The 122,114-nt window shown below is 45.0% G+C and overlaps 2 protein-coding genes across 2 annotated transcripts in view; both read right to left on the bottom strand.

Moving 5' to 3' along the window:
* Positions 1 to 1,373: 1,373 nt before the first annotated feature.
* LOC137525565 (uncharacterized) lies at positions 1,374 to 77,969 on the bottom strand. Its single transcript, XM_068246702.1, has 21 exons — positions 77,875 to 77,969; positions 68,627 to 68,753; positions 68,033 to 68,188; positions 66,726 to 66,849; positions 66,553 to 66,646; positions 62,450 to 62,600; positions 58,808 to 58,976; positions 52,012 to 52,137; positions 50,044 to 50,106; positions 43,766 to 43,888; positions 39,560 to 39,715; positions 38,927 to 38,980; positions 31,284 to 31,501; positions 26,804 to 26,880; positions 25,365 to 25,475; positions 25,206 to 25,286; positions 18,525 to 18,632; positions 11,246 to 11,367; positions 10,990 to 11,112; positions 6,806 to 6,848; positions 1,374 to 1,554 (listed from the first exon to the last, which is right to left on the bottom strand). The coding sequence occupies exons 2-21, from the start codon at positions 68,631 to 68,633 to the stop codon at positions 1,456 to 1,458; spliced, it is 2,205 nt and encodes a 734-aa protein (XP_068102803.1). The 5' UTR covers positions 68,634 to 68,753; positions 77,875 to 77,969; the 3' UTR covers positions 1,374 to 1,455.
* A 7,734-nt stretch (positions 77,970 to 85,703) lies between these two features.
* LMF1 (lipase maturation factor 1) overlaps positions 85,704 to 122,114 on the bottom strand; it is a 716,474-nt gene continuing 680,063 nt past the window's right edge. The window contains exon 14 of the mRNA XM_068244158.1: positions 85,704 to 85,792. The gene's annotated coding sequence lies outside the window, so the exon portion shown is untranslated. The remainder of the gene's footprint in view (positions 85,793 to 122,114) is intronic.

Genomic DNA, 122,114 nt, shown 5'->3' with positions numbered 1-122,114 from the left:
AGAGCGACCTGGAGGTACTGCGCCTGCGCGACCATGAAGGAGAACTCTGCTTCATGTGTGTGAAGCAGGAGATGCTCAATCCTAAGGACGTATGCATGCTGATTCTAGTAGAATTGTGTGGTGGATAGAATCAGTGTTAATTGATGTTGTGCTTCAAGAAGGTCCGTCCCTCTTGATTGGTCCAGCCCCCTGAGGTTTTAAATAAAAGGACTATCTGAACTATACCATGTAACCCTCCATTGCTTTGATAAAGCCCCGTGGGCGGGTGAAATGCATCAGCGGGAGGAGCCTGGACTGCAGTGAGCGCTCACGTGACCCGGACGCTGGAAGACGAATCCCACGACATGACTGGGAGCCGCACACGGAAGTGAGAGTACACGCTAATGCCAGGCCAGCGCAAACAGAGGCTCGCTCTTAGGAGCCGAAGCTCTGCAAACTAGGCAGCGGCCAAGTGACGTGGAGATCCTCTCCGGAAGCACAACACTGAGGGAGCCGTGAGTTACACCACAAAGCCCTGCAGGGAATTGCATGTCATACACTGTGACCGTGGACTCTTGCCTTATTCCTGGATTCACACCATTATCTCTCAACAAGATCAGAAACAGATTATGTAAGGGACATTGTGCCAATTGAGTCAGGAGTAAGCAATTGTTTGAGATTGTTATTGCCACGCAGATTGGTCTGCAAAACCAGAGGGCAGTCGCCCACGGACTTTTGAAGTGCATTGATATCAGTGTAGCTGCAGCTCCATAAAGGACTCAGGGTGTGCGTCGGTGGTGGGTCCACCTATACACTCACTATATCGGTGGCAGACACGGTTGGCATAGGCTTTGGCTGAGCGACCAGTTGTCTGCAATAAACTGATAGTGAGAGGTGGAAATATAATGGGAAGGAGTGCTCCCTCCAGTTCTGAACTTGATTTTAAGTTTTTTTTTAATAGGGGAACCCAGCTGCTGTGTGGTCTGTTCAATTTTTGTATAAATAAAGTTTTTCTAAGCACATGAAGGGCCGTCCAGGGTTTATATATGCATCGGATTGTTAATTCCTTGTCTATCTCAGTACAACTAATGAATTGCACGCGTTCCCGTCCGCATTTCGGGAACGCGTGCGGGAGGCCGACACGCACGACATCAGACAGTGCATAGAGTGCACTGTCTGATGTTCACACTGCATGCGTTCCGGACCTGTGCGGGCTGCACGCGTTTCCTAGCAAAACGCGCGGCTGTCCCATTCACTTTCAGTGAATGGGATCAGCCACGCAACGCACAGAGACGCACATGACGTGCGTTCCTGTGCTTTGTGTTCTGAACGGAACGCGCCTGCGTTCTGTGATGTGAACGGGGCCTAATAAATAATATAAGTCACAACCGAAGCAAAATAGTACACATTTATTTTTGTAATGTCTTGGCTAGGTGCCAAGGCTTAGCAATAAATACGGTACCTTCACTGTTGAGGCTAAGATCTGGAGGTCATCCGACTGAGCATGTCCTGCAACCGGGCCTTTTCCTCTGTACTCATGTGCAGGACATACACATATGAAAGGTTCTCCTGCAACTGGAAGAGACAACCAATACATTGTAAGGACAGTGGCAACTGGATATAAAAAAGAAACCAAATATATACAAACATGTAGGGATACACACTGCAGCTAGTTTATGGTCAGTAAAAGCACCGTCCAAAAAGTAAAACACATATTAATGAATGCATGTATACTGCCCATTCCATATTAAAGAAACCTAAAGAGAGCTATACATGGAAGCTGTAATATTTATTTCCTTTTAAACAATACCAGTTACCTGGCTATCCTGCTGATCCTCTGCCTCTAACACTTTTAGCCATTGTTTAAAAGCCTCCATATACCTCTCGCTTAGACAATACAATTATCAAAAGATTTTCCAATCAATCAATATTACCAAATTTAACCACTTCTCAACCACAGGGTTTTTCACCTAAAAACCACAGCAATTTTCACATTTAAGGGAGGCAAGGGTTAATGGGCTTAATGGGGGTATAATTTTTTTTTTTTTTTTTAAAAACCTCACTGATGCTGATCACTCACTAATGCTGTATTAGTTATCTGAGATCCTCTCAGGAGAGATCTCAGTAACTGTAACAGCATAGAGACTGATGCAATGTTTACACACATTCTGAATGAATGAGCACTGTCATTGGCTTTGGCAGTGCTCAATCAAACTTGCAAGCACTTTGATTGGCTGATCTGAACACATGTTCACATCAGCCAATCACGGACCAGCGGGTGCCCGACGCGTACGCACACAGCAGGAAAATAAACAGGAGTTGCCTATCTACGCCCCTGTGACTCAGGTGAATTTTAAAGGGGCGTAGATAAGCGTGGCAGAGGTTGCCAAGTGGTTAAAACACATACATAAAAACAGGTGCATCAACATTGTAACACTGCTATAAAAGACGAAATCGGGTTTATGCACGCGTTAGCTAGTGTGAAAGAGTCCTAACAAAGGGAAGAACACCCATCCAGCTGTTCTGTCCCATCAGATAGCGCGATCTGTGCTGTATGTATGGGATGACTTCAGCATGCAAGTCTGGCCATTAACTATACAATTCTCTGGATGATAGATTGTCCAATTCGATCGTAATATGGATCGGAAACAATTGTTCAGACAGACTAACAGAAGGAATGCTGCTATCCAATTCCATCAGATTAATTGAATCAATCCTTTTGTTTAATCGATTCCATCAATCTGATTGGTTAGCAGCTTTTCTACTATCAGTGGGCAGGAACGATCATTTTATCGATCGATATTATGATCCATTGTCTGAACAACTGCATCATTAATGGCCACCTTTAGGCAGAGCTCCGCCTCCCAGGAGTACCTACATCTGTGAAATATAACATTTTTCTCATCATTACAGCTTGTACCCCTTTATTAATGACAGCATTGGTCAAGTAACAACCCCCTACTGTGAGGCAATATCTTGAGAAACCATTCATGCACATGGATTTCTTATGGGGGGGGGGGAATCAAGAAAAAACGAACGATTATTCAGGTTTTTTTTAAAGAAAATCCAATCGGACATGTTGGAAAAATCTTTATATTTGATCTAACAGAATAATCGAACAAAATTATCTAACAAAAAAAATAATCAAACTAAATTATCGAACAAAAAAAAATTGTACCATGTATGGGCACCATAGGGAGTATTCATTGTGGATTGATTAAATACCTTTCAAACAATCCCTGATGCTTTTAACCTTTTCAGCAATGCACACAAGTTACCTTGGAGAAGATAACCATGCCACAGCCCCAGACACAAGTTTACTAGTCTTTACTTGTACGCCAGTGTGGTCATGCACATGATTATAGATAGCACAAGTCCTGTGTGCCATCTGGCCTGCCTTCTAATGCTGCCATCTAGTGGGGGAAAATGGTATTAAAATTGCTCTATATACAGTCAAAGTACTATACTAATTATTATTTAGTATTTATAAAGTAGCATCAATTTTCGCATTGCTGTACAGAGTATATGGTCTTGTCCCTTAAATGTCCCTCAGAGGAGCTCACAATCTAATCCCTACCATAGTCATATGTGTATGTATGTATCACAGTAAGGCTAATTTAGTGGGTAACCAATTAACTTATTTGTATGTTTTTTGGGATCTGGGAAGAAACTGGAGTGTCTGAAGAAAACCCACGTAGACACAGGGAGAACATACAAACTCTGTGCAGATAGTGCCCTGGCTGGGATTTCAACCAGGGACTCAGTGCTGCAAGGCTAGAGTGCTAACCACTACGCCACCGTGCTACCTATGATAGTACTTTTTTTTTGCATCACACTTTCTTGTTTTTGGCCCATTGATTTTCATTGTATGTGCGCTGGTTTGCAATTTCACGCCACAGTATGTGGAAAATGTGAATGATTTTAATGTGTGCAAATCCTGCATAAGTGTGCTACATGGTGGAGACAAAATATTGCACTTAAGAAATAAAATTACATTTTTTAAAATAGACTGGCCTGCAGCACTTGCAAGCTTTTAATTAAATTTGCAGCTAAAAAGGGATTAAACTCTATACATGATGAATTAAAAAAAAAAAAATCATAATTTGGCGCCATCACAATAAATGTAACATCTTTTTGTGTGGTACCATGGTAAAGACTATTTTATTTTTATCCTGGATGAGCGTCCATCTTGAGCTCACTTCTACATAAAAAGCGCAATCGCTCCAGCAATCGATGAAAAGCGACCTCCTCTTTCTCAGCTTTGGAAAGAAGGGACTGCTGGTTCAAATAGGTCTATTCTCCTGACTGTGTAATGATTTATATACATTTCTATCAATGTAGAATTACATTTTTATTATTGGAGTTTAATCCCGCTTTGAATAATTATATATACTTATTCAGGTTTGTTTACACAGGATTCATCTTTTATCATCTCAAAACTTTCTACAGTAGACTCTTAAGGTACCCCTACATCTAGCGACTTGGCGGACGATCGACCTGAATCAGATGAAAAACGGTTCTGCCAAGTGCATGCCTGAGCAACGATGTGACCAAGTTTGGCCCAAGCATGTTGATCCAATATGCTGCAAGGTCAGTCCAGGCTGGTCAATCGGGTGCAATATCGGGACAAGCCACGAAAGCGAAAAAAACTCCCAGTTTATAAATGTAAATGTGTGCATTTATACATTACCTGTCCTGTGTCACGGTGCCCATCCGTCTTCCAAATCCGCCGCTCTTCCACTAGCCCCATACACGCAGTGTTAAATTAACCTGCCTACAGGGACAGCTCCGTAGCTTTAATCTCCACAAAGGCATCCATCTTGCAGCCGACAATGGCGTAAAGCCACAGTTGAAAGTGTCCGTGATGTCCAGTGTCACCCCAGCTGCTATTGTATGCACTAACGGCCAAAGAGGCTCATCTTCCTGGAACGCATCATTGCCCGGGAACCGGCATACACTAGTGGCCAGGGATGCGCTCAACTCGCGGGCAATTTGACCTGCGGCTTTGTGTCATTGATGGATGCCCTCCATAGATGCTCTATGGAGCAGCCCCAGTAGGTAAGATAATTTAACGCTGCCCTCCCACAAAGCAAGCATAATTTACAAACCTCTCAAGGGAAAGTTTTAAATCTTTCCGTACCAGCAGTCTTTGCCCCTTAAAGAGAGTCTGAAGCGAGAATAAATCTCGCTTCAGACCTAATAAATAGCAGGGGCATGTGTGCCCCTGCTAAACCGCGGCTTAACGGGGGTCCCTGATCCCCCCCGTAATGCGGGGGAGCGCTTTCTGGTTGGGGCAGGGCTAACCGCCGCAGCCCTGCCCCACGCGCGTCTGTCAGCGCGTATCTCCGCCTCTCCCCCGCCCCTCTCAGTCTTCCTTCACCGAGAGGGGCGGGGGAGAGGCGGCAATGCGCCGCTGACAGACGCGACTGGAGGCAGGGCTGCAGCCGTTAGCCCTGCCTCCAGGAGCGACCAAGTCTGTGACCAAGTGTCGCAGTGGGGGGTTTGGGGGTCAAGGGACCCCCGTTTAGCAGCGATATTGCGGCGGTTTAGCAGGGGCACACGTGCCCCTGCTAACTATGAGCTATGAAGCGAGATTTATAAATCCCTGACATAATAATCAATAAAAACATTTTTTCCTACTTTTTATATGCCATACGGTTATCATATTTGCCTTTGTGCATAGGTATTATTATTCATTTAGAAATTACAAGTTCCCAAAAGTACAGTTTTTTTGCTTTGAGAGCTGACTTTGCATTCTATTCATAACTGGTTTTATTCATTATGTATTGAAGGCGGAAATGCTTTCAGTGTCTCTCTGTGTCCAGCAGCTTCTCCACAGTCAGAGAATGTGTCACATTCCTCACTTTATACAATTAAGTAAACACAAGATAACATTATCTAAACTTCGGATGCGTCCAGATTTCTCTGCACTGAACTTTCAAGTCCTGTATGTAACCCTTTAAATGCTGTTCTAGTAAAAAAAAATGCTGGTTGTATAGAATATGCTGTGAATAATTTTTTAGAGCAAAGAAGAAATGCTGGGTTTCATTTCGCTTTAAGGACCATTGATGACACTGTCCATTAATGTAAGCCAATGCGATTGGCTCACAGTGATGACAGGGTCAGGAGCCAATAAAAACTGCTCCTGACCAGCCCACACAGCTCTGCCGTCATAGAGACAGCAGGGTGGCTGATGTACACAGGGGGTGGGGGTGGGGTGGGGGGCACAATGATTTTAATCTATGCACTGGCAGCAGTAAGGGGATCAAAACAGGGCGTGGAATTCAATCATCGAGTTCCAGAAGTGGTTAAGATGTGTGCGCGGATGCACACACTGCTGCTTGCAGGGGTCGGGTCTTTACCCTTCAGGCGACAGTTCAGGACCAAATTCTGTAGACACATCGCTAGCCTACATGCCAGGGACACATTCTGTTGCTATGGGGGGGGGGCAGGAGGGTCTTCAGCTCAACACATTAACAAAAGGCTTGGCCAAGTCTATTCAACAGTCTGGATCTCTCGCCGATACATTGAGGCTGCCCTACACATGCTAAATTCTCTGCAGTGGTAGCCCCAACTAGCTGCTTCAATTGAGGTGAAAGTAAACTGAGGAGATGTAAATCAGAGATGGGCAAACACTGGCTAAATAATCTAATAATGAATATTGTAGACAATAAGCAAGTACATTCATTATGTTCTTTTCACTACAGTTCCTTTTTAAGATAGACTTATAAAAGTACAAGTCTGGTTTTCAAGAAAAAGAGAAAAAAAAGAAAAAGAAAAACAGACACCAGCACGTCAAAAGCTGCTATACAAGATATTCACTTACTTTGTACTTCAGATCAGATCCGACTAGTGGCACCCAGTTGTACCTGCAGAGAACACAAGTTTTGTACATGAACAAGTCTAAAAATGCAAAATTACGGCAAAATGATTGCTATAAAGGTCTAAAGTAGTTCTATGAAGAGCCCATATATACAAGTAATGATAAGCATATAAACACATAGAAATGTACTTAAAGTGAACCAGAGACGAAGCACCCTCATGTATTTTACCATATATATATCAATGGGAACATTAGAGAAAACACCTACCCCGCTTTCTGTTTCATCCTTCACTGCTCAGTCTGCTTGTTATCAGCCCTGATAAAATCCCCGACTGAGCATTTAGTCTGGCTTTGCTCAGGACTCATTATAGCGGAGTCTGTCTTCTCTGATGTCTTTTCAAGCCCAAGCCTGCCCCCTTGTGGCTCTGCTCAGCAATCATTATAGCTGAGTCATTATAGCAAAGCCAGACTGAATGCTCAGTCAGGGATTTTATCAGGGCTGATAACCGGCAAGCTGAACAGTGAAGGATGAAACAGAGCAGGGTAGGTGTTTTCTCTAATGTTCCCATTGATATATATGGTAAAATACATGAGGGTGCTTCGTCTCTGGTTTACTTTAATTGGGGGGGGTAACTGCTATTACGTGTTATTTTTTTATGCTAAGTGTATGAACTAGCATGGTACTGGTACTGCCCCGTCTATGGTAACATTATGCGGTTATATGTTGCAAATGTCAGAAATGCCCATGTTCTTACCTTTTCACAAAACCAAGAAGTCTATTGACTTTTAAGACAGTTCACATGCAGACTGGTAAAAACACTAGTTCTGTATTGCATCTCTCCACAAGAAAAACTTCATCTCCAGATAGGCCTGAACTATTTTAGGAAAAGATTGAATCACACGATTTCTGTCAGAAATTGCGATTTCTATTCGATTCACGATTTTCTTCAAATCCAGCTTTAGCACTAATTTCACAATGTACACAGTAACATTTACAAACATGCAGTGACAGAAAATAACATCCTATCAAATTGATAGGATGATGTCATGGTCTGTCATGTTTGTAAACCTTACTGCATTATGTGAATTTAGGTGAGAGACTAGAGAACACATGATCACCACGTGATAGCCGCAAGGCTACGGGCGCGGCAGGCCCTAACACAACAAATCCTGGGTCAGTGAGGTGAGAGGGCAGCTTGCAGGTCAGTCCAGTGCTTCTCCTGAAACTGCTGTGCAGATAGAGTAACGGCTCACGGCCTCACAAATTCGGAGAAGACGATCCTGTCACGTGATCGTCAAAGCAGTGGTTTTGAAAATATTACGACACTTTGCCGCTGTGCGCAGCCAGTAGCAATCCAGTGACAGCCCTTCTCCCGCTGTGCACTGTCCTAAGCCCAGCCTCAAGGATCAGTTTGAGTGGACAGTAGAGTCCGACCTTAGCTCTGCACTCTGCAGGGCAGGCTTTGGCCAGTTATCAAGCCTGGCAGGAGTGGAACCACAGTTTGGCTTGTGGTGTGTGTGTGTGTGTGTGTGTGTGTGTGTGTGTGTGTGTGTGTGTGTGTGTGTGTGTGTGTGTGTGTGTGTGTGTACACATACATACATACATACATACATACATACATACATATATATATATATATATATATATATATATATATATATACATACACACACACACTGTGCCTGTGGGCGGAGTCTGCTGCCCGCCCAGCTGATGATGTACTTAGCTTGGCGGAGCGAAAGAGAGTGAGAGCCTGCCGCGGCCGCCCACCCACCCAGCCGATGACGTACTAGGTAAGGTGGAGGGAGAAATTAAGAACCCTGTGATGATGTAGCGGGTGGACGCGGCCACAAGTGAGGAGACAGTGAGAGCCGCGGCAAGCGGGAGATAAGACTGCCAGCCTAAACTGGTACACTGCTGCACAGTAAGGGGGAAAATCGTGAGATTTTCGGTCAAAAAACGATAAATCGTTCAGGCCTATCTCCAGGTATTCCATACAGGGCTTACAATTAGCATAGAATGCAAGCCACGCCTGCTCACCTTCTGCCAACCTCTCCCTCCCAATCATAACCATTTGCTTTCTTTTAATGAGGCGAGACAAATGTGTATGTCGTCATGATGCCTCCTATGTCATGTGACTGTGTCCCAGTCAGTGGAGAGCTGCCAGCCAGAGAAGGAATATCACACAGATACAAGTTGTTAGAGAGGAACTGTAACCAAGGATTGAACTTCATCCCAATCAGTAGCTGATACACCCCCCCCCCCTCCTACGATAAATCTGTACCTTTTCTCAAACGGAGAAACCCCTCCCTACAGTGTGATGTCAGCACCTAGGTACTGACATCACACCGTGGGAGCCTTGTTGCATTGTAGGAAATAACAGCTCTTCCAACTACCAAAAAAGCAGCATCTCTTAAGCCCAATCTACACGATACGATTCTTTGTACGATTCGATTACGATTCTATTCGGTTTGCCATTGCAAAACAATGGCAAATCGAATTGAATCAAGTCCCGATTGGACATGTCGGATTTAATTGAATCGTAAAAAGAATCGTAATCGAATTGTACAAAGAATCGTATCGTGTAGATGGGGCTTAAAGGCAAAGAGAATGTGTTATGAGGAGAAGACGAGGAGATAAGCAAAAGAGGAAAACAATCCCCTTGCCCTGTCAGTGTGGTAAAGAAAGCGTGCCTTACGCAGCATGGGAGAAATCATGTTTACTACTGGCGTGCAGAGCTAGAGGGTTTTTTTTTTTAAGTTTCATTAGTCGAAGACATGCCCGTTTTTCCTTATATAGATACCTATGTCAGTGTGTCAGTGCTGCATCTGATCCTGCACTGCTGCTTTTTTTTCTGTTCTTCACTTGATTGCTATGCCTATGCTGTGTCTGATCCTCCTATGTCTACAGTATTTTATTGTTCCACTGATATTAAAAGCTTGATATCTCAGCACTCATAGCTCCTGCATACTCAGTTCTAAGGGTAGAGCAGGGATCCCCCTCAGTGCGTCTAGTGAACAAGTGTTATCGTTGTGTTACAAATACAGACCTGCAGGAAGTCACCAGTTGGGGCTGCAGAGAATCTGGCACGCGCACAGTGGCTCCCTTTCTCCCTCAGTGCATCAGAGGGCGATCAGCATGGCGGATAATATCAGCCGTCTGTGGGCCGAGGCCATGGTTCTCCTACACACACCGGCTGATCTGTCATGTACTGCGCTGTTTGCTCTCCCCCCCCTCCATAGCAACAGGCTACTGATACATCTGTACAGACTCCACCCTAAGCAGAGCTGTGGAGACAGTATAAAAATCATCTGACTCCAACTCCGACTCTTAAGTTTATGAAACCATGACTCCAACTCAGGTACCCAAAATGGCTAAGACTCTAGTCTAATACTTACCAGGGCTGTGGATTTGATACTAAAATCACCCGACTCCTCAGTTTATGAAACCACTGACTGACTCCCGGTGCCCAAATCGCTCCAACTCCACAGCCCCGGCAGGAAGTGAACGTAAAGGTGCAAGTTTGTACTAATTCACCTACGGCTACCTTAATTGAAATGGAGATTGTAGTCATGAAATAAAATGTTGGATAACCTCTCGGCAGGAACACGATGGTAAGCATGAACCAAGTATGGAAAAGCAAAGACATTAGCATTACGACCAAATGCAGACTGGTTCATGCCATTGTTTTCCCCATAACCATGTATGGCTGCGAAAGTTGGACCCTAAGAAAAGCAGATAGAAGAAAAATTGACTCCTTTGAGTTGTTATGCTGGTGACGGTTGCTTCACATTCCATGGACAGCAAGGATGACGAACAAAGAAGTATTGGAATGTATAAGACCAGATATGTCACTGGCAGGTAAGATCACCAGACTCGGACTCATATTTGGGCCACGTGATGCAATCAAATTCCTAAAGATCTAATACTAGGACTGATCAGTGGCAAAAAGCGACAAGGCCACCAGAGAACTCGTTGGCTTGACACCATCAAAGCCGACACAGGATTGAGCTGAAGGCAACTGGCGGAAATGGTGCAAGATCGGACAACATAGAGAGAGCTAACCCATAGAATCACCAGTAGTTGGATATGACTGAATGGATAACACCATCATCACCTTCATTGATGGAGCATAACGTAAGGGGTTACTCAAGCAAGTGAAAAACATGAAGGGGGTGATACTTACTCTAAGGCATGTTTCAGCAGAATTTCTATCATAAAAAAGCCGATAGGCCGCAAACGATCATTCAAATTCAGCAGGAACAGGCTTATTAGGCTGGACACATAGTGCCCTCCTCGAGAATTCATCCTAGAACAGCAAATAAAAGTAGCATAATAAAACACATGGAGTGATTTGTGCTTTACATAATCCAGACAAACAGGAAGTAAAGTGCCCGCCCCAAACTAGTCTAAAAAATATTTACCCAAGATTAAAGTCTTACGTTTCTAGAAATTCTCGTTTTTCTTCATTGAGCTCCTTCCTAATGGTGGCCAGGAATTGGCTGAGGAGGTTTGGCATCTGAGCGAGATTTCCAATCAGAAGACCCAAGAGCCAAAAGTTCGGCTATTTCAGAACAGAAAACACCAAAATACATCTAGTTAATGTCAATCAGTAAAAAAAAATAAAAAAATCTCATAAGCACTGATCTTTCACTAGGTATTGGGTTTTAGGTGTATGGTTTCTTGTTTTACACTATAGGCCCAATCAATGGTAAAAAAAAAAAAAAAAAAGGGGTTGGTGCAATTCCACATTTGTAATTTGAGACGGTGCCAGGCATACCGCTAAGGAGGTTAATACATTGAAGGTGTCCACATATCATACAATTTTTTAAATATCTGTTCAATTCAAGAATAGCAATCAATTTTCCTGATCGTGCAATAATCTAATCAAGTAGGTTCTGATCGATTGTAACATTTAAAAAATCTGACCAATGTACCACACACAATTAGTCCTTAATTATGATGACAATGATTCAAAACTGAGAAAATTGTATGTATGTATGTGTATATATATATATATATATATATATATATATATATATATATATATATATATATATATATATATATATATATATATATATACATACACATACACACACACACACACACACACAATCTACCACACACCACATTCAATTCTCATAAAAATGTATAAGAAAAATCCACCATTTCCCAATCGACTTATCGAATAAAGTGGAAAATCCGATCGGATTTCTTGCTCGAAAGAAAAAAAAAAAACTTTACATTTTTTAGGAAATCAGATCTTATACCGAATTGCCATAAAATCAGATCACTTTATTGTATCGCGTGTGGTCACCTTAATGTACACCAAGTGGAGTATAAACTGGAGGTTCCATTGTTACCTGAGAGAACATGGTGCTGACGCGACGTAGGGCCCGATTCAATAAACTGCAGTCAGATTACAATGCGCAAGCAGTGCACAGAAATGTTACCATTACTTATGCAGACAGCATAGCATTACCTACATAGCACGAGCGCTGTTAGAGTAATGTGTGCTCACAACTAGCGGACCATCAAGAAGCTTCCCACTACTGAGTTGAGTACTCCGCTCCCCTTAGAACTGCAACTGTGATAGGTTTTTTTCTCAAATATCTGCACAGGCTCTGGCCACACCCACCCGCATTGAAGCGACCTTCCCCCAGCTCTGCAGCCTTGGCCAAATTTGTGGCCAACAAGCTGGGGGTGGATCGTGGCAACGCAGGCAGAGGTTTCCAAAGAGCTTTGACAGACTTTGGAAACATGGCTGCAACTGCGCTAACAAGGAGGGGGAGCACCACCTGTGTCCCTACTACGTTGCACAAGGAAAGTAAGTCCTGCAGCAGTACAGGAGGTGGCTGGAAGTATTCTTTAAGCAATCCTATTGACTTGTAAAATGCCTTCCTCTACGGAAATTGTTTTTTTAAATCATAGAAATGTCTCAGATTAAATATTAAGGCTACACTTTATAGAGAATTTATGTGTGCATCAAACCAAGTAACACCAGACAAATCTGGCTTTGCAAATTTGGCCTAATTGGCTACTCACGAGACATAGCTCATGCAAATATGCATTTGCTTTCGCATGCCAACGTTTGCAGGGTTAAAACCAATACCGCAAAGTGGTTGCCCTGCGGGAATTAGTTCCTGCTACATTAGCACTATCCAGGAGCGCCCAGGACATGCAATTTGCACCACAGGTAAGTAAATTTGCAAAGATAGGGAATCTATCCTTTGGGGTGCAGTATAGGTGGTCCCCCCCTGGGCACCGGCCATGTCCAGGGGGTGTACCGGCCATGTTCTCTCGCTCCCCCCTCCCTGAGGGGCAGTTGCAGCACTCCCAGGCAATGGATGCCTTGTGGTGGTGTCTGCGCTGCCCTTCATTTCTTGGGGGTACAAGGAGGCCTACAAGCGGCACCCCTGTTGAGATGCAATGGCCTCGATTCATAAACAGCAGTGCGATAACAAAAATCTTGTCGGGAAAATACCGCACTCGGTATTTTCCCGGTCTGTGTGCTAATTCATAAAGATTTCCCCAGCTGCCCTTGGAGGTCGGTAAATTACCGCAGCCCATTGAGCGGTAGAGTAGAGCAGTGTCCCGATTCCCTCTTTGCCCTGCAGAAATGAATCACACAGACGGCTCTCTCACTGATGACTCAGACAGATGAGTCACACAGTCTTTCCCTGCCTGCAGAAATTACTCACACAGACTGCTCTTTCCACTGATGACTCAGACAGATGAGTCACACAGTCTTTCCCTGGCTGCTGAAATGATTCACACAGAGGGCTCTTTGGCTCTCTCCACAGATGAATCAAACAGACTTTCGGATCTCTGCACTTTGCATTAATCAGAGCTGTCGGTAACTTGTTAAGACCTCACCAGAGGTGTCGGTAACTACCGCCAGGCTTACCGCATGTTGAAGGCTTTATGAATTGACATTTGCTGACAATTTACTGACATGTGTTGTCGGTAACTGCAGCCAAGTCGGTAATTTATCTCCTTGGTCGGTAATGTCAGCTTTTCATGCGGTAACAGCCTTTATGAATTGACATTTTGCTAAGTGGTCGGTAAAGTCTGCTGTTTTCAGCATTACCGCATGAGGTAATGCTTTATGAATCGAGGCCAATGTATATTGCGTGGGCCAACTCCTGCAGGAAGCGCAGGTGGATAGTTTAGATCCTGCATATTCTGGTGGGCGAATGCAATATGCAAACGCTTTGCCATTTTAATTAGTCAATACACTTGAGGCAGCCAGTATTTAAGCCAGGAGTTGACTGGTCAGAGCACACATCCCTTTCTCTTGTGCAGCATAAATATTTGATCTGTTTGGTCACGGCACCATTTATTGAATAGACTTGTCAGAATTCTAGCGGTTTTATTTATGCAGGAAAAGCTGTCATATGTGTATGTTTTAAATTTTAATGTTCTATGCAAAATTTCATTGTGAACTGTAAAGTTAGAGTACTTTATATTTCTCTGTGACATCTCAGCATTTTCCAGGCTGTGAGGCCTATAAGATTATTCTAGCTACAAGAAGTCAAAACATTTTTGTTAGAGGCATCTTTCAAATGCCAAGGTCAAGATAAGCGCACTGTGGAAAGACTGACTGGAAACCAGTTAAACTCACATTACTGCGGCAATCTTATTTGCTCATTAATTACACATAAATATTATCAATTTAAATATTAATCAATACAGTCCTTCTAAAGAAAGAATTATTGTTAAACCCTATATAATAGAATCTATTACTTTGAATTACATTTAAAGCTGGATTCTGCTAGTAACAATATTGAGACGCATATTAGCAAGCGTATAATGCCATGTTTTGACTATGATTGTCCTTTGGAATACAAAGCTAACAAAGAACAGTAGTCCCTTTTAAATACAGCACCACTCCAACAATTGCAATAAATTCATCATCTTTATTCAACAAACATAAAAGCACTTAAAACCAATATGAGCAGCCATGTAATAATATTAAGATAACAGTCCATGATTAATGTATAAATAAATCTCCACAAAAATATCAACAAACAGTAATGCCCCTGAATAATATATATATATATATATATATATAGAGTAAAAATACTGATGTAAAAATCTACTCTGCTAAGCAAAAAAGTGATCCAGCAACAAGGACAGTGAAAAAACATGCTAAAAAGTGACCATAGTGCTTGAAGAAGAAAGACCAGTACCAACCAGATAAATTGAAAGTGATACAGTGCATATAATCAGCGTAATAACGCTGTAAATAAAGTGCAATTAACCATAAAGTTATGGTTAATTGCACTTTATTTACAGCGTTATTACGCTGATTATATGCACTGTATCACTTTCAATTTATCTGGTTGGTACTGGTCTTTCTTCTTCAAGCACTATGGTCACTTTTTAGCATGTTTTTTCACTGTCCTTGTTGCTGGATCACTTTTTTGCTTAGCAGAGTAGATTTTTACATCAGTATTTTTACTCTATATATATTATTCAGGGGCATTACTGTTTGTTGATATTTTTGTGGAGATTTATTTATACATTAATCATGGACTGTTATCTTAATATTATTACATGGCTGCTCATATTGGTTTTAAGTGCTTTTATGTTTGTTGAATAAAGATGATGAATTGATTACAATTGTTGGAGTGGTGCGGTATTTAAAAGGGACTACTGTTCTTCGTTAGCTTTGTATATTAATTTGTTCCTTTCTGCACACTCGTATAATTTTTCCCTTACTATTGGGGAATGGTTGATGGTGCTTGCCCATTTATGTTTTTAAAGAGTAACTGTCAGGCTGCAGAAGCTAATTTAAACCTCTATTCTCCTGTGTTAAACAGTTTAGACAGAAGCCAAAAAGACATTACTAAAGATAAAAATCTCTCTTACATTTAATGTGTGCTTATCAGCACAGCTAAGCTCCTAAGGAGGACGCAAGCCGCATTCCATACTGCAAAGCATTCTGGGGCCCTCCCCTCGGCTGCTAAGGAGAAGGCGGGATCAAGTTTCAGCAGCTTCTAACGCAGTCCAGCCACAGCACTGATAAATCTCCGGGGCAGAGTACACTGCAGGAGTCCGCTATTGTTCCTAGCCACATGGCTCATTAATATTCACTGCACACTGTGTTATTCTGTACGAGCTGTTCTGTGATCAGAAGCAGGCAGGACATGACGACACATTTGGCTTCACAAACATGGAACCTGCCATGGGCTGTCAGGAGCATCATTCTCTGCATATACTATATAAAAATTCTGTGAAATCCAAACGTGGACAGTGAAATGCATATGTAATGTAAGTACAGCCAATCTTTAGCTACTGATATATGTGTTTATTTTCTCTGAGACCTTATACCTAACAGCTCCTCTTTAAAGGATTAATCTTGTGTCCTTTGGAATATCAATAATAAGTTCCAAGGTTTTTGTATTGTCCCGTATTTAGGACAAATGATGCCACCTGGCGGTTTAATAGTCTTATAAAATTAATTTTATTTGTTATGAAATGCTGACTTCTGCCAGTTGAAATTATATATTTATTCATAAGAAAGGCAAATATATAGAACATGATTTTATATTATTAAGATTTAATATGCAATTATTTCTTATATGATTAATTGTTTTAAGAAGAATTATATAATAAGCTTTATATTTAAATGAGTATATTAGAAGCCCTGTATGCTTCAATAAGCCTTAAATTGCTGAAGGCTCTTACAGGTCTGTGTACAGTGTTATAGTGTCAACCTGACCTGGGCAAGTACAGACACATTCCAAAAACTAATTAGCAGAAGGGGATATTATCAGAAATGCGTTATAAATGACATTGTTTAATGTTTTTGGAAGTCCATGTCTGGGTCAAAAAAGTCAGCCAGCAGACAAGATGTCTGGTGACGTCCATTTTTAATTAACTGCGTCAGAAATGACCTAATCAGAATGTGTAAACATTGCAAACCTACGTAGATTCTCATAGTTAAGATAATTAAGGTATTTAAAACAAAAAAGTGTTATGGGTATTTTAAATGTCAAAGATAGCGAGCTACGCATGGAAGCTTTAGCCAATCAGAACCTGGGATTCAGGGAAATTCCAGATTAGGCAGCCATATTGCTTCCTATCCCTATAAAAGTAGGGGCTGAAAGCTCATAGTTTGCAGAAGCCCAACAATCTCCTGAGAAGACACATGAGGCAGAAGCTACCTTCCCACACATGGTTCTAGATGCTGATGAGATGACAGAGAAGGGGTAATATGCTTAATATTCTAGTGATTTACTTTATTAATTTTTCAGCATTATGTTCTGTTAAGATGTTAGCAAGTTTTTTTAGAAGCTATTTTTTATGCTATTTCTTTAAGAAGATTACTATAAGTTTTACACGGCTATTATATACACAGCTATCGGTACAGATGAGACTACTTTTGATCTTATTCTACATAACACAACTGTTATATTCTTTTTTTGAATGTACGTAGAAGATTGAGGATTGCTTGGCTCTAAAGCCTTGATGAGATGGAATACTGTTAGAAGGAAACACTACTTGGAACTGTTCATATTTTGTATATATGCTGTATGATAAGCAAATACAATTTTTTATATACAATCATATACTGAGTGCTCTGATTCATTTCAAGGTATACCGTCAATCTATAATTACGGTTATAGAGAGTTCAGACCCCACTATGCCGGATTTATATGATAGTAACGCTTTAAGGGCTGATCCTTTACTGAGTTAGCAATCATGAAAAAGGCATGAACCGCTCAGGTTTTTGACAGACTAACCCCTAGCATTTTAATAACTTATGTTACAGTAACTTGCAACAAGCTTACTTACAGAAGACCAACCACAAGATCTGCATCCTTATTCTGGGTCAATGACTAAGTATCAAAGGCAAAAAATCTGCACAACTGCCAGGCAAGTCGCATTTAAGGCGTTAAGGTGGTAGCATCCATACCCCTTCTCACTACCAACTTCCCTTATCAGTGCTCTCCCTAGAATTTTTTTTCCAGCCGGGTGGCATGTAAAAGTAGCTGGGTGGGGCAAGACGAGAGAATGCAGGGCTTCTGTGCGCAACTCTTCTTACAGCATAAGAGGTGGTGAGCTGATAAGAGCCTGGGGAGAACAATGCCTGAAGCCCAATCTACACGATACGATTCTTTGTGCGATTCGATTAAGATTCTATTTACGATCCGATTAAACCAAACATGTCCGATCGGGATTTGATTCGATTCAATTCAATTTGCTATTGCAAAACAATGGCAATCGAACTGAATCGAATTGAATCCCGATCGGACATGCCGGATTTAATCGGATCGTAAATAGAATCGTAATCGAATTGCACAAAGAATCGTATCGTGTAGATGGGCTTTACACAGTGCCATTTCCTTTATGCCTGGTACACACCATGCAATTTCCCATCAGACAGACGGTCGAAATGATAGTTTCCTGCAGGTCCAATCTGATTTCTAAAAGGTTTTAGGATCCCTTTTATATACAAAATCAATCAGAAAAACCATTGGAAATCAGATCGGACCTGTTGGAAATTAACGGTTTGAGCGTCAATCTGACTGGAAATTGCACTATGTGTGTGCAAGGCATTACTGATGGATGTATCATGAGCATGTCATGTGACAAACAGCAGCACATCCATGCACTAAACTATTGTCTCCAGTACAAAATGAACTGTAATCAATTTTTTGGCGCAATAATAAAATAAATGAATGCATATGTACGTTCTATTGAACCTACCCCAAAGGCTAAGACAAGTTCCAACATTTGTTTGGCAGCACCTGATGACATCATAAAGCGGGTAATAGCTTGAACGATGAGGATATACTCTGCTGCAAGCCAATTGGACTGAAAGGAAAAGCAGAGGCGAGTTAACTGTGCAGTGAAGGGAATCTGTGTTAAAATAAAATTGTTTTCTTTTTTGGCATAAAAAACCATGGGAAAAGAATCCCTTACTTTCCACCGTGTTTGGGCTCAGCCACTCTTTAATCACTCTGCAATAATGTCAACCAGAGTGCTGTAGTGGCCACGCCCATGTGGCCCTGCCGACCTCTCCTCACCCCAATTATACCACTTCCATCTCTACGACTGGTGTCAAAATTTGTAACAATTCCCTCCACCCTTGCCCAGGCCTCCATAATAGCTATAAAAAAAAAATGATCTTTAATACCATCCTGCCAAAGTTTGGTATACGGCACACCCAATGGCCTGGCACCAATTTATCCATGTCCCACTTGCGGTAGCAGTAGCTTTATTGTGCAAAATGCGTCGGGACACCACTATGCCCCTCTCTGGGGCCAGATTTGTAAGCAGACACCAGTATGCCCCTCTCTGGGGCCAGATTTGTAAGCAAACCCCTATGTGTACAGACCTGACCCCAGAACGTATGTATGAATAGCCCACCCACAACGCTACCCAAAAAATCATGACATTGTATTGGTGCCTGGCCAGTGCCACACACTCAACTTTTGGGCGGCCAGGCAAGCAACAGTTTACAGCTATTATAGAAGTCACATTTCCAGTCTCTTTGTTTAACCGGTTCCTAACTATACCCATAAAAACTTCACTTGGAGATCGGAGGGCATAGATATGCGTCTGTTTTCTTTTCTCACTATCGATCGCACGAGTGCTTGCCAACCACTGTTCTGCCTTCGGTGAATGGGAACATGTGCACCCAAAGCCAATCGAGTTGCTTGTAGTGAATGATCACCAGCATCAGCGAGATGCCGTTGGTTATTTACAAAATGAAAGTAAAAAGTATATACACATTACTTCCTGTGTACTGATCGCAGTACACAGGATACAGTGTGGGGACCTCTAGTGGACAAAAAGTAAAAAGACATTTAAAATACATTGACATTAAAAAAACAAATCCCCTTTTAGTTATTGACCTCTTATACACCCCATAGTTGCCGAAATAAAGCACATGTAAGAAGTAAAAAAAAAAAAGTGAAAGCATTAAAACAAAATAATAATAATAAAAAAAAAAAAAAATACAAAAAATAGTTACCTTGGGGACTGCACTTTTTTTAATCACAAAGGAATTATCAGGCAAAAAATAAATAAATATGAATTTCACTTACCTGGGGCTTCTACCAGCCCCATGCAGCCATCCTGTGCCCTCGTAGTCACTCACTGCTGCTCCGGTCCCCCTCCGCCAGCTAGTTTCGTTTTTGCCGACCTCGGGGTCGGCGGGCCGCATTGCGTACATTTTTATACATTCCCGCTGGTGCAGGAACAGTAACACATACATTTTTACGTGTTGAATCAGTAACGCGTAAAAACGTATGTGTTACTGTTCCTGCACCAGCGGGAATGCGTAAAGATTTACGCAATGCGGCCCCCCGACCCCAAGGCCGGCAAACACGAAACTAGCTGGTGGAGGGGGACCGGAGCAGCAGTGAGTAACTACGAGGGCACAGGATGGCTGCATGGGGCTGGTAGAAGCCCCAGGTAAGTGAAACTTTTTTTTTTTGCCTGACAATTCCTTTAAGGTTCCTGGACGTAAGACTTACGTCCAACATTAAAAACCGCCGCCGCGATCGTGTGCGAGCATGCACATGCCCCCGTCGGTCGTGCACACTCATGCACTAATCCCATTGTGAATGACTGCTCACACAAAGTTACAGTGAAAAAAAAAAAAAGTTTATTTTAAGTGAGTGTAAAATTAAAAAACTGCTTCATTTATTTATTTTTTGTAGGGGTATTTTTAACCCCTCCCAAACTAATTAACTCCTTGTGTCACCTATACTTGGCCTTACAATTTGTAGCCGCCTGTAATGGCTGCCGCCCACAGCGATCGGATGCGATCACTATGGCGACAGCTCAGGGCCCCAGTGCTGTATAGATGCATCGAAATGTTGCTGCCTAGCAATGCATCTATACAGTACTGGGGTCCTTGTAATGTAAAAGTTAGGAAGGAGGAAACATGAAAAAAAAAATTCTTGCCCATGAATTTAAGCATTACCTTAAAAAAAAAAAAAAAACTACTACCCCAAGAAAGATTAGACTGTATATATGTATCACTGTGATGGCATATATGATATGTATCACTGTGATGGCATATGTAGTAACAAGTTATTGCTGCATCAAAAGCGACAAAGCTAATATGCCAAAATTGTCAGGAACCTTAAAGTGGAGCAGAGATAAACTTTTACTCATTGCAAAATTGTGTTCCTTTTATATAGTTTATAGGGCATTCCTCAAGCCAAATACTTTTTTTTAAATTTGTTTTAATACTCTAATTTCCTAGAAACTAAACAAGCCATGCCCACAGCTTCAGAGTGCCTTAACATTATCAGACTCATGTAGCAAGGGCTTATGGGAGCTCAGTCTGGGCAGGAGGAGGAGAAGGTTACTAGCCAGAGATTTCAGAGGCAGAGGGGAGTTAAGGTTTCACAGGCTCAGGGCTGGAGATGCCATCAGCTTGCCTGTGTGTAATGTGACAAACAGAACATGGCTGCCCTCATTGTATCACAGGAATAAATAATCAAACTGTTGAAGCGGTTTGCAGCTAGATTTGCTGTGTAAAGTATCTAAACTTTAGATAAGATATATAGAAAAGTTACTTGCTTTAGTTAGTTTTTCATCTCTGGTCCGCTTTGAGGGGTAAAAACCACAGAACCTGAAGTAAAGGTTTGTAATTATGGCATATTACTGTTATTTTTTGCAAATAAGAGCTTTTAAAAGGGACTCCGAGCAGAGCAGAAACTATGAAAAGATGCATATCATTTTAAAGCTCTATTTCTCCTCTTTCCAATGATATATAAACCACCACCCTACGCCTTTTAGTTTTCGCTATTTTTGCGATCGAAATTGCCGCAACCGCGACTTCGATCGCGAAAATAGTGAAAACTAAAAGGCGTAGGGCGACGATTTAGGTGTCGCCAGAAAGAGAGCTTTAAAATGATATCCATCTTTCCATAGTTACATTGTATTACACAGGGCGACTTTTTCTGCTGAATGGAGCTGCTGACTTTGAGAAAAAGTCGCCCTGTGTAATACAATATAACTATGCAAAGATGGATATCATTTTAAAGCTCTCTTTCTCCTCTTTCTGACGACACCTAAATCGTCGCCCTATGCCTTTTAGTTTTCACTATTTTCGCAATCGAATTCGCGGCCGCGGCAATTTCAATCGCGAAAATAGCGAAAACTAAAAGGCGTAGGGCGGTGGTTTATATATCATTGGAAAGAGGAGAAAGAGAGCTTTAAAATGATATGCATCTTTCCATACTTTCTGCACTGCTCGGAGTCCCTTTAATTATTGACAGAGTATCAAAAAACATTAAACAGAAAACACCTTTATTTCCAAATAAAATATTGTAGCTATATATTGCACTAGACATAATTTAAATGTTGTTATAACTGGGACACATAGGCAAATAAAATGTGTGGGTTTATATACAATACAATAATAATGATTTTTTTTTATGTTTTCCTTTAAAATACATATAAAATAATTCTTGCAAAAAATACCACACAAAGAAAGCTTAATTTGTGGGGGAAAAAACAATATACAGGTAGTCCCCGACTTACAAACGCCCGACTTACGAACAAGCCGCTGATACAAATGGCATGGATTCAGTGTTTCCATGGGAACAAGCCCCTGATTTTTATTTTTTTTCAAATTGGACTTGTATTGAAAAATTCAAAGAAAAATGGCCTTTAAACTTGTATAAGCAGGTACAGAGGGCAGAGGTAAAACACAGTGGGGGACACTGGAGGCACAGAAGAGGTACAGGGAGCAGAGATGGCACAGTGTTCCGACTTAAAAACAGATTCAGGTTAAGAACGAACCTACAGTCCCTATCTCGTTCGTTAACCGGGGACTACCGGTACTGTATAGATCATTTCAAGGTAATAAGTAGCAATACATTTATTGGTGAATGAACAGGAGGAGTAGGATATGTGAAAATTGCAGTGATTTTAAAGAAAACGTCCAGGCAAAAACAAGTAAAAAAAAAAACACAAAAATTAACTTACCTGGGGCTTCCTCCAGCCCATGGCAGCCGTCCTGTGCCCTCGCCCAGCTCCTGGTCTTCTCTGCTGCAGAAGCCGACCTCGCCATGTCGGCCTTCTTCTGCGCTCCACTGCTGACGTCATCAGGACTGTACTGTGCAAGTGCAGTAGTTCTGCGCTTGCGCATTGCAATCCTGATGACGTCAGCAGTGGAGCGCATAAGAAGCCGACCTGGCCAGGTCGGCTTCTGCAGCGGAGAAGACCAGGAGCTGGGCGAGGGCACAGGGCGACTGCCAGGGGCTGGAGGAAGCCCCAGGTAAGTGGATTTTTTTTTATTTTTGCCTGGACGTATCTTCCTTTAAGGGGAAATAACCTGTGGTAGGGAAGTGGTTAAAGTGACCCTGTGGTGAGGAAATGGTTAACAAAGAGTACAGCAGCATTTAACACTATGACTGTAGTTACACTCAGTGCCATCAGAATTCTTCCCCTCCTCAACATAACAGAGTAATAATAACTCTAACATTTGTATCACACTTTCCCCGTCAGACTCAAAGCTTTTTGAGGCCACATACACACATCAGACCATAGTCTTTGGAAAATGAAAGATCACAGACCAATCTTACCACCCTTCATGTAGTATGAGAGCCATACCCACACAGTCTATTCTATGGAGCTGAACTCCCCATCAGAAAGAAATCTTTGCAAGATGCTGCACACAAAGATGCTGTACACATTCAAAAGATCAGTACCTGCAAACGATCTGTTCCTGCAAAAGATCCGTTCCTGCAAAATGCATTCATAGTCTATGAGATCTGCAGATCATCATACACACATTGCTTAACAGACATTCATCTGCAGATCAGATCCATCAGGATGGATTTTCAGATCTGCAGATTATTGTCTGATCTGCAGATGAATGTCAGTTACACAAGGTGTGTATGACGATCTGCAGATCTCATAGACTATGAATGCAATTTGCAGGAACATATCTTTGGCAGGAACAGACCTTTTGCAGATACTGATCTTTTGTGTCTGTACAGCATCTGTGTGTGCAGCATCTTGCAAAGATTTTTTTCTGATGGGGAGTTCAGCTCCATAGAAAAGACTGTGAAGGTATGGCTCTCATACTACATGAAGGGTGGTAAGATTGGTCTGTGATCTTTCATTTTCCAAAGACTATAGTCTGATGTGTGTATGAGCCTTGAGAGCTGCAGCCACTCTGTGTGCGCTCAGTAGGCAGTAGCAGTGTTGGGGAGTCTTGCTGAAGGACTGCTTACTGAATAGGAAGAGCTGAGACTCGAACCCTGGGCTCGTATGTCAGAAGAGGTGCCATTAACCAGTACACTATCCAGCCACCAGAGAATTCCCTGGTGTCAAATTGTGCAGTTACTGAAGCATGACCTGACTGTAATGGCTTTCTCCACGCCCACATTCCACCCACAAATCAGTCCATTTGTCTATGCAGCCAGGGGAAGGTGAGTGTGGAGTGATGTCACAAGGTAGATGATGCAGAGCCTGGGCAGCCACTACAAATAGGTCAAGCAACAGCAACTTTATTTATTTTTTTGGAACATTTCAACATGATAAACTGACCAAGTATGTCAAAATACACAGGTAACTAGTAACTGGATGCGCCCAAAAAGATAAAATAATTAAAAACTGTTTAGGTATTGGCTTACATTCAAAGATGACAATTGTTCATTTTGACAGTAGTATCCTGTACCAGTACTAGAAAATCTCTACTGCGTCTGTGCACGACGCTCTAGGCGATGGGAACGTGAACGCGCCCCGAGAAAGGGAAGAGAGCCGCAGCGGGAGGCCAGAGGATCGTTCCCCTTTTTATCTCTTTCCTGCTCTCAGAAGCCATTTTCTGCTAGGAAAGTGTTTTGTAGTTGGAATTTCTAATCAGTGAGGGTCACGCTGTAGTCACTTCCTGTCTGAGTCAGGACTGAGTCAGCCACTTACATACCTGATATTTAACTCTTTCAGGCAGAGAAAGAAAAAAAGGAACACAGCATAGTTATTTGTGTGCTTGGCGCTGTACATACACATGTCTATCATCATGTCACATGTCACTTCGGGTATCCTTTAAAAAACACGACTCCAGATTAGGCTCCCATTGTATCCCTTGTGCCTTCACATATCACAAACTACATCACCGTGGTCCCTTGTGTTGCCAGTCCTTATCGCCATTGGCACATTATGCTACATTTAAAAAAGATCAGGATATGGCACCATTTTTGTGTCCATTTCACAAAACGTTTCATTACTTTGATTTTTGATTTATTATGTATTGGATATCGGTATATTATACATGTGCCTGGCACAAGTTGTGATCAAGACAGAGAGGTGATGCCAGGGAGAAATGCTCTACTCCAGACAATATATTCAACCAACACACAAAATAAATAAATAAAAAGCCCCCAGGGGTGTAGAATAAAATACGATGAAACAGCGTACCTGGTGAAAGTGGTCAGGAAGGTTTACGTTACATCGTGCTTGCAACTCATCCAATATGGAAAGTGACACATCCATCACCACCTAGGGAAATTCCATGCAAAATTAAAACAAAAAAAGCGTATAAAGATCTCAAGTGATAGTTTTAAAAAATAAGCCTACCCTCTGAAAATATTTATCAGGTTCCCCGATACGTCTTGCCATAAGCTTCCCGTCATTTGACACGGTGTCACATAAAGTCCACACACGGACCAGACTGCTCCAACATTTTGGCTAAATAAAACAAAACAAAACAAAAAAGTGGCAAAATCACTACTTTGGCCTCAATTCACTAAGAAGTTTACACTAGTCCGCAGATGGTTTTTAGTCTACTGATAATTTGGCGTAATGTTTTAGAACTGGTCTAACATTCACTAATTACACAATTCACAAAGACAAACAAGGAGTAACCACGCCCACTTTTTGTGACAGAGATTAGACCAGCTGATATTTGTAGGTAAAGTAATTCTGTGAGGTATTTTAGATGTGATGGTGGAACCTTTTGAATTCATTATGCAGGAGTTTAATTGTATGCAGAGGAGAGCTCATCAGAGAAGGATGTCAGTCATAGCTACTTGTTTGTGAATTGCATCTTTTGATAATTTCCACTGCTTTACCAACCTAATTACCAAATGGTTTAGACCAGGTCTAAAACATTTGGTGCTAATGAATTCCTCTTTCATGCAGTGACCAAACCATCAGCAGACTACAAACCATCAGTAGACTAGTCTAAACTGCTTAGTGAATTGAGGCCGTTACATACAGTACACAAGACATCTTGTTACACAGAAGAACATGACATACACGGTACATATCAATAATTATTTGTGATAAAGCGTATTTTTTAGAACACAAGACGCACCAAAAATGGGGCGTCACTGCATCTTATATTCCAAATACAGGGAGTCCCCGACTTACCAACGCCCACTGATACGAACCGCCGACCCTCCACATCATGTTAGGGACTTCCCGAATCCTCCTCCACTTCCCAGTGCATAGCAGCATCTCACACCTCACCCATCAGAGACCTCTCCCTCGCATAAACTAGTTAGAGAACCACTGCTGTCAGTTCAGGTGCGCCTGGCAACTGCCATTTTGCATTGAGAGGTTTTGCGATTTTTTCCCAATTGCGTTTTGCGCTTCTCATTCCAGTGAATGAGAATCGCAATGTAATAGCCTTGAAAATGCTGCATGAAGCGTTTTCAATAGTCAGAAATGGCAATCGCACTGTAATCACCACAGTGTGAGTAATCTCATAGGATTACATGTGCTACAGTGCTTTGCTAATTGCCACAAAAATCAGCCAAGTGTCATCTGAAAGCGCCTGAGTGTGAACAGGGCCCTAGTCTGCTGCTCAGCATGCGTCCGAGATTGGAGGCTCTCAAGGCACAAGTACACAACTGTCAAGAAGTTGGTTTTCATAAACTGTAGTATATAGTTCAACTCTAATTAAAAATGCTAAATAAATATGCCATCACTAAAATAAATCACAGGCTACAAATAACCTGAATAGTTAGTTCTGCAGATACAGCACAGAAAACAATGGAGAACAGGTTTCTGACCTCAAGCTGCAGCTTGCCATTGCAGTAGAGAATTCGGAGGGCTGTCCGCAGTAGCAACCCCTTCTTTATTCTGTCACCTGCCAAAGTATAAAATGTCATGTGATAAGAAAGACAGAATCCAGCACTCCAAGCCAATCCATACTTTATTCAAGCACAGTGCATAGATTGCAACAAAACACAAAGGCTGCCTGGGCCAATAGCTGTGTCACGAGTGACCACGCCTCCTCAGGACATAGGGATGGTCAGGACTAGGAGAAATCATCTCAGATTTGCTAGTCATGATCATGTGCTAAAGCAGGATGTGATCACAGCAAATCGAAGCTTTGCAAATCTATCACCTGACAAGACTGATCACATGCTTCTCCGTGAGTTCTCCTAGACATCATCATCACTACTACTACAAATATTGCATCAATTTGGGCCAATAATATAAAGCAATCCAAAATGCATCATCAATCAGGATGGAAACTCAAGAGAGCATCATCACCACGCTAAAATGCTGCTAATCTGATCAGATAAGGCCCATGCACACGGTCCATCATCATCACTTGACGGGTATAAGGATCTGATCTGTCAGAAAAAGAGCAGGGCAGAGGTTGTGCAGCTGACATGTTCTGCTCTATGGGAGAGAGAGGATAGGGAGGAGCAGCTTGGAAGTAATGTCAGATGACGGGGTAAAGTGGAGAGAACAGAGCTATCGCCCGTCGTAGGACCGAAGTGATCAGCCACAACGGATCATACACGGCATAACACAATATACAAGCCTAGAACAAAAGGTAACAGACAGCATCACAAGGCATGTTTTACCTCAAAAATGAATGACCTGTCAAGACCAAGGTGCTTAAAGAGACACTGAAGCGGAAAAAAAAAATAATTATGATACACCGTAATGAATTGGTTGTGTAGTACAGCTAAGAAATAAAACATTAGAAGCAGAGACATACCGGTAAGTGTAATATTGTTTCCAGTACAGAAAGAGTTAAAGTGAATGGGAACCGCATTTTAAAAAAAATGAAGCAAATACTTACCTAAGGAGAGGGAAGGCTCTGGGTTGTATACAGCCTTCCGTCTCCTTTCTCGGTGCTCTCTATCCTGTGCTGCCCCCCCGTTTCAATCCCCCGCCGAAAGGGTATTTGGAAGTCTTCAGGAGCCGTGTCCCCCCAAAGACGTGCGGCTCCATACTGCACAGGCGTGAGCGTGCAAGAGAGCGTGCTTGCGCAGACGCAGTACAGGGCCGCCCTTCTTCAGGAGCACTCATGCTCCCTGAAGGCTTCTGAAGCCTCCTTCGGCCGGGTAAAGCGGTATTTGACTAATTTAGTAAAATACTGCTACCGGGCGAGCCAGCACTGGAACGACGGGACCAGGAGAGGAGCGGGAAGGCTCTATAAGACCCAGAGCCTTCCCTCTCCTTGGGTAAGTATCTGTCTCATATTTTTAAATGCAGTTCCCATTCACTTTAAGAAACTCCATGTTATCTATGCAAATTAGCCATTGAGCTCCATGACTTTCAAAGTCTCAGAGAGCTCTGTCTTCTGAGCTAATTATCTCAACTGTCTGGCACTGTATTGTTTTTTCTTTTGCAGAGAACAGCACTCTAAATTATTTTACAGAGCAGGCTAGTGAACTTTTGAACTGAGTAGTGTGTAAACAGCAAATATTAGAGAATGACGCAATGTTATTTAAAAACAAACAAAACAAAAAAAACTATAAAACTGAAAATAAAAATATGAGAATATTTTCTTTGCTACTAATGTTCTAGTAATTATCCGTACTACACAACCAATTCATTATATCATCATTTTTTTTCCCTTCAGCAAGTGAATGTTAAAGGACAACTGTAGTGAGAGGTATATGGCGGCTGTCATATTTATTTCTTTTTAAGCAATACCAGTTACCTGGCTGTCCTGCGGATCCTCTGCCTCTAATACTTGCCGTATACCCTGAACAAGCATGCAGCAGATCAGATGTTTGACATTTTTGTCAAGCGGCCTGCTTGTTAATAGACCAGCTGGACTACCAGACAACTGGTATTGCTCCATATACCTCTCGCTTAAGTTGACCTTTAAGCTACAAAAAAAACCAAACAAACAAAAAAAAACCCCGCAGATACTCACCCAAAGAAGGAGACGGCTCTTGGGTCCTACAGAGCCTTCCCATTCCTCCTACGGTCCCCGCGTTCCAGTGCTGGCTCCCACGGTAGCAGTATTTGACTGATCGGTTGAATACTGCTCTCTGCCACCGCGAGAGGCTTTGGAAGTCTTCGCGAGCCCGAGTATTCCCGAAGACAGGGGGCTCCATACTGCACCTGCATGCTCTCGCTCAGGCGCAGTACAGAGCCGCCTTCGCTGGGAGCACTCCGAAGCTTCCTATGGTGGGGGATTCAAACCAGGGTGCTATCGCTGGAACGCAGGGACCATGAGGAACAGGACGCCTCTATAGGACCCAAAGCCTTCCTTCTCCTTAGGAGAGTATCTGTTTTTTTTATGTATCTTAACAATCTCTGCCTGTGCTGGATATTACGGACTTAAAGTGGACCCAAATTAAAAATACAAGATTTCAGAAATAAAATCTATTTTCTAAATAACAATCAATAGCAGCCTTTTTACAGCTGCATGATGACAAATATAAAATATTTTACATTTATTGGACGAACCCCTCCCTTCCTTTCATATTGCCGGGACAGAATCTGGCAAACTGGTGGAGTAGGTGGTGTCCAGCAAAGGAGGAATTGCTAATGGCTGCCCCCTGTAGAACACTAGTTATGAAAAAAGAGAAGGGTGAAAAGCATGCACTGAAATGCTCACAGGCTTGAAGGAGTGTTTATTTATCTTTGTATGTGTCAGAGTGGTGCAACTAAATATTTTGAATTAACAAAAATGTTTGATTTGGGTCCGCTTTAACTGTATTAGAAAGGTTAATAAGAAAGCTATACAACAAAAGGCAAAGTGACTGGACAATAGGACAGGAAAGAGCTGAAAAAAACATGCAGTCCAAATTACAAATTAAAGTGCATGGAAACCGGTAAAGTGACATCACCCAATCTAGACACCAGCTGTAATGAGAGCCAGAGCCCTACCATGTAGCTCTGAGTGCAGGCTGGATGTTTCATGTGGTGCTAGTGGTATGCGGTGTCAAGTGTATTATGGACTATGGGTCCACTCCTTCAGGAAAAAAATTACAGGAACAGCAAGAAGCGCATGTTAGCATGGGTTTCCCCAGGCCACTCCAGTTTCCTCCACATCCCAAAGATATACATACAAGTTAAAAGTCTTCCCACCAAAATTGGCCTCAATCTATGACAGGGCCAAAAAACTACGACTATGGTAGAGATTAGATAGTGAGCTTCTCTGAGGACAGTCAGTGACATGACTATATACTTTGTAAAGTGCTGCAGAAGATGTGAGTGCTATATACATACACAATAAGGAGGTGCTCCAAAAATGCATAACTTCTGCTCAGTTAATGAATATGCTGATCCTTTCTTTGTGTCCCTGAAAATCAAGGCAACTTTTAGGTTCCTTTTTGGACGTATTATTGGCACAGCATGACCTAACTGGGAAATCTGTGTAACTCCTCCTTCCCAAGTCCCACCTGTAGATCCGTATCTTTACAATACTTGCACTTAAAGTGGACCTGAACTCTTGCAAAGGACAGAAGGAAAACAGAGAAATGCACCCTGTATGTATTTAGAGAGTTTTGCCTGTCTAATTCCCCCTCATCTGTGACTTACCACAGCTGATCTCTCAGCTGTGTCAGCTGACTGCCTCGGCGGAGCAGGTAATTTGTAAACAGAGGATGTTAACCTCATGTCTGCTTCCATGAAAACAGGAAATAGACACACTGCAGATCTATTGCAGGATTTGTTATAGCTGTAACAAAAATGTTTTTCTTTAAAGGCTATTATGCTATTGCTTACCTTTTAGAGCAGAGAGGAAGTTCTGAGTTCAGGTCAGCTTTAAGGCCAACCTAAGCCTATCTGACAGCACATATCTGCTTAAAGGACACCCGAAGCGAAAATCAACTAATGAAATAACCCATTGTATCCATCTTCCTTCTCCTAAAAATAACTTAAGATATTCCACAGTTTTATTTTAGGTTTAAATCTACTTTTTAAGTTTTACTGTTTTTGCTCAGTTACACATCCGTTGCATCAGTTACACATTCATTGAAGTATGCCAGAGCTAAAATTATGAACTATTGACCCTTTTTATTTCTTTTCTGCTCTCAGAAACTATTTTCTGCTAGGTAAGTGTTTTATAGTTGGAATTTCTTATCAGCGAGGGTCACATTGTAGTCACTTCCTGTCTGAGTCAGGACTGAGTCAGCCACACACATACCTGATATTTAACTCTTCCAGGCAGAGAAAGAAAAAAAAGGAACACAGAATAGTTATTTGTATGCTAAGCACTGTACATACCCATGTCTATCGCATCATGTCACATGTCACTTCGGGTATCCTTTAAGATCACATGTCTCTTACCATTACATGGAACCCACAATTCTCCTGCCTCAAGCTCGATGCCAGGAGGACAGCTTCTTGTCTGCAGCATTGTGAGGTAGAACTCATACTGGGCTGGTGTTAAATCTTTGGCCAGAGGCCACAGCATTCCCCTCTTCTGAATCAGGAAATTCGCTGCTTCATTGTATTCCCCAAACTTGCACATATACAAGGGCATCTTCGTCTTCAGGGAAGCCAGTCTACAACGGGGACACACACATAAGCATCATCTCACATTACATTTTGTTTTTTTCCCCAATCAGCTTTATTTTCTACACGTTTCATTTGGTGACTAATAGGTTAAGATCATAGATATCTACCAGTAATATCAGGCCCAGATTTGTAGTAAGGCCACACAGGCCAGTGCCTAGGGTGCCATAAGAGATAGCCATAAGAGACAGCCGCCACTCAAGTAGTCAACATGCCAGCAGCTAGCACACACAAACCCAGCTGGTCCGCGGCCGCCATCTGCGAACATCGGGACTCTGTGCCGGCATTGCAGAGTGGGAGTGCCGAGCGGAGCTAGTGAGCAGCAACCTGTCACTCACCTCTGTCAAGCTACTGCTCTGAAACTTGATCAACTGCTCCGCCGGACATCTCCCCCCTCGGCATCATCTTGTGACACGCCACATGACGATGCGGGCGAGAGAGAGAGAGAGAGAGAGAGAGAGAGAGAGAGAGAGAGAGAGAGAGAAGAAAGAGAGAGAGAGAGAAGAGAGAGAGAGAGAGAGAGAGAGAGAGAGAGAGAGAGAGAGAGAGAGAGAGAGAGAGAGAGAGAGAGAGAGAGAGAGAGAGAGAGAGGGGCAAGTGACAAGCTGCTGGCGCAGGAGGGGTGGGGGTATTAGGGTGGTTTGAGATGCATTTGACCAGGGGGCGTCTGGTGACAGTTGACCTTGGGCTGTAAAATGTACAAATCCAGCCCTAGGTAATATACTGTACACAAAACAAATGTAGTTTTAGTCACAAAACAACCTTATAGGCCAGTTTCAAGAGTATTAACCACTATACGACCGCATCATGCCAATTGGCATCAAGTCCTGAGGGCGTGTTTTGCAGGAGATTGCACGAGTCAATGCGCGCGGATTTCCGCTTGAATGACGGAGCTCCAATGGCGAAACCAACGTCTTTACAGCGCTGTACTGGGGACAGCAGTGTCACTCAGCTGTCCCCCTGGGAGGCTCAGGAGCAATCGGTTGTCATAGGCTCATGCCTAAGACAGCCGATCGCTGTCATTGGCTGGCGGGGGGAAGGGAGGGAGAGGAAAAAAAATACAAAAAAATATACATTTATTTAAAAAAATATAAATAAATAAATACATAAAAAAAATAAACAAACAAACATTGGGGGAGTGATCAGAGCCCGCCAACAGAATGCTCTGTTGGTGGGCAGAAAAGCACATACAGCTGCAGAGCCCAAAATTGTAAAAAATAGCCTGGTCACTAGGGGGGTGTAAGCTACGGTCCTTAAAGGGGTTCATACACTTATAGATTTGCAGCAGATTCGACCATCAGATAGATTTCTGTCAGATGCCTGTCAAGTCGAATTTGACAGGAATCTATCTGATGTGTGCCACACACTAGGAACAGATTTCAGAATGAAATCAACTGCTACGGGTACAGGCAGGCAAAAGATGCCTCTCTGATCACATCTAATGGTCGATCTGGTGGCAGATCGGCTAATGTATGGCCACGTTTACATTCTGTGTCCAACAAATCCATCAAAATCCGCAAATTTATAAGGGGATCTCATGTGACGATAAACCAGTTCTGTCCAGGCTCGAGGTCTCAGTTTACAAATTCAATCCTTAGCAGTGTAATAGGCACCAATATTTTGCTATCCTTAGGGCTGGTTTACTCTACAGAGAACAGACTAATGACTTGTGCATTCTGTCCAGTGTCTGCTCCATCCGCTGCAGTTACCGATGGCATTTTCCCAACCTGCAAACTTTTGTACAGACACTAGACTAGGCCATGTTTGCAATGTCATAATAACAATATTATGATGACATGTCCGATGTAACGGACATTCCTAAATGGGGATTCCAATCAGTGAATGGTGACAGCGTAGGCGCTGACAACGTTTAGGTCACTGAACACTGTATTGAGAACAACGTCTTTTAGTTATTAACCACCCTGGCGTTCAATTTCCCCAGGATTTCCGTGCAAAAAGTGTTTCAATTAATTTTGCAACCAATTTTTTTTTTTTATATTGAATTCAATGTAGGGGTCTCAAACTGGCAGCCCGCGGGCCATTTGCGGCCCTCGTTACATTGATTTGCGGCCCACGCCGGCAAGACACTAAAGCGAACTACTTTTGTTCGCTTCAGTGCTCCCATAGGCAATCCGCCTGTCCCCGCCGCAAAATGAGGGCTACAGAGCCCCCAATTCCCCCATCAGGCAATTCGCCTGCATTTCCTGGAAGGGGCAGAGCTTTCAGCTTCAGCTCTGCCCCTCCTGACGTCAATCGCGGCGATCTTGCGGCGGATCGCCGCCTCTGCCCGCCCCTCTGTGAAGGAAGAGTGAGAGGGGCGGGCAGAGGCGGCGATCCACCGCGATTGACGTCAGGAGGGGCAGAGCTGAAGCTGAAAGCTCTGCCCCTTCCAGGAAATGCCAGACAGATTGCCCCCCGGGGGAATTGGGGGCTCTGCAGCCAGGGGCGGCGCCACGCTGGGGCTTACCCAGGCTTCAGCTCCGGCTGGCGCATTATTAGCCCCTATTGAAGCCCCCCGGAAGCTCAGCTAGACAGCCAGGCAGAGGCAGGCAGGACTCAGAACTTAAGTCGGAACTCCGACGAGACAAGGTGGGTGCAGGGTGCGGTGGGTAGGTGGGTGGGTGTCCTCCTGACTCCTGTCCTGTAGCCAGCCAACTTCCAAATTGTTTTTTTGCCCTCCTGTGCTGAGCGGCCTAGCAGCACCAGCAGCAGGCACCACCACCATCAGGCCTGACTGACTCTGAGTGAGCACTCCCCTGGACTGGTAACGCTGTCTCTTATGTGCAGTTACTGGGGTAACGATGTCTCCTATATGCATTTACTGGGGTAACGCTATCTGTCCTTACGAGCAGTAACTGGTAAAAAGCTGTCTCTTATGTGCATTTACTGGTGAAACGCTGTCTGTCATGATGTGCATTTACTTCATATATTTTTTTATGCAACTACATTAGTTAGCCCCGCCCACATGATGTCATGACCACGCCCATTTTGCGGCCCAGCCTCATCCTGACTTTGCCTCCTGCGGCCCCCAGGTAAATTGAGTTTGAGACCCCTGCAATACAGGTTATTGTATTGAATTCAATATATACAGTGGAGGAAATAATTATTTGACCCCTCACTGATTTTGTAAGTTTGCCCTATGACAAAGAAATGAAAAGTCTCAGAACAGTATCATTTCAATGGTAGGTTTATTTTAACAGTGGCAGATAGCACATCAAAAGGAAAATCGAAAAAATAACCTTAAATAAAAGATAGCAACTGATTTGCATTTCATTGAGTGAAATAAGTTTTTGAACCCTCTAACAATAAAAGACTTAATACTTAGTGGAAAAACCCTTGTTTGCAAGCACAGAGGTCAAACGTTTCTTGTAATTGATGACCAAGTTTGCACACATTTTAGGAGGAATGTTGGTCCACTCCTCTGTGCAGATCATCTCTAAATCCCTAAGGTTTCGAGGCTGTCTCTGTGCAACTCTGAGCTTGAGCTCCCTCCATAGGTTTTCTATTGGATTAAGGTCCGGAGACTGACTAGGCCACTCCATGACCTTAATGTGCTTCTTCTTGAGCCACTCCTTTGTTGCCTTTGCTGTATGTTTTGGGTCATTGTCGTGCTGGGACACCCATCCACGACCCATTTTCAGTTTCCTGGCAGAGGGAAGGAGGTTGTCGTTCAGGATTTCACGATACATGGCTCCGTCCATTTTCCCGTTAATGCGATTAAGTTGTACTGTGCCCTTAGCAGAAAAACACCCCCAAAGCAAAATGTTTCCACCCCCATGCTTGACGGTGGGGACAGTGTTTTGGGGGTCATAGGCAGCATTTTTCTTCCTCCAAACACAGCGAGTTGAGTTAATGCCAAAGAGCTCTATTTTGGTCTCATCAGACCACAGCACCTTCTCCCAGTCACTCACAGAATCATTCAGGTGTTCATTGGCAAACTTCAGACGGGCCTGCACATGTGCCTTCTTGAGCAGGGGGACCTTGCGAGCCCTGCAGGATTTTAATCCATTGCGGTGTTATGTGTTTCCAATGGTTTTCTTGGTGACTGTGGTCCCTGCTAATTTGAGGTGATTCACTAACTCCTCCCGTGTAGTTCTAGGATGCTTTTTCACCTTTCTCAGAACCATTGACACCCCACGAGGTGAGATCTTGCGTGAAGCCCCAGAGCGAGGTCGATTGATGGTCATTTTGTGCTCCTTCCATTTTCGAACAATCGCACCAACAGTTGTCACCTTCTCTCCCAGCTTCTTGCTAATGGTTTTGTAGCCCATTCCAGCCTTGTGCAGGTCTACAATTTTGTCTCTGACATCCTTGGACAGCTCTTTGGTCTTTCCCATGTTGGAGAGTTTGGAGTCTGCTTGATTGATTGATTCTGTGGACAGGTGTCTTTTATACAGGTGACTAGTTAAGACAGGTGTCCTTAACCCTCCTGGCGGTTTGCAAAAAAAATCGCCAGGGGGCAGCAAATCTTTTTTTTTAAATTTTTTTTTTTTTTTTTCATGTAGCGAGACAAAGTCTCGCTACATGATAGCCGCTGCTCAGCGGCATCCCCCCAGCCCCTCCGATCGCCGCCGGCGATCGGAGATCCGGAGATCCCGTTGAAAGAACGGGATCTCCTGGAGGGCTTCCCCCGTCGCCATGGCGACGGGCGGGATGACGTCACCGACGTCATCGACGTCGTGACGTCAGAGGGGACTCCGATCTGCCCCATAGCGCTGCCTGGCACTGATTGGCCAGGCAGCGCACGGGGTCTGGGGGGGGGGGGGGGCGGCCGCGGCGAGAGGAATTGCGGCGGATCGGCGGGTAGCGGCGGCGATCGGGCACTGCACGCAGCTAGCAAAGTGCTAGCTGCGTGCAGCAAAAAAAAAAATTATGCAAATCGGCCCAGCGGGGCCTGAGCGGTGCCTTCCGGCGGCATAGCCCGAACTCAGTTCGGGCTTACCGCCAGGAAGGTTAATGAGGGTGACTAATTGAGTAGAAGTGTCTAACCACTCTGTGGGAGCCAGAACTCTTAATGGTTGGTAGGGGTTCAAAAACTTATTTCACTCAATGAAATGCAAATCAGTTGCTATCTTTTATTTAAGGTTATTTTTTCGATTTTCCTTTTGATGTGCTATCTGCCACTGTTAAAATAAACCTACCATTGAAATTATACTGTTCTGAGACTTTTCATTTCTTTGTCATTGGACAAACTTACAAAATCAGTGAGGGGTCAAATAATTATTTCCTCCACTGTATATATAAAAAAAAAAAAAAAAAGTGTTTTCTGCAAGATGTTGACGCTGTGTGACCCTGGTGTCATCAACGGCGATCAACGGGAGACATGTGATCGCCGAAGGAGAAGCAAAATCCGCCAAGGGACATCAAAGAAGACACTGGGGAAGCTATCAGAGGTACGCGACGAGGGATCAGCACACCAATGGTGCGTATAAGACCCAGATGTATAGGTAGCAAGATGTGCAGCCAGGTATAGTTAGCCAGATGTGCAGCCAGGTATAGTTGGCCAGATGTGCAGCCAGATATATAGTGAGCCAGGTGTTTAGCCAGATATATAGTGAGCCAGATTTATAAGTAGCCAGATGTCCCCCTCCCCCCCCCCTCCTAGCACGCTGTGGGTAGCGATCTGTGCTACCCACAGCGTGCAGAAAAAGCATCCAGCCACCCTAGGGAATCCCTGGGCAGCCTGCGGGGCAGAGAATGTGCAGGTGTTCCCCCTTGTATGCGGAGGCTGTGCTGGAAGGAGATCCCCCTCTGTGCGGGTGGGGGAGGATCCCCCTTCTATGATGGCTGTGCTGGTGAGGGATCACCCTCTGTGCGGGTGGAGGGATCCCCTTCTATGGTGGCTGTGCTGGCGGGAGATCCCCCTCTGTGCGGGTGGGGGGGGATCCCCCTTCTACGGTGGCTGTGCTGGCGAGGAATCCCCCTCTGTGCCGGTGGGGGGATCCCCTTTCTATTGTGGCTGTGCGGGTGGCCTATCCCCCTCCCATAGCCGGACGTGTACTGTGCAGGCGCAGTAGTGGTGATTTTCTCGTACTGCGCCTGCACAGGGTACTCCTGGCTACAGGAATGCGTACTAAGATACGCGTGGCCCGGGCGCAATGGAGGTCGACTTACAAGTCGATCTCCATTACGGAAAAAAAAAGTGAGCCGCGACAGGGGAACCAAGGATCAGTCCAGGACTGCGAAGGCACAGGAAGGCTGCAGGGGATTGGCAGAAGCCACAGGTAAGTGAATATTTTTTACAGAGGTTTCAGTTCTGCTTTTACTATGAAACAGAGCAGCGCTAATGACCCTTTGAAGTTTACTGCAGGAAAACCTTAAACAAGCAACAGTGAGATACAGGTTAAGATAAGTGCTTCAGAAAACAGCAAGGTAGCGATTAAGCTTGCTCAGAGAAGCTCTTTTGCATAGATAACAACTGAAGTTTCTTAAAGGCTTTTTAAACAATTCTACTTACCTGGGGCTTCCTCAAGCCCCTGGCAGTCTATGTGTTCCTCGCCGCAGCTCCATTCACAGCCGTTGTCCTCCCCGTAGCAGCTGGCGACCTGTCGAGGTCGGCCGCGCCACTCTTGCTCCCATAGCCAAACAAAAAATACAACAGAAACTGCCCCTGTTCTCTGTGTAGTGTCGATATAACCAGCAGTTTCCATGCAGGTATAAATCAGCGTCACAAATCACTCTCGAAACACTTACTTATTTGACACATGAGTTAAAGGGAACCTGATGTGTGATCTATATGGAGGCTGCCATATTTATTTCCTTGTAAACAATGAAAATTGTCTGGCTGCCCTACTGATCCTCTGCCTCCATTAGCCATAGACCCTGAACAAGCATGCAGATCAGATGTTTGACTGAACTCTGACTGTATTAGCCACATGCTTGTTTCAGATGTGTGATTCAGACACTTCTGATACCAAAATGATTAGCAGAACTGCCAGGCAACTAGAATTGTTTAAAAGAAAATAAATATGACAGCCATATACCTCTCAGTTCAGGTTGCTTTTGAAGCAAACCTGAAGATACCAAAAAAAATAAAGAGTTTCACTTACCTGGGGCTTCTGCCAGCCCCCTGCGCCAGCGCCATCCTGTAACGATCCTCTGGTCCCCTGCCGACATCCACTGCACCTGGGCGCGTCCTCGTTCACGGTCCCGTTGCCGGAAGGGTTCTGTGCAGTAACAGAAAATCTATACTGCACAGGACGCTCCCGGCAAAGGGAGGGCGACGGGGACTCGTGCGGTCAGGGCCTCGCAGGCACAGTGGATGGCGACCGGCGAAATAGAAAGTGAGCTGGGGCGGGGGACTGGAGGATCATTCCAGGTATGCCCAGGCACAGGACAGCTGCAAGGGGCTGGCAGAAGCCCCAGGTAAGTGGGGCTTAAAGTAAAAGTTTCCTTTAAGAACAGATAGAACTCACCCACATTGGTCAGGACATTTCACAGCATTTAGGTATCGTACCAACTGGCGGTAACTGCAAACAAACACAAGAGAGACTTCACTATCAGTGCAAGCAATGACAAAACTTTAATGAAACTTTGTGACTGAATGTCTATTATACATTCCAGGACATCCCAAAATGTTAAAAATTATCTATGGTTTTCAGACTTCTGCCCTCAACATAACAGCAGGCTGATGACCGTGTCCAGGAATATGTCACAGTCACACAATAGTGACCACACAAAAGGGTTGAGCTCACACTTTAAGTACATAAATCAGTTAAACCTGAAGTCTAGCACATCACAAAATCAAAAGTCTAAATTCACTGGACCGTGCTCTGCCCTTTGTTTAGCTAGACTAGAATGTCTTATCAGCAGCGGAGAGCTGTGAAGTGGGTGGGGAATTGGAACAAAGCATGCTTTGGCTCTGAGCACTGTCTGGCCAAATGTTGGGGTCATGAAGAGCTTGAAGCTGAAGACTCTACAAGGTAGGTATAGTGGTAAGCCGAGAAGTAGCGCTATGTTAGAGGAAAGCAATCCCCGGAATTGGGCTGCATAATTCACCAGTTTTGTGATAATCCCCTCTAGAAAACCTCTTAACAAGTTGCACTGACCTTTTGTTTTCTTCCAGCCGCTGCACCCTGGACTGTACCACGGTAAGCACCTCCCACAGGCACTGCCGCTTGCCTTTTTGCATTCTTGTTCCCGTCAGGTTCTGACCAGCCAACACTGATGTCAGTAAACAGTCATCCCATCTAAGGATATTCAAGCTAACACACACACACACAAAAAAAAAGGATTGTGATTCATGAAGACACCATGAACACCATGAATGTCAACGTTATTATTGAGCCTCTTGCCATTTAAAAAAGGGGATAGAAATCCAGGTCACTTAACATACAGTAACATACAGGTCACTTAACATGCATGCATATTGCTTCTCTGATGGTCTAGTCCCCCCTCCCCCTTTGCAGTATAGCTTTTCTGGTGGTCTAGTGGTCCCTCCTTCACATCCTCGCATAGCTTCCCTGGTGGTCTAGTGGCCACCTTCCCCCCGTATAGCTTTCCTGGTGGACTAATAACTTCCCTCCCTTTGTCCCCTAAGAGTAAAGTTGGAGGAGGTGCTTTAACCTTCCTGGCGGTAACCCCGAACATAGTTCGGGGTAAGCCGCGCAGGTGGTTTTCTCGATTTGCATAATTTATTTTTTGCTGCACGCAGCTAGCACTTTGCTAGCTGCGTGAGCACACCAACCACCGCCGCCCCACGCTTGATCGTCGCTATCCGCCGTGCCCCCCCTCGCCCCTTAGACCCCGTGCGCTGCTGGCCAATCAGTGCCAGGCAGCACTGAGGGGTGGATCGGGACTCCCAATGACGTCACGACGTTGATGACGTCATCCCGCCCCATGGCCATGGCGACGGGGGAAGCCCTCCAGGAAATCCCGTTCTTTGAACGGGATTTCCTGATCGGAGATTGCCGGAGGCGATCGAAGTGGGCGGGGTGATGCCGCTGCATGGCGGCTATCATGTAGCGAGCCCTGGGCTCGCTACATGATTTAAAAAAAAAATAAATAAATAAAAAAAAAAGACTGCTGCGCTGCCCCCTGGCGGAATTTAATAGACCGCCAGGAGGGTTAAAGAGAAACCTTGGTGAAAAACAAATACCAAATAAAATTGCTTGTTTTTTTTACAATATTCATTTATAGATTATGTAGACAGTGTTTGCCCATTGTAAAATATTTCCTCTCCCTGATTTACAGTGGTTTGCAAAAGTATTCGGCCCCCTTGAAGTTTTCCACATTGTGCCACATTACTGCCACAAATATGAATCAATTTTATTGGAATTCCAGGTGAAAGACCAATACAAAGTGGTGTACACGTGAGAAGTGGAACGAAAATCATACATAATTCCAAACATTTTTTACAAATCAATAACTGCAAAGTGGGGTGTGCGTAATTATTCAGCCCTGAGTCAATACTTTGTAGACCACCTTTTGCTACAATTACAGCGGTCAGTCTTTTAGGGTATGTCTCTACCAGCTTTGCACATCTAGAGACTGAAATCCTTGCCCATTCTTCTTTGCAAAACAGCTCCAGCTCAGTCAGTTTAGATGGACAGCGTTTGTGAACAGCAGTTTTCAGATCTTGCCACAGATTTTTTGATTGGATTTACATCTGGAATTTGACTGGGCCATTCTAACACATGGATGTTTTGTTTTAAACCATCCCATTGTTGCCCTGGCTTTATGTTTAGGGTCATTGTCCTGCTGGAAGGTGAACCTCCGCCCCAGTCTCAAGTCTTTTGCAGACTCCAAGAGGTTTTCTTCCAAGATTGCCCTGTATTTGGCTCCATCCATCTTCCCATCAACTCTGACCAGCTTCCCTGTCCCTGCTGAAGAGAAGCAACCCCAGAGCATGATGCTGCCACCACCATATTTGACAGTGGGGATGGTGTATTCAGAGTGATGTGCAGTGTTAGTTTTCCGCCACACATAGCGTTTTACATTTTGGTCTCATCTGACCAGAGCACCTTCTTCCACATGTTTGCTGTGTCCCCCACATGGCTTGTGGCAAACTGCAAAGGGACTTCTTATGCTTTTCTGTTAACAATGGCTTTCTTCTTGCCACTCTTCCATAAAGGCCAATTTTGTGCAGTGCACGATTAATAGTTGTCCCATGGACAGATTCCCCCACCTGAGCTGTAGATCTCTGCAGCTCGTCCAGAGTCACCATGGGCCTCTTGACTGCATTTCTGATCAGCGCTCTCCTTGTTCGGCCTGTGAGTTTAGGTGGACAGCCTTGTCTTGGTAAGTTTACAGTTGTGCCATACTCCTTCCATTTCTGAATGATCGCTTGAACAGTGCTCCATGGGATGTTCAAGGCTTTGGAAATCTTTTTGTAGCCTAAGCCTGCTTTACATTTCTCAATAACTTTATCCCTGACCTGTCTGGTGTGTTCTTTGGACTTCACGGTGTTGTTGCTCCCAATATTCTCTTAGACAACCTCTGAGGCCCTCACAGAGAAGCTGTATTTGTACTGACATTAGATTACACACAGGTGCACTCTATTTAGTCATTAGCACTCATCAGGCAATGTCTATGGGCAATTAACTGCACTCAGACCAAAGGGGGCCAAGTAATTACACACACCCCACTTTGCAGTTATTGATTTGTAAAAAAATGTTTGGAATCATGTATGATTTTCTTTCCACTTCTCACGTGTACACCGCTTTGTGTTGGTCTTTCACATGGAATTCCAATAAAATTGATCCATGTTTGTGGCAGTAATATGACAAAATGTGGAAAACTTCAAGGGAGCCGAATACTTTTGCAAGCCACTGTACATTCTGACATTTATCACTGGTAGTGACATCTTTAGTCCTGCCAGGTGATCTGTATGGAATGTTTGCTACTGAGAGTTCTATGCAAAGAGGGAGATACTGGTTGCTTGGCAGTTGGGAAAAAATGTTATTTCCCACTATGCAACGAGGTTCATAGACATCAAACTGTCAGGACCATGGTCATGACATCACACTAATGGGAGGGGTTTCACTACAATATCAGCCACACAGCCCCCCAATGATCTATTTGTGAAAAGGTAAAAAGATTTCTCATTGGAAAGAGGGTATCAGCTACTGATTGGAATGAAGTTCAATCCTTCAGATCCTCTTTAAAGGAATACTATCGATTCACATATTTTTTTCAATTGACACAGGAATTGTTTGGGAAGTGCTGCTTAGTACTGGTGTATACATTTTAGTAGCAACTTCTTTGTTTACTGTTAGCAAAAAACATTCAAAGTTTACTGACGCCAAAACTGAAGGCTGACTGAGCCATGAGGAGAGGGGAAATTCCCCTCACACTTGATCAGTTAACTCTATGTGTAGCTCTGTGTGTAACAGAGAGAGAGAAAGAGAGAGAGAGAGCTCCCAACAGCTGCAGCTGCTGTGTCCTGTGTTTCTGACTGACCTGTCTGAAGGAAATTAACTAATTGTCACAGCTTTTTCATACTGTATTTGCTTTCAGAGTTTGATATGTTTGATATTTGCTTTCTGTAGTCTGATATGCAACACTGGCTGTGCATTGAAGCAGACACCCCTTCTGCAATTGATTTGTCCCAATATAGCTAAATCCTACCCTCAATAACTTACAGCTTCTGCCTCTGATATTTAACATGAAAAGTAGGAAAATGTTTACACAGCAACTTAGACATTATTTGTACATTGTCATTTTAGAACACTTGGGTATCAATAGTATTCCTTTAAGAACAGTCTTACCAGATCTAGTACCAGACAACACTGCACCTGGACTCACATCTAAACCAGCCTTCAAGGAGGGTAGTTCGCTCTCTGCTTGCCTCGCTAGACCAATGAGACTCCTCCTGGGGGAAGGAGGATTCCTATTGGTCTGTTTCAATCCAATGTGTAGCTGCCAGAGCTTCTATCGGTATTGTGGCGCTTGTACCCTGGCAGTAGCGAATCAGACACACAACACAGGGTAATGTGGATGACGCAATGGACATTACAGCAGGCACAGCGCATCGGCACAGGATATGCTGTGAACTCACCATTGTGCAGATGTATCAAAATGATCGGATAAAAGTTAATCGATTGGGGGCAGGGAAGCGGCTGCAGTAGATTGATGGCCATAGCGTTTCATGCTGAAATTAATTGAAAATCGTTGTGCTGTGTGTGGTAGGAATAGATCCCTCTCCCTGAGCAGATCCATGCAGGTAGGCCCACATTAATATTGCCCACAGAAAACTGCTACTTGTACTATCCAGAAATGTCACTTCGAAAACATTCTACGGACTTCAGACTTACCTGCCCAAAAAACAATGACAGTACTGTGGAAGTGTGAGGGATTGAAAGAACACCACAAATTTCTCAGATAGGTTCCTTGGATAATCTGCCAACACCAGGAGTCTCTGTAGAGTAGCGACGATCCTATGCGGGAGTAATACAAAGACACGCTTACACTCTTTGAAATGTCCATTAGCAGCTACTACAGCTAAAAAAAAGTTAACTAAGACGTTCCTGAAAATATTTAACATGATTTTTTTAATCACAGTGTAAATATTCTGTTAATGAAACAGAAAAATAGGTCACAACTGTCGAAGGAATAAAACGAGGCTGTAGTTAATAACTCTCCCTTACAAATGTACTGCAAATACAAATGCTTCTATCAAAGTTACAGCATTTTTTTGCCTGCTGGCCAAAGCAGAGGTTAGTATAAAGGAAAAATGTTCTTGTTCAAAGATATCAGCTGCACAAGTTATGTAGCCAACTGATAGACTCGCCTACTTAAAGTGGTCTGAACCTCAGCATTACTTCTTTGCTCTAAAAGATTCTTCACATTAGGCTGTTTTCCGCCTACGTTCCGCTCCAATGAGCGGAATGCAGCAATGCTTTCCGTATGGGAAAGTTCACATTGCTACGTTCCGCTCATCGGAGCGGACGTTCCCGACATGTCGGGACCTTGCGTTACCGCTCCGCTCACGGAGCGGAACGCAAGCGTACGGGCAGATGCGTCGTAATGTGAACCCGGCCTTAAAGAGGTCCTGAATTGAAAATAAAACGTCAAAATAACCATACACAGGTCATACTTACCTCCCGTGTACTCTATCACTGTCTTTCTCCTCTCCTGCGTCCCATTTGTCAGCTGTGATGAATGGAATTCTTCATCCTCCATTTTAAAAATGGCCATTACCCCATAACCGCTTCCTGGTCAGCACGCTGTTAAACTGTAATATCACCTACTTGAGCCATAGGGAAACATGGACATTACCTTGCACATTCAGTTGAAACTGAAAGCTGCTGATATATAACTGACAGCAAGTGGTATATTTCAGTTCTGACAAAATATTGTCAGAACTGGAAGGCCCCATTCACACTTAGAAACGCAAAACGCCGGCGATTTTTCATGAGTGATTTTTCCATGATTTCACGCAGAGAAATCACTGAACACTGCTGCGATTTTCCCGCAATCGCGTTTAACGCTTCTATAGCACTGAAACGCGATCGCCGAGAAATCGCCTGAATATGACGCATTTATCATTTTTGGGCAATTTGCAGCGATTAGCGCAAATTGCCCAAGTAAGAACGGCCCATAGGGTTTCTTCGCACTAGCGCTTTTAAAAAGCGCTAGCGTTTGAGCATTTTGCCGAAATCGCGGCAAAACGCTCTAGTGTTAATAGGCCCGAAGGGATAATTGTAAGAAGAAAATGGTGAGCTTCTGAGAGGAACTGACGGCAAGGAAAAGTATGTAATGTTCATTTGCAGCTACGTCACGTGTTTATTTTAAATAATTTTACTCGCTTCTGCAGATACCTAAAAAAAAAAAAAAGTTTCACTTACCTGGGGTATCTGCCAAGTACCCACGCATACCTGGAACGATCCTCCGGTCCCCGCTGTGGTTAACTTTCTCTTTTGCCAGTTGCCAACCACTACACCTGCACGACCCTGGCTGCGCGCGTCCCCGTTCGTGCTCCCGTGGGCCGTGCAGGCGTAGTGGTTGGTGCCCGGGGGACTGGAAGATCGCTCCCAGTATGCACAGGAAGTTTTTTTCTTTTTAGGTATCATCAGGTTCCCTTTAATCCTACTAAGAGAAAAAAATTGCAGCATAACAGCATTCAAACAGTTAAACAGCACTTTGTTTTACAGTGGAAAGGTCCTTCAGCTTATGATCCGCATCCAAAGAGGCGATAACATTACCTATCTTGTTTACATTCCTCAGTTGATACAATTAGTTCCAGCCAGCCATGTGTAGAAACATAGCTGACAAGCAGAGACGTGAAATTATCACTAGATAGCTGCTGTATTTATATATTAAAATATATTAATAAAATGCAATGACCGCCTTCAGAGCAGGTAAACTGTACTTTGGGACCTTACAATTTTTAAACAAGCAATATTACTTCTGCACAAAAGAAAATTTTGTAACTGTATGGGTAATAAAAAGTAGGAAAACCCCTTTTTATTGAATGTTACGCAGAGTTTTGTTCCACCTTATGGCCGGCCAGAGCGTTGCTCTGCCCCCTCCCCAACGCCGAAAACATCAATTCACATAACCTTGATGAGGCGGCCTGCACAAACGCAAGTCAGCTGTGTAGCGGATGGCGCATTCTGTTGCTATGTGGGGAGGGGGAAGGTGGAGGGACAACGGAGCGGGGCGTGCGTGACATGTGTGGGCGGGCAGAGGAGTCTTCAAAGCAGTTGGACGTCCATTGGGCAAGGTGATCTGCCCGCCAGATCGATTGCGTAGTAGGCGGTCGGGGGCCATGTACATGGAAGGGAGCGTCTCCCTTCCAGCACTCAGTCACCGTGGATAGCACAGCTATGTGCTACACTGGGTTTCACAGTTATTCAGAGATTGCGGTCTTCTAACCCTGGCTATTTCCGATATTTATATACTCGTGTGCCTCTGAGGAAGCGGCTTTTGGCAGTGAAACATGTGTCAAGCATTGCGGTTCTGTGTATTGGATTCCTTTTATAATCTGTCTGCATTTCACAACTGCAATCGAGGAGAAGTTGTATTTACGAAGAATAAAGACGGACGTTGTTCCTTTAAAAAAACCATAAGTCTCTCAACTGTTTTGTATATCTTGGCCATGTACTGTACATATGCCAAGTTATCGGCTGAGGTGGTAGTTTGGCCCCCTCAGCCAACTTTAATCAAGCGAGGGTACGGGCCTTAGGGCCGTTTCCACTACTGCGGAAATCGGGCCGAATCCGCAGAGTGTCCCCGCAGGCAAATAGTGCGGAGAAAAAGCTGCCATAGGGAATGAGCCGCCGTCCGCATCCCTTGCCATATCGATTCGGCCAACAGTGCAGCATTTTTCTGTGCGAGTGGCAGCGAATCCCGAAGCCGTGCCATCGTCTGTGTTCTAGCAGAACAGGAGAGGTGGCTAGTGGAAACGGGCCCCCTTAAGGATAAAACATGTGGGTTTTATGTATCAAAGTAGGCCTGAACAATAGATCAAATTTAAACCGAAATCGTGATTACCATTTCGGAATTGTCAAAGTGGCAGTTTCCGCAATTACATCATTTCCGCATGGGGGAAGTTTGAAGAAGCGGTTTCAAACTTCCCCCAAGTCCCAATGCGCGTGGCCCGCAGCGTCGGCTCAAGTCCAGCACTGTCCGTCCTCTGTTGCCATCTGTCAGCTCTTATGCCCGGCATACTTCCTGGTTCCTCTGTGTCACATGACATACAAGAAGTATGCAATGTATTAGAGTCTGCAGGAGACAAAGTGGATAGACGGGCATCGCTGGACTCGTGCTGGAAGGCAAGTCCAGCACTGCCGCAGCATGAGAGACAGAGCAGGGAGAGAGAGAGAGAGAGGGAGCACAGAGAGACCACAGAGCGTGCCCAGACACAGAAGGGGCACAGAAGGAACACAGAGCAGGCACACAGAGACAGAAGGGGCACAGAGAAAGACCTAGAGGGAAGACAGAGAGAGACGCAGCGGGGCCACAAAGAGGGGCGCAGAGGGGCCACAAAGAGAGACGCAGAGGGGCCACAAAGAGAGGCGCAGAGGGTCCACAAAGACGCAGAGGGTCCACAAAGACGCAGAGGGTCCACAAAGAGACGCAGAGGGTCCACAAAGAGACGCAGAGGGTCCACAAAGACGCAGAGGGTCCACAAAGACGCAGAGGGTCCACAAAGACGCAGAGGGTCCACAAAGACGCAGAGGGTCCACAAAGACGCAGAGGGGCCACAAAGATGCAGAGGGGCCACAAAGAGAAACAAAAGGGACACAGACAAAGGGGGCACAAAGGTACACGTGACACTGACAAAAAGGGGCGCAAAGAGAGACACAGAGGGTGCACAAAGAGAGACAGGGAGACAGGCACAGAGGGGTAACAAAACTTGATTTGAAGGAAATCATGAATTTAATCGAAATCGCGATTTCAGACAGAAATCTCTCAATTAAATTTTTACCCAAAATCGTTTTTTTTTGGGTTTTTTTTCGTTTTTTTTTCTTATTCCCTTTAATATGCATATAAAATAAAATAATTCTTAGCAAAAAGTACCACTCAAAGAAAGCCTAATTTGTGGCCAAAAAACAAACAAACAATATATAGATCATTTCAGTGTGATACATAACAATAGTTATCTGTGAATGAGCGCTGAAATGTGAAAATTGTTTTGCTTTTTAACCTCCTGAGCGTTACGCCGCTCAGGAGGCTTTGCTACGTTTTGCCCGATCATTAAATATTTGTCCCAAACGACTGTAAAGCCCATAGCTAGCACTAGGCTAGCTAGTAAAAGTGTACGGCACCCTCCGCTCCCCCAGTTATACATTACCCAGCCTGGATCCAGCGATCGGCGCAGCCTCCCCGCACAGCTCTGGTCTTCTCTGTGGGGAGGATCGCAGAGGACGTCGCCGACCTCATGCGCAAACCCGATCCTCCCCATAGAGAAACCGGAGCTGTGCAGGGAGGCTGCGCGATCGCTGGATCCAGGGGGGTTATGTATAAACAGGGGGATCACTTTTACAAGCTAGCCTAGTGCTAGCTAAAGGCTTGACAGTAATTTGGGACAATTATTTAATTATGGGGGCTCCTGGAGCCACAGAGCGGCATGCCCAACACAGTGTCGGGCATACCGCTAAGGAGGTTAAGGGAAACAACCTGTGGTTCTGAAGTGGTTAAAGAGGCCTAAACTCTGACATAACATTCCGTGTTTTCCTACTTTTTATTACCGTACTAGTTCTAATATTTGCTTTTTTGCACAAGTATTCTTGTCAGATTACGAATTACAAGTTCCCAAAGTACAGTTTATCTGCTCTTAAAGCTGACATTGTAATTTATTGCATAGCTGCTGAAATTACATATTGCAATGTATGCAGGAATAATGTGTCTTCTCCTGTGTATACTTTTGCCTTGAAATCAGCTGCTGAGACACTGCCAGCAGTGTTTATATTATCTTGTTTGTTTTCTCATCCGCTACTGTTTAAAGCGGACCCAAACCAAACATTTTTTTAATTTAAAATATTTAGCTGCACCACTCTGACACATACAAAGATAAATAAACACTCCGTTAAGCCTATGAGCATTTCAGTGCATGCTTTTCACCCTCCTCTTTGCATAACTAGGGTTATACAGGTGGCAGCCATTAGCAATTCCTCCTTTGCTGGATTCTGTCCCGGCAATATGAAAGGAAGGGAGCGGTTTCTCCAATAAATGTAAAATATTTTATATTTATCATCATGCAGCTGAAAAAAGGCTGCTATTTATTATTATAAGTTAGAAAATAGATTTTATTTCTGAAATCTTGTATTTTTAGTTTGGGTCCACTTTAATCACTTCCTCAAGTTTGGCAGCAGCGCTAGACTTCCCACTGAAGAAGAAAGTGCTGTGTTTAACTATTTAAATGATGTTCTGCTACCAGTGTTTTTTTTGGTATTATTTTTTTTCTTGCTCTAAAGAATCTTTTAAAGCAAAGAAGAAATGCCCAGTTTCATACCACTTCAAGAGACACTGAAGCGAAAAAAAAAATATATGATATAGTGAATTGGTTGTGTACTATGAATAATTACTAGAAGATTAGCAGCAAAGAAAATATTCTCATATTTTTATTTTCAGGTATATAGTGTTTTTTCTAACATTGCATCATTCTCTAATATGTGCAGATTACACAACACTCAGCATTCAAAATGAGTCTTTCAGAGCAGTCTGTGAACTAATGACCTCTCCTCTAGCAGAGGAAAAGTAAATAGTCCAGGAACAGTTGAGATAATAAAAGTCAGATAACAGCCCTCTCCACGACTAAACTTAGTCGGAGAGCTTAATGGCTTGTTTGCATAGAGATAACAACTGGAGTTTCTCAACTCTTCCTGTACTGGAAACAATTACACTGATGTATCTGATCTTAATGTTTTATTTCTTAGCTGTGCTACACATACAAATCATAATATTTTTTTTCGCTTCAGTGTCTATTTAAAGGAGGGTACCGGTGTGCGGTGGCAGGGGTGAGGAGAACAAGGGAAGCACCCCTCTTCCTTACGTGTTACCACCCCATCTCTCTAGATTGTAAGCTTTTGGCAGGTATATTGTGCATGTTTCCGCTATATAAATACAAAATAATAATGATACGCACCTTTGCATTAAGATGATAGTGGCTTCTTTCACATTTGCAGATTTATCAGGGAGTGCAAACGGACTGCAAGGAAAACAATATCAACATTCACTTGATACAGGGTCAGATTACAGCTTACCTTTCACAAACATGGGCATGACATAAAACATACATACATACATACAGTAATCCAAGATAAAGCAGTAGAATAAAACATAATTGGTAGTATCCACAGGACATCTCTTTAGAAGAGGCCCGTCCGCAAAGATCGGCTGCTCCCCCTCAGGTTGGGCAGAGCAACAGCTGCAATGGAGAGTCATACTCACCTGCTTCCAGCCGTAGGACAGGTCCTCCTCACTCCTCTTCAGTGACGCTCTGCGCACTGCAGCCTGTAACCTTACGGCTCCGGTTTCTGCATGTCATGTGACAGGCACCGGGATACGCATGGTGATAAGCTGCCCAGCGTGCATCTTCACTGAGGAGGGGATTGAGGAGGGCCTGCCAGCGGAAGCAAGTAAGGTTCGTCATTCTGACAAGACAATACACTCTGTACAGCGCTGTGGAAGATGTCGGCGCTGTATAATACTACAAAATAATAATTCTGCTGCTCTGCATTAACACACAGGAGCATCCTCCCACTGCAGGGGTCATGGGGTCTATAGTTATACCTGTTCTCAAAGCATTTACACCTTGATTAGATATTGCATGTGCCAAATACCCCCTATTGTGCACTATCTTGATATACATATATATTTATTTATAAGTATTCAATATTTGTGCATATGTTATTTTCAAAGGTTATGCTTTTAACCCATTAGCAGCTTCAATAGTTATCTTGTTTGAGATAAGTGCCCTGCTTTTCAACTCAGTCGGCAGAACTTGCCCTGCTGTGAATTATTGGAATGATTTGATCACTCTCTGCCAGCAGAAAATATAGAAACTGAAAGCAGAAGTCCTCCGTTATTGTCGCACACTTCCCCCCTAGTGACAAGTGGCCATAAATATACATTACAGCAGTACTACCCGGATTTTTCAGACTATAAGACGCTCCTGACTATAAGATGCACTTAGGTTTAAAGGCCATAAACCAGGGAAAAAATATATATACTAAACCTGGTGCATCCATGGTGAAGGGACATCTTGTGGATTATGCCCCCTTGTGTCTCCCTGTGACCTCCTCTGTCCCCCTAGTGTCTTCCTGTGTCCCCCATGTGTCCGCCGGTGTCCTCTGTTTGTCCCCCGGTGTCCTCTGAATGGGTGCAATACAAGGAGTCCTCGATATTGCAGTGGGTTGGAGGTTCGTATTGGCAGGCATTCACAGCTCAGGAACTTCCTGCATTTGGACTAAAAGACGCAATTACTTTTTTCCTCACTTTTGGGGGAGAAAAAGTGAGTCGGGAGTCCAAAAATACAGTAGTTTGAAGCAGGAAAATGTAACAAAGAAATAAAAAATAAAAAAAATTGGCCTGGAGCACATGTAAGCCTCTAAATAAATTGGGTACCAAAGCGTTAACTAAAAATTCTTCTACATTATTCGTTTCCAAGCTCTATACACTATTCAAGTACAAGTACCTCCTGAACCTAACCTAAGTACCCCCAGTGTATGTGTATTATCTGCTGACAACCTTGGTTTGGAATTTTCTTCCCGATACAATGAAGTGAAGGACAAATAAAAAAACAAAACAAAAACCTAACAGATGCATATATTTATAGATAATACTCTTACTTCAAAATGAGCTCATTAGGCACATATCAAAGTGACCAGTGAGTGTATATTTCTGTTCAAATTCAAATACTTGTTTCTTTTCACATTTACAGCACAAAATTACATTTACACTTTAAAATAAAACTCTTGGTAAAGAAGTGTGTCACTATCAAAACTGCAATAAAAGCAGGCCCAGGCCACAAGTGACAGCTAGAGGTTTCTCCTTGATGGAAGCATAATACTGGCCCATACAAAAGAAGTCTGCCCATAAAGAAGTTGCTTACTTCACTAAAGTCTTCTGTAAGGCCAATTCTCTGGTAACCCCGAGCAGAACCACAGCCGTCGTGTTTGGATGTTCAGCTTCAGCCTTATTAAGGACTTCCGTAACTAGATTATACACTGGAGTGTAGCTACATAAAAAGAGAAAAAAAATATAACCCGATTAAAAAAAATAAAAAATGTATAGAGTAGTGCATATGTGTGTAGCGGAGTGGTACGCTGCTTGCCTTCCAGCATATGTGGCCCAGGGATGGGAGCATATGGAAACTGTATTTTATGCATGCAGTTTTAACCAGTTACACGCAAGCAGATTAGTAAGAAATAGGGCTGATGTATGGGTCTATGTATATATATCAGTAACACTTGCTCTTTCATTATCCTTACCTGTTCCCTTCCTCCACTTGTGTTAAACACCATCCTTACCCCGATACTAAGCACTACCCCTCTGCTTCCTGCTAGAAGTTCATACTTGAAAGTGCATCTGTGCCAAAGCTTGAAAACAAAATCCCATACTTATCTAAGAGGGAGTTTCCGGGTCCTAATAAGGCTTCCCTCGCGGGCGCTCATGAATCCTCAAGCTGTTTGGGGCCATGCTCCTCTTCTGGTACTGTGTTATCAAGAGGTCCTAAATTTCAAGCTGTATTGACTCTAGCATGACACAAGATGGAGCCAAAGTAGCATTTTCAAAAACATTTGAACCTCAAGCGAGACCAGAACTATAAACTGGCTACCGGCATTTCCCTGCGTAGAGCAGCGATGGGTAGAGCAGCGATGGGTAGGGAGTGGTTTGACTTTACTAGTTGGGTATAGCTGGGAAAGAGAAACAACAGCTTTCTGTATGAGGTCTGATTGAGTTTGCACAACTGCAGGGGGTCCATAGGTCTAGACCAGTGGTCCTCAAACTAAGGCCCGCGGGCCGAATGCAGCCCCGAGGCTTTTTTTCCGGCCCCCCACACACAAAATGTACTTATAGATGCGGACTGCTGCATCTTTAAATATTGGTGGCCTGCATATAGAATAGCAGTTCTGGCACCACCCTTCCACATGGACGCTAGAAAGCAGTCATTTGCTAGCTTCTGGGTTACTGGGTGGAGGGGAAGACCCGTAACAAGCATAATCACATATATTTTGGTCAGTGCTGTGCAGGAATGTTATGGTTCCTTTGCGAAGGGGAAATGGAGGGTTGCACTGCATATGTTTCTACAGAGATTGTGTGTGTATGGATCAGATTGTGCTGCAAGCTTTTGCAGGCCATTGGGTTTCAATATAGCTCACATATGACTTGGTATGTTAGGGTCACGACATCTGCACTGTGTCGGGGGGCATACTAGCTGCGCATGCTGTGTCGGGGGGCATACTAGCTGCGCATGCTGTGTCGGGGGGCATACTATCTGCGCATGCTGTGTCGGGGGGCATACTAGCTGCGCATGCTGTGTCGGGGGGCATACTAGCTGCGCATGCTGTGTTGGGGGCATACTATCTGCGCATGCTGTGCGGGGGGCATACTATCTGCGCATGCTGTGTCGGGGGCATACTATCTGCGCTGCTGTGTCGGGGGGCATACTATCTGCGCATGCTGTGTCGGGGGGCATACTATCTGCGCATGCTGTGTCGGGGGGCATACTATCTGCGCATGCTGTGTCGGGGGGCATACTATCTGCGCATGCTGTGTCGGGGGGCATACTATCTGCGCATGCTGTGTCGGGGGCATACTATCTGCGCATGCTGTGTCGGGGGCATACTATCTGCGCATGCTGTGTCGGGGGCATACTATCTGCGCATGCTGTGTTGGGGGCATACTATCTGCGCATGCTGTGTTGGGGGGCATACTATCTGCACATGCTGTGTTGGGGGGCATACTATCTGCACATGCTGTGTTGGGGTGGAGACCCAGTCTTTTTGTATCTGCATTGAAGTTACCCTTAGGTGGATAAGGGCAGTGACTGGTCGACTCTCTGGTGGTTGAAAGTATTGGGTTGCAGCGCTGAGATATCTTTTATTGCTTTTCACATTAAGTTTACTGGTATTTATGCAATTTTACAACGATATAGAATGCAAAATAGTAAACAGTTTGTTACAATAGTTACCTTCTGGATGTTCCCTAGCCACCCCCCAATCTCCTGCAGCAGTCAAGTAACACCACCACAGGAGATTAACCTTCTTAGCAGTAACCACGAGCTAGACTCGGGGTGGAAAACCGCAGATTAGAGCGGTAACACTAAGCTACACTCGTGGTAGCCACCGGAGGTCCATGCAGAGCAATGTGCGCAGCGGGCGATTTCACTCCCCTCCCGAGCGATCCAGACGCTGACAACCATTCCGCTTCCTGTCTATGAAGGGCTCTGCATCCCCCCTGGTAAGTTTGTCGACTGTCGTCATGACAACAGATGGCAATCTCACTAAAGGGTTACAGCGCCACCCGGAGGACGGAGGGGGAACTGGAATAAAGAGGGCTACCAACACACCTGACAACTCCCCAGGAGGTACCAGACTCAATAGCTAAGACTGTAGAGTATGCAACAACTATCTATAACTAGAATCCACACAACAACATAAAGAAAATGAGGCCCTGTCCCAATATGCAATTACCAATACTACAGGATTATCCCCTGCAGAAGCAATCCATTGTAACCCAAAAATCATCAATCAGCCACGCCACAGCTTAGCGCACATTCAGAGCAGACCAGTCCTACGATTCCTTCCACTTACCACCATGTACACTCATGTGCTAATGCCAGCAACCAGTCACAAAAGCTGTTGGGGCCCTAATATGCTAGACTCCAATTCAATCAAGGACCGCACTCACGTCAGAGGTATGCTGGTGCCGGGCCCCAAGGCCATAAGTCACAGTAGTCATGAAGGAGTCCGCACACAGACTTCACGGAGCAATTTCCATCAATTTATTGTCCCATCACATGTGTGTAAATACATAGTCTGACCTGCATAGGCCGACGATCGTTTCGGGGCCACTCAGGGTCCCCTTTATCAAGGCAGATAGCAGCAAAGACAAATACATTGTGTCCATACAAAAACCACAATAAATACCCCCCAAACAGAGATTACTGATCCCACCCATAGGCGTTCCCATCAATCGATAAAACGTTACATTTTCAAAATACAACATTGTGCAATGCTATTTGGCTCACCCCGTTGTCAATCAGTCTGCCCCTCTCCAGGATTCCATCAGCCGCGCTGTAAACTCCCACACGCCGCTCATCTTCCGTGAACATCATGGGCGTCATGCTCGGCATGATGCCCAGCCAATCAGCCACTCCGAGAACACACCAATCCAAACGCAACAGCGTCACACGCACGCACCTCCACATCGTCACAGGGCATACCAATGTACGCCATGACGTGTGCATAGCCCAGCCGCGCAATGCAGTCTCAAAGGGGCGTGTCATCATAACGTCACATAGTAACGAAAGTTCACACGGCCACATCACATTGAATTCTACGCGCATGCGTGCGCTTCATATCGCGTTGCCATAGCAACAGGTCACAACCCACCGGGTACTGACCCGTTGGCAATGCCAAAATAGGACCTCACAAGCGCAAAATCCTCCAAATGGATACCTGGACTATAGAGCCTAGCAGACTGAGGGACTAAACTGATATGAAAAAAAGGACTAAACTGTTATGTAGAAAACTTCCACCATAACCCGTCCAGTCACCTGCTGCCAAATTACATGCACATATTCATATTGATGGAGAAAAAGGATATACTGCAGGAGATATCAGGACAACCATTAAAGTGCACGTGACCACCCTACAAAATATATATAAACATTCATAAAAAATATTTAAAAACAACTTGTTGCAACAAAACATAATAAAAAGACACATCATCGCTCACCCAAGAAGCAAGCAAGCCCATTATTGCTGTTGAGGCCATTAGGCTTGACAGTATTCAATGTAAAGATCCAAAACGCCTCCCTTTGCAGTAGACGCTTTTTGCGATCCCCACCCCGTCTAGGGGCCATTACCTGTTCAATGGCCATCCCCCTTAAACTGTGCATGCTGTGCCCAGCCTCCAAGAAATGCAATGCGACCGGTTTGGTGGCATCGGGTTTCCTACCCTTCCCCTCTGCCTCAAGTGCCATTTTGATGTCACTGCGATGCCTCTGAAATCGTTTCTTGTATGGCCCCGTGGTCTTCCCAACATAGGCAAGGCCACAGGGACACTTCAAGAGATAGACCACAAAGTCAGAGTCACAGTTAAGATATTGCTTAATATTGTACTTCTGAAGTACAATATTAAGCAATATCTTAACTGTGACTCTGACTTTGTGGTCTATCTCTTGAAGTGTCCCTGTGGCCTTGCCTATGTTGGGAAGACCACGGGGCCATACAAGAAACGATTTCAGAGGCATCGCAGTGACATCAAAATGGCACTTGAGGCAGAGGGGAAGGGTAGGAAACCCGATGCCACCAAACCGGTCGCATTGCATTTCTTGGAGGCTGGGCACAGCATGCACAGTTTAAGGGGGATGGCCATTGAACAGGTAATGGCCCCTAGACGGGGTGGGGATCGCAAAAAGCGTCTACTGCAAAGGGAGGCGTTTTGGATCTTTACATTGAATACTGTCAAGCCTAATGGCCTCAACAGCAATAATGGGCTTGCTTGCTTCTTGGGTGAGCGATGATGTGTCTTTTTATTATGTTTTGTTGCAACAAGTTGTTTTTAAATATTTTTTATGAATGTTTATATATTGCTTCTTGGGTGAGCGATGATGTGTCTTTTTATTATGTTTTGTTGCAACAAGTTGTTTTTAAATATTTTTTATGAATGTTTATATATATTTTGTAGGGTGGTCACGTGCACTTTAATGGTTGTCCTGATATCTCCTGCAGTATATCCTTTTTCTCCATCAATATGAATATGTGCATGTAATTTGGCAGCAGGTGACTGGACGGGTTATGGTGGAAGTTTTCTACATAACAGTTTAGTCCTTTTTTTCATATCAGTTTAGTCCCTCAGTCTGCTAGGCTCTATAGTCCAGGTATCCATTTGGAGGATTTTGCGCTTGTGAGGTCCTATTTTGGCATTGCCAACGGGTCAGTACCCGGTGGGTTGTGACCTGTTGCTATGGCAACGCGATATGAAGCGCACGCATGCGCGTAGAATTCAATGTGATGTGGCCGTGTGAACTTTCGTTACTATGTGACGTTATGATGACACGCCCCTTTGAGACTGCATTGCGCGGCTGGGCTATGCACACGTCATGGCGTACATTGGTATGCCCTGTGACGATGTGGAGGTGCGTGCGTGTGACGCTGTTGCGTTTGGATTGGTGTGTTCTCGGAGTGGCTGATTGGCTGGGCATCATGCCGAGCATGACGCCCATGATGTTCACGGAAGATGAGCGGCGTGTGGGAGTTTACAGCGCGGCTGATGGAATCCTGGAGAGGGGCAGACTGATTGACAACGGGGTGAGCCAAATAGCATTGCACAATGTTGTATTTTGAAAATGTAACGTTTTATCGATTGATGGGAACGCCTATGGGTGGGATCAGTAATCTCTGTTTGGGGGGTATTTATTGTGGTTTTTGTATGGACACAATGTATTTGTCTTTGCTGCTATCTGCCTTGATAAAGGGGACCCTGAGTGGCCCCGAAACGATCGTCGGCCTATGCAGGTCAGACTATGTATTTACACACATGTGATGGGACAATAAATTGATGGAAATTGCTCCGTGAAGTCTGTGTACGGACTCCTTCATGACTAATATGCTAGACTGTCTATGTACTTCTTCAGTAGCGATAATAGCAGTTCTATGTGATTGGGGTGGATATCACTACGGTCTGTATGCTGAACTACATCCTCAGTCCTTCATCTCCACGGTCTTATGGTGCAAAGATTTCATCTCCGGTCAGGTCTGGAGCAGTGGTATGACGCGCTTACACACTGTAAGACTCGGTGGTTGAATCACCCGCCCGGTGCAACGGCAGCATGTCTGGTTCCACCCCCCCTCCTTGACTACATGTTTCGCTCAATATACCCGAGCTTTGTTAAAGCTCAGGTATACAAACCTCTCTGCAACAGGTCTGCCCTGAACGTGGGCTTAGCTGTGGCGCAGCTGATTCAGGTTTTTAGGGGTGGAGGGCAGTGACAGACCTGGAATATGCTGTACTAGATAAGGGTTATGGTTAATAAAGGATTGCCTTTTAATACATCAATTGCAGCATGGGAAGTTTATTTGCTTCTATCTACAACTAGGAGCAAAAGACAAGTTCGTAATCTGATGGCCAAAAGGCTGAACTTTGATCTCACTGGATATAAGAACCTTCTTCCAGCTAACTTCAAAGCCTTCTAGCAAACTGTGTGTGATAGGTAGTAAGAGTTTTACCCAACACTGACTTTCTCTTGCCACTCTCTCATAAACCTGCAACTGGTGAAGCAACCAGGCAGTGGCTGCTGTATGCCTAACACAAGAATAGCACGCATAGCATTATTCACAGCAGTTTTAACTTTAAAAAGGAATAGTCATTTCTGAGGATCAGAGTAAAACATCCACTGCAGTGTTCTCCCCAGGCTCTTTTAGCCGGGTGCTCCACCCGGCTAGATTTGGTGACCACCTGGCTGTCATTGGCTCACCTCCTCACCACCTCCTATGCTGTAAGCAGAGTTGCCCTGCATTTTCATCTCTCCCCACCCGGCTGCTTTTTCATGCCACCTGGCTACTATTTCATGCCACCCGGCTGGAAAATAATTCTGGGGAGAACACTGCACTGTGATTCATGATGAGGGTTGTAAAGGTTTCATAACAAATAGAAAACCACATTTGCTTATGTATTACCTGTACACACATGTAGGTACGTGTGCCATAGTGCAAGAGTTGCATTTGGTCTGCTTCTTGTGGCACTGACAATTACACTTATACAAACTGTCACGTGTCACCAGCTGCCCCTCCGTGTACTTTTTCTGGGCCACAGAAAAGTCAGATAAAAATTGCTGCAGTTGGTTCCCTAAGCCAAAGAGAGTATACAACTACAGAAAATATACGTACTTCAAGTTAAACTTCACCTTTAAAGCGTACCTGAAGTCTAACAAAGAAAAAACAAAACCCTTTGTGTGTCTCGCAGCTACGCTCCCATCTGTGTACAAGCGTTGTCTTAATGTACATACGTGAGGGAGGTCCAAGCCTGCCCAGCAACAGAAAGCTGCTTGTGCACAGCTTATTCCTCCAAGCATGAGCGGCTTCGTGCTACTGCACAGGCATCAAACGTTTCCGCGCATGAGCAGTACGGCCACACAGGTACACTGATCAAGACCGTAAAGGGAAGTTGGCAGCAGTGGGGTCGAGCCGGATTGGTTAGCTTCTGGAGCATTCAGAGGCTTCCTACTGCTTAAAGTGTACCTGAGATGAATCGAAGAAAAAAAACATTCATACATACCTGGGGCTTCCTCCAGCCCCCTCTGGCCTGATCACTTCCCTCAGCGCCATCTTCCGCTTCCTCAATCTTTGTATCTCCGGTCAGCCGGCACATGCGCAGTGCGGCTACATGCGCTCCCCGTCTCGCTCCCACGGTCAGGAGAGTAGTACTGCGCAGGTGCAGAAAGCTCCCGGCGACGCAGTAAGCCTAGACTGTCAAGATACCGCGAGCCCTTATGCAGGATACAGATTGCGGTGGATGGCACCGAAGGAGCGTTCAGGCTGGAGGAAGCCCCAGGTATGTATGAATTTGTTTTTTATCATCTCAGGTCCCTTTAAGTATCTTACTTTTATGCTCACAGGTTTGCTTTCAATGTTTGAAATTACATGTAATTTTTCCTTCTTGAAACAGTAGATACATTTAATAGAGGGCTTTTTGGTCTCTTTATGCCCTTTATACCTTCCGGGTGGTTTTGAGTCACCACGAGCTATCTGGTTATTGCTTTGTTCGAAATTAGTGACATTTGTGTGCAATCAGAGAAAGTAACTGACTTAGAGGAACTGTAGCCAAGGATTGAACTTCATCCCAATCAGTAGTGGTTAGCTCCTATCCCATGAGAAATCTTTACCTTTTATCAAATAGATCAGGGGTGTGTATGGCTGATATCGTGGTGAAAGCCCTCCCACAATGTGATGTCAGAACCTAGGTCCTGACTGTTTATGGTCTGTGTTGCACTTTCGCACTGTGGGAAATAATGTCTGTTTCCAACTGCCAAGCAAGCAGTATCTCCCTCTGTGCACATATATATCTATAAAAAAACAACAACCTTATACCTATTGCGTTGTGAGTGGATGTGGTTATAGATAATGGCAGTTGGTGCAGTCTATTGTTTTTTCAGGTCTGTCAGTAATAAAGATTTTTATGTGCATTCTGATTGTGGATCAAATAATATGAATAAATTACATGGCGAATATCAATCATTTCTCTATGCTATATGTTTTAACTTCTCACTTAGCAAGGTTTCGATTCCCCCCCCCCCCCCCTTTTTCAAAGTTCCTCTTTAATACATGTGAGGATGGCTTAATAGTTCTGGCCAATCTTTAGGCTGTAGAAAGCCCTGACTTTTGATTTATCTTTAGCTAGACACAACCGACTGTACATCAAGTAATACAGGATTTGGCTGTCTAAACGGGAGTCCATAGTCCTCCAAATGTCAACATGACTCAATAGGAGAGCAGAAACCTTCCAAACCTGTGGACTACTAGCAGGGAACCAGGAGGAGTGCTGGATGTCTCCTGGTGGGGGTGAGAAATCATGTGTAACTGTGTCCTGGTGGTCTGCTGGTGAAATGGCTTTGCACTTCCAAGCAACACTCAGGTAGATAATGGTATTACAGCATGTACCCCTTTATAAAGGCTGTATTTGCCAAGTACCCGAACTAGGGGCAACATAAGCACACCGACACATGCTTGGTAGTGTGCTACACGCTACCCGTAATAGAAGTTTACATTAGACACCACTGTACACGGCAGAAGAAAGGGGGGGGATTAACTTTTCTATGCCACCGATTCAGCTGATGCACTCCACGTCACTCCCTGCTTCCTCCTCCTACCTGGAAGAAAGGAGCATAGGAGTGAAGTGGGAACGCAACGTGAAGTCTATATAGTTTTCTTAAGTGCAGACAGATTATGCAAATAGAAGAGATGGTTGGGGTCGGGGAGCGGGCATTCCCACAGACAGAAGATTCCTTAGGATTAATACGTTGAAGCCTGTTTTTTGAACCCAAAATGGCTAAGAAAATAATATGCATAAGTGTATCCTTCCTGTTACTCCCGCAATCCTAATTAAGTGAGTGGGATATGGTGGCTGCCATATTGGTTTCCTTTTAAACAATCACAAAATTGTTGAGAGCTCAGAGCAGGCAATGTACGAATCTTTGTTAATTAAATTGGCAATCTAATGAATAAAGATTAGTATGTTGCCTGCTCTAATGCTGGACATACACGGCTCGTTTTAGATTATCAATTGAGCCGCTGATGGCTCGATTGATAATATTCAACCTGTCCGATACCCCGCCGGATCGATTCTGCGCTCGATACCAACGGGGAGAGCAATGAGAGCAAACGAAACACTGATTACCAACGCCCGCGGGAATCGATCCGCGCGGACGAGCGGCGACGTGCTGGCTCGATACCGGCGCATTCTCGAGCCGCGTATGCCCAGCATTACATCCCTTAGCAATTTTATGATTACTCAAACTATTATCTTGAAGAAGAATAGTAGTGAAAACAACAATGAATAAAAGTGCTTATTTGTTTACAATATCCAATTATCCATTTATAGATTATTTAGTCAGTGTTGGCCGATTGTAAAATCTTTCCTCTCCCTGATTTACATTCTGAAATGTAGCCCTGGAATGTTTGTTACTGAGAGTTCTATGCACAGAGGGAGATACTGGTTGCATGGCAATTGGAAAAAGCTGTTATTTTCCACAATGCAATGAGGTTCACATGCAGAAAACTGTCAGGACCATGGTCATGACATCACACTGTGGGAGGGGTTTCTCCACAATATCAGCCACACAAACCAACCAGATGATCTATTTGAGAAAAAAATAAAAGATTTCTCGTGAAAAAGTGGGCATCAGCTACTGACTGGGATGAAGTTCAATCCTGTGTTAAAGTTACCTTTAAAGGTTTGAGACAAGCATAACATCACGGTTGATATTTCGTATTAGTGTATGCCCTGTTAAACAATACCAGTTGCCTGACGGTTCTAGTCAGTAGTATCTGAATCCCATACCTGAAACAAGTATGAAGCTAATCTCGTCAGATCTTTGCCAGAAACCGCAGATCTTTTTCAGGGTCCATAGCTTAAGTATCAGAGGCAGTGGATCAGCAGGACAGCCAAGCAATGTGCATTGTTTAAAGTTAAATATGGCAGTCTATCTATCTATCTATCTATCTATCTATCTATCTATCTATCTATCTCTCACTTCAGGTTCCCTCTAAGAAAAGTGCACATTGCAGGTATGCAAAGAGAGAATGGTTTCTGAAGACAAGTACCTCCATCTCTAAGCCCAGCATCGATCTCTGTAAGTTCGAAGTTAAAGATGGTGAGCACTCCGGCCAGAGCTGTGTCTCTGATCTCCTTCCAGTACTTGCTCTTGTTGTGTGCGTTGCAGTGACAGCTTGAGGAGGACGTCCATAATGCACACTATAAAATGGGAGAGAAGACTGGAAAAGCTAGTACAAAACGAAACTTCCACATAACACAGTAACACGTAGCTAATTTGTACTGTAAAGCTTCCGAACACTGAACTTCTGTCACCCCAATCTTTGTTAATCAATCCTTAGGGCAACAGATTAGGGAACAGACACAGCTCAGGTATCATGTGTGCTGCTCTATGTAGAGGGAAGAGGAAACAGTTGGCATACAAACAAGCAGATCATTCATCACTTGGTGTTTAGCAATCTGTCATTGTGGGTTACGCAACAATGTCACTGGCCATACATTGTACAAACTATCGATTCCCCACCAAGGTTGCCCAGAACAATAGTCTTGTTTGAGAATTATTTAGATTGGGTCAGCTGCTTTCTAAAGGGGCCCATACACCTAACTATTTTCCCGCCGATATACAGCAGTTTCGATCACAGTGATCGAAACGGCTGTGAAATCGCCGCGCACACCGCTGACAGAACAATCGATTTCCGTCCGAAATAGATTGTTCCCGTCGACCCATCCGTGCAGAAAATTTTTCTCGGTCGCCGATGGGTCGGGAGTGCGTCGATAGCAGCGGTCGAAAGCCCGACGACCAACGCAATGCAGCGGGTATACATTACATGTTCCGGCCGGCGCAAGTCCCCGCTTTCTTCTTCTCCGCTCCAGACCGTTCCTGCAGCTACACAGAACTTCCTGTCCCTCCAGGAAGTTTAAATAGTAGAGCGCCCTCTACTGTTTAAACTTCCCCTGGACAGGAAGTTCAGTAGCTGCAGGAACGGTCTGGAGCCCGGAGCGGAGAAGAAGACAGCGGTGACAGCGGGGACTCGCGCCGGCCGGAACAAGTAATGTATGCAGGGAGGGGGGCGGCAGCTCCACATCGTGATCGGTTTCAGGCTGAAATCGATTCACAATCTGTTTGCAGTAAAGGTGGCCATACGATCCCTCTCTGATCAGATTCGATCAGAGAGGGATCTATCTGTTGGTCGAATCTGATGACAAATCGACCAGTGTATGGCCACCTTTAGCAGTTCAGTAGGATAAGATGACTCTACAAATGATAATGGGGCAGCCTGATCCACTTAATTTTCTCTTTAGTTTTCTCCTGTGTGATAGTTCACATCTTAAAGGGGTTCTGTGGTATTGTAAAAATCAAACAACTGACACTTACCTGGAGCTTCTATCAGCCCCCTGCAGCAGTAATGTCCCGCGCCGTCGTCCTCCTCTGATCACCCGTTCCCCGTCGCAGGTCCTTGTCTAATATTCGTCTAAACAGACGAATATTGCTCACTCCCGCTATTGAGAGCTTACAGCGCAGGCACAGTACGAAGTTTTCTTGTACTGCGCCGTAAACTCCCCATTACGCACGCGGGAGCGAGAACTGCGCATCGGAAGAGGACGGTGTGGGACATTACCCTGCAGGGGGCTGATAGAAGCCCCAGGTAAGTGTCAGTTCATTTGATTTTTACTTTTAAGCCACCAGCAAACAAGAAAACTTGAATAATTTTGACAGTACTTTTTCACCTGCGTTTGGGTACTTTTTCAAATGCCGAGTGCTAAAATGTTATTTTAAACAAAAATGAAAATTATCTCCAAGGAGAAAAAGTCAATCGGAATCAGGAAAAAAAAAAAAAAAAAAAAAAAAAAGTTAAGAGAAAAAGTGAATTGGATCAACCCAACATGGTTTAGATATTGTGTAGTATGTCTAGGAACTTTGCTTTTGCCATAAAGTGAATCTGAAGTCAGAGCGATATGGAGGCTGACATATTTCCAATACATATTGCCCGGCAGTCTGATCCTCTGTCTCTAACCCTTTTACCTTAGACCCTGAACAAGCATGCAGATCAGATGTTTGACAAACATATGAATATATTAGCTGCATGCTTGTTTCAGGTGTGTTTCAGCACTACTGCAACCAAAAAGATAAGCAAGAATTCCAGGCAACTGGCATTATTTAAAAGGAAATAAAAATGGCAGCCTCCATAGGCCTCTCGCTTCAGGTTCCCTTTAAAGCACACTGAGCAACTAACTGGGTGCTCCTAACTTCAGAAAACTTGTCAAACAAATCTCCCTGTAATGAAGGTTCATAAACTGTGTGGGCTTTGGGGATGCAGCAGGAATTTACTTGGTGGGCTGCACCATAGCGCCATGTCCATATGGAAGCCTCCATTTTCTATGTCCCTGTGTCGCAAATTCAACCTCCTGCGGTAATATCCTGCATCCCCGGCCGCCAGGGGATGTAGTTCAGTTCATTGATGGGGTTGCATCTGCCGACCATGATATGTAATGACATCAATGGAAACTACATCTCCCAGCATGCGTCACGGCTGCCAGGGACAAATGACATAACTGCAGGAACCTGTGGCACAGGGACATTAAAAAAAAAGGAGGCCTCCATATAGGCGGGGTGACAGAGCAGCCCCCCATAAGTAAAAGCCTGCTGCACCCACTAAAGCCCACACAGTTTACAAACCTCCCTTAGGGGGGGGGATAGGTTCATTTGAAAGATTTAAAAGAAAAAAAAAAATTGTGCTCAGTTCGGTTTAAAGACTTCTTTAGTGCACTTATTAAACACTAAGGTTACACACACCCTTTTTCATTTCCCTTGGTGCCTGATTGATATGTCTGAAAACTTAACATATATACAGGTGTCCCCCACCACCGATGGCCTCCAGTTCAGAGATCCGTCAGGATGGATCACTCTTACTAGTTTACCTATTGTTCTATGAAATCATCAAGTTCCTGCAGTGGAATGTCACTCGAAAACACAGTAGAGTCTCACTTATCCGGCACTGACGGGGATCAGCTGATGCCGGATAAGTGTACTTTCTAGTTGCTTGACACTCAAAGTTAAAAATAATAAGCAAATGTTAAAGGGAACCGAAGGTTGGGATTCAAATAAAAAAAAAACTGACAAAATAGTGTGCTAGCGAGTAGGGAGGCTGGCTGGTATCTTACTATTTGGCAGTTAAAGAGAACCCGAGGTGGCATTGTATTACATTAGTGGGGCACAGAGGCTGGTTGGGCACAGTAACACCAGCCTCTGTTGCCCCATCGTGTGCCTCAAAGACCCCCCTGCTTGCCGCTATACTCCCCGCAGTGCTGGCGACACGCAGCGCGTCGCCAGCACAATGTTTTCCCAAGCGCTGTCTGTCAGCGCCGCTCCCCCGCATCGCCACTACCCGCCCTCGTCCCTTCCCTCCAATCAGCGGGAGGGAAGGGACGAGGGCGGGTAGCGGCGATGCGGAGGAGGCGGCGGAGCGGCACTGACAGACAGCGCCTGGGTAAACATTGTGCTGGCGACGCGCAGCGTGTCGCCAGCACTGCGGGGGTATAGCGGCGAGCAGGGGGGTCTTTGAGGCACACGATGGGGCAACAGAGGCTGGTGTTAGTGTGCCCAACCAGCCTCTGTGCCCCACTAATGTAATACAATGCCACCTCGGGTTCTCTGCTGTTCAGGAAATGCTGTTGAAAACAAAGAGAACCCTAATCCCCCATGAGGAGATGGACTGGCCCAAAACCTGTAGGTTCTTTCCGATTTTAACTGCCTACTTTTTTCATGATAGTGGTCCTTTAACCTTGAGGGAGCCATGAAACCCAGCCTTTAACAACAGCAGAGACTACAAACACCCTAAGAAGTTGGCCTTCACCACTGTGAGCACTGCCGGCGATTTGTTCTGGTTGTTTGCATTCCAGATAACTGGGACTCTGCTGTCCATCCCGTCTCTCCACAGAGCAGCACATGCTGCTGGGTAGGGAGCTGGACAGTGTGTCTATACTGGGTCAAATATTAAATGTCTGCACGGGCCACAACGGAAAGATTTGTACCGTTTCATACTCAACATCGATACATGAAAATATGCCATAAAACAAAAAACACACCAGTGAGTTCCAGTGGTTTAGTATTCAGCAGACAGCATCCTTATAGGTTTAATAAGGGTTTATGTACCTCGGAGGCGTGCTTGTCACATATATAGCAGTAACACTCAGGACAGAAGCTGGCATTCTCCTCTAGAGGAAGCTCGGTCTCTTGCTCTGCACGCCTACAGGAGACAGAGGACATGATCACAGAGGGTAACACAGCACAGATGATATGCACATGACAGCACCTGATGTTCTTACACAAAGGCATGCGCAGTGCAGTCATGTCTGGCGTGGGGCATCAAACGGGGCTTCTTACTATAGGTTATGGCAAGCTCATCATCCACCACCTCTAAGCCTCTCTTCTCCTCGGAGATAGATACGTCTGCAAGGATGGAAAAATACGGAGAGTTAATAAAGGTGAATAAGTGAATATACTGTCTGTCATATGTATAGTGTATGTCACAGACAGCCGGCGTTAGTACACTACATCTGTACCAGGTTCACAAATACAAAAGAATACAGGAGATCACAGACTCCGACTCTGGGTACACAAAATTGCTCTGACTCCTCCACTACAACTCCACAGCCCTGGTTAAAATGTCCTGCACTGTCTACATGCGGCAATACAAGTCCATCAAGCTCTATGTATCCTACATGATTAAGCAGATACATTTTAACTACTTAAGGACCGGGCAAATCTCTGCAGTATCTGTGCTGCGTGGGCTCTCCAGCCCGCAGCACAGATCGTGATTACAGCAGGGCGATCAGACTTCCCCTCTTTTTTCCCCACTAGGGGGATGACCTGCTGGGGGAGGGGTCTGATCGCCGCCGCTCCGTGTGGCCGAGCAGGGGGGGCTACTCAAAGCCCCCTTCCGCAGCGATCTCCGCCCTCTCTGCCCTTCCCTTCCTCTCTCTTCCCCTATGGGCTGCGCAGGACGGATATCCGTCCTGCGCTGGATCGGATAGGCTTCAGCCTACCAAATGACGGCGATCCCCGGCCAATCAGAGGCCAGGGATCGCCGATCTCTGTCGCGGCGCTGCTGCGCAGCAGCGCCATATTGATGTTAACAGTGGGGATTTCTTCCCTGTGTGTTTACATTACGCGTGCGAGCCGCGATCAGCGGCTCGCACACTGTTCACAGAGACACCCTCCGTGAAGTGGCATGGAAAGTTTCCATGAAAAACCACAAACGACCAGCCGCCGTCTATCGGCGTTAGCTGGTCGTTAAGTGGTCTCTGGTTGGTCTTCTCTAGGGTAACAAAAACAAGTAACTAGGGCTTGACCTGATGGGATTATCAGAACATCAAGTGAACCACAGTACTGGTTAAAAGCATTTTTTTTTTTTGTTTGTTTTACAAGTACGGTGCTGGTTCACTTGATGTTCTGTATATAAATGGGATAATTCCATAAAATTGAGGCCTGGTTACTCACCTTACCAGAAGGCAACTGTCTATACCTTGATTGAAGGCTTGCAGCATTTTGGTTTTCTAGGCTATTCACAACTGACATCTTGGTGTGGGAGTAATGGACAGCAATGAAGGTGATAAAACAAGTGAAAACTTACTAGGCGCGTCATCAACCAGCAGCACCGAGTTCCCCATTCCCAGGGAGACGTCTCCTTCGTCATCGCTAATTACTATGACACTGTCTTCCGCGACCGCTGCTTCCAAAGAGGTCTCCCCCTCACCGGTACCTTCGCCCAGCCTCATTGTGGAGCAGTCTAACAGGAAAAACAAAGCAATTTTGTACAAATCATCTTCTGCAACAGGCCTGGCAGACTCATGTGTAAGAGCTGGAGACATGTTGTCAGGGCATTACATCTCCAGAGGCTTTAACAGCATAACACCAGCATCACAAATGGTAAATACACGGAAGGCCAGCTTTCATGCCTGTATTACACCTGGCCTGTGCGTTTGTGCTATGATGCCACGCCCCCTTCACAATACACCACACAAAAATGTCAATCATATGACCCTGCGGCACAGAGTGCCGCATATGGTCATCCCAACCGCACGCCCCTCACCCAGTGACATACTCCCTGCTGGACAGGAATTACATCACTAGGATTTCCGGCTTCCCCGTCATTTTCCGGTCGTTCCGAGCATACGCACCACTGCCGGCAACATGTTTAAAATTCCAGTGTTGCCCATTGACTTACAGTACATCCACTGCGTTGCGGTGGAAGTCCTTCGGTAACACGCTATTGTCTTTGCTGGGTCGCAGCAGATCGTGGTATTTCCAGCGCAATGCCGTACATGTGCTAGGCCCCACTGCCTTGCGTTACCCTGCAGTAAAATAGAATAATGCAATGCAGATTAACAATGCAAGTGTAAAAGGGGCCTACAGGGAATTTGACGTGAGAGGGATATGGAGGCTACTATATTTCCTTTTACGCAATACCAGTTGTTTGGCAGTTGGTTAGCTGCATTCTTGTTTTAGGTGTCAGGTTTAGACACTACTACAGTCAAAGAGATCAGCAGGACTGCCAGGAAACTAGTGTTATTTAAAGTGGACCCAAATTAAAAATACAAGATTTCAGAAATAAAATCTATTTTCTAAATTATAATAATAAATAGCCGGCTTTTTTCAGCTGCATGATGACAAATATAAAATATTTTACATTTATTGGAGGAACCCCTCCCTTCCTTTCAAATTGCCGGGATTTTTCCGGCAAACTGGTGGAGTAGATGGTGTCCGGCAATGGAGGAATTGCTAATGGCTGCCCCCAGTTTAACCCTCGTTATGCAAACAGAAGGGTGAAAAGCATGCACTGATATGCTTATAGGCTTTAAGGAGTGTATATTTATCTTTGTATGTGTCAGAGTGGTGAAACTAAATATTTTTAATTAAAAACATGTTTGATTTGTGTCCGCTTTAAAAGGAAAGAAGCATGGCCGCCTTCATATCCCTCTCACTTTAGGTTCGCATTAATGAATGGAAACCTAAAGCAAAAGAAATATGCTGCTGCTACAGACTGGCTTTTCAAAATGCCACTTTCAAGGCTGTCATATTGTCACCTCTGAAGCTGCAACAAGACTGAGGACAGCACTGGTGTCATTGCTAGCAAATATATTATGGTTTATAAGCAAAAATGGTCAAAGAGATACTAACAGGAAGTGCATTTAAAGTGAACCTTAACCGTCATATAGAAAAAGAGTTTCAGTTACCTGGGTCTTCTACCAGCCCCCCGCAGCCGTCCTGTGCTGGTACTCAACGATCCTCCATTCCCCCGCTGCGGCTTATGGTACGTACACACCTGCGATAACGATCGTTCGTTAGGAACAATAGTTCCACGACGAACGATAGTTGGCCGAGCAGAGCAGTAAATGCAAATTAGGTAACTGAGAATGTAGCGCCGCGATTGTTATTGTAGAAACGAACGATCAGTGAAGAATGGTTGCGTGCGCACATGGATATGACGTAATTAATGTTTTACAAAACATTTGGATTAACAGCAAGATTGATGTTTTGTTTTTGTTTTTTTTTCAAAATTCGCACAGAACGATAGTTACCAAACACAATGCATTGGAAATACGTAGGTTCCAGCTATATGCGCGGTTGCGCACTACATTCTGTAACGATCGTTCTCGCACGATTGCTGTACACACCTTTCTTTAACAGCGATGATCGCGCGATAGGATCCAACTTGTTGGAAAATTCGCGCGTGCAATGATTGCACTGTCCTCGCTCTCCTTAACGATCGCTTCTGATCGCGACGGAAAGAACTTTATGCAATTGTCGGACGAGCGATCGTTAATTGGTGTTTACGAACGATCGTTATCGCAAGTGTGTACGCAGCATTAGTTTTGGACTGATCAGTCGGCAGACCACTAAGCCTGCATGACCGTGCGGTGGCAAAAGCGTCCTTTGCAGGCGCAGCAAGAGAAAACCTCATTGAGGATGCGTGCGGCCTGATCAGTCGGCAGAACCAACACTAAGCCACGGTGAGGGAACGGAGGATGGTTGGACGGCTGCGGGGGGCTGTTAGAAGCCCCAGGTAAGTGAAACTCTTTTTCAATGGTGCCTCCACACTGGTGCATTTGCAGTGCAATGATTTCCACTGGGATAAAGTGCAGCATACACCTGCATTCCCCATGTCCATCCACCATATTATCAATAGCAAATCTAAACACAGACTTTACAGGAAGTACAGAATTCAGAAAAGAGGAAAAAGAATAGGATTTAAAGTTAAGGGAAAAAAGGCATTTTAAAACAGTGACCTAATAAAGTGATATTAAAGCTGTTATTTTTCATGTTTAAAGGAAATTCTGTTTTTGTTGAGAATGCAGCTGATTCCAGTTTAGCCATCCATAATACCAAAATGAATAACAGAACTAACTGCTTGCTCACTGTGTGTTGATGTGCATAACGCCATTTCACAGAATGCCAACACAAACCAAAAGGCAACTGTAATCATTGTATCGGATCTTAAAAGTGCCACTGAACAATCAGCATAAGGACTCAGACACACAATAAACACTTTCTGAGCACGTTTTGGCCATCAGAGCTTTCTGAGAGTTTTAAAAAAAAAAAAAAAATGCTCCCATTGACTTGCGATTTTACCGCAATCACAATTTTAATGTAAGGCCTCGTTCACATCAGGGCCGTTTCTGTGCGCTTTTTACAGCGCACTGCCCTGTGCGATCAGCAAGGTATTTACTTTCCCATGTAACTAAATGTAGCTGGTTCACATCTATGCGCTGCGCTGAGCAGCGTTACAGAAACGTAGTGTTGCATGCATTTCTGTGCGTTGAGCTGGAAAGTGCACATCAATGCAAGTGAATGGGTGCGCTTTTTTAGCGCATAGAAGCGCGTACAAGCGCATGCGTTTTTTACCCCTAATTGGAGAAAAAAATACATTTACATACAAAAACAAAGTTTTATTGACAACTGCTGCTGGTACAACAAGCAAAACGTGTTTTAAAGAACGCACAGAAACGCGCACAAGCGCATGCGGTTTTTACCACGCGCTTTCACGCGTTTATCAGCGCAGCAGATTTGAACGAGGCCTAAGTCAATTGAAGCGTTTTTTTAAAAAGCTCTCAGAAAGCTTTGATGGCCAAAAAGCGCTCATAGTGTGTCTGAGCCCTTACAGATATCACATTAAAGAGGTGCTGGGGCTTCCCATACACATTACATATCATTAAATCACCTTTTAATTAATTTTAGGCAGGTATTTTTTGTTTACAGAACTTAATTTTTTTGTTTATTTTTTTTATTACCCATCCCATGTTCCTGTCTCACCCAAGTCATAAACTAGCGTCAAGTGACTGCCAGTTGTTAAGAGGCCTACCTATTCTTAGGACACTGGACCTACCAGTTCAGCTATTTAAACAATACCTAAGGTACAAATGATAGAGCCCATCATGGTTCTGACTTAAAGAGAACCCGAGGTGGGTTTCTGACATGAATATTAGGACACAGAGGCTGGTTCTGCATACAATGCCCAGCCTCTGTGTCCTTATAGTGCTCTCCCTGCTCCCCCCCCCCCCACACACACTCTGCTGTCCCCCAATATAAAAACCGCCACGCTAGCGACATGAAGCTTGTTAGCTGGCCGTTTACCTTTGTGCTGTCATTTACCTCCACTCCCCCGCCTCCTGCATATCGCCACTCCCCGCCTGCATCCTTTCCTTCCCCGCCTCCGTAAGCGTATTGGATAAAGCTTAGGGAGGCGGGGAGAGAAGGAACAAAGGCGGGGAGCGGCTATATACAGAAGGCGAGGGAGTGGAGTTAAAATGACAGTCCGGATGACGTCAGCGCAACCAGTGAGCTGCATGCTGGAGCGCAGGAGAAGCCGACCTGGCGAGGTCGGCATCTCTACCGGAGGGGACCGGGAGCCACCAAAGCTGCGGCGAGGACACAGGATGGATACAGGGGGATGAAAGAGGCCAAGGTAAGTGGATTTTTTATTGTTAAAGTCCTAGGAGCTTCCCTTTAAGGAATTACCAGTCTCTTCCAAGCATTCCTATTGTTTCAGGTACAGAAAGCCACACACAGCACCTTATTAGTAGATGGTCAATGGGATGCAAAGAAGATGTACATTTGTCCCAGTGTGCCATCACTTCACAATTTTTGTTACAGGGGAAAAGGTATACAATACAATCATAAATGCCCAACTAAGACTGGTTTCAAACTATTCGTGTTGCAAAATGAACAAGTTATGTGTGTGAACTTCATTAAACACAGCGTGGGTATAACAAACGTTGATTCAAACCCTGTATGCAGCAAGTTAGAATAACATGATATGTTACAACGCAAAGATGTAAATTGCCCCATAGAATTGGAAAGGCAATGAGTTGACATGCAGAATTATTCTGCAATGCAACAGATATAGTGTGAATGGAACCAACACAGGCAGTTTTTAAGTTTTAATAGGTGTTGTCTTGATTGCGTGTGGATAGACATTTAAAGGGTAAGGGCAGAATGACAGGCTTTGGCTCCAAAGGTTTGTGTTGGACTCTGATTGGTCAAGTTATTAGATCCTGTTAAATGGAGGTTGTGGGAAGTGTGAAACAGGTGCAACAAATCCTTCAGGTATTCAGGGTTTATATTTTGCAGAGATTGTAATGTTCATGTGAAAATTTTGAAGAGGATTCTCCATCTTATAGGTAGCCAGTGGAGCGAGCAAAGGATCAGAGTTACGTGGCAACGGCAAGGTTGGCATAACATTTTTGAAGCAGCATTCTGTACTAACAGCAGGCCATGCAGGTCTTTACTCTAAAGGTGCGTACACACATGCGACTATAGTCGTTTGTAACGATCGTTCCCCGATCTTTACCAACGACGATCGTTACAAAAAACGAACCACCGACTATTAAGGCAAACGACGAACGAGCCAAATCGCTACAAAAGAAAGTTCTGTCTCGGCGGATTTTAACCAACGACGATCGTTTGCAAAAGTAGTACATCGCAATATCAAATTCAGTCTAACACGCGCTGAAAATTATAAACAGTTTTATTCAGTATTGATTCATTCAATAAAACTCAACTCACGCCTCATCCTATTCATTCCATACCATGCAACCTAGCAGAAGGGCCCTTCTATATATACTTCTCTCTAAATGTGCACATAAAAAATTAAAAAATGAAAAAATGGAAAATTCAATTAAAGATTAAAAAGATAAAGGTCAAAATCAACATGATAAAAGTATTAAATGTGAAGTTCACAGATGGGTAAAGATGCTCTTGATTAAACTTATATTATGCAGGAGAAAATATAGCGTCTGTGAATGTCCATAAAGTGCAATCCTTATACATTCAAAGTTCCAACTTACGATACCACAGAGCCTCTGTTCTCAGTGTGATCTCTCATTAAACACTGTTGTTGATCTCCCCAGAGCTTCTTGGTAGTCTGGTTTATTGCCCCAAGATCCGGCGTGTTTCCACGATAATGAGGACACTAAGCATATACTGGGGGCATTGGAAGGTTTGCGGTGGGAAAAGAACTGGGTATTGTGCACCCTAGATGTAACCTCGCTGTACACCAAAATAGACCATAAAAGAGGTCTGGAGGCTGTAAAATTCTATTTGGATGAGGATGACACCATAAACCCAATACAGAGGGATTTTATATTAAGATCGATACAATTCGTTCTGGAGCATAACTATTTCCAGTATAATAACGTCTGGTATCTACAGGTGAGTGGGACGGCGATGGGGACTAGGTTCGCACCTGCTTATGCAAATCTATTCATGTCTTATTGGGAAGAGAGCCGCATTTATGGGGATGGCGGCCCGGGTGCGAGCCTGGTCCTCTGGCGCCGTTTCATTGATGACATATTGTTGATATGGAAGGGTGACATCCCATTATTGCATAAGTTCATTGAAGAACTCAATACAAATAATTGGAACATCAAATTCACAGCTGATATTAGTAAGGACACTGTGAACTTTTTAGATTTGGAACTATATGTGGAGAATAATTGTTTAAACACGAGGACGTTTCATAAGCCGGTGGCAGTGAACAGCTATATTTTATATACTAGCTGTCACTTGCCACGCTGGCTAAACAATATCCCCAAGGGGCAATTCACGAGACTCCGCCGCAACTGTACAAAAGTTGAGGAATATGACCGGGAGGCGGAGCAACTTGTGACCTGCCTCTTGGAGAAGGGTTACCCGGAACAGCATGTGGTGGAATCCAAGGTCACTGTTCGGCAGAAAGATCGAGACAGCCTATTAGGCCCCAGGCGAGAGTCGAACTGGGAAGATAGTGATTTCAGTATTGTCTTGCAATACACATCCCAATCAAACAGAATATCGAATATTATTCGTAAACATTGGGATGTGTTAAAGGAAGACAAATTTTTAGGTGAAAAACTGCCTGATATTCCAAAGATGGTATTTAGGAGGGCACCCAATTTGGGACTCTCTATAGCCACAGCAGCTAATGAAAAGAAAGAGGGGGGGAGGGATGGTGCTAGGAGAGGCAAAGGGGGTTTTACCAGATGTGGGATATGTCTTAATTGTAAGAAGACTAGAAACCCAGGCAGGATAGTAGAGATTGAGGCACTGGACTCTGTAAAATACAGAATTAGGGATTCAATGACATGCACCTCATGTGGTGTCATCTATTGTGTACAATGTCCCTGTCAGAAAAGATATGTTGGGAGAACCAAGAGGTCCCTTCAGAGAAGGGTAGGAGAACATTTCAACAATATTAAGAACAAATATGAAGGGCATCCGTTGTCCAAGCACTATAAAGAACAACATGGGGGCTGTGTAGGGGGGACTATTTTCTTTGGTCTTGAAGTAGTGGAACGCAGTGAGAGGGGAGGGAATTATATAGACAAAATGTCAAGACACGAATCAAAATGGATCTTCCAGTTGGACACACTGATCCCTAAGGGACTCAATAGTGAAATGGAACTATTTGCATTTTTTAAGTAATGTGTATGAAGTGTGATTATATGTTTAAAAGGTAATGTAGGAGAAATCAGATCTTGGAAATGTACAAGATGCTTGCCTTAACAAGATAAGTGGAGGAACGAGGTTTGGCTGCACAAGTGTGGGTGGAGATTGAGATTTTAGTATTATTTAAGTAATTTATTTAGGTACTAGCTAAGCAGCATCTAAGAGAATAATGTTCTAAAGTGGAACATGGAATAAACATGAATACATGGATGAACATCTGCTGTTCAGTATAATAACGCTATTGGAACTTTGACCTTTGACCCCATTAATTTGAGAGGAGGTGACCATGTTGGACATATAAAAGCGATGTAAGAGATGGCAGCCTCAGATTGTCAAGAAAACCCTCCTGAAGAAGGCCAACGCTGATTGGCAGAAACGCGTAGAATATACTTCTGGGTTTTAAGGGATCCCTTGTCTTACAACGCTGCTTATTTAGATAGGAACCCATCAGCGCCTGGTGATATAAGGATACAAAAAGTAGTACATCGTTGGAAACGATCGTTCGTACTAGGCTTGACATGCGCATTTCACTATTTCTGCATGGAACTTCTCATTTTTATGCGCAGGCGCAATAGTTGCTTTTTGTGATGTAACGTTCGTTCTAACGATCAGATCGTTACACACATTTTAAAACTACCTTTACTTAGGTCGTTCTTTCATCAATTAAAAGTTCGTTCGTCGTTCTTAACGAACGATCGTTGTCGCATGTGTGTACGTAGCATAACTAGGGTTGAAAGATTCTCTGAAGGAATGAGGTGCTTGATTTTTGCAATATTCCTTAGGAGAAAAAGGAATGTTTAGCAAAAGCTGCCATTTGATTCCAGAGGCTCAGCCCGCGCACACATTTAAAACCAGCACGTGGAAATTTGGGCACCGGGTGAACTTAACAGGTGTCTCACTCTGCTCTAGCTAACCTCCTGCTTATTTTGAAATCGATCCCCCTACTGACAGCCTAATTATTTTGCTCCCTGTAGAATTCTAGCTATTGCTGGCACCCGAATTACATAATTTTTATCATAACTTGGGCTCCGGCTATTACCTGGGTAAGTAAATAACCTTTTTTTTCCCCATCCGCCTTGGGATCACTTTTTTTCCCCCTCCCAATTAGTTCATGTGGACACATCTGAACCAGGGTTAACCTCCCTGGCCTTATGATTGCTTTTAAAGGGAATCTTAGCTGAACGGGGGGTAAAGAGCTTCACTTACCTGGGGCTATTACCAGCCCCCCTCAGCAGTCCTGTGCCCTCGGAGCTGCTCTGGAATCCTCCGGTCCCCCGCTGTCACTTAGTTTCGTTTTTGACGACTCACGAGTCGGTCCGGCCGCCATGCGTATTATTGGACGCATTCCCTACTGCAATTAGCGCTGTTGCATACCGCAACACGTACAAAAATACGCGTTGCCGCAGTCCGCACGCGTAGATATATGGCAGCGCATATCTTTGTACACACTGCGGTCCGCAACAGCGCTAATTGCAGTAGGGAATGCGTCCAAAAATACGCATGGCGGCCGGCCGGTGACTCATCAAAAACGAAACTAAGTGACAGCGGGGGACCGGAGGATTCCAGAGCGGCTCCGAGGGCACAGGACTGCTGCAGGGGGCTGGTAATAGCCCCAGGTAAGTGAGACTCTTTACCCCCCCCCCCCCCCTAAACCCCACCCCGCTCAGTTAAGGTTCCCTTTAAATCCTCAAAACAAGAAGAAAAAATACCACAGAGAGATCTGCAGCAACTCCTGCATATATTTCACCCAGGCACCAGATTAACAATCTGAGCTGTGAATTTTTGCCCCGAGCCTGATTTAAGATTACCACTAAGGAGGTTAAAGGATATCCGAGGCGAGTTGTAAAATCTATCTTTACTTACCTGGGGCTTCTTACAGCCCCTAGAGTTCCCGTGGGTCCCTCGCCGCAGCTCTGGTCTTCTCCTGGGTCCTGCTGGCTGCTCTGAAGTATCCCCGACTACCAAAGAGTCGTCATCTTCTGCGCATACATGCATTCGCATGAAAGCACGCCCATGTCACCAGGAGCGTATTGCGCAGGGCTCCTGATGACACATACGCAGAAAGCACTGATACTTCAGCGGTGGCCAGTAGGACCCAAGACAAGACTGGAGCTGCGGCAAGGGTCACATGTGGCCTCTAGGGGCTGGAAGAAGCCCCAAGTAAAACAGATTTTACAACTGCCAAGTTTGCTACTGGCTGATAGATATACACTGCATGTTACAGCTTGCAGACAAGTGTATAGACATAAAAATATACCACCACCAAAACCAAATGCCTGCAAACGCCCAGCACTCCCACAGGAACAGCTGACACAGGGTGATCTCAACATCTGTGTGACGTGCCCTGTGACGCACGGATCAGAGTCCTGTGTGTATTACGTAAGCACCATCTACACACAGGGAGTTGTGGAAAGACCTCTTTATGCACGTGTTGTCATTCCATACCCGTTTCGCTCCACTGCATACGTCACCTATGTCCAGCTACCTCACCTTTCGCCGTTCTCCTCCGCCCGCCTCTTAGCAAAGTGAAATTTCGCGCGCCTTCCGCCGACCAGGTATGACGTACTTCCGCCGGTGTTGTCCGTGGCGACGGGATGCTGTTTGCTAGGAGATGGGCTGCGCTGGTCCACAGGGGGCGGGGCTCTGAGCAATTAGACCAACAGCGTCTTCATCGTTTGGCCCTTGTGTGCTGCTGTGGATTGTCTCACCAGGTTGCATAATGCAGCAGAGTGGCTTGTTCCATAGTCACCTATCCGTGCCTCCTCTTCCAATCACAGCAGAGCTGTGTTATGGTGGGCAGCAGTACAGTGAAGGCATGGAAGGGTATCCATAGAATAGTAGCTTCCCTATCAATCATTCCCCATCTGCTGTGCACAGGGGGATCATACTAGTAGTGGGCTGGGTTGCAAACAAGACTTAAAGCGGATCCAAGATGAAAAACTAACTACAACAAGTAACCAGGGCCGGCGCTACCATAGCGGCAGAGGAGGCAGCTGCCCCAGGGCCCCTGAGCTTGTAGGGGGCCCCAGTGGCTACAAGAGGAAAAACAATTTTGCAAATCGGCCTTATAGTTTTTGAGAAAATCGATTTTAAAGTTTCAAAGGAAAAAAAATACACATTTAAAAACCTGCCGACTTTAATGGTTGATAGAAAATCCACCTTAAATGCTAGAAACCCTAAATTTGCAGGATATGTTAAGGAGATCATTAGGAATAAGAGGAAAAAACAATTTTTGAAAAAGACCTTATAGTTTTTGAGAAAATCGATTTTAACCACTTCTCTACCACATGGTTTTTCTCCTAAAAACCACAGCAATTTTCACATTTAAGGGAGGCAAGGGTTAATGGGCTTAATGGGGGTATAATTTATTTAAAAAAAACCTCACTGATGCTGATCAGTCACTAATGCTGTGTTAGTTATCTGAGATCCTCTCACGAGTGATCTCAGTAACTGTAACAGCATAGTGACTGATACAATGTTTACACACATTCTGCATGAATAAGCACTGTCATTGGCTTTGTGAACACATGTTCACATCAGCCAATCACAGACCAGCGGGTGCCCGACGCGTATGCACGTCCGCGTGCACGCGGACGCGATCGCGCACGCGAACGCGATCGCGCACAGCAGGAAAATAAACAGGAGTTGCCTATCTACGCCCCTGTGACTCAGGTGAATTTTAAAGGGGCGTAGATAAGCGTGGCAGAGGTTGTTAAGTGGTTAAAGTTCCGAAGGAAAAAATATGGCTGTATGAAGATCCCTGGCATTTTTTTTTATTTTCCCCCCAAAAAAATTTTATGTTTAGAGTGTGGGAATTTTTTTTTTTTTTTTTTTAATTATGTGGGGTCCCCCCTTCTTAAACTTTTTAACCCCTTGTCCCCCATGCAGGCTGGGATAGCCAGAATGTGGAGCTCTGACCGATTGGGACTTCACACCCTGACTATACCAGCTGCAAAAAAGGTCCCCTAATGCTAATTTTTGTTCCGGGGTATATGTTGGGGGGGCCCCCAAGGTTCATTTTGCCCTGGGGCCCCATTGTTGCTTAAACCGGCCCTGCAAGTAACTTGTCTATATATCTTATCTAAAGTTTAGATAGTTTACACAGCATATCTAGCTCCAAACAGCTTCAAAAGTTTGATTATTTATTCATGTGATGCAATGAGGGCAGCCATGTTCTGTTTGTCACAGGCTGAGGGCTGAAATGCTATCAGCTTGCCTGTGTGTAAACTGAGTCCCCTCTCCTCCTACCCTCTGCCTCTAAAATCAATGGCTAGTAACCTCCTCCTGCCCAGACTGAGCTCTCATAAGCCCTTGCTACAGTGCCACTGTGAAAAAGCTTTGGGCGAGTCTTGTTTAGTTTATAAGGAATTAGAGTATTAAAAAAAAAAAAAAAAGTATTTGGCTTGAGGAATGCCCTATAAACTACTGTATATGAAAGGAACACAATTGTGCAATAAGTAAAAGTTTATCTCGGATCCACTTTAAAGGGAATCTTAAAGAGTAACTGTTAGCCCCAAAACTGAAAATGAAATCTCTCTTGCAATCTTTTATTTACTATTTAAATGAGCCAAAAAGGCATTGTAGAAGTTAAAAATCAATATAATTTTTTTACTATGTATCCTTTTACCCCAGCTCCGGACGCAAAGCCGCATAGCAGATACTGCTGAGCATGCATAGCATGCCTAGCTCTGCCCGACCCCCCTCTCCCCCCCAGGTCCAGGTGCTGATATATGCTCACTCCAAACAGCTGACCGCTCTGACACAGAGAGAGAGCGGGAGCACTTCCAGCGCAGCCACCGCAGAGCAGCCGCCGCCGAGTCACATGTGAGAGATGCACGTGCATCTCTCACATGTGACTCGGCGGCGGCTGCTCTGCGGTGGCTGCGCTGGTAGTGCTCCCGCTCTCTCTCCGTGTCAGAACGGTCAGCTGTTTGGAGTGAGCATATATCGGCACCTGGACCTGGGGGGGAGAGGGGGGTCGGGCAGAGCTAGGCATGCTATGCATGCTCAGCAGTATCTGCTATGCGGCTTTGCGTCCGGAGCTGGGGTAAAAGGGTTCATAGTAAAAAAATTATATTGATTTTTAACTTCTACAATGCCTTTTTGGCTCATTTAAATAGTAAATAAAAGATTGCAAGAGAGATTTCATTTTCAGTTTTGGGGCTAACAGTTACTCTTTAAGTTAAAAAAAAAAAAAAAGATTTTTAACTTACTTTGGGCTCCTTCTAGTCCCCTGGACTGCTACTGTGCCCAGGATATCCTGATCCCCTCTGGGCAGCGGCTGCGACCCCCGCAAAGCTGGTCTACTGTGCATGTGTGGACCCTAGCCGTGCACACCCTGGTCACGCTAACGTGGCCAGGAGAAGTTTGTGCCTGTGCAGAACGCTTAATTCGCTATTGTGCCTGCGCAGAGCGCTCAAGACCACGGGAGCACGAACAGGGTGCGCATATGCCACAAAACCACGTGGTAGCTGGTGACCAACGGCGATAGCCCAGCTTTGCGGGGGTCGCCGCTGCCCGGAGGGGATCAGGAAGACATCATGGGCACAGTAGGAGTCTAGGGGGCTTGAAGAAGCCCCAGGTATGTTTAAATCTTTTTTTTAACTTAAGTGTCTATTTAAAGTGATTCCGAGCCGAAGCTTGGGAACAAAATTGGATACATAACTTAAGAGAGGGAAGTCTTAGGATCCTATTGAGGCTTCCCTCACTGATTTAAAGCCCCCTGTTGCTGAGTGCTCCAACCCCCCCCCCCCCCCCCCCCCCGCTCCCCCATTTGGGCAGTGCAGTTCTTCCTTCTGAAGCAGGGCTGTGCAGTAGCCGTGCATGTGCAGTACCACAAAGCCTGCGACTCTGGCTTACTGAGTATGCGAGGCAGGCTCGGTCGGAGGTTGCACGGCCACGCTAGAGGAAGAGAAGCTGTGCGGCCCCGATAGGATTAGCGACAATCAAGCCCGGGCTTACGTCACAGGAGCCTAGAGGCACAGATATACTGGCACATTAGACTTCTCCCTTCATGTACCTACAAACCACTACCGAAATGCACCACAAGTGTGCTGGCTAACCCAGCTGTTACTTCTCCCTTACTACCCTTAACCGTCATGAGCACTACAGGTGTCCCTCAGCATTACGTAGCTAGAGGCACCGCGAACTGAAGGGAGATCTGGTCAGTGGAATGCAGAGAGCTGGGTAAGTAACCTCTCATTTACACTCAGCTCGGGATTCTGCATAGGGAAGGAGGGAGGGAGGCAATAGGGGAGGAGAGTGAGCCGCCTTTCCATCAAGAGGCACCTGTAGGCATGTGCCTACAGTGCCTTATGGTAAATCCAGCCCTGGATGTGTCAGTATGACGCCGGTCAGCTTGACAGCTTACCCTGCTACTGCTGAAATTCCCGGCAGTGTTAAATACTATTCCCCTTCTGAGTCGTAACAACTTGAAGGAAGAAGTAATTTGAGGTCCAGCAATTGCTGGAATCCCAAATTACCTGTGCCTGGGCTGCAGACTATAGCATTGTTGCTATAGCGGCACCCAACTCAGGTGCTACGCGGCAGGCGATGTGCGCCGAGAAGAGGCAACTCACTTCTTCCAGCCACAGTCTTTTTGTACCCTCGCTGTAGTTCCTCTGTCCTCCATGGTGCCACTGTGCCCTCTGAAAGATCTATGACCATAGCTGTGGTCGTGGGCCAGTGCGCAGGCACATCCACACGTCTCTCTTGATCATGCAAAACACTTCTGGCCGCGGGATTGCAATCGAGAGAGGTGCGCTCATGTGCAGTAGCCTGAGACCACAGCTGTGTACGGGAATCTTTTGGAGGGGTAAATGGCGCAGTGGAGGGCAGCAGAACTACAGCGAGGGATCAGATAGACTGCTAGGGGCCAGAAGAACCCCCAGGGAAGTAAATCTAATCTCACCCTTCAGCTCAGGTGTCTTGTTGTTCCGACGACAGTATACTGTATCTACACCCCTAAAAACTTCATCTTAGCCACTGTGAGTGCTCCCGAGCATGTTCTCGCTGTCGACCCTTAGTGGGGAGATCAGTGAATGAGAATGCAGTTCTCATTCATTAATCTAAGTCCCCATGTCAATGATCACCGGCATCAATGAGATGCCCGCGGTCATTGCAACAAAAACAGTAACACGTGCATGCATTACTCCATGTTCACGTGCTAATAGTACATGCAGGAAGTAAAAGTGCAAGGACATCTTGTGGCCAAATAGTAAAATTACACCTACACACATTGTTAATACAAACACTTAAATATATTATTGAAATTAACTCCTTACCTCCCCCACTCTCCCATAGTTACACAAATTATATATTTGCATAATTTAAAAAAATGACAGTAAAAATAAATAAATACATAAATAGCTACCTCTGGGACTGAACTTTTTTCATATATGTGTCTTGAGGGTATATTACTGTTATTTTTGCATATATGGGCTTAGTATACCCAGTGTATGTAGCTAAGTGCAGGTGCCCATTATAGGTAGCTAAATATAGATGCATGGTATAGAAATCACTTACCTCCCTCCAGCTCCAGCGGTGGTGTCTGCGGCTCCTCCTTCTTCATGGAGGGTGGATGAGCGAGCCGGTGGCCAAGAGAGTGGGCGTTCAGTCCAGCGGGTGGTGTGGATGGCAAACATGGCTGTGTCCCATCACATTCTGCTGCCAGCGCTGCTCGTGGCCAAACAGTGAAGGTATGGGGAGGGGAGATGCGCGGCTGAAGGAGAAAGGCCCTCTCCCCTTCAGCCGCGCATCTCCCCTTCCCTAATTGGCCGCAAGCTGCGTCGGCAGAAAAATGTTATGGGATGCGGCCACTTGTTTACAGGAAACATCCAAGGGTAAAAAAAAAGATCTACTTACCTGGGGCTTCCTCCAGCCCTTGGCAGCCAATCTGTCCCTCGCCGCAGCTCCGGGTCCCCTCCGTTAGGTCAGCATCCTCTGCACCTGCGTAAGCACGCGGCTCTCGATTTGCGTGGGTGCAAGCCACGTCAGCCAGCTCCAAGCCATGTGAGCAGCACAGCCGTGCGCTTGCGCAGAAGATTCCAACCTGGCGAGGCCGGCATCTGCAACAGAGGGAATCTCTGGAGCTGAGGCGAGGGACAGAACAGCTGCCAGGGGCTGGAGGAAGCCCCAGGTTAGTAGATCCATTTTTTTCCCCTTTGGACATTCCCTTTAAACCTCACATACCACGGACTCTGGGTAATGGGGATATATTGTAAATCCAGAGTTTAAACATAACTTAAGGTGGCCACTAATGGTCCAATATCTAGCAAAAAATCATTTGAACGATCAGATAATTCTGATCGGAAGAAAAATCGTTCACTACACCATTAATGAACCAATCTTTGCTTCCTATCACAACCAACATGAAAATCCAAATTTTGGCTTGACGAAAATCTGATCATTTGTAATCGATTTTGCCCATCAACTGAGATTATTTACAACCAATCCGATCAGAATTTCTGATTGCTCAAACGATTTTTCGCTAGAAATTGGACCGTTAGTGGCCACCTTTAGGCAGAGTACATCAGAGTACATACAACTATTTGTTATAAACTAAAAACAGAATTGTGGCATTTAAAACCCACCTTACCAGTACACAAAATAAAAAATAAAAAGAATTATAGCATTTAAAACTCATTGCACCAGATAAAGTCTCATACAGCCATTTGATGCTTCCCTGAGTACAGAGTGTGAGCGCACTGGAGCACAGATTGCTTTTTAACAATAAAGTTGTCTGCACAATTTGGAGGCCCTGTTCCTGTTCTCTCATTCTATCTTTTTATTGTTAATGGTGTTCTGATTGACAAAACAACGACAGTTGGTTCTAGCACCACACTCTGTAGCTGGATATACAAAACCACAACCATCCTGGAGACAACTGCATTCAGAGAATAAAATAATATTGTTGCTTAAAGCTCAGCTTTAATTTAGAGTAGCTGAAAATGCTCAGAGAAGAGTTTATGGCCACTTTGCTGACTGGTCTGCAGGCTCGCTGACATCACTCGATAGGTATGGAAACCAGAGCCGTTATTGGTCTGGACTTTCATCTGGTGGAATCATTTGGTGGGCCATAAAACGCTGCTGTCCGTCAACAAGATGCTACAAATTCTTTCTGGCATCTTGGGGAATATCGTGATGACACCAGAAGTAAAGCCAGTGTGGCGTTTGGCCGCCGTGCGGATTGGAGAGGCCTCTGTTGGAGCGATGCGCCCTACAGCTGCCTGCAGGGGATTCGCTGCGCATTGTCAGCTGTTCAGAGCTGTAACCTGACTTTAGTGGTCTGACACTCTGTGATGGATTGAGTGGGAAACGTCTGAAAAATTAAGAACTGGATGGTGTTTACGGGCATTGCAGCAACTCTCTACCATGGAATTACTTCAGATGAGCTAACCTTTTGTGTACAATTCATTTTGCAGCATTGTACAAAATAATCCTGAATGAGCCATTATTGAAAATAGTGAATGTATAAGGACTTGTGTATGGTCATGGACGGGAGACTAGACTCAGCATGCCTTCATCAAGACCCCCAGAGTAATGCTAACAAACTACAGTAGAATCCCTTTAAAGTAAACTCCAAATGACCTAATTTAGTCAGTAATTGGGAGTCATTTTTTCTTTTAAATGCTTCAGCAAGCAAGCACAGACAGCGTCCAAGCTAGATCTAATGCACAGTGCTCAGTACGCAGGGATTTGCATACAATAATTGTGCTTGCATAGGAAGCATAGGTCTCACCGAAAGTCACAGATGACACACAATTCTCAGTAATCAGGCAGCATAGGTCTCACCGGTTAGGTAATCCACAGAAGCCCAGAGTAGTGTGCAGATAGCAAGTGGCTGTTTGCCCGACCACCGACCATCACTTATGGGTCTCCGACTAATGTATGGGGCATGTGCCCGCCCACTTTCCACTATAGCTGGCTACTGAATACCGCAGGGGCCAAAAAATAGGTTTACTAGAGAAGTTACTATTACAACCGGGTTTACAATACCAGGCGTTACTACCATATACTTAGAATGGTGCTAGGCTGGGACATGGACATTTGGTTTACTATAACCAATGTTTTATTATATCTGAGTTTCCTATAATGAGATTATACTACTGTACCACACATGTTCATATTGACAGGTGTGGCCAGTGGGCCACCTTCTGATTAGCCAGGTTTACTGTACAGAGTGTTTGCCAACTTCCCCTGTGGCTAATCTTTGTTTAAAGGGGGTTGTAGTATCCAAAAATAAACATATATATGAAACCCCCCCTTTTTTTTCTAAAATAGGTCCTATATGCCCGCCATTTTTTTTCTTTTACCTGGTCTTGGTGCCTTTGCTTAACTGCAGTGCCAGCAGGATTGTGGGAAGTTTTCTGTTTCCTTTGTAAGGTCCATACCCACGGCAAGATTTCATCTGTCAAAATAGCAAAACAACCATTGTTCCAAATGTCATCTATCTTTTTAAGATCTTTAAAGAAAAAGCTGTAAACGACGGTTACAGACGGCTGATGTACAACGATGCTCAGACATTTTGAAGGAACGTCATGGCGGATTAAACCTGATCACTTTGTTCAATGTCCCCTGTGTGTATGGATCTTTAAACGGCCTTTCCGCTAAAGTCCATGGAACTTCCTGTCACATGCTCCCTATAGGCCAGAACGCTTAGTGCCTCCTAATCCGCTTCAGCCCACAGACCATCCAATCTCGTGAATGCAATCGATGTTCTGGAGTAGCTGGAATTGGGCAAACAGGCCAGGCAGGAATGTGAGAAAACACCAAAAATCTATTTATTTACAGTAAAACACCACCTCTTTTATTTGGGACAAGAGGAACCCTTTGTTTACCCTTTCATTCTAAGCTCAGGTTAGATAATCTATTCTTCTTACTGAAACAGTTTTCTAGGTAGCGTCTCTCCAGAGAGGCAAGGTTCGTTCTGCGGTACTCAAACCAGGTAAATAGCCGCAAAATGACTTTTTGTAATTTTAATAAACGTTAACAAATAAGAAGTATGAGTCCAGTCTGTGGAAATGCAAAGCCCTTAAGGTACGTACACACATCTGATATTTCTGAACGACTTGTCCTTCAAACCGGTCGTTTGAACGACAGTTTGGCGTGTGTACGAATAAGTCTGAATGAAATGGAATGTCCCTAGCCTGAAGTAAACCCCAAGAGCTCGGATTGTATTGTAATTGACAATCGGTGTACAGTCACGACTGCGATCATGAGGTGGTTATCTTCTTGCAGTCTTTTGCTGTTTTCTACATCCCACCACTAAAGATCTTTAGTATAAAGATCATGGAAATTTCGTTTATTGGCCGCATGCTTACGTTAGAGGAACTAAGCACTAAAAAAAAGTCTTATATCTCCTCACAACTTAAACACGCACTTAACCCCTGTGACAAAAAAATTACAAATCGTCACCTCAGAAGTGCTAGAAGCTGCCGGGCAGCCAATAATGATCGCATCAGCTGATAGTCAGTCGTGTATAGCAGCCCCCTGACTGCCGGTACACAACCTCATATCAATAATTTGCTTATTCAGCAGTGAAGCATTGTGGGAGACATCCAGGGCCGGCGCTACCATTAAGGCAAAGGAGGCAGCTGCCCCAGGGCCCCAGAGCTTGTAGGGGCCCCCAGTGGCTACAAGAGGAAAAAAAAAATTTACAAATCGGCCTTATAGTTTTTGAGAAAATCGATTTTAAAGTTTCAAAGGAAAAAAATAACACATTTATAAACCTGCCGACTTTAATGGTTAATAGCAAATCCACCTTAAATGCTAGAAACCCTAAATTTGCAGGATATGTTAAGGAGATCATTAGGAATAAGAGGAAAAAACTATTTTTAAAAAAGACCTTATAGTTTTTGAGAAAATCAATTTTAAAGTTTAGAAGGAAACAAGTATAGTTTTAAATGCGGTAAATGTCACTTTTAGTAGCAAACCTAACGGTAGTGTAACTTTACATGCATCAAAAGAAAGCACAATAAATTTCCTGACGGGGTTTCCAGGGGGTCTATACGCAGCGCTTTGGCCAGGGATCGCTATACAGCCGCAATATGGCTGTATGAAGATCCCTGGCATTTTTTCCTATTTTCCCAAATTTTTTTTATGTTTAGAGTGTGGGATTTTTTTTTTTTTTTTGAATTATGTGGGGTCCCCCCTCCTGAAACTTTTTAACCCCTTGTCCCCCATGCAGGCTGGGATAGCCAGAATGGGGAGCTCTGACCGATTGGGACTTCACACCCTGACTATACCAGCTGCAAAAAAGGTCCCCTAATGCCGATTTTTGTTCCGGGGTATATGTTGAGGGGGCCCCCCAGGTTTATTTCGCCCTGGGGCCCCATTGTTGCTTAAACCGGCCCTGGAGACATCACATGCTTACTCCAACCTGAATTATCGCAAATACCTTCTGTTTTGAGAAGGCAAACTTTTGTTTTGATTCAGGTTTGTCAGAGGTCTGCTTTAAGGTAACACTGATATATCCTTCATGTCTGCAACCTCACTCAGACTGGATATAAATGCGGTGTCCTTGCTGTACCCAGACTGTGAGTCATGCACTAGCCTTCTCACACTTGTCTTGGCGGAAGCAGCACTGTCTGGTGGACGCAGTATCAGCGGGAAGCGAGACGAGGGCTTTGATAAAGCGGTTTTTACAGCGGACTAGACAGGATAGGCAATGGGTGTTATGCTGTGTAGAAGGGGAAACAAGCTACTCCAATTATGGCTTGTCTAGTGTTATTCCATAAATATAGTGATTGGCAATAGCTGCTGTGCACAGAGCACAGGTCTCCGGACGGCTGCCCACACTTAGTGCACTCTGAGTATACAAGTAAATCACATACACACACTGTAACAACTGTAAGCAGCATTATACACATCTGGGTACCTATACTTTTATTTTTATCACATAAGGCATTACAAACCCCCGAGGTGAAAATAAAATAATGAAATAAACAAACAATTGTATCGATCCTCCTTCTTCTAAAAATGACTTTTTAAGATATTAGCCAGTTTTATTTTATATTTACTTTTTACCCTTGTATCTCTTTCCTGCTCTCAGAAGCCATTTTCTTCTAGGAAAGTGGTTTATAGTTGTAATTTCCTATCAGTGAGGGTCACACTGTAGTCTGACCCAGTCCTGACTCTGACAGGAACTGCCATTTACATAGCAAGCAAACCAAGAAAGCAGGAAAGCTGGCACTGCTGTAAGTGTTCAATTTATTGTGGCATAGGTAAAGTGCAAACGTGCAACATCTTGCAAAAGTGGCATGGAATAAAACACATACCCTTGTGAGAGGAGGCGTAGGTGGTGGTGGGCAGGCCCGTTTCTAGGGCCGTGCGGCCAGTGCAGGCGCCCTGGGCGCCGAAGGACTGTGGGCGCAGTAACGGAGGGGGCAGCCGCGGGGAGGGCAGCCCAACCTCTCCCTCTCTCTCCGGGCGCCCTCCGTGCTCCCCCCTCTGAGTCTGACTGCACAGGAAGCGCTGTATACAGAGCGCATTAGCGCAACTCACCTCCCTCCCTGGTTCCAATCGCCGCCGGTCTCCTCTTCTCTTCATAGCCGCTGACACGCTGCTTCCTGTTTACCCGGAAGCAGCGTGTCAGCGGCTATGAGGAGAAGACCGAAGAGGAGACCGGCGGCGATTGGAACCAGGGAGGGAGGCGAGTTGCGCTAATGCGCTCTGTATACAGCGCTTCCTGTGCAGTCAGACTCGGAGGGGGGAGCACGGAGGGCGCCCGGAGAGGGAGGGAGGGAGAGGTCGGGCTGCCCTCCCCGCGGCTGCGGCTCCCCCCTCCATTATGGGGGGGCAGCTTCCTATCTAACCTATACTGGGGGGCACCTACCTAATCTAACCTATACTGGGGGGGCACCTACCTAATCTAACCTATACTGGGGGGCACCTACCTAATCTAACCTATACTGGGGGGCAGCTACCTATCTAACCTATACTGGGGGCAGCTACCTATCTAACCTATACTGGGCGGCACCTACTAATCTAACCTATACTGGAGGGCACCTACCTAATCTAACCTATACTGGGGGGGCACCTACCTAATCTAACCTATACTGGGGGGCAGCTACCTAATCTAACATATACTGGGGGGCACCTACCTAATCTAACCTATACTGGGGGGCAGCTACCTATCTAACCTATACTGGGGGGCACCTACCTAATCTAACCTATACTGGGGGGCACCTACCTAATCTAACCACACTGGGGGCACCTACCTAATCTAAACTATACTGGGGGTGCACCTACCTAATCTAACCTATACTGGGGGGAAGCTACCTATCTAACCTATACTGGGGGGCACCTACCTAATCTAACCTATACTGGGGGGAACCTACCTAATCTAACCTATACTGGGGGGCACCTACTTAATCTAACCACACTGGGGGACACCTACCTAATCTAACCTATACTGGGGGGCACCTACCTAATCTAACCTATACTGGGGGGCACCTACCTAATCTAACCACACTGGGGGGCACCTACCTAATCTAACCACACTGGGGGGCAGCTACCTAATCTAACCTATACTGGAGGGCCCCTACCTATCTAACCTGTATTGGGGGCACCTACCTACCTAGCTTATACTGGTGGCAACTATACTGGCTACCTATATTGGAGGCACCTACCTAACTAACCTATACTGGGGGCACCTACCTATCTAACCTAGGATGGGGGCAACTATTCTGACTCCCTATATTAGGGGCACCTACCTATCTAACCTATACCGGGGGCACCTGCCTATCTAACCTATACTGGGGGCAACTATACCGGCTACCTATACTGGAGGCACCTACCTGGCTAACCTATACTGGGGCACCTATGCCTGGCTACCTATACTATGCCTAGCTACCTATACTGGGGGGACCTATAGCTGGCTACCTATACTGAGTGCAACTAGACCTGGCTAACCTACACCTTGGACATGTATACCTGGCTTCGCGGAGGGGGGGGGGGCACAATTTTAACCCTTGCCCTGGGTGTGGTTGCTGGGCACAGGATGCATACTGTGCCCAGCACCAACCACCACCTACGCCTCCTCTCACAAGGGTATGTGTTTTATTGCATGCCACTTTTGCAAGATGTTGCACGTTTGCACTTTACCTATGCCACAATAAATTGAACACTTGCAGCAGATGCCAGCTTTCCTGCTTTCTTTGTTTGCTTGCTACATGATGTCTCTGCTTGAGCACGCTGAAGATGTTCCAGAGAAGAGGTGTCTTTAAGTCCTCCTGTGCATACTGCATGTTTCTGAAGCTGACGGTGCAGGCACAGGATGACTCCAGAGGGCTGTAAGAAGCCTCAGGTAAGGCAGAACGCTCCCAGCCCAGAAACCACAATCAGGTGGTGTGCGTGTCTGGGAACGCGCATGCGTGGTACTCTATGACTCAGCCAAGTTGTATACTTCACGGGGCTGACAACGGCACAACCAAGGGGACCAGGAGGACAACAAGGGGCAGGCGGACTACAGGGGGCTGGAAGATGTCCAGGTTAGTAAAAAACCTTTTGACCATTTGACTCAGGAACACTTTAAAATAACCACTGATCAGTAATGGAAAATATATGCCATTATTAATTAAGGTTCTATATGACATGATAGCAGAGCTCCATTGTTTACATACAACTGCAGCACAAAGTCTTTTCTGCATCCTCTGCTTCCTTTCATAGTAAAGCTAGCCAATCGACCTTGTTATCCTCCTTGTGTAGAATAGATGTTACCAGCATGTAAGTAGGTAGCGAGTGAATGCAACACTTCTGTGCTGTAACCAGGGATGACAGATTTATATTTCCAGACATGGCTAAAATTAATAAAGTAAGAACTGAACACTTTATAAGGACTGTACCGGGTATGGCATAGCCTTGCTATGAAAAAAAACCATAATTTCTTCATTGCATGCATTCCACATGTTGGAAACATTCCTATGAGATCCTGGTCCATGCTGAAATTATTATATCCCTCACTTTTTGCTGATCTGTCAGCTGCACATGTGAATCTCCCATTCTACCACATCCCAAACAACCACCATAGATGCATGCTGTGGATGGCAAGTTCTGATCCTTCTAAAAGTGTGCCTCAACAGAATTTTACATTAAATTAATCACACCAGTCTTCATCTGTCCAGATCACACTGGGCTATGTGTTCCAGTCTTCATCTGTCCAGATCACACCAGGCTATGTGTTCCAGTCTTCCTCTGTCCAGGTCACACTGGGCTATGTGTTCCAGTCTTCATCTGTCCAGGTCATACCGGGCTATGTGTTCCAGTCTTCACCTGTCCAGATCATACCGGGCTATGTGTTTCAGTCTTCATCTGTCCAGGTCATACCGGGCTATGTGTTCCAGTCTTCATCTGTCCAGGTCACACCAGGCTATGTGTTCCAGTCTTCATCTGTCCAGGTCACACCAGGCTATGTGTTCCAGTCTTCATCTGTCCAGATCACATCAGGCTATGTGTTCCAGTCTTCCTCTGTCCAGGTCACACTGGGCTATGTGTTCCAGTCTTCATCTGTCCAGGTCATACCGGGCTATGTGTTCCAGTCTTCATCTGTCCAGGTCACACCAGGCTATGTGTTCCAGTCTTCATCTGTCCAGGTCACACCGGGCTATGTGTTACAGTCTTCATCTGTCCAGGTCACACCGGGCTATGTGTTCCAGTCTTCCTCTGTCCAGGTCACACTGGGCTATGTGTTCCAGTCTTCATCTGTCCAGATCACACCGGGCTATGTGTTCCAGTCTTCATCTGTCCAGATCACACCGGGCTATGTGTTCCAGTCTTCATCGGTCCAGATCACACCGGGCTATGTGTTCCAGTCTTCATCTGTCCAGATCACACTGGGCTATGTGTTCCAGTCTTCATCTGTCCAGATCATACCGGGCTATGTGTTCCAGTCTTCATCCGTCCAGATCACACTGGGCTATGTGTTCCAGTCTTCATCTGTCCAGATCACACCGGGCTATGTGTTCCAGTCTTCATCTGTCCAGATCATACCGGGCTATGTGTTCCAGTCTTCATCTGTCCAGATCATACCGGGCTATGTGTTCCAGTCTTCATCTGTCCAGGTCACACCGGGCTATGTGTTCCAGTCTTCGTCTGTCCAGATCACACCAGACTGTGTTCCAGTCTTCATCTGTCCAGATCACACCGGGCTATGTCTTCCAGTCTTCATCTGTCCAGATCATACCGGGCTATGTGTTCCAGTCTTCATCTGTCCAGATCACACTGGGCTATGTGTTCCAGTCTTCATCTGTCCAGATCACACCGGGCTATGTGTTCCAGTCTTCATCTGTCCAGATCATACCGGGCTATGTGTTCCAGTCTTCATCTGTCCAGGTCACACCGGGCTATGTGTTCCAGTCTTCATCTGTCCAGATCACACCGGCCTATGTGTTCCAGTCTTCATCTGTCCAGATCACACCGGCCTATGTGTTCCAGTCTTAATCTGTCCAGATCACACTGGGCTATGTGTTCCAGTCTTCATCTGCCCAGATCACACCGGGCTATGTGTTCCAGTCCTCATCTGTCCTGATCACATTGAGCTATGTTTTCCAGTCTTCCTTTGTCCAGATCACACCAGGCTATGTGTTCCAGTCTTCATCTGTCCTGATCACACCGGGCTATGTGTTCCAGTCTTCCTCTGTCCAGATCACACCAGACTGTGTTCCAGTCTTCCTTTGTCCAGGTCACACCGGGCTATGTGTTCCACTCTGTCCCTGATCTTTGACAACAACAAGCTTTTCCCATTGGCAGAACTGATGCTCACCAGATGTTTCTACTGGCTTTAGAATTTAAAAGAAACAAACATTGCACAGATCACATGGCAGGACTAAAGATGTTGCTATCTGTGATCAATTTCAGAATGTAAATTGGGGTTAGGAAATATTTTTAAATAATGTATAAATGAATATGGCAAATATATAAGTAATTTTATAAATTACGTTATTTTCACTACAGTTCCTCTTTAACCTCTGTTAGGCCTAATTCACTACAAAGTAGGTCTTCAATAAAAACTCTATATAAACCAATCACAGCCTTTTCAATATCTGCAAGTCGCTGGTTGCGCGTTAACGGACCAATATCGCGAAAATTTGAAAAATGTAAAATACATGTGTATAAAAAGTACATTTCTCTTAGAGTAAGATGCACAATAAATTACTTTAGTCCTATGTTGCTGCCCCGTATAGTAGGCAGTAAAAGTCTGACAGGTTTTCCATAAGTCCATTTCCTTGTGGGGGATTCTCTGTATTTCCTTAATTCATTACGAAAGCAGTCCCTGGAAAGGATGTATACAAAGATGACAGCCTCCCTACCCCCTTGCACACTGTTTGGCAGTCGGACTGAGCATCTGCCATTTAAAAAGTGCTTTTGAAACTAAAGAAAACCCTGAGAATTCCCCCATGAGGAGATGAAATAGTCCAAAACCAGTCAGATATGCCAGCTTTTTATAATCTATTTTACATGACAACAATATAGTAAAAAAATAAATGTATAATGCATTTTACTCTGGAACAAATGTATATTTTATACATATGCATACACATGCATTTTAAATTTTACAGTTTTTTGCAATAGTGGTCCTTTAACTTTCATGTAGTTTTTCATCATTCCGCTTCTGTTGCTCAGCTTTGCGACAGGTGCGCTTTAAACTGCCTGCCAAATTCACCAAGCAGCTCCCTAAATTAGCACAGGTTGGGCCGTCGCTCCAGCAGTTATAAATGGCAAGAAAAGGTGGACAGGCAGGAGACAGGTCTGCTTAAAAAACGGAACAAATTGCCGGTTATTGGTCCCCCGGTGCTGATAAATCTCGCTACATCGGACGCTACCAGCTTTATAAGCAATGAAGAGACAGAGACGTTTAGCGCTTCCTGCCATCAGATCGCTCAGCCCAGAGGGATCTCTATAAGTAGTTCTTGTGATTCTGTATTTATGGGGGAGAGTCATGAACTCTGGCCCTCTGACAGCATTCGGAGAGGGGCTGTTTCTCATTAGTAGTGGGAACATCACACAGCCGCTTCCCTGTAGGGGTTCAGATAGCATCCTGAAGTGACAAGTTGATGGACTCAACTGCCCATTTAAAACATCTAACTGGAGAATCTCAGCCATGGGGCCTGTACTCAGCATTCCTGCCTGGAGCTACCAGAAGAAAGACCTATGCAGGTCCAAATCTCCACATTTCCCAACATAAAAGACAGAATGATTTAATCACAATCATTTAATTTGGCCAAATAAGTTTGCACTTACAAGGAATTTGACTTGGCAAGGACTCTGAGCAGTACCGACAAACAGACCTGGCTAACCTACACCTTGGACATGTATACCTGGCTTCGCGGAGGGGGGGGGGGCACAATTTTAACCCTTGCCCTGGGTGTGGTTGCTGGGCACAGGATGCATACTGTGCCCAGCACCAACCACCACCTACGCCTCCTCTCACAAGGGTATGTGTTTTATTGCATGCCACTTTTGCAAGATGTTGCACGTTTGCACTTTACCTATGCCACAATAAATTGAACACTTGCAGCAGATGCCAGCTTTCCTGCTTTCTTTGTTTGCTTGCTACATGATGTCTCTGCTTGAGCACGCTGAAGATGTTCCAGAGAAGAGGTGTCTTTAAGTCCTCCTGTGCATACTGCATGTTTCTGAAGCTGACGGTGCAGGCACAGGATGACTCCAGAGGGCTGTAAGAAGCCTCAGGTAAGGCAGAACGCTCCCAGCCCAGAAACCACAATCAGGTGGTGTGCGTGTCTGGGAACGCGCATGCGTGGTACTCTATGACTCAGCCAAGTTGTATACTTCACGGGGCTGACAACGGCACAACCAAGGGGACCAGGAGGACAACAAGGGGCAGGCGGACTACAGGGGGCTGGAAGATGTCCAGGTTAGTAAAAAACCTTTTGACCATTTGACTCAGGAACACTTTAAAATAACCACTGATCAGTAATGGAAAATATATGCCATTATTAATTAAGGTTCTATATGACATGATAGCAGAGCTCCATTGTTTACATACAACTGCAGCACAAAGTCTTTTCTGCATCCTCTGCTTCCTTTCATAGTAAAGCTAGCCAATCGACCTTGTTATCCTCCTTGTGTAGAATAGATGTTACCAGCATGTAAGTAGGTAGCGAGTGAATGCAACACTTCTGTGCTGTAACCAGGGATGACAGATTTATATTTCCAGACATGGCTAAAATTAATAAAGTAAGAACTGAACACTTTATAAGGACTGTACCGGGTATGGCATAGCCTTGCTATGAAAAAAAACCATAATTTCTTCATTGCATGCATTCCACATGTTGGAAACATTCCTATGAGATCCTGGTCCATGCTGAAATTATTATATCCCTCACTTTTTGCTGATCTGTCAGCTGCACATGTGAATCTCCCATTCTACCACATCCCAAACAACCACCATAGATGCATGCTGTGGATGGCAAGTTCTGATCCTTCTAAAAGTGTGCCTCAACAGAATTTTACATTAAATTAATCACACCAGTCTTCATCTGTCCAGATCACACTGGGCTATGTGTTCCAGTCTTCATCTGTCCAGATCACACCAGGCTATGTGTTCCAGTCTTCCTCTGTCCAGGTCACACTGGGCTATGTGTTCCAGTCTTCATCTGTCCAGGTCATACCGGGCTATGTGTTCCAGTCTTCACCTGTCCAGATCATACCGGGCTATGTGTTTCAGTCTTCATCTGTCCAGGTCATACCGGGCTATGTGTTCCAGTCTTCATCTGTCCAGGTCACACCAGGCTATGTGTTCCAGTCTTCATCTGTCCAGGTCACACCAGGCTATGTGTTCCAGTCTTCATCTGTCCAGATCACATCAGGCTATGTGTTCCAGTCTTCCTCTGTCCAGGTCACACTGGGCTATGTGTTCCAGTCTTCATCTGTCCAGGTCATACCGGGCTATGTGTTCCAGTCTTCATCTGTCCAGATCATACCGGGCTATGTGTTCCAGTCTTCATCCGTCCAGATCACACTGGGCTATGTGTTCCAGTCTTCATCTGTCCAGATCACACCGGGCTATGTGTTCCAGTCTTCATCTGTCCAGATCATACCGGGCTATGTGTTCCAGTCTTCATCTGTCCAGATCATACCGGGCTATGTGTTCCAGTCTTCATCTGTCCAGGTCACACCGGGCTATGTGTTCCAGTCTTCGTCTGTCCAGATCACACCAGACTGTGTTCCAGTCTTCATCTGTCCAGATCACACCGGGCTATGTCTTCCAGTCTTCATCTGTCCAGATCATACCGGGCTATGTGTTCCAGTCTTCATCTGTCCAGATCACACTGGGCTATGTGTTCCAGTCTTCATCTGTCCAGATCACACCGGGCTATGTGTTCCAGTCTTCATCTGTCCAGATCATACCGGGCTATGTGTTCCAGTCTTCATCTGTCCAGGTCACACCGGGCTATGTGTTCCAGTCTTCATCTGTCCAGATCACACCGGCCTATGTGTTCCAGTCTTCATCTGTCCAGATCACACCGGCCTATGTGTTCCAGTCTTAATCTGTCCAGATCACACTGGGCTATGTGTTCCAGTCTTCATCTGCCCAGATCACACCGGGCTATGTGTTCCAGTCCTCATCTGTCCTGATCACATTGAGCTATGTTTTCCAGTCTTCCTTTGTCCAGATCACACCAGGCTATGTGTTCCAGTCTTCATCTGTCCTGATCACACCGGGCTATGTGTTCCAGTCTTCCTCTGTCCAGATCACACCAGACTGTGTTCCAGTCTTCCTTTGTCCAGGTCACACCGGGCTATGTGTTCCACTCTGTCCCTGATCTTTGACAACAACAAGCTTTTCCCATTGGCAGAACTGATGCTCACCAGATGTTTCTACTGGCTTTAGAATTTAAAAGAAACAAACATTGCACAGATCACATGGCAGGACTAAAGATGTTGCTATCTGTGATCAATTTCAGAATGTAAATTGGGGTTAGGAAATATTTTTAAATAATGTATAAATGAATATGGCAAATATATAAGTAATTTTATAAATTACGTTATTTTCACTACAGTTCCTCTTTAACCTCTGTTAGGCCTAATTCACTACAAAGTAGGTCTTCAATAAAAACTCTATATAAACCAATCACAGCCTTTTCAATATCTGCAAGTCGCTGGTTGCGCGTTAACGGACCAATATCGCGAAAATTTGAAAAATGTAAAATACATGTGTATAAAAAGTACATTTCTCTTAGAGTAAGATGCACAATAAATTACTTTAGTCCTATGTTGCTGCCCCGTATAGTAGGCAGTAAAAGTCTGACAGGTTTTCCATAAGTCCATTTCCTTGTGGGGGATTCTCTGTATTTCCTTAATTCATTACGAAAGCAGTCCCTGGAAAGGATGTATACAAAGATGACAGCCTCCCTACCCCCTTGCACACTGTTTGGCAGTCGGACTGAGCATCTGCCATTTAAAAAGTGCTTTTGAAACTAAAGAAAACCCTGAGAATTCCCCCATGAGGAGATGAAATAGTCCAAAACCAGTCAGATATGCCAGCTTTTTATAATCTATTTTACATGACAACAATATAGTAAAAAAATAAATGTATAATGCATTTTACTCTGGAACAAATGTATATTTTATACATATGCATACACATGCATTTTAAATTTTACAGTTTTTTGCAATAGTGGTCCTTTAACTTTCATGTAGTTTTTCATCATTCCGCTTCTGTTGCTCAGCTTTGCGACAGGTGCGCTTTAAACTGCCTGCCAAATTCACCAAGCAGCTCCCTAAATTAGCACAGGTTGGGCCGTCGCTCCAGCAGTTATAAATGGCAAGAAAAGGTGGACAGGCAGGAGACAGGTCTGCTTAAAAAACGGAACAAATTGCCGGTTATTGGTCCCCCGGTGCTGATAAATCTCGCTACATCGGACGCTACCAGCTTTATAAGCAATGAAGAGACAGAGACGTTTAGCGCTTCCTGCCATCAGATCGCTCAGCCCAGAGGGATCTCTATAAGTAGTTCTTGTGATTCTGTATTTATGGGGGAGAGTCATGAACTCTGGCCCTCTGACAGCATTCGGAGAGGGGCTGTTTCTCATTAGTAGTGGGAACATCACACAGCCGCTTCCCTGTAGGGGTTCAGATAGCATCCTGAAGTGACAAGTTGATGGACTCAACTGCCCATTTAAAACATCTAACTGGAGAATCTCAGCCATGGGGCCTGTACTCAGCATTCCTGCCTGGAGCTACCAGAAGAAAGACCTATGCAGGTCCAAATCTCCACATTTCCCAACATAAAAGACAGAATGATTTAATCACAATCATTTAATTTGGCCAAATAAGTTTGCACTTACAAGGAATTTGACTTGGCAAGGACTCTGAGCAGTACCGACAAACAAAAATTTCACTTACCTCCTGGCTCCTATCCGTGTCCCGGCGTTGGCTCCGCTACCGGCAACATCCGGCGTCATGACGCGTAGCGGCCGGCATAATGACGCGTAGTGTCATGATCCAGGAAGAGTCGGCCCGACATACAGCCCGGGTGTTGCCAGCGGGACACGGAGAGGAGCCAGGAGGACGCTGGGGGACCTCGCGGCCTATGGTGGGCTGGAGGGAGCCCCAGGTAAGTGAAATTTTTGATTGTAGGTACTGCTCAGGGTCCCTTTAAGTGGGAACCTTGCCTGAGAGAGCTGTGAGCAGAGGGAAAGGAATGCTGTGTTGCACTTGTGAGAGAGATATGGAGGCTGCCATATTTACTTTTTAAAAAACAAAAAACATTACCAGTTGCCTGGCATCCTGTTCATCTTTCATGCATCACCTGAAACACGCATGCAGCAAATCCAGTCAAAGCACCTGATCTGCAAGCTTGTTCAGGGTGTTTGGCTAAAAGTATTAAAGGCAGAGGATCAGCATGACAGCCATTGTTTAAAAGAAAATAAATATGGCAGTCTCCATATCCCTCCGTCCTTTAATAATTAAGACAATTCAAAGCACATATGCAGGTGACCATTACCACTACAGTACCAATAAAGAGCTAATTTAGAGATTGGATGAGAGCCCCGTGTAGGCCCCTCAGTTGCAGTCGAAGGGTTGGATTTACCATAAGGCACTGTAGGCTTGTGCCTACAGGCACCTGTTGATGGAAAGGTGCCTCACGCACCTCCTCTTGTGCCTCCCTTCCCCCTTCCTTATGTAGAGTCCTGAGCAGAGCATAAATGAGAGGTTACCCACTCAGCTCTCGGCATTCCACTGACAACTTCTCCCTTCAGTCGGGGCACCACTAGCTACTTAATACCGAGGGTACCTCTGGCTACCTAATATTAAGGGGTACCTGAGGCTACCTACACCGTGCAAGGGAAGTAAGGGAGAAGTGGCAGCTGGGCAGGTTTTTTTTTTCTATTTTTACAATTTCTAGGCTAAATGGCACCCAGGGCGAGGATGTAAAAATTGTGCCCCCTTCACACCCCCCACCATGGACTTGCAAGCCCTTACTCTTTAAGTACAGTCACACAGCCACAGGTCACAAGTAGATCTGCCTGCTTACTAGTGACCAGCCGCTCATCTAGGACCAGGAGGAAGCAGGGACCAGGAGAACACAAAGGCGAAGAGAGCTCATAGAGTCAACTCCTCCATGGGCGGCATTGGGCGCCACACACTGAAAACCTGCAGTACTGCTACAGGACATCAGGCGTCATGACGTGGTGGTGACGTGATGATGACGTCTGACGCAGGCAGCCTAGTAGGAGTCAAGGAAGGTGATTGCGCTGGTAATCTTCTTTCTTCTTCCATTTGGCTGCACCCCTGCGGTCACCCTGCTCGCACTGCCCAAGAAACGGCCCTGCACCTGGGACAGCCAGCACACTTGCGGTGCATTTCAGAGGGGGGGTTTGTAGGTTCATGGAGGGTGAAGTCTAGGGTGCCAGGACATCTGTGCCTATAGGCTCCTGTGAGGTAAATCAAGGGCTGTTTGCGCCCCCTATTGCTCCACCACTGCAAGCAACATTCCACTGTATGTGCCACTCGAGAAGGGTTTGAATGTGAGAGAGGGAGCCTGGAGAGTGTGTATGTGTGTGATGTTTCCCTGCTGACCTCTGCATTAGGGAATGGAGAGAGTGCTATAGGTGAGGCAGATCCCATGACGTTTCCTCACAGAATCCCGGGACTCCGCACTACACCGGTTACAGATAAATTACTATTATTTCTGAGTTTCCTGTGTTGCCTGATGTTTAAACCTCGGAAGATATGTGGACCCCAGAGGATGCTCAGATATTGCATTCTCCTCTATAGGGGCAGCAAAGAGTTCAGTCCCCTCCATGGAATGGCTATAGAAGCATTTAGAAGGCTCAGTAAATTCTGGGAGACGACGGTGTGTTAATAAAGCTCTAATCCCCATCAGGTGGAAGTGGCCCAGCTGTCCCTGATCCCGCCAGACTCCCCTTCCCCCATGATCCAAATACAGACGTTTAATAACCTGCCAATAATTTATGGAGCACTGGGGGTCCTGCAGAGACCAGGAGGATTATCTGAGTGTCACAGGTGTACTGTGACCAGGAGCATGACAGAGAGCCGGATAATGGAAAGCAACTATATAAAACCCTTTAAATGGGCCTGCTCTATTAGGGAACCATTTTGTTGGTTGAAGAAATAATTAATACTGTACTTTATTATTATTATTATTATTTATTGTATTTATAAAGCGCCAACATATTACGCAGCGCTGGACAATAAATATATACAATGATACAAGGATGACATACATAGGGTTATACACATAGAACAAAGTTATACATACAAATTGTACAAAATACATGATCATGCAATATGGGCTGGTTAGGTAGGCCCAGTAATACAAGTACAGGCTGTCATAGGACAGGAGCACATGATCCTGTAGATTACACTAGGAAGTGGAGGACCCTGCCAGAGGCTTAAAATCTAAAGGGAGGGGTGGAAACACTAGGGGGGGCTGTTAAATATTCCTTAGAGAGTTACTGTGTGGTAGGAGGTGGGTAGGCCATCATAAAGAGGTGGGTTTTATGGGCTTGCTTGAATGTGTTGAAAGAGGGAGCAAGTCTGATGGGTGGTGGAAGGGCATTCCAGAGGGTGGGGGCAGCTCTTGAGAAATCCTGCAGGCGGGCATGGGAGTGTGAAATGCGCGGGGTGGTGAGGCGAAGGTCGTTGGAGGAACGGAGGGGGCGACCTGGTGTATACTTGTGAACAAGCTGCGAGATGTAGGTAGGGCATGTTTTGTGCACAGATTTATACGCCAGGCATAGAATCTTGAAACTTATCCTGAGACGGATAGGGAGCCAGTGCAGGGATTCACAAAGGGGAGATGTGGATGCAGAGCGGTGCGAAGAATGGATGAGTCTTGCAGCCGCATTCATCACTGATTGAAGGGGGGCAGTGCGTTTCAGGGGGAGGCCAGAAAGGAGTGAGTTACAGTAATCAAGGCGGGAGATGATGAGGGCATGGATGAGCAGTTTGGTCGTGTCCGGGGTTAAGAATGGGCGGATCTTGGAGATATTACGGAGGTGGAAATTGCAGGCTCTTGTGATGTTTTGGATGTGTGGGATGAAGGAGAGGTCAGAGTCCAAGGTGACACCCAGGCAGCGGGCCTGGGAGGTAGGGAGAATGGTTGTGTTGTCGATTGTGAGGTGGAAACCTGGGATGGGTGCAGCAGCATGGGGTGGAAGGATCAGGAGCTCAGTTTTGTCTAGGTTAAGCTTTAGGAACCTAGCTGACATCCAGGAGGAAATTGCTGAGAGACACGAGGAGACCTTGTTTATGGTGGTGGCTGAGAGATCGGGGGGTATGGAGGTAAATCTGAGTGTCATCTGCATAAAGGTGGTAATTGAAGCCCAGGGAGGAGATAAGCTTGCCAATTGAGGAAGTGTATATAGAGAAAAGAAGGGGGCCTAGAACAGAGCCCTGGGGGACCCCAACTGAAAGGGGGGCAGGAGTTGAGGAGGAGCCATTGAAGGAAGTGGTGAAGGAGCGATTGGATAGGTAGGAGGAGATCCAGGCCAAGGCAAGCCCATGGATGCCCATGGACTGTAGTGATTGGAGGAGGAGGGAGTGGTCAACAGTGTCAAATGCTGCAGAGAGGTCAAGGAGGAGCAGGATGGAATAACTGCCTTTGGCCTTGGCAAGGGTAAGGTCGTTGACCACCTTGGCGAGGGCTGTTTCAGTTGAGTGCGCAGGTCGGAATCCAGACTGTAGGGGGTCAAGTAGGGCATTGGTGTTGATGTATTGGGTAATGCGCTGGTGGACTAGGCGTTCGAGGAGTTTAGAAGCATAGGGAAGGAGGGAGATTGGGCGGTAGTTTGAGGGTAGGGATGGGTCGAGTGAGGGTTTTTTCAGCAGGGGAAGCACAGTGGCCTGTTTGAATGCTTTGGGGAAGATGCCTGTGGAAAGGGAGAGATTGAACAAGGAGGTGAGGACTGGGGCCAGGTCAGAGAAGTGGGGACGAAGAGTATTCGCGGGTACCGGATCACAGGGAGAGGATGTGGGGGGGGGAAGCCACTAGCAGCAGGCTGACTTCATCAATGGTGGCAGGAGCAAAAGAGGCGAGGGGTGGATGAGACAAGGGAGCCGCTGGGAGGGAAGGCAAGGGGACAACCTGAGACGCATTGGTAAGGGAGGGATGGAGGAGGGAAATTTCATTGCGTATTGTTGCAATTTTAGTGGTGAAGTGGTTGGCAAGGTCATTGGCTGAGAGGGAGGAGCTGGGAGGGGGAGGAGTGGGGTTGAGGAGGGAATTGAAGGTAGCAAAAAGCTGTCGAGGGTTGGAAGCTTGGGTTACAATCAGTGCTGCAAAGTACCTTTGTTTAGCCTCGGAGAGGGCAGTGTGGAAGAGTAACAGTTTGGCCTTGTAATCTAGGAAGTTAGCATTGAGATGTGATTTCCTCCATTTCCGTTCGGCTGCTCGAGTTTCTTTCCTGAGGTTACGTGTGTGGGTGTTGTGCCAGGGTTGGGGGTTGGGGGGCTTGATAGGGCGGAAGATTGAGGGGGCAGCTTGATCTAAAGCAGATGAGAGGGCAAGGTTATATTGTGCAGCCGCTTCATTGGGGCATGTTAGGGTGGGTAGGTGGGAGGAGAGGGAGAGAAGGGGACTTGCTAGGACATTTGGGCTGAGATTACGTAGGTCTCTCTGCCATCGACCAGGCTGAGGGGTGGGGAGAGAAGTTGTTGGTAGGGAGATAGTGAAGGTGAGGAGGTGATGGTCAGAGATAGGGAAAGGTGCGATGTCCAGGTTGCTGAGGGAGGTGGACTTTGAGAATATGAGGTCAAGAGTATGACCAGCGCGGTGGGTGGTGGAATTTGTGTGCTGAGAGAGACCAAGGGATTTGGTGAGGGAGAGTAGCTGCTTGGCAGCAGTGGAGATAGGCTCATCGATAGGTAAGTTGAAATCCCCGAGTATGATGGTGGGGAGGTCAAATGACAGGATGTGGGGGAGCCAGGAGGCCAGGTTGTCCAGGAAGAGTGAAGTTGGAGCAGATGGGGGGTGATATAGGACCGCAATGATGGCTGGGAGAGGTTGGTACAGGCGGATTACATGGGCCTCGAAGGATGAGAAGTGCAGGGAAGGGGGCGGTGATAGGACCCGGAAGGTGCAGGGTGCGGAGAGAAGCAGACCCACTCCTCCTCCAGACCTGTTGTCAGGTCTGGGGGTGTGACTGAGATGCAGTCCCCCATAGGAGAGAGCAGCGGCTGCGGTACAGTCAGAGGGGGTGAGCCATGTCTCTGTGAGGGCGAGGAAGGTGAGGGATTTAGAGAGGAAGAGCTCATGGATGGATGTGAGCTTGTTGCGGACAGATCTGGCATTCCATAGACCACAAAACAGAGGGAGAGAGTGCCTGGGGGTTGTATGGATGGGAATGAGATTATTATGGTGTGGTCTGCGGATGCAAGAGGAGTGTGGAGGGGCTGGAAGGGGGTTGGCTGGGAGTTTGGGGACCAGTGGGGGTCTAGGAATGGGTGGGTTGAGGATGGAGGGAGAAAGCACTGGGACCAGCTGGAGAAGCAGGTGGAGGAATAGCATGTGGTAGTGGTGGAGGGGTGGCAAAGGGTTGGTAGGAATATGGTGGGTGAAGTGTGGGTGAGCCAGAGAAAGGACTGGGGGGAAGGGGTGCATTACGTTGTGTGGAGAGGAGGCTGGCAGTGGTTTGGACAGAGGTAGATGTGTAGAGAACGGTGGAAGATGCATGGAGTAGGAGAGAGGAAGCAATGTGTGTGAGGTTTGGATAGTGATCAGGAATGCAGGTGAGGCTAAAAGATTGAGGAAGTTACCTTGGTGTAATGCTGATTTCTGCTGATTTGCTGTTGAATTCTGGTAAATTCTGGTTAATTTCCACCCTTTGAAACGACCCTTAGAAGACGACCCGAAGTCGGCCGGCCCGACTACCAGACCTCCTGATATACACACAGCATCAGAGCAAATGAGTAATCAGGATGGTCTGGCAGACGATTTGCAATTAAGCAGGGGGGAGGGCCACTATAGTCTCCTGCAAATCAAACAAGCTTGTAGGTGTTACAACTTTGTTTGAAATTACAGATAGGCCAGCAGTGTGAAACAAAAGCCAGGGAACCTGAACCAAGTAAAATTACATAAAATAAGCACATGATGTACCTGCAAGTGAGTATTACTTAGCTCACCGCCAGTTCGTCTCAGAAGCTCACCATTTTCTTCTAACAACGATCCCTTCCAGTTCTGACAAGAATTTCTCAGAACTGAAATGTATCAGTTGCTGTCAGTTATAACTGAAAGGACAACTGATGTGCAAGGTAAGGTCTGTAATTCCCTATGGCTCAAGTGGGCAATATTACGGATTAACAGTGAGCTGACCCGGAAGCTGTTACAGGTTCATTGCCATTTTTAAAATAGAGGATGTAGAATTCCATCAATCACAGTGGATAGACAGGACACGGGAGAGTAGAAAAAGATTTAGGCGCAAACTTCATGGGAGGTAAGTATGACGCGTATAGGTTTATTTTGACTTTTAATTTTAATTTCAGGTTTTCTTTAAAGGGTCACTGCACTTTTATAGCCTGGTCGTTTTAAGCTGACTTTTTTTATTCTTTGGGCAGCAGTTCATGAACTTTATATGCAGTTCTTCACTGATTTTTTTGCTCTGCCTTGCCTCTACAGCACCAGCGCTTCTATTGAGACAAGGGGGGCAATTGCCCCAGGGTCTTGAACACTGCTGGGGCTCCCAACCTCCCCCTTAACATTACAGTGGTCCTGGCGTTGCACAGCCACCCCCCTCCCACGCTGCCAGAACCCCACTAATTGTTCCGCGCTGTCAGAGCAGTATATCTGCTTCGAGGCCTCAGCATGATAGCAGCATTTGTATTTCACCTGGCTGTTCCGGCTGCTGTGTTGAAGCTGCTTGTCCGTCTCCATCCCTCTCCCCTGTGCACAGGAAGTGGGATGGAGATGGGCAAGCAGCAAGGCTGCCTAAATACTGAACATGAAATGTATCAGTTGCTGTCAGTTATAACTGAAAGGACAACTGATGTGCAAGGTAAGGTCTGTAATTCCCTATGGCTCAAGTGGGCAATATTACGGATTAACAGTGAGCTGACCCGGAAGCTGTTACAGGTTCATTGCCATTTTTAACATGAAATGGGTGGCGGTGCTGGGATGATTTCCAATTGATTTCTGGAAATCGTTCCAGAAATCAATTGCAAATCATCCCAGCACCGCCACCCCCCAATTGTATATGTGTTGTGTCTTCCCCACCTTCCTGTGGCTGTGTGCAGTGTTGTAGGCTCACCTTTTGCACGCAAGTGCAAATTCTTGCCTCCTCCGGTGTCTGACACCAATGCAAGTGCCTGTACCACTAGACACCAGCGCATGTAGTGACGTCACTATATGCACATGGTACAGGCTCTTGCGGTGACACTGGAGTAGTCCAGGATTTGTGCCTCTGTGACAGCTGATCCTTCAACACTACACACAGGCATGGGGAGGACACATATACACTTGGGTGGACACCAGTTGTCAAGATATCGGACGCTGTTACCGCAAAGCACCTGATCAAGCCCTTGCCACTGGGATTTTACAGCATTTACAACCAATGCTTTTTGCCGACTTCGGGCAGAAATCGTTCAAAAGATCAATCAGGTGGCCACATTACGGTACTGATTCTCTTCCGATCCGATAAAATGATTGGTTTGAAAGGTAGATCAGCCCATAAAATGGAGTGATGTAAAGGCACCATTAATGATATTGGTCCTCTCCTCCCCCAGATGTATACTATTTTTAGTGGGGAGGCCGAGCTGCCATTCATTGTGACTCTCAATTAGAATTCAATAAGGGGGTGTGGCCTGAGCTGCAACCACTGGAGGATGTGTGGTTCTGATGGCAGGACCCCACCACCACTTAGCTAGGGAAAAAAAACAGCAGCATAACATTTGTCAAGCTCATTGGAAATATTTACATAAAATTGAGTAATTGTGATGGAAAATATGAAGGTAAAGAGGCCATTAACTAGTTGTTGTTCCAGGAGCAATATAGCTACACCACACTGGACTTCATCTAAAGTCCCAAGGGCTTAGATATTCTAGATATTCGTCTGCAGTTGCCCATGCTCATACCCACCATCAGCAGTTAGAGGACAGATTAGTGAGTGGGAACATATGTTCCCAAAGCCAATCTAATTGCCAGATTAATGAATAATCTCTGCTGTAATGAACGGCAGAGATTATTCATTGAAAAACTGTAAAAACAAACAAACAAAAACAAACACACCCACAACTTTCTTTGTGATTCAGCTTTCTAGGTGGGAAGGTACTATCTAGTGGACAAATGTAGTAGTGCACTACTTTATTATATTTGTCCACTAAAAAAATAACGGTACACATATAATTAAATGTCCCATTAACCCCTTTCTGTCCCTCCATAGTAACAAAAAAAAAAAAAACTTGCAAAGAAAAAAAAGCCGAATAGGGGCTTGTAATTATTGATAGGGTATAGTGAAAAAACAAAAATACACCTTTATTTCCTAATACAATATTGTTGGCATTCTTTGTACTGGGGACTTAAGATAAGCATTGAAATAACCGGAACATCATTTAAATGTTGCAAAACTGGGACAAATAAAATGTGTGGGTTTTATCTACAGTTGCATGTTTTATTTTAAAGCTATAATGGCTGAAAACTGATAAATAATGAATTTTTTTCTTCTTATTCCCTTTAAACTGCAGATAAATAAAATAATTCTTAGCAAAATGTACCACCCAAAGAAAGCCTAATTGCTGGTAAAAAAAAATCATATAGATCATTTAAGTGTGATACGTAGTGATAAAGTTATTGGCGATTGAATGAGAGGATCGTTGAAATGTGAAAATTGATCTGGTCCATAAGGGGGAAAAACTCTTAATGCGAAATGGTTAAAGCAATTCTAAGGGCCTGCAGAACAGTACAGCTAATCTATATATATAATAGAGTAAAGCTGAGTACACACGTACGATAACGATCGTTCGAAAACGAACGATAACGACAATCGGACCGATAATCGTGCGCTCCAAATTTTCCAACGATCGTTTTTTTGGACGATAACGACCGTTATCGTTCAATCCGACCGATCCAACCCGGCGGATTTTTTCGAAAGATAATCGTTCAATCGTTGCAGTGTGTACAAAGATCGTCCGATAACGCATGTTCTTATTGCCTGTCATAACGTCACTTCCGTTTGCGCACGCATTTTTTAATCGTTCGTCGTTCAGTACTTTATACTTATATCGCTCACGTGTGTACACAATCGTTCATTACGAACGATCTTTTCAGTCTAATTTGAATATCGTGTAAACGTCACGAATCGTTCGTAACGAACGATCTTTATCGGACGTCTATACGAACCCTAAGTGCCTCAACCTTCGAGCAAGAAGAAGAAGTACTTTGCATGAGAAAATGTATGCGTGCTCAATCACCAAGTTTTAGGCTTCTTTTCCACGGACTGTTGAGCTGTGTGCTCAGCAAGCAGTTACCAGGCAGCAGCAAGCAGTTACCAGGCAGCAGCAAGCAGTTACCAGGCAGCAGCAAGCAGTTACCAGGCAGCAGCAAGCAGTTACCAGGCAGCAGCAAGCTGTTACCAGGCAGTAGTGAGCAGTTGTAAGAGTTTGAGAGGCATGTTACTGCCTATCAACTGTCCGTGGAAAAGAGGCCTACCCTAGCAAGTCTGGCTTTGCAAATCTGGCCTAATTGGCTATTCATGAGGCAATGCTCATGCAAATATGCATTTGCTTTTGCATGCCAAACTATGCAGGGTCAAAAAACCAATACTGCAAAGCGGTCGCCCTGCTACAGGCCAGTGGTGAGCGAAAATGCAAAAATTTGTTTCGATAAATTTTTACCGAATTTTCGCCTAATTTCGTTTTGACAGGCAAATTTTCCATCTAATTTTTTCACGTTAATTTTCGCCTAAGGCCAGTCATTTTCGCATTACTTGCGTATGATTGCGGACATTTTCCACATAAGGGCATTAGCGCCCGCATTCAGAGAAGTTTCTTGCGCATTATTGCGGGCAATTTTCGGTATAAACGTCCGCATAGATTGAATTTCCATGCGGATTATTGTGGACATTTTTCCGCATAAGGGCATAAGCATCCGCATACAATGAATTTTCGATGCTGGTCGAAAACACAAATATTTCTGAGGATTTTCGTGAAAATTCGCCAAAAAACGAAAACGGGATTTTCGAGGCGAAAATTCGCAAGCACTATCCAGGAGCGCCACGGGGAGGATTCCCAATGCCCCCCTTTTATACAACCGGGGGGACCACAGGGTCCCAGGCTCTCTCACTGCCTGGGAACCACAGCGACACCCCGGAGGGGGAGAGGCGCAGGCGACCCCCCCCAAGCGTGGCCAGCGTCGGGGAGAGCCGTCCACACCCACCTCCCAATATTAAAAACAGGCACTTACCTTAACGTCCATTGCATTCTGCTACATGCGCATTAACTTGGGGGCACCACATGAGAAAGGAGTGAAGCATGGGTCACCCCGAGCTTTAGAGCTCAGGGCTGGCTCACATACAGCACTCCAGAGGGGGGGGGGGGGGGGGAGGACAGGTGCAGACAACTCACTCCAGGGCTCACACCACCGGAGCAAGCCATCCACCACCTGCCTCCAAAGGATACAAACTGCAAAAAATGCTTTCCATGAGAAAATTAATGCGCATGTAGCAGAACGCAATGGACGCTACGGTAAGTGCCTGTTTTTAATATTGGGAGGTGGGTGCAGACGGCTCTCCCTGGCGCTGGCCACGCTTGGGGGGGGGGTCGCCTGCGGCACCTAGCCTCCCCCTCCGGGGTGCCGCTGTGGTTCCCGCGGTCCCTCCGGTTGTATAAAAAGGGGGCATTGGGAATCCTCCCTGTGGCGCTCCTGGATAGTGCTAATGTAGCATGTAGCAGTGTTCCTTGCGAATTTTCGCCTAAGTCATTTTCGCATCGAAAATCCTGTTTTCGTTTTTTGGCGAATTTTCACGAAAATCTTCAGAAATATTTGTGTTTTCGACCAGCATCGAAAATTCATTGTATGCGGATGCTTATGCCCTTATGCGGAAAAATTCCACAATAATCCGCATGGAAATAAAGACTAAGGCCTCAATTCACGGAGCATTACCAAACGTTTATCAAACACTTTATCAAACGTTTGATAATTTACCACATGGGTAAAATCTCACTAAACGTTTGATAAAGTGTTTGATAAACGTTTGATAATGCTCCGTGAATTGAGGCCTATGAATGTATTTTGTAGGTACTGATCTTTTGCAGGAACGGATCTTTTGCAGATAATGATCTTTTGAATGTGTACAGCAACTTTGTGTGCAGCATCTTGCAAATATTTCTATCTAATGGGGAGTGCAGCTCAACAGAATAGACTGTGTAGGTGTGGCTCTGATACTACATGAAAGGGGGTAAAATTGGTCTGTGATCTTTCATTTTTCCAAAGACTTTTATCTGATGTGTGTACCCACCTTTATTCTTCTTGCTTCAAGGTTGAGGCACGTACTCTATTAGATAGATAGAAGATGCGGCGTATGCTACGACGCGGGACGGCTAGTATATTGTAATTTCATAATGCCTCACACTCCAGTTTTTACAAAGCCACTGGCCTGTTTAACCACTTGAAGACTGTAGGCTTACACCCTGTAGTGACCAGGCTATTTTTTTACAATTCAGGCCACTGCAGCTTTAAAGGCCTGCTGCAGGGCCGTACAACTCAGCACACAAGTGATTTCCCCCCCCCCTTTTCTGCCCACCAGCAGAGCTTTCTGTTGGTGGGCTCTGATCGCTGCTGCCGTGTTTATTTATTTTTTATTAATGTATGTATTTTTTTTAATTTATTTTCCAACCCTCCCTCCCCCCACCAGCCAATGACAGCGATCAGCTGTCATAGGCAGCAGCCTATGAGAGCCGATCGCTCTTGTGCCTCCCCAGGGGGCAGCCGAGTGACACGGCTGTCCCCAGTACATCGCAGCGCTGTGCAATGGAAATAGACGGCGGTTTCGCAGTCTAACAGTCTACTAGCGGCGATCGCTGCTAGGAGACTTCAAGCGGGGATGTGCAGGCGCACATGATCCCCTGCAAACCGCACCCCCAGGACTTAATGCCAATTTGCGTTACGCGGTCCTGGGAAAGCCGCCGTGTCACGCCTATCGGCGTGACGTGGTTGCTAGGTATTTAACCACTTCAGCCCGAGAGCAATTTTCACATACAGGCGCTGCTTCCATTCATTGGCCAATAACTTTATTACTACTTATCACACCTAAATGATCTATACATTGTTTTTTTCAGGACAAATTAGGCTTTCAGTGTGTGGTAATTTTGTTTAGTAATCACCTTATTTTCTATGCATTTTAAAGGGAAAATAAGGGAAAAAATAGAAAAAATAAACTATTTCTCCAATTACATCCATTAAAGCTTTACATTAAACAGTGCTGACTATAAGTTAAAACCACTAATTTTATTTGCTCATCTATCCTGGTTATTGCAACATTTAGAACATGTTCTTAGCACAATGTATGGTGACAATATTGTATTTGGAAATAAAGGTGTCTTTTTTCTGTTTTTTGCTTTCTCATTGTACACTACAGATGATTACAAGACCTTATTTTCAAAAATAATAGTAATATACCCTCATGGCATACATATTTAAAAAGCCAGGTTCCTAAAGTAACAATATATGTTTTTTTCTTTTATATTCTGTCACTTCGTTTTCATTTTACAAGTCTTTTATTTTGGTACAGAATATGCGAACTTTAATTTCTTTTGATTCAGTTTGTGACTAAAAAGAATACAGGAGGCATGGGCCTCAACCCTAAAACTCTTTAAACTGTATTCTATTACCTATCACGGTTAAAATGATACCACATATGTCTCTTGTAGCGTTGCTAAAACATTCCCAAGTTTGATTATAATTCTGAAAATTACTTTTTATGTTTGATTAAGTTTGTCCCTACCTATTTTTCATGTGAGGTGGGTCACAGCTTTTAGACACACCAAAATTAATTCTACAACTTGTCCCTGTTAAAATGATACCACATGTGCCTCATTTAGTAACAAACTAGAGGTGCACTCTCCACAAATACACTGGACAAATATATTCGTCCAGTTGTCTTTAAGTGGTTAAGATCTATATTCATCTCAGGCCAAATAGCCTCCGTTTTGTGCCATCTACTGAAATTGTGCTTCCCCAAATGTTCATTTGATTAAAACCTTGCCCAGACAGACACATCTGAAAGTCATTGTCCTAAATCTCCGGATTCCCATACCTGGCGGCTGAGTGTTGCTTTCTTCATCTGTCAGGGTGCAGAAAAGTCCTCACTGCTCCGGTCCTCACAGCCTTGACCCTTTCATAATAAGGCTGGGAGTGTCTTCCAGCATCCTTGTCACCACCTGGACATGTGGAATCCATTCCCTGAACTGCCCCTTGCATCTCCTGACCACAGGTGTGAGACACCAATATCCTTCAACAGCTCTTTTCCTCCACACATTCAATGTGGAAACTAATTTTCTCCTGTGTATTGCAAAGCTTTATTTATTGCTAACACCACTGACGTTCAAATCAATGGTACTGCAGATGCAGTATTCAAACTGAAGGGTACTCAGCCGTATACTTCACTTACATGGAAATTACACTTTCGTGATAGCATTGCCATAAATATAAGTTGGTCCTGCACAAGTCTGTTTGAATTTGAATGTTAGTAAAAAATGATGTTTCGGTTTAGTTTTGAAGCCAGCTTTAAATTTTCAGGACTGACAATAGGCTCAAATTGTATTTCTTTGCAACCATGGTAATGGTCCATACCATACATGTCAAACTCCAGCCTGCGGTCCAAATCTGGCCCTCAGAGCCAATAAAAGTGGCCCCCAAGTGGTTTCCCTACTTTGCATATTATTTGGCCGACTCTAGACCACCAGGGAAGCCATATAACACCAAGGAAGCCATATGGGACAAGTAGGGGAAAAGTTCTTAACACTGGGGAACTGTATAGGGGAGGGTGGGGGGCACTAGACACCAGGGAACTATATAAGGGAGGGAGGACCACTAGACACCAGGGAACTGTATATGGGAGGGAGAACCACTAGACACCAGGGAACTGTATAAGGGAGGGAGAACCATTAGACATCAGGGAACTGTATAGGGGAGGGAGGAGGACCACTAGATACTGGAGAACTGTATAGGGTTTGGAGGGAGGCCATTAAACACCTGGGATTTTTATATGGGAGGAAGGTGGTCAGTAGTGTAACGATTGGTGTCAGCACGCAGAGAGAATCTGAATATTGGTGATCTGCAGTATCACCAAGAATTCAGATATATACCTGATTATTGATGATCTGCAGAATCACCGATAATACAGATATATTACTAACCTCTGGAAACCTATAGGTATGTGAGTGTTTGGTGTAACAGTAATACTTTGAGAAACACACCTGATGAGCAAGTGATCTTAGGCAGTATAGGCAATACTGCTTTAGAGAGTACAGGAACCCTCCAGCAGTCTGAGACTCTCCAAGGGGCGGAGTCAGGCTGGAGGTAGGAAGGACCAGAGGGTGAGTGACACCAGAAGGTGGATGTCACTATCTGATCTGGAGACTATCTCTTAAGGGGAGAGATAGCTCTCGAGGTCGGGCAAGCCAGGTCGGCAACACACGGACAGACAAAGTACAAAGACAGGAAGCTGATTCGGTATACAAGGCAAGCAGGGTCTGGCAACGGAATATCAGATATGCGAGGTACCGAATCAGTGATCAGAGGAATAGTCAGGAAAGCAATAAGTCATAACAGATATCAAACAATGCCTAGTCTGGGTGTGAGGTCCGTGGTCTCTACACCCTGGAACTAGTCTGATGTATAACAGAATGATAACACAAGTTCCCTAGTCTGGGTGTGAGGTCTGTGGTCTCTACACCCTGGAACTAGTCTGATGTATAACAGAATGATAACACAAGTTCCCTAGTCTGGGTGTGAGGTTTGTGGTCTCTACACCCTGGAACTAGTCTGATGTATAACAGAATGATAACACAAGTTCCCTAGTCTGGGTGTGAGGTCCGTGGTCTCTACACCCTGGAACTAGTCTAACATATAACAGAGCAATAATACAAGTTAACTGGCTCAGTGTGAATTCCCAGGTCCTCCTGGTTCAAACACACTGTTGGATCTGACTAAGGTCTGAGTGCTTCCAAGTAGTGTTCGCAACGGCAGACCACTTGTGACTGGGCAGCAGAAACTATATATGGAGTAGTGCTCTCTGGCGCCACCCCTAAGGGATCAACCAATAGTTACCAGCTCTGGGGTCAGCTGATCGGCTCGGTCAGCTGATCCCCCCCTTGCCCATCATAAAAGTTCTGCCTCTCAGCGCGCGTGCGCGTATTCCTAAGCCTGTGTGAACTAACAGACTCAGCCACACCAGACACACGCTGCTGCGTGCAAACCGCCGCGCTGGACGCGGAACCAGCCGCCTTGCTGTCAATACATGCGGTGGCTTTTCCACGTTCTGCCATGTTACCAGATGCACGCTTCCGCGTGCAAACCGCCGCATTGGACACGGAATCAGCCGCCTTGCTATCAGTACACGCTGCGGCTTTTCCGCGTTCTCTCCCAAGTAGACATTGAGGTTGGCCAGCAACTAGGTTCCACTGTTCATTTTCAGTCCACTTTGTATTTGGGTTTGACACCCCTGGTCCATACAAAAGAACCCCCCTTAGATTGTAAGTCTGATAAGTGCGCACATACCAATTCAAGCGAATAAGTGTCAGATTTTGTTCCTATTTGTGTGGGGCAATCCCTGGAAGCAATTTTTTTTATTCTACATATGCTCTAACAGTAACAAAAATAAAAAAGGAAAAAGAACATTTCCAGAAAAAGGGCTGCAGAAGGGCATTTAGTAAATGATATGAAGATTTAGGGCTCTTTTCCACTATGAAATGCGATTGCAATTGCGATCGCGATTCCGATCGCGATCGCAATCGCGTTTCAATTTCCACCATGCGATTGCGATTGCGATTGAGCTACTATACTCATTATAGTCCAGCTCAATCGCATACAAAACGCGGCAGGACGACGATTGCGCTTTGACCAAAATCGCATCGCAATCGGATCGCACTAATGGAAATTGCTGCTGCAGTTTCCAGTAGTTTAATGTGCCTTGCGATTTGCGATCAGCAGCAAATCGCAAATCGCAGGCTAGTGGAAAAAGGCCCTTACCAAGTGACAGTAAAGCAAACCTGTAGTAGGGCTAGGGACAGGGGGAAAAGTTACCGTACTTTCCTTTTCATTCTAATGACTATCTGAACATTGCCCATAGCAGTTGCTCATCTCTGATGGATATAATAAATAGTGCTATTGCTCTCTGACTTTAAACAGAGGCATTTTGCACATTAGTACCCCTCATTTATTTGCCACCACATCCACCATGCAGAGATTGGCATTGAACACATTGGTTATAGTTACTTACTTCTTTGCTCAATTTTATCTTCATCTATTATCCAGCCGTCTTCAGTTATAGCGTCTTATGTATTCAATCATAATCACGGCCAGGGCTGGATTTACTGTAAGGCACTGTAGGCCTGTGCCTACAGGCGGACGGTGTTTGAGAGGATGCTCACTAGCTGCACAAAGTTCCCACTTCTCTCCATTTATTCATACCTTCGGCTCCCTCCCTCTGCAGAGGGAGAGTGCAGGGGAATGGCTGCACTGTGTGAAAGGAGGAAGGGGCTGGACCGTGTTAGTCAGCTTGTGGCGAGCTCTGTGGTGACTTTGGCCAGCAGACGGGTCTTGGTGGGAACAGGCAGAAATTCTTCTGGGTGCTTTCCGTCTGCAGCTCTGCTGTTGTAAAGTCGCGCGTGTCTCTCCTCCCTGGTGTGACATCAGACCATAGTCCCCAACCGTCCCCTTTTCGTCGGGACTGACCCGATTTGGGAGGGCTCTCCCGCTATGACCCCCCCAGTGTCCCGGCTGGCTGGGGGGTCAGATGCAGGGGCGGACTGACTATTTGTGCAGGAAGGGAGGCGGCCAGTGAAAGGGAGCTGGTGGCAAAGTGGCGGAGATGTTACGCATCCGCCGGAGAGAGCTGTGATCTGTGCGCCGCAAGTCTGGTCTACTCAAGACCAGACTAGCGGCGCACAGATCACAGCTCCCTCTGCCGGCTGGAAGGACAGCGGTAAGTCCTCCCCGCCCGCTGTCAGCCGCTGCGCCATCGGATGAGACACATTAATCCGGAAGGGAGAGCCAGGAAAGGGAGCCCCAAGGTGAGGGAAGAGGGGGAGACTTCCCCCCCCTTCTCCGCCACTTTGCCACCAGCTCCCTTTCACTGGCTGCCTCCCTTCCTGGGGGCACCTATACACCTGGCTGCATATACTGGGGAGACCTATACACCTGGCTACATATACTGGTGACACCTATACACCTAGCTGCATATACTGGTGAGACCTATACACCTGGCTGCATATACTGCGGACACCTATACACCTGGCTGCATATACTGGGGACACATATACACCTGGTTATACTGGGGAGACCTATACACCTGGCTACATATACTGGGGGCACCTATACACCTGGCTACATAAACTGGGGACACCTATACACCTGGCTGCATATACTGGGGACAGCAATACACCTGGCTACATATACTGGGGACACCTATAGACCTGGCTATACTGGGGGCACCTATACACCTGGCTACATATACTAGGGACACATATAAACCTGGCTGCATATACTGGGGACACCTATACACCTGGCTATACTGGGGGCACCTATACACCTGGCTACATATACTGGGGAGACCTATACACCTGGCTATACTGGGGAGACCTATGCACCTGGCTGTATATACTGGGGACACCTATACACCTGGCTACATATACTGGGGACACCTATACACCTGGCTGCATATACTGGGGAGACCTATACACCTGGCTGCATATACTGGGGACACCTATACACCTGGCTATACTGGGGGCATCTATACACCTGGCTACATATATTGGGGACATCTATACACCTGGCTATACTGGGGAGACCTATACACCTGGCTGCATATACTTGGGAGCAGAGGTGGCCTTTGGGGATGGCAGGTGGGGCGATCGCCCCAGGCCCCGCACATGAAGAGGGCCCCGCATGTCATGCCCGCCATACCATGCTCATTTTGGTGGTGGTGAAGGAAAGGTCTACAGAAGTCTAGCAGTTTGTGTTCTGAGCAGTGTGTCATTTACAAATACTCAGATTTTCCTATTTGGTTTTACACACCTTATATTTTTGAGGGCCCCAGGGGCATTTAGGTCAGTCAAGCACAGACTGGAGCTAGAGGGGGCTCAGGCTGGAGCTTCCAGACTGGCTGGGGATTGGTGCTAGGTTTCATGGGGAGCTAGGGATAGGTAGAGGCTGGCTGGAGAGCTAGGGATAGGTACAGTTTGATTACATTACGTATTGTAATTGTTCCTGTATTGGTTGGCTTAGGGGCCGGTATCGTCACCATAAAAATCAAATTTCAACAGCAACTGGTCTGAGTGTATTAAGTGATAAAGATGCTAATCCTGCCTTCAAAACTTTCAAAACTTTTTCTGCTGTTATGATTTGGAGTTATCACATACTTAAGGAACACTGGCCCTTTAGTAGTCGTGCCAAAGAATTGCATGCTGGGGGTTCTTTTTATCTATAATCTATTCCTCCTCTTCCCTTTATTTCCCTGCCAGCTTCTTATCTGAAACCTGATCCCCTACTCACTTGTGTTTACAAGCAAGGCTGAGGCGACTCAGTGATTGGAGGACACCAGAAAAAAAGGGCAGAAATGACATCACGAGTTAGCCTTAACTGTGGGCAAAAGACATGGCCCCCACCAGGAACAGAATTCTCGTAATTTACTATATAACATTCACTGAAATCAAAACGTGGACAGTACAATACATCTGTTATGTAAGTAGATCAAGTTTTTATCTACTTATATATGTTTTTTTTGTTCCCTGGCATAGTATGGCTGATCCTACTGCTTTAACAAGTTTTTAAACAATAATAAGGCATACTGCTTTAGAGGTGGACAAGCCCATGACTGTGGTGGTACAGTACATGGCCTTCACTTATGCCTCTAGGACCCACATATGACACTCGCCCCAGGTTCCGCGTACTCTACGGCCGGCTCTGCTGGGGAGATACTTTAAAGTGATATATTACTAATTTTAAAATGTTAATATGAAGGAAAATGAACCAGGATAGAAAGGACCAGTGTGGTTTGAAATATAAAACAGTACAGCCCGGAGGACAGCCCGGAGGACGTCCGCAGTACAGCCCGGAGGACGTCCGATGACGTCAGCGCGCCCGCGTGGGACGCAGAAGAGCCCGGCCATGGAGCGCAGAAGAGCCCGACCTGGCAGCCGGCCTGGCCAGGTCGGGTCGGCCACCGAAGACGACCGGAAGCCTCTGGAGCGGCGGCGAGGGCACCTCCTGCCTGCCACGGGCTGGAGGAAGCCCCAGGTAAGTGGATAGGGATTTTTATTTTTTTCAAGAGTTCCCTGAACCTTCCCTTTAAGTGGTGTGTACACATGTACAACTTTACGCCTGATTGTCGTTTAAACTAGTTGTCTGAGCGACTTGAAGTGCAAACAACAAGTTGTTCAGACGCCATGTACACACTGACCAACAAAGCGGCTGATATGCTAATTTACCTAATTTACATGTTGTTTAACCAACTTGATAAAGGACAATGGACTGTATAGAACAATGGATAAATGACTGATCAAACGACTTGTTGTTTGAACGTCTATTAGTTGGACAAACGACTAAAATAGACCTAACAGTCATTTGAACGACAGTTGGTCCAACGGATCTTCTGAGCGGATCAGGCAAACTGGCTGTTATCAGTCGCTCGACAGCGCATACACACGTCCAACTTGTTGTCAATCGCTAAGTTGTTCGAAAAAGTTGGACGTGTATACGTATCGTTACAGAGATGCAGATTTAACATTTCTAGGTGACAGATTATTTCAAAGCCAGCAGCCAGACCGTCTCTAACAGACATACGCGTCTAAGTATTTCACCCACACAGAAGACAGAAAAGGAACAACATGGCTTCCACATGATACAAGTTAAATAAAATGTCTACTATATCATATACAACATCACATGCTAAATGGCAGAACATGTAGGTGGGCTGCCTCAATTTTGTTTGTGGATTCACATTCCCACTGTGGCATAGCTCCCAACTGTCCCTCTTTCGGAAGGACAGTCCCTCTTTGGGAACCCAGTCCCTCTGTCTCTCTTTCTTCAACAATTGTCCCTCTTTCAGGACTGACGTACAGATCTATGTAAATATATGTATTTTTCGAGCTAAAATGTGTTTAACCACTTAAGGACTGCAGTCATAAAACCCCTTAAAGAAAACCTGTACTGAACATTAAAAGTGAAATAAACATACACAGGACATACTTACCTCCCATGTAGTCTACTCCTCAATCTCTTTCTCCTTTCCCACGTCCTGTTTGTCCACTGGGATCAAGGGAATTCTCTGTCCTCCATTTTGAAAATGGTCATTACCCCATAACAGCTTTCTGGTCAGCACACTGTTAAACTGTCACATCGCCCACTTGAGCCATAGGAAAACATAGACATTACTTGGCACATCAGTTGTCCTCTCAGCTATAACTGACAGCAACTGATAAATAACTGACAGCAACTGATATATTTCAATTCTGACAAAATGTTGTCAGAACTCGACGCGATCACTGACAGAAGAAAATGGTGCGCTTCTGAGAAGAACTAATAGCAAGGTAACTATGTAATGTTCATTTGAAGTTACCTCATGTGTTTATTTTAAATAATTTTACTCAGTACAGGTTCTCTTTAAGGACCAGAGCCTTTTTTCCATTCAGACCACTGCAGCTTTAACGGTTTATTGCTCGCTCATACAACCTACCACCTAAATGAATTTTACCTCCTTTTCTTGTCACTAATACAGCTTTCTTTTGGTGCAATTTGATTGCTGCTGTGAGTTTTACTTTTTACTATATTCATCAAAAAAGACATGAATTTTGTCAAAAAAATGACTTTTTTTACTTTCTGTGCTGACATTTTTCAAATAAAGTAAAATTTCCTATACACTTGAGCGCAAAAGTTATTCTGCTACATGTCTTTGATAAAAAAAAAAAACATTAAGTGTATATTTATTGGTTTGGGTAAAAGTTATAGCGTTTACAAACTATGGTGCAAAAAGTGAACTTTCCCATTTTTAAGCATCTCCGAATTTTCTGACCCCCTGACATGTTTCATGAGGGGCTAGAATTCCAGGATAGTATAAATACCCCCCAAATGACCCCATTTTGGAAAGAAGACATCCCAAAGTATTCACTGAGAGGCATGGTGAGTTCATAGAAGATTTTATTTTTTGTCACAAGTTAGCGGAAAATGACACTTTGTGACAAAAAAAAAAAGGAAAAAAAAAGTTTCCATTTCTTCTAACTTGCGACAAAAAAAAATGAAATCTGCCACGGACTCACCATGCCCCTCTCTGAATACCTTGAAGTGTCTACTTTCCAAAATGGGGTCATTTGTGGGGTGTGTTTACTGTCCTGGCATTTTGGGGGGTGCTAAATTGTAAGCACCCCTGTAAAGCCTAAAGGTGCTCATTGGACTTAGGGCCCCTTAGCGCAGTTAGGCTGCAAAAAAGTGCCACACATGTGGTATTGCCGTACTCAGGAGAAGTAGTATAATGTGTTTTGGGGTGTATTTTTACACATACCCATGCTGGGTGGGAGAAATATCTCTGTAAATGACAATTTTTTGATTTGTTTTACACACAATTGTCCATTTACAGAGATATTTCTCCCACTCAGCATGGGTATGTGTAAAAATACACCCCAAAACACATTATACTACTTCTCCTGAGTACGGCGATACCACATGTGTGGCACTTTTTTGCACCCTAACTGCGCTAAGGGGCCCAAAGTCCAATGAGTACCTTTAGGATTTCACAGGTCATTTTGAGACATTTGGATTCTAGACTACTCCTCATTGTTTAGGGCCCCTAAAATGCCAGGGCAGTATAGGAACCCCACAAGTGACCCCATTTTAGAAAGAAGACACCCCAAGGTATTCTGTTAGGAGTATGGTGAGTTCATAGAAGATTTTTTTTTTTGTCACAAGTTAGCGGAAATTGACACTTTGTGAAAAAAACCCAAATATAAATCAAGTTCCGCTAACTTGTGACAAAAAATAAAATCTTCTATGAACTCACTATACTCCTAACGGAATACCTTGAGGTGTCTTCTTTCTAAAATGGGGTCACTTGTGGGGTTCCTAAACTGCCCTGGCATTTTAGGGGCCCTAAACCGTGAGGAGTAGTCTTGAACCCAAATGTCGCAAAATGACCTGTGAAATCCTAAAGGTACTCATTGGACTTTGGGCCCTTTAGCGCAGTTAGGCTGCAAAAAAGTGCCACACATGTGGTACTGCCGTGCTCAGAAGAAGTAGTATAATGTGTTTTGTGGTGTATTTTTACATATACCCATGCTGGGTGCGAGAAATATCTCTGTAAATGACATATATTAGATTTTTTTTACACACAATTGTCCATTTACAGAGAGATTTCTCCCACCCAGCATGGGTATGTGTAAAAATACACCCCAAAACACATTATACTACTTCTCCTGAGTACGGCGATATGACATGTGTGACACTTTTTTTGCAGCCTAGGTGCTCTAAGGGGCCCAACGTCCTATTCACAGGTCATTTTGAGGCATTTGTTTTCTAGACTACTCCTCACGGTTTAGGGACCCTAAAATGCCAGGGCAGTATAGGAATGCCACAAGTGACCCCATTTTAGAAAGAAGACACCCCAAGGTATTCCGTTAGGTCTATGGTGAGTTCATAGAAGATCTTATTTTTTGTCACAAGTTAGTGAAAAATGAAACTTTGTGAAAAAACAATAAAAATCAATTTCTGCTAACTTTTGACAAAAAATAAAAATCTTCTATGAACGCTTCATACACCTAACAGAATACCTTGGGGTGTCTTTTTTCTAAAAAGGGGTCACTTGTGGAATTCCTATACTGCCCTGGCATTTTACGGGCCCAAAACCGTGAGTAGTCTGGAAACCAAATGTCTCAAAATGACTGTTCAGGGGTATAAGCATCTGCAAATTTTGATGGCAGGTGGTCTATGAGGGGGCGAATTTTGTGGAACCGGTCATAAGCAGAGTGGCCTCTTACATGACAGGTTGTATTGGGCCTGATCTGATGGATAGGAGTGCTAGGGGGGTGACAGGAGGTGATTGATG

The sequence above is a fragment of the Hyperolius riggenbachi genome, chromosome 7 (assembly GCF_040937935.1).
Source record: "Hyperolius riggenbachi isolate aHypRig1 chromosome 7, aHypRig1.pri, whole genome shotgun sequence".
NCBI classification, from domain to species: Eukaryota; Metazoa; Chordata; class Amphibia; order Anura; family Hyperoliidae; genus Hyperolius; species Hyperolius riggenbachi.
Note: the sequence above shows the minus strand (reverse complement) of the source record. Positions and strands in the feature narration are given on the sequence as shown.

Coding starts and splice junctions, on each gene's coding strand:
- LOC137525565 (XM_068246702.1), bottom strand. Junction 66,850..68,032: donor GCTGGTTGATGACGCGCCTA/GTAAGTTTTCAC, acceptor CCATCCTTGCAG/ACGTATCTATCTCCGAGGAG. Junction 1,555..6,805: donor GATCTGATCTGAAGTACAAA/GTAAGTGAATAT, acceptor TGTCTCTTCCAG/TTGCAGGAGAACCTTTCATA.